At 37.5% G+C, this 144179-nt stretch overlaps 1 protein-coding gene across 1 annotated transcript; it reads left to right on the forward strand.

The window, feature by feature from the left end:
* The first annotated feature begins 23980 nt into the window (after positions 1-23980).
* On the forward strand, positions 23981-113523 carry CCDC91 (coiled-coil domain containing 91). Its single transcript, XM_062490905.1, has 12 exons — positions 23981-24010; positions 24117-24195; positions 28911-29068; positions 32035-32202; positions 34218-34322; positions 53200-53277; positions 62952-63059; positions 75174-75266; positions 75443-75511; positions 77216-77392; positions 89271-89384; positions 113404-113523. Exons 1-12 carry the CDS (start codon positions 23981-23983, stop codon positions 113521-113523), a joined length of 1299 nt encoding a protein of 432 aa, XP_062346889.1.
* Positions 113524-144179: the final 30656 nt, after the last annotated feature.

Raw genomic sequence — 144179 nt, forward strand, 5'->3', positions numbered from 1 at the left:
CCAAAAGACACAGCTGTGCTTTAAAGACACAGTGAAATTGTAATTATCTAATTTGGCTTGCTAAGAGTTACTTTTTCTTGGCATTTTGCCCAGAATACATCTATTCCTTCTGCAAAAAACAGTATAACAAATTCTAAAACAGAAAAGAAACATGCTCCAGAGATGCAATACAAGAAGGTATGGATGATAAATGTAACATACTTGAGGATTACTGCCTTCAGTAATCCAAATTTACATTAATCTCTACAAAGAAAATAATATCTTGATAGTAAAAACAAGTGAAATCTTCAGTTTATTGACAAAACAGGAGCAAGCACTCCAGGCCTCACAGCAGGTTTGAACATCATCCTGGAAAGAACCTCCTGAAGTTCTGAGAATCTGACTGTTCACTTTTAGCATTACAGAAACCAACCAAATAATTACTGACTAAAACTTTATGAAACCTATTGAATGTACCAACATTAATATAGAATACTGAGAAGGTTTTTCCAGGGAGATTTTTTTCCCCTTTACATCCAAGAAGAAATTCTACCATCTAACTGACTTATATAAAGGTCTTTAGCTGGGATAATACTGCAGTAGAAGATAAATTAATGCAGAAAACTAGCCCTTAATTGCTGTTTTTGTCTGCTGAGTATGAATGTTTCAGTAACTTCCATCAAACTGTCAAATTTTACTCAGGCACACAGGCCAAGCTTTTTTTCTTCTTTTTATTTTTTTTTCATCATATATCTTAGAGGACTGATAAAGGTGTATGCTATTTACCCACACAAAAAATCACATTCTATAGATGCCTTTGGGAACACTGCAGTCAGGTATAATGGGACACAAAACCTACACCATAATATCTTCATTTTTTAATAATGCTTTGGTGAGGCCCTGGCACAGGTTGCCCAGAGAAGCTGTGGCTGCCCCATCCCTGCCCCAGGCAGGACAGGGTTTGGAGCAGTCTGGGGTAGTGGAAAGGGGAGGAATGGAACTGAATGAGCTTTAAGATCCTTTGCAAGTCAAACCAGTCCGTAATTCTGTGATCTTCTGTTTCTTCATGTATGGAACAGGAAAACAGCTGCAAGGTACTGTTCCAGTGGCATAGTGTTACCTCTTTTTTATTCTATGACTTTTAATGCACTGTTCAGTAAGTATCTGTCTACTAGATACTGACACTGTTCTGTTCACAAATGATGGTCGGTAGTGAAATTAACCCATTGGTCTCCCAGTTCATCACAATGTGTCTTGCCCTTACTTTGGTTTCTTTATGTCATGTCCATTCAGAGAATGGCACAAAGGGGCACTTATCTCCTCATGCCCAGCCCAGGGTTGGTATGATGCCCACTGTCCTGCCAGTTCCTGATTCATATCCATACTTTCAGTACAAGAAAGACAAGGAGTTACTGAAGGACCATAAAGGTGATGAGTGTGGAACAAGTCTCTGATGAGGAGAGACTGCAGGAGCTGGGGCTGTTCATTCTGGAGGAAAGATGACTGAGAGGGGACCTCATTAATGAGGATAAACATCTCAAAGGAGCGCCAAGAGGAGAGACCAGTCTCTTTTCAGTGGTACCCACTGACAGCATGAAGAGCAATGGCCATAAACTAAAACACGAGAAGTTTTATTTCAATATGAAGAACTTCTTCCCATTGATGATGGCAGAGCACTGGAACAGCTGCCTAGAGTGTGGATTCTCCCTCTCTGGAGACACTCCAAGCCCACCTCTGCGCCACCTGCTCCGCATGACCCTGAGGTTGTACTGGATGATCTCCAGAGGTCCCTTGCAGCCCTCAGGATCCTGTGATTCCGGGATGACACCGAAGGGACGCCGCTGGTCTCTGCCACGCACCGAGCCTACGGTCGGGCTGGGAGAGCGAACACGGACCGGGAACCACAGGGCAAGGGACAGAGGCTCCATGGCGGGCCGGGGCCGCTCCGACACCGGCGCCGGGGGTGATCCAGCCCCGATTCCAGCCGTAACTGCAGCAGGGACAGAGGGCGCGGGGGGCGGCCCCGAGCCCGGCCGGGATGAGCAGCAGCTCCCGGGGGCCGTTCCCGACTTTAGGAGCTCCCTCAACACTGACAGAGCGTTTTAGAGAGTCTACAGAATAAATACTGTTTATTGTCGAATGGTCGCACGGCAGCGCTTCCCACAAACCACGCTCAGGTGGTAACAACTTGCATCTTTTATAGAGCAAAACTCACATGGACCCGCCTATCTAAACCATGCTCTCCGCCTACCTAATGCATATTTATCCCGTGATGTAATCTTACGCAATGCTCCAAACCAAGGTTGTTTCCTTCATTAAGCAACTCATATTGTAGAAGTTATCTGACGCCATCAGTTGCGTTTACACAAGGTGAGACAACCCAGCCTGGGGACAGACAATTCAGCTCGGAGGCATCAAGGTGACCTCGGCCGCGGGGCGGGGGAGGCGGCCGGATCAACATCCGGGTGAGGCCGCGCCGGCGGGAGGGGAGCGGGGACGGGCCGGGTCCTGCCAGCCCCGGGATCACGGTCCTGCTAGCCTCGGGATCACGGTCCTGTTAGCCTCGGGATCGCGGCCAGGAGCTGCTCTGACCGAGTCGGCGGCAGAGCCCGACCGGAGCTCGGCTGCAGGGAGGGGCCTTTTGAGGTCCAGCTCCACCTGCCACCATTCTCCTGCCTCCACCTGCTTGCAGCTTCACCTGCTTCCACCTGCCTTCACTTGCCCTCACCTGTCTCCTCCTGCCCTCTCTTGCCTTTTCCTGCTTGCACCCACTTGCATCTGCCTTCTTCCTTCATCTTTCCCCTCACCTGCCTGACCTGTCCGGGCCCTCCTTGCACTGCAGCACTGGCAGTGGTCTATGGTGCTGGTGATGCCCTTAACGATGGGGCATAAGGGTAACCACAAAAATGGATTTTAGAATTAGTTCAGAGGAGCAGCAGGGGCCTGCCTTCCTTCCCTGCACCTTCCTTCTCCACACCAAGTTGGTGTCCCCTGCCAATGGGAGAACCCTTGGCGTAGTTCTATAACCCAGATGTTGGGAAATTCTGGCTATGAGTTCTTTGCTTTTCTGCTTCTAAAGCCAAACTGTACATGGCCAAATTTTCAAACATTGTCCAGAATCTTTTAGTTGTGGCATTTCCTGTGTTATTTTTCAGAGGTGTGTGGGTGTCTAGTATCTGTTAACTATAAACAGAGTTAGGTGTTGAAGTATTCCAGAAAATCTCTCAGAATCTTCAGGCATCTAAATCACTTTCTATAAATCTGGTCTTTAAACATGTTAGGGGTTCTGATCTTTGTAATAGGGTTGATTGTGTCCTCTTGATACCTGAGTGCCTGAGCTCACCATTCTGTTCTGAGATATTGTCATGATCAACTCTGCTTGCAGCTTTGGTTCTTATCAGGAGACTCTAGTTTCATAAGCAATTTTTCTTTTCTATGTTCGCAATTCTTCTTCCTATCAATTGTATACCGTGAATGCATCTTTTGCTACCTTGCTGCAGCATTTTAGTGGAACTTTGGGTAGTTTTTGTCTCAGTGCTTGAACAGCTGTTTCACTACACCTGCTTAATAGTTTTTGTTCTCAGAACTTCCTGGCTGTTTACCTTTCTGTTCTTCAGATTTTTGCTTTTTCACATATATTATTTGAATATATATGACCATGGTCTGAGTGCCCCCAACATCCATGGCTTGACTGTCTAAAGTAAATGTTGATGCAAGTGTTGTAATTACTTCCTTGTTTTTCCTTCAGGGGCTCTCAGTTTCTCATTCCCTAATACTGGAAGCAGACTGCTGACCATCCTCGAATATAGACTACAGGCCAGACAGTGTTTGTTGAGTGCAGTTTTAATCCTCATGCTGGTAGGATCTGAAAGAAGAAGATCATAGTTGTGTTCAAACAGCTGATGCTTGGATGCTCAATGAAGGGTAGCCTCTTAAAAAGGTTCTTAAGAGTATTTTGAAAGGAAGTTAGTTAAATACAGGAGATGAATTCATGTGCCCTGTGCTTCAGTGTGTCTGTGTGAATAGTTCCACCAGTAACCAGTTTGTGCTGTTAGTCTGGGACAGTGAAGCTGAGATGGTGTTTTACTGTAGCTCAGCTGAGGTGGGTCATGTGAGCACCAGATTGAGGCAATTTGCATTAAAATAGGTCTATCACCTTTGTTTTTATCCAAATCTTTCTCTGACCATTACTATAATAAAGTTTAAGGTTTCCTACCAGTTTGACTCTACCAGGAATGGCTGAAAATTGAGCATACCAGGTGACACATTTGCTTCTGTCCACATTCACACAGAAACCTCCATGAGGATTTGGAGACAGTGATCAGACCATGCCTCATTAGAATTCCCAGTGCAGTTTCAGTCCTTTTGCAATTAATTAGGAGCTCCTTGACTGTTTTTCTGCATGTCTTTGAACACCATGGTCTTCTGGGCCAGCTCCTTCACATTTCTTTCCAAGTGATACAGCTACTGCCAGAGGTTGGTGAAAAGTACCTGCTGTCTAGGTGCTATTACCTGCTTCTGTGGTGTCAGGCTGATGACAGCCACACAGATTTAGAGGTGTCAAGGCACAATTATGCTATGAAGCATATTTCTGGTCCAGAGGAGCAATTGGATTGCGATCTTAAGGACAATAACTCCCCAAACCTTTACAGAACTGCTGAGATAGACGTCTAAGTGTGGTGTCTCTCTGAGTGCTTGGCTGGGTTCATACTGAAAACCAAGCTTCCTGGGAAGCTTGTAACACCAAATGGAAAAAAAAAAAGTGGTATGATGGAAACACACTTTCTGTCCTTAAATGTAAAGTTCACAGCACCTTCCTGCCCATGTTCAGGTACATGACGTGTGGTTTGTGTGTGCAGGGCCTGATATCCTCATGTATGGTGTAATCTGCTGCTGTCCATCTGTGCAGTGCTTCATGCTCAAGTGTCCTTACAGGGAAGTCCTTTCTGCTCATGGTAAACTAATTTGGTCATAATAATGAAGGAAGAATATTCTTGTTAAACCAGTCTTGATACTCAGAACTTTTTCAGCTTTGTTTCTTCTTTGTTTGTTTTTGTGTAGGGCTTTCCCCCCAGTACACACCAAGTCTCAGGCTCTCAGGCTACAGACTAAATTTTAAGTCGTGGGCTAAATCTACCTTTTAAGTGCAGTGTGAGTGGCAGATTATCTAAAAATGTTTCAAGGTGGCTTTCAGACACTGTATTTTAACAGTATATCTGTTATGCTTCATTCCTTCCTTTGATATTTGTAAATGTAGGAAAGCATCAGAAATCCAAAGTTCAGGACTTGTTTCTTCCTGTTTCTACCTCATACTTCTAAACTTAGGTGGAAATAACCCCTGCTGGTGTTAGTAAAGAAAAAAAAAAAAAAAAGCTTAAATTTGAGTGTTGGTTTTATTTATTCTGATAAGGCCTCTTACAACCCTAACCTTTCCTTATCACTTTGCATCCTTTAAGCAAAGGTATCTGCTCTCTAGACCTGAGTCTCCAGAAATAGTAGTATTTTTACAGATAAAAAATAAGGGATTTGTCATTTTCTTAATGTAGAATTATATTATCTAAGCTTTCTTAGCATACAGTAGGATTTGTATTACTTTAACATGAAAAGTTTGGTATTGACCAATGTGAAGAATTTTGCTTGACATAGCAGGCTTTTTTTCCTTTTCATTGTTCAGTTGGCAGATTTATTTTAGGTGTGACTGAAATGAATTTTGGGGGTTCTGTACACTCTTTCAATTAAACCATTAAAAATGTAAATTCCATTCTAGGGAGTGGCTGGAGAAGAATAATTATGTACCCATAAATTTCTTTCTAAGTAACCACAGAGGACTTTCTGAATTAAGAAAAAATGTGAATTAAATTTTTATTTACATGTGCAAGTGGCAATAGATGTTCCTCAGGAGGTTTTTAGGGATGTAGTTAATTTATGGAGTTCTGCAGTTTTCCAGCAGCTTTATGTGACATCTGTGTCTGCCTTAAGTTTGGTGGCATACATCTGGCTAAAATTTCCTGTGATCACCTTATTGCAGACACTGCCTAGTAAACTTTCCTGTCCTTGAATCATAGCTACAGGAATGGGCATAATATTTATAAAGTCATTTTGGATCCTCAGAAAGAAAAAATATTTATCATACCTATATAATGCCCATAAGAAAAAAGCAGGTTTTTCTATTTATTCATTGGAATGATAAAAATTCAGGTTTTGAATGTCTTTTGGAGAAGAATTTGGAAATGGATTTAGCTTAAAATACGTCTTGTGTTATATTTGCAAAAGTTCCCAAGGTTTAGTTTAAAGAAAATCAAGCATGTCTAAACTGTAGTGCTAATTTAGTAAAAAAAAAAAAAAAAAAAGCCTAAAATCTCAGGCAGTTTGTGGAACTCTGAGATCTTTAAAAACCTTCACTTAGTGAAAATGATATAGGGCTAAATCCTGATCTTTAGGGTTCCCACAAACAACTGTGGTAAGCTTTAGAATGTAGAGTTTTCACCTATTCAGCATTTTCCTTGATTAAAGAACCAAATTTGAACCTCCTTACCTGATAACGTATGGCATCATAATACTCAAATAATCAGGCAAGTTTTCACTTGCAGTGAAACATAAGCCACGTTCATACCCATTCTTCCATAGACCCATTCAGGCCCATTCTTCCACAGACTCCAGGAATATTCCTCTCATTTTAGGGCAGCCATGGAAAAGAAGGCAAATTTTTGTGCACATATATAAATTGATTTTAGGTGACTGTGCAACAGTAATGGTTGGGGCTGTTAGTTTGCTTTTGGAGAAAGTAATTAGGATAATTAATGCTGGTAGCAGAGGTGATTCCAAATTGAGAATTCATCTTTCCTCTGGATTATAAGGCTGAGGCAGATTTGTGCAGGGAAAAGCAATCTCTGCTGGAGGGTAGGTTGCTTGTAGGAATACAGTTGGAATCTGGCACTAAGGGGTGACAGTATTTAAAACTTGATATCTTTGGAAATGAAGAATTTAGGGTGTGCAAGTACATCTTGAGGTGCAAATCATTCAAACTCAAGTTGTTCCAGTGTGAAAACTGGCAATTTCAAGGCTGTAGCCTTGGATCTGTTGCTAGAGCTGTTACTTTTCCTTCAACAAAGGAATAAAAAGGGATTTAACGTGCTGTGTTATTTATAGAAAAGCAGTTCGCAGGAACATTGCTATCAGTGTTTGAGCATGCTGGCTGATTGTGTCTCAGGTTTTGTACATACTGGAGAATTCACTCTGGCTATGAACCATTGCAGTCATGAGAGCTCTCGTGAGGCAGCACAGCCACACCAAGGCACTGCATCTTTGAATCTCAGTAGAAGATGAAAAATTCACAGATGGCGATCATCTCTTTCAAGTGACAACGAGTGTACAAGAAAATGGAGTGGAAATTCCATACTTCACTATGGATGTCCTGTGAGGAGCAGCTGAGGACTTTGGGTTTGTCCAGTTTGGAGAGAGGAAGGCTGAGGGGTGCCCTCCATGAGGGTGGCCAGGCAGGGCAGAGGCTTCCAGCCCGGTGGTCAGTGCCCCAGGCTCTTGGACAATGCCCTTCCTAATGCGCTCCAACTTTTGGTGAGGGCGCAGGCTGTTGGACCAGATGATTGTTGTAGGTCTGATGTAGCTGGAAGTATTCTGTTCTGTGAACACTCCAGGGAGGGGATGCAGCTGTGGGAGAGGATATTGAATAAGTATGAGCTGAAAGGGATGACAGATGCTTGCTCTAAGCTGTGGACTTTCCAAGGAAATCACTGCTGTAGACGTCCTTGCTATTGCACATGTGCTTTTGGGCACATCAGCTGGAGGCAGAAGAAATCTGGAAGGTGAACAGGTTTAGGGGTGCTTCATCAGTTAATAAGTATGCTCACAAAAAGAGAATATAATCTCCTGCAGCAAAACAGGTTGCTTAACCTAGCCCTGAAAGTAGTTTAACATTTAAAAACCCAGCTGAACAAGCCCCCATCATCTGGGAAGCAGAAATTAACAACCCATTGCATCAATTCATAAGTGATTTGATCTCAATATACAAGATTATGAAAGGATTCTTTGTAACAACTTTACAAGCCTTAAAATTAGAAGCTCATAAGTAATTTTTTGTCACCTTCCCAGGTGTTTATATTCAAGTGAAATGATTCCACGTAAAATTTGAAGATTTGAAATACAGAACTTCCAAAGGTTTAGAAATTATTTTGTCTTCTGAACTTCCATTAGATTGCAAATAAATAAATGTACTAAATAATGTACTAAATATTAAAAGTTCATTCTGTGCTTCCTTAATGTTTATTCTGTGTCTCCTTAAGTTTTCTGAATAAAGTGAATGCAGGTAAAAGCTATCCAATATTTTGTGTATTGTTGCCAAAACTTGGTCTTTATTCTCATCAAATACTTTGCCAGAACCCACTGCTAGAATTCTTTTTATCTTGAGGTGGGTTTACAGAAAGATGGAATTGCTTTACTTTGAATTTGTTTTGGTATCCATTTATATTAAATACCTCTGTTTTCCTTTAAGTATCTTCTGTTTATTCCAGAACACAGTGGCATTTGGGATTTTTTAAAATTTCTTAGCAAGAGAGACCTACAGTCAAGTTCTTTGTGCTGGGCTTGCTTTTTCCAAAACTTTAACAACACTTTACTATGTTACTGTTCTTGAGCTTAGTGTGTGTGTATAGAGAGAAATAAAGTGGAAATCCTGTCTCTGAGGATTGGAATTTAGTGTAGATTTAGATGGAAACCAAAATATTTTAGCATACATTTGCCAGTTAAGCTTTAAAAGGACTTTCCATGGGGTGCAGTTTGTGAAACAGTGTAATAGTAAGTTTCTGAAGAGGTTTCCATATGATGCACATGCCACAGTCAGCTTGCTTTTGCTTCATAAGTTGCCACAGTGAAAAATCAGTATCTTGGCCTGATCAACTGTAGACTGAAGAAAAGTTGTACTTAGTTTGAAATCTTGGAATTGCTAAGGTTGGAAAAGACCTTCAAAATCATCGGGTCCAACCATTAACCTCACACTGCCAAGTTCACCACTAGCCTGTGTCCCTAGATGCCACATCCATATGTCTTTTAAATGTCTCCAGGGCTGCTGGCTCCACCACTGCCCTGGGCAGCCTTTTCCAGTGCTTGACCACCCTTTTGGGGAAAGTTATTTTTTCCTCAATGTTCCATCTAAGCCTCTCCTGACGCAGCTTGAGGCTGTTTCCCCTTTGCCTGTCTCTTGTTCTCTGGGAGGAGAGCCTGACCCCCACCTGGTTGCCCCTCCCGTCAGGGAGTTGTGGAGAGCCAGAAGGTTCCCCCCAAGCTGCCTTTTATCCAGACCAAACATGCCCAGCCACATCAGCCACTCCATTCTCAACTCTCTGGGCCTGTTCACCCAGTCATTTCTTTTACCCAGCAGAGAGTGCACACGTCCAAGCCAGGAGCAGCCATTTCTCCAGGTGAAGACATTGGAAAAAGATAAATTTTACTAAAGTCCAGGTAAAAAACAGCCAAAGCCTTTCCCTCATCCAAAATCCAAAACAAAAGTCACCTTGTCACAGGAGATAAGATCAGATCCTTCCCTCTCTCATTTGTAGGTGGGAGGAATACTTGCTAATGTCCAGCCAACTGGGGCTTCCCTAAGTTGCCAGGATTGCTGGTAAATAGTTGGAAGTGGCTCTGTGGGCTCTCAGCAGCTTGCTTGGCACCCTCAGGTGGATCCCAGCCAGCCCTGTAACCTGTGTGTGTCTGGGAGGCACAGCAACAGCATCTTCTGGAATGTGGGGGCTCATTCTGTTCCCTCTCCCTCTCTTCCAGCTCAAGGCTGGGTATCCTGGGGACACCTGGTCTTGCTACTGACGACTGAGGCAAAGACAGTACCAATACCTCAGCCTTTTCCTCATTCTTTCTCACTGTTATTTTCTGCTGCATCCAATTAGGATGGAGATTTAGCCCTCCTTTTCTTGCTGTTGTATTTATAAAATAATTGTTGATTTGTCTTATATGGTGGTAGGGAGGTTGAATTTTATTTGGGCTTGGGCCCTCCTAAATTCCTCCATGCAGAACCTAATGCCATCCTTGCAGTCATGTTTTCCCTCTGCTGTGCTGTATTTCCAGCAGATACCCAGAAAAAGGGAGAGCAATCATGAGACTTCTCCCAGTCCTTAAGAGAATACTTCATGTCTCTTCATCCTGGCTGGGTGGGCTGTAACACACTCCCACCAGGATATCTGCCTTGTTCACCTTTCCTCTTATTTTACCCAAAACACTTTCTGCCCCAGCAACCCATTTTTTCTTAGTTTTATTATTAGGAGCTAAAAAATAGGTTCTGCATTAGGACTTCTATAAATACTATTTCTATTTAAAGACTGCTTAAAAAGTGTGTGATACAGCTGCTTAACTTACATCAATATTGAATATACCTGGGATTTAGTTAAATTATCCTTACAAATGCACTTATGAACTGCCTTTAATGTTTATAAAGAGGCCTGACTTGCCCTCTCCTTGGGGTTAAAAGAACAATATTGGTTTAAGAATCTTTAAGAGACAAGAACTAATGTGCTTGAAAATTTCAAAAACTGAGGCAGATTATACTTATGTTTGGAAACTATTTCATTTAAATTGACTGTGTGCCCTGAAGACTTTGCTATACATAGATCCTTTTCGTTTTCCTATCTGAAAATAAGCGTGTTCTCTCTCTCTCTCTCTCTCTCTCTCTCTGTATATATATATATATGTGTGTGTGTGTGTGTGTATATTTATTTGTATCTATGTACACACACCTGTGTTGCCCAGTGGTACAGTTGAGCTAAGTTAGTAGTTGTTATAGTTGGTTTTTTGGGGTTTTCTTCTGTGTTTTTTTTATTATTATTATAGCAAGCAGAAATAATGTAGTATAAATCCCTAGTACTTTCAGAGCATACCTTTAGAAGTTAACCACCTTTGTCGTTCATTTATAAGGGGTGAAGGTAATACTGTTAGAAAATGAATTTATCAGTAAAAGGTTTCAAAATGTTTTCACAAGATACTGGCTTGCTAAATTGCCTTAATGTATTCCAGAGTGTATTTAGGTTAATTTTTGGAGTTATTGTGATGTAAACTGTATTAAAGACATGTTTTTAGTAAAATGAATGAATGCTGAGTAGCAAGAGAGCTCAAAAATAGTTACAAAAGTGTAAATCACTTTTTACAAGTTATGCTCTAGATGTAGTATATATGAAATACTCTCAGAAATGAAGCAATTCTCCTTCTAACATACTTAAATACTTTTTCTTAAAAGAAAAGATTTAGCAAAGTAGTTGCAAAAGCAGAATACGTTTTGATTTTAAATGGTTGTCTTCCAGTAGCTTCTATGCTAAAATCTTTCTAATTTCCTCATGGTGTAAAATATACCATGATCTGATTACAGTCTCTAGTTAGTAAATAAGAGTTTTTGGTTTTTTTTTTGTGGGGGGGGGTTAAAAGATTTTTTAATGTAAAATTTTGTGTCAACATTGAATCACAAGGAAAAATTAATTGTATTTTTAAAAGTATGTGTATTTAACCTGGTTTAACTCTACATGACTGCAGAATATGTGGAGCTGGTAAAGCTAACAAAGGATGGAACACTGACAATTTCTTTGGTACAGCAGGGGCTAATGATTAGTTTTTCCTTATTAATCCAGTCCTGGTTCCTCCATAAGGTTTGAATTATAAACCCACACACCAAATAAAAAAGTGGAGGAAGGATGAAAGGAGACCAGCGTTCTCAGAGTTGTCTTTAATTCTAGTCTTAGGCCGACTAGAACAGGCAGGCTCCTGGTGAGAATTCTGGTGCCAGCCAGCCAGGCTCCCTCCTCAGCAGCTGCTCTCATGAAATGCAGAAATGGGTTTGAATTTCTTAAAATTATTTTGGCATTTTGGATTAAAATAAAAGGGATTTTTTTGCTTTATTCCTATTTAGTGGAATGCTTTGTGATATTACTTTTCTGTGTAAGTTGTGCTGTGAGCAATATTTATCCTGGGGAAAGTAGTCATTTGATTATAGGAATAACCTAAAATACTATTCGTTACGAGTGAAGGAAGATAGTTGTGAGTTTTTCTGTTAATTTTTTTTTACCATCATATATTTTAGAAGATGACTGGATTAGCTTGAAGTTGGCCATTCAAATGCATGTTTTTGTCAAAGCCTCTACAGAAAAGTATAGTTATCACCTGAAACTTTTAATTGCTAAATGCATTTTTTAAATTACTATTGAGTGTAAGTGTAAGGCATTAATGGTTATTGTTCAAATATTCAAGTTTTTTCTTGCTGACTTTAGTCAAGCAGAACTTGTTTTCATTGGGAATTTTGCTGACTGAAGACTATGTAATTGCCCAGTAATTAACATAGTTAGAAGATATCACTCTACATGTAGTTTGCATTTTGGAACCTGAATGTTCTGCCGGTTTTCGCAGCATTGCCAGAGGGGATACTTTTGCATAGTGATTTCTGAATAAATTTCAGTAGTTTTCTTTAAACAGTGCTGGTTTCAAAAGCCATTAAGCTCTGTGAATATGTAAGGCCCCTGTTACCTTAAATAATTCCATTAATTCTCAGGTATGTGTTCCTAATTTCATGGTGTGCTTGCGTAACTAAGTGTTCACTACAGCTTGTTACTGTTTTGTTTTTGTACATGTATTCTACGTGTATGGAAGTTTTAAACTTTAGGATGAATACCTGTTAGGCATGCATTTATTTCCAGTTTAACTAAAGTCTTAGAGGACTTATAAAATGGTGTCTTAAAATAAATTGCATGGGGGAAGGAGCAATTGGTTTCCTTTAAACCATGAAGATGTGGAGCATTTTGGTTTTGTTTGTTTGGGGTTGGGGGGGAGTTTAGCTCTTCTTGAATGAGAAGTAATTTTTGCAGCATTGTTAACTGAAATGATATTCTTGGTATCAGAGCCCCCCTCACATACGTGGTCCTTAAATGTCCTGGTAACTTGTTCAGTATGGAACTTCATAGGAAACGTCTCCCTCTTTCTGAGAAGGACCTGGTAGTTCTGACAAATCTTTGTCAAGAAAAGAAGAACTGTATTTTAGAAATGCAAAGTAGGCATGAAGAATCAAGCTGAAGTGATAAATTATTTTAAAATATTGCAATCTGATTACAAGAAAAGCATTTAGGTGTTGAGCTCAAATCCTGTCTTCACTCTGGCCTGATCTGAAATCTCTGTTTGCAGCTCCCTCAGTGTATTGCAAAGGTATTGATGGCAATCAATCAGCCTTTTCTGTGGGAAACATTTTTTTTTTAAATTGCAACAGAGAACATACAATTATGATAATATCCGTTTGGTCAAAGGTCATGTGATGAAAAGTGTTGTGTTGCATGCTTAGGAGCAGACCAAAAACAAAGATGAAAAAAGAAAGATAATGTGCACAGACATTCTGGCAGCAGTGTTTTCTGTTGGAAAGCACATTAGCATTTTCATTTTACTTGTTTATGATTTGGGAGTTGGACAATGTGAAGCCTCTCCAGTTTGCTTCGTGAGAGTCATACAAAAAACTAATTTTAAGTCACACTGTGAGTTGCTTCTTCATGGACTGGACCATCTCTTTAGGAGAGCATGGAAATTCAAATTAATCTGCTTAATATGTGAACAAAAAGTCATCAAGTCTTCTTTATAAGTATCAGTAAAGAGAGGAAAAGATTCAATAATGCATTCTTTGCATTCTTTTTTTTGTGAGAGGGAGAGTAATATCTGGCCTTTTCTGCTTCTAACTATATCTGGCGTTTGCAAAACAAAGAATTAAAAGGGTTTTTTTGGTGCCAGTTCTGACGTATTTCCGTTCTTGCAATAAACTTCTATAAAATTGGAATTTCTAATAAGTGTTTGGGAGGAAATTAGTATTATTAGTGTTATTTAAGGTTTTCTTTTTCAAGACCAGCAACTGAATCATATAAAATCAGAAGGACTTGAACATCTGAGACATAATTGTTGCTCTTTTTGATAATGTCATGTCATGTCAGAGAAATAGCCTAATATCTTTTTCCTTATCTGAAACAAATACCTTTCCCTCTGGGAAGTGCTGTACTTCCTGGGTTTGGAGGAAGCTGAGGGGAGTTGTTTTATTAATTGGAAAAGTGAATCTTCCAGTCCATTAAGAGACACAGAGGAATGATAAAAGAATGCAGTTTATTTTTATTTTTATTTAGTACAGTCCCATCTAGCATATTGTATTTATTTAATATAATTCTGTTTTACCATGTGCTGCTGATTTTTTGGGGGTTTTGGTTGTTAGGTTTGTTTTTTTTTTTTAAGTATCCATGGTCGCATGTCAGCTTTTCTAACATAAGATAAGAATGATAACCGGTAAACACTGTCTTTTCACAGTTTTTGTGAATTGTCTGTGTAAGTTAAAGAGTATATTTTTCATTTTATTTAGCTAACAGGTTTACTGATTATCCTTTATACTTAGACCTTTACTATCTTATTTTACTTATAGTTAAGAGAAAAAACCTCATTTCAAGTCCATAACAAGATGATCTACAGAATTTTTAAAGATTTTGTTTTCCTTTTTTTTACTTTAACAATTCTTCGTCTGCTGGAGTGTTGGTTTTTAGAATAAGTGATTCAGTCAGCACCAGATTCTCCTAGGCAGTACATCGTGCCAAAACCTGGTATTACTCTGGGTTTGGTTTTGTTTAGTTGGCTTTTTTTGCTTTTTATTTTCCTGTAAAGCATATATTCCTTCTTAATGTGAAAGATCTTGAGCACTCTTTTCATAACATTAATGACATTTATTAGTGCAAGTTACCACACATCCATATAAGCATGCATTCAAAGACTTAGATTTTTGTTTGTCATGTTTTTATATTAAATTGTGTTGCTATGATTGCTCTTACTGTAACTAAGATTGTGTCAAATCTTCTATTTTCACATACCTGTTCCGTGACAAAGTTCGCTTGAGGCAGAACTTGGTGCCTTTTACTCTTGGAAAGCTTCTTTCTGCAGACACCTCTTTTTAAGTTATGTTAAAGCACATTACTGGGGTCTGCAGGTAAAAATAATTGATTGCATTTGCTAATGCTGCTTAGTAACATGGAGCAGCAGGAGAATTTCAGTTGTCAGTCTGAGTTCTTGAAACTCAATAATATTTCATGTGGGAATGCATTTGAAATATGTGTGACCCTTGTATTTTGCTTTTAAACCTTCAATTTCTTAAGTTTATCAGACCTGAACTGTAGAAGAAAGACCATGGTTTGTTCTAGCATTCCCAAACCCCTAACAGGTTTTTCTGTACCCTTTATTTCCTTCTAAGTAAAAAAGTCATGTTCCTAAAGCAGCGCTGTATAAATATCAAGCATGTAGTTGGAGTGCCTGATTGCATGAACTTCTTGGAACTGATATCAGGTCTTCTTTTGAGAGGGAATCCCTGAATTACAAAGCACTGTGTCTGTTAAGGCTGAGAGGAAGATAAAGTCTGAGACTACTGAACCTGTCTCAGAGCCATTGATTCATTAAGAAGCGTTAGACTTTTCTTTTTGAGAAAAAGAGTTGTTATTTGTAAATGTCTTACCATGTTCATTATCAAATAGTACCATCTAATGATTCCTAGGAAAGGTTTTTAATTAGTTAATGAATTAACAAAGTGATTTATTACTTCCAAAGAAGAAGCATCCCCATGCAGTTTTACTTTCTTGTCGGGTTTTTATTTCTTAATGACAGAAGTTCACTTCAGCCTTTCTCAAGAAACATTTCTGTTGAGTACAAAGATTTGTGTAAGACATTTTTTTTCTTTGAATTCATGATGCAAATATTTCATAGAAGCATAGAATCATAAAATGGTTTGGGTTGGAAGGTCAAAGCTCATTCATTTCCAAACCCCTGCTATGGGCAGGGACACCTTCCACTATCCCAGGTTGCTCAGAGCCCCATCCAGCCCGGAACACTTCCAGGGATGGGGCAGCCACAGCTGCTCTGGGCAACCTGTGCCAGGGCCTCACCACCCTCACAGGGAACAATTTCTTCCCAATATCCAATCTAACCCTGCTCTCTGTCAGTGTGAAGCCATTGCCCCTTGTCCTGTCACTCCAGGCCCTTGTCAAGAGTCTCTCTCCGTCTTTCCTGTGGGCTCCCTTCTGGTATATTTCATTAGGCTTTCACTCCTTTTATTCCTTCTACAGCAATGAAGATTCTACAGCTGCTCTTCTCCTTTCATGGTCCTCTCTTGAAGTTGGTTCTGTCATCATCAAACCCAGTCATAAATGATCTTGGGCAGATGTTGGTAGTTATGAATACGGTTCAGCTGAGGAACAATGTCAAAGGTGGATTCACTTTTTCTTTTAGTGATACTGTTGTGGATCAAATGGAATACATTGAAACATAGACCATCCGTGGAAGGGTCATTTGGAAGTTTTCTAATCCAAACCACTGTCTAAAGAAGATCTGGTTAGAACATATGGGTCAGGACCCTGTCCAGTTAAATTCTTTGTGCTTATCCTCAGGAATTACGAGGATATGCCCAATGTCTGTGGGCAGCCTGTTCCAAGATCTGGCTACAATTTTCACTATTCCAACTTCTGTCCTAAGGGTTTTGTCCTAATCCCAGTACAGCTCTGAGAACAGCTTGACTCTGTCTTTTAGAGGCCTGTGACCAATTTATGGGTTTCAGTAGAATAAGAATACTTTAAGTATGAGAGTTTTTAATCTACCATGGACACTTTTTCTCAGGCATTTGTGTACTCATGGTGTCTGTTCTTTAACAATCTTTCTTTTCTCACTTTTTTTTTTTTTTTTTTTTTAGACTACAAAATAAGTTCCAGACCTTCTGATTGTCATTAATCTGAATCAGGTTTCAGAGATTGTTTTGCTGGACTTGGTGTTGATTAATTGTAGGTATTGCCTGGCTGTACTTAACACGAATGTTTAATTTCAGTTTAATGCAAGCTGCTTTCTGAGATTTTTTGGAGGTGGATGGGGAGAAGGCTTGGTGAAAGGAAAGGGATTTCCTCCAAAGCACAATATGTTTGAATTGTATCCACTTTGCAAGACTTCTCACAGAAGTTTATGTGCATCTTGTAAAAATGTGTGGCTTTTGAAGTAAAAGGATATTTGTGATAGAGAAAGCTTAGAGAGAGCTGTTCGAGAAACATAAAAAATAGTTAACTGTATGATCCTTATTTTTATAAAGCAAAAACTAGCTTTTCCATGTACTGGTCACAAGAAACCAATTATGGTGAAGACTGAAGATCTAAGAAGGTGAAGACTGAAGCTCTAACTCTTGAGTTCCTGAAATTGTTAGAGTTAAGTCTTGGGAAATATAGGTTCTGCAGATATTGAAATATGCTGAATAAGACCATATTCTAATACTTCTTCTGGAGTAGGTAATGTATTATTTGAAATAATCTTTGAATATCTAGAGAGAAGTCGATATTTTTTAAGTAGGTGTTTGTCAAAGTTGGGGGAAGTTTCATAGGACATGGGTTTCCCAGTTTTGTCTGTTACTTTCTTCTAGGATATGGCTGAGGAACTGACAGTTCTTGAATATGTTTTCCACACAAGGCTGTGATGCTGTGTGGTTTTTTTTTCCCCCCCTCCTGTGTCATAAGTGAATTTGACTTGCCTTCTCTGTAGGGGCTCTGAGCTCATTTTGCTCTTGTGAGTAAAAGTGGAACTCTTGCTTTCTTTTTTGTGTAGTTGTGTTTGAGCTATGGAAGTGAAAAGGACCTCTAATTGGTGCTTTTTTGCTTTTTCCTGCTTTGCTCACTGTTTAAAAAAGCCAAAAGATATATGCGGAAGAAGAATGCCCTCAAATTCTAAACCACAAATTTTTGTGGAATTGATTTTGTAGATTATCTTAATACCAGTTTTTGTGAAGTTTCTGAGGTTTTTCTCATACTACTTCAGTACCTGAGAGGCTTGGCAAACTAAACTGTGATTCCTTTAATGTTGTGCTGCTTTATTTTGGCTGTGGAAGAAAATCTGCTACAATGGGCCAGGCTTTCATTTTTCTTAAAAGTACCATTGACTTGAGTGGAATCAATTGTCGTATAAGCAACTGCTACTGTAAAATAGGGTTTGCAACTGCTAATCTTTTCTTTTTTCTCCATTAGAAAAGCTTTAATATTATTATAATGTACTAAATGTTTACTGTTTATTGATTTCACTGTCAGTGAAATAATAGAATAATTTACATTAGAAAAGACCCTAAGGATCATGGAGTACAGCTATTAACCTCCCACTGCCAAGTCCACCCTGAACTACGTCCCCAGGTGCCACAATTACATGTCTTAATGTGATTTAATCACATCACTGGGCAGCCTGTTCCAATGCCTGACAACACTTTTGGTGAAGAAATTTTCCCTAATATCCAATCTGAATCACCCCGGCACAAATTGAGGCCATCTCCTCTTCTCCTATCACTTGTACATTGGAGAGGAGCCTGACCCTCCCCTGGCTGCACCCTCCTGTCAAGGGGTGGTAAAGACTGATGATGTCCCCCTGTGCCTCTTTTTCTCCAGGCTAAATGAACCAGCCTCAGTTCCCAGGGAAAAATTGCTGTGACATCTTCTATGTTGTCCTCTCATTCCCAATAACCTTGAACTATCTTAATTCACTGTGTGTATGGGCAGGCTCCTATCCCCTGCTAAAATAAAGGTTCTAACAGCCCTGTCACTCTAGGAGCTGACCAGCACTCGCTTCCTGCCAGGGGAGATTTACCACATGTCCCTTTTTATGATGAAATCCACACTGGAATGTGATGGAGAGTACTGGTATTTTGGTGTCACCCAGTTTTCACTGTCTTACAGTAGAGTAGGACACACAGCATGCAAAATTGTTAAGGTGGATTTTCATCTTTAGAAAATTTTACAAATTATTTAAATATATTTTCATTTCCATTATGCTGTACATTCATATTCTGCTCTTTCTTGAGCTATGTGTATTCTGTAATTATTTTTTTCCGATTAATGGCTTAGTAGCTATTAAAAGTTTTTAAGATGCCAAATGCTCATCCTGCAGCTGTAATTAATATAGATCAGGAGAAAAGCCTGTATCAGCTAGGTAAAAAGAAGAAAGTTTGTTCCTGTTTTAAAATTTGTAAAAGGTACTTGGAGCTTTGGTGACAAAGCCATGGGTAAAAGTGCATGTGGGTTGGTTAGATTGTGGTGATACAGAAATTTATCACATGCCCTGCTCATTATCACAGAGGTATTGCCAATGTAGATGCTTCCTAAATTGCTGCTTTTTAGTTTTATTGTTTTTTTTTTTTTTTTTTTTTTGGTTGGTTTTGGTTTTGTTTTTGTTTTAAATCTCATACTTATCCTGGATAGACTTTCTGGAATTTGCTTTCGGCCAAAGATTTATTCTTCAAATGTTGGGGTCTGTGTTATGTCCGGTAGTGGAACAGCTAATATGCCTCTCCTGGACTGAAGACACTGGATGAGGAATTTAGGAAACATAAGAATGAAGGTAAAACTGGTAAGTTGTCATAGATGGGAGTTACCCACCCCTGAGGTTTTCCAGAAATACAAATGCAGCAGTCCCACCCTCAGGCAGGTCCACACACACCTTTGTTCTGACAAAATAAGCAGCTGTAGAATCTGTCTGTCGTTCTGTTAAAATGTACAAAATTCAGCCTCAGACTCAAACTTACAGGCCAGGTTATACAGAAGTGACTTGACTGTAGCTGGCAGAATCAGTTCTCTATTACCTAGACAAATTTAGATTATCAAGTAATGGATCAGGACTTGATTGATTTGAATTCTCACTAACCAGAAGTGGATGTGAATGAGGAATTCTTTCTAATTCACCATTTGGTCTTTCCACCACTTTTTGCCTTTTGGATGTGAAGAATACCAGGATTTCTGGTGGGATTACAACATTCTTTCTCCCCCTAACTGTTGGAATGGGGAAGAGGGGCTTTTTTTCCCCCAGCTTACATTTTTCTGCCGTATTTCCTGGGAATGGCACTTGATCTTCCTGTGTATAAAAACATGCTTTTGGTGTGTCTGTTAGGTAAGCATATTTAACAAAGGTCTCATGGTCTGTTTTAAGCTACTGGCCAGGCTTTAGTGACTGTATTTGGCACAAGAAAGCCTGTGGGCTTCACAGGTATACGCATCATTCTGAATAAATTCATCATTCAGTCTTACCAGCCATGCCAGAGAAAGTCTTGAGCAACCTCATCTGAAATGCAGCGTTGACCCTGCTTTGAGCAGGAGCTTGGGTTGGATGACCTGCTGGTCTGAATTTTGGCAGAAGTTACTGTTCCATTTGGTGGATACAAATTTGTTGATAAAACCTACTCAAAATTCAGTGGCATGTGTATTCATTTATCCATGGAAAGTTTCCTTCTTTTCACATGGTGTGACTGGAGAGGTTCTCAAGCCTTTTAGGACATGACTGTCTGAGAACTGTAATGTTTTGGAAATGACCTGGGCTGGATGACCTACTGTGTCTTTTCCAACCATAATTTCTATGACTGTAATTTTGAGGTTGGCTTCTTGTTGCCCAATTTTACAGTTACTTAATTCCAGTATCGGGCATATTTCAAGAGACCACATTTAGTCATGGTAAGACTGTGTGGGTTGTTTTGTCTTTTTCTGTTATTTTTCAAATCCTGAAAATTATCAGCACTTAATGTATTCTTTCCTATTCTGGTGCCACAAATACTGTTCCTACCATGTGAGGAAAGAAAAGTCTGATTTCCAGTTTTGGAATAGATGATTGGAATAGGTTGATTAAAAGAACTTGCTCCCAAATTTGTTGCAGATCTAAGGAGAGGTGTTAGACTACTTGTGTTATTTATTTGTACCAGAAATGCATTTCCATCATGAAAATAAGGGATAGAATTGTGAAATTATGTGTTTGGTCATATTTTCAGCATTGTTATCAGTTAAATATATAATGAATTATTAATACATTTGTAGAGCTAAATGCATATGTACTTTCAGGTGAACAGAACCTCAGTGTTTGAGTTTTTGAAGTGCCTTATGTCAGCATCTCTCAGGATTTATTCCATGCTTTCTATCCTAGTCTGCTGCCTGCATATTTGTGACACATGCTGAGTTTGCCAGTTTCTGGTATTTTTAGATTTATTTTTTTTTGCCACAGCACACACAGCATAAAACAAATTAGGATTTCATTTTGAAACAGAGGTGCATGTACGTGTGTGAATATATGTTGCACACACCCAAAGAGCAAACAGACCTAGAATTCTCTCACCTGGGGGAGAATTACTTAGCCTGGAATTCCTGTGGGGTCTCAGAAGAACTGGAAATTGGAGGATTAACAGCTAGGTGTGAAAACACCATTGGTGCTATAGAGACTTGCTTGAAGTTTGTTTATCTTCTATTCTATTGGAGTGATATGTGGAATAATTCATAAATTAATCATGCTGTAAGCCACAAAATGTCTGTGTTTAAAATTTGTGGGGTAAAGGTAATCTTAGGTCAGAATAATTCTGGGATTGTTACCATACTTAAACTATATGTGAAATGCAATTAAAAAGATGATGGATTCAATAACAGGTTGCTCTCCAGTTTTTCTTCTGCCCTACATTCTTTTTCTCTATCAAAACTTCTGTTTTATTTATGCATAGTTCTTATAAATGTTCTTGAAGGAGAAATGGAAATCCTCAAATGTTTTCCTTACAGGGCCTTCTGTCTTTTCTGCCTCAGGTCAGTGTTGTATTTGAAGAGAAATCAAAGTAGTTAATCACTTCTTAGAACATGATTTTACATATTTTCTATTTTTGTTTGCCTTTTTTTTTAGAGCCTCTCCATTTTAGCATGCCTTTCCAAAATTACTTTAATTCCTGTTGAACTCCTCTGAACTTGTTCCAGTTTGTGTTTTTAAAATACAGTGCTGAATGTACTTTCCCTGGTCGAGACATAACCAGTTCTGAGATAATGGGAATAATGTCTCATGCACTTTGTGGGGAAAATCTGCTTTGAAGGAACTTTGTTTAGAGCCTCTAAGACCTGTTGATGTGATATAGTGTGTTTAGATTAAATACCTGTTTGGCTTTCTAAAGGCTCACCTTCTCCAACTGGCTGCTCTGCCTGCTACCTGAGCACTGTGTTCTGCAGTGGTTGTGTCAGTCCCCAGTCTGGTTTGGGTGGCTTTTCCTGGAATGTGGCATGAATGCATTGGCATTCTCAGCCTGTGCTGTCTCCATCTCCAGTCCTGTGCTGTCCACACAATCTCCAGCCATCATTTGTACACACACATGCTGTATTTTAGAGCTATGTGTTAAAAGCTGTGAATGTTGGTAGAGTGCATGAATGTTTGACCAATTAACCTTAACACTGATGGAGGAAATACCCAACTACCTTCTTTCTCTCTTGGAAAATGAGCCTGCTCTAAACCTAACCCACACAAAGCCAACAAACCACCCTGTAGTCCCTAAAGAGATGCTTAGTTCTTATACCACATGAGTCTATTGAACAATACTTCAATTTAAGCAAATTTTTCTACTTACACTGTGATAGTGATGATTCACTTAAAGATCACCCAGTCCCATGGGCAGGGACACCTTCCACTGTCCCAGGTTGCTCAGAGCCCCATCCAACCTGGTCTTGAACACTTCCAGGGATGGGGCAGCCACAGCTGCTCTGGGCAACCTGTGCCAGGGCCTCTCAACCCTCATAGGGGACAATTTCTTCCTAACACCCAACCTAAACCTACTCTCTTTTAAACAGTCCCTTTCCATCTTTTCTGCAGTAATAAAAGTTTATCTAGCATATGGACTATGGACTATGTTTTAAAGTTTATCTAGCCTATGGACTATGTTTTAACTGAAGTCAATTAGCTTTATAAATATTTTAACATCCTATAAAGACCATAAGGGTTTTTTTGATCATCCTTCATTTACATATCAGAGTTATAGATATATATATTTTGTTAACACATAATACCTTTATTTCAAGAGCTTTGTATATCTTGAGTTACTTTCATTAGCTGAGTAACTTAGCCTGCTTTTTTTTTAAGAGGAACTGAAATTTAACTATAAATATATCCAAATGCCACAGAATTCAGGGCTACAAGTCAAAAATGCTGATCAGTTTGTAAAATCTTAATCAGCCCCTCCATGAAACCTAGGGACGGACCTCTGTGGTAGCAGAAAAATTTCCAGAAATTCACCACAGTCTTTTTCCAAGCTGCAGTTTGTTCTGATGTTGCCAGACAGCTAAGAAGAGATGGGAAAAGCAGGAAATCTTTTTGGATTTAATCACAGTGCTGATTTGGAAAAGCAACTTAACAATGGAAAATATTTTTTATGCTTTAAATCATAAGCACAAAACTATACAAGGTCCGTGGTAGATCCTGACTGCGTTAAGAGAGATTGTTTTCCTTATGAGTGAAGACAACCCTTCATTTTGGAATCTGGTGGTCAGAAATCCTATTTCCTGGACATATTTATATTGTGTGTGTGTGTGTGTGTGTATGTGTATACATACATATATATATACACATATACATATACATATACATATACATATACATATACATATACATATACATATACATATACATATACATATATATATATATATATATCTGTCCAGACATAGATTTTCTGATGGTTGTAATAACATTGGTTGAAGTACTGGTGACCCGTTTGCTATACCTGAAATCTTTAGATATAACTTTTAGGTAACGTCTTCCTATTTTCCTCTATGAGAAAGCTTTTCCTACATTTCTGCTTTCAAAAGATGTTGGACTATGTTGATGGGCAGTGCTTATGTTTTCCCCCAAAGTTATTCAAATTATGTTTTAGAATACCCTTTTTTTTTTTTTTTGTATTTCACTCGATCAATGCAAAAGTGCTTCTTAAGTGAGATCTTGCAGTTCTTGGCCTTGCATACTCTGTGTGGAAAAGTTCTTATTTAGGCCTCTTGATCTGTTTTAGGACTTACAAATGATGGAGACTTCAGGTAGGCTGTGGAGATGAGACTGGAGGGAAGGACTGACTGCTCGTTTCTGAGCAAGCAGGGGACGAGGTTATAAAAATATTTTAAAATCAAGATTTCTTTTGTGTTGTAGTGCCTGTTGAAAGATGGATGATGATGACTTTGGAGGATTTGAGGTATGCTGTTTTGTATAACTCTGCTTTGAAATTTAACTATTTTCAACTATTTTATGGACATTTATAGCATTTTGTAAAATCTGTAACAATTTTTTCTTGTTTCCAGGCAGCAGAGAGTTATGAGTTTGGAAATGGTGAAAAGCAGACCACATCTCCTGCTATTGCTTGGGCAGCATTTCCTACAGGTATTGACAGAATCACTGTAAAAATCTTAATATTCTCTCCCTGTCCTTATGTGTTCACTGTAAATATTAGTGCTTAGAAGGGTGTATACAATAAAATAATACACAATAAAAGAATAGCCAGCTGTCAAAACTTTAGCATAAGAGTGTTCCTGAGCAATTCTTTTGGGAAACTATAAAACTCAAACTTTATTGAGATATGAAAGAGAAATTCAGTTTATACAGTAGAAAAGGAATGGAACTTCTTCATTCATGGGATATTCTTTACTTTTGAGTGTGGAAGCTCTGTTGCAAATCATAGGAAAACAGAAAAAGTAAAGTTAAAAATAGGATTGTGATGAAATTTTTTACTTGGGAGGGATGAGAATGATCTTTTTTCTTAAGCTATTTATATAGTTGAAAAATATATTGCTTATTCTGTAACTGTATTGTTTTGCAGAATAAATTATGCAAAATAAGACTGGGATTTTTCTTGACATGAACTCTATAAATAATGTTCTTAAAATGTTTTTAGTAATATATTTCTGGCTTTCATCTATTACAGAATAATTAGTCTTATTTGTCATTGAAACAGAGGAAAACAAATACTAAAGAAATTATATTTTTCCAAATAACTTTATTATTCTTCTCACAATTTTGACAAATATTTAAAATTACTGCTAAAATTCAGTGTCATGTCTTATTGTGTTTAATAAATCAAATAAAGCTGTGCAGTGTCTGTCAGTGAAGTCCAGTTAAAAACCTGTAACGTGTAGAATTGAAATTATTTGTACATAACACAGAATTTTTTGTATGATTTTAAGTGACACAGAAGTCCTAGGATAAGTTATACCAAGATATTTGAAGCATATCAAAATTAAAAGATAATTCCTATATTCTGGATATTTTGTTACTGTAAAATCTTAACATGACTTTTTCATGCAAATATTGCTGTGAATAAATCAATTTATTGCAATAGGTGAGGTTTTAATAGTATTGGTCAAGGGCTTCTTGGGCATTGACTTGTAGATCAATGTTTTTAGTAACAGAAATAACTGAATTGTCTGCCCCATGATATCTGTGCATAAAGATATTCTTGTCTTAACCTTAGAAATTTCTCAGTAAGGCTTGCTGAAAAATTCAAATGTATTATGCTGCTATTGAGGTGATCTTGATAAATTTGGAGGGTAATACCATTGTGTAAACCCAAGATTTTATGAACTTTCCAGAGGAGCAGTTACTCATCTTGTGAATTTCCTACATATCTGATATTTGGAAATCATAAAACAAAACATTGAAGCCTGTAGCCACATTTTTCAGTGTGCAGGCAGAATTCAGAATTTATTTCTATAGCCACAATGGTGATTTCAGTGTAATTTTGGTCTTGAAATTTGGCTTTTTACTATTTTTTGGTAGTATGGACCACATGGATGTAGATTTAAAATGCTAGGAAAGTAGATGTAATAACTTTTCTTCTAGAATATTTTGACTTTGGAAGAATAAAATGTGGGGAAGAGCTTTGTACTATGAGTTATCAGAAATCATCTTGAGGGTGTGTCAGGTTGGTTTGTCCTACTGTGAACACAAAACCAGTTTTAAACTCAAACTTTCTACCTCAATGTTACTTTTAACTGAAAATGTTCAGGGGTAGAGTTTTCAGTGTATACAGAATGATTGGAAGTGTCCTTGAATTGTAATATCAAGACAAGAGGAGTTCAGGAAGGAAATCTAATTTTGTTTCTTGGGTTTATTATTTTTGACAGCTGAGACCTATGGGAACTATGCTACAAATAGTTTACAACATTCTACAAAAATATGTCAAATAATTATTCTATGGTCTTTTGCTCAGAGCCCTACTGTCATATCACTTATTAATTGCTGGATGCAAGGAACATCTAATTAGTAAACATTACCCATGTAATTTGCTATTTAATGTCTTCATTCTGAAACTCATTATGAAGGATAAGACTTAACAAAATGTTGATTTAACAGTTCATGGTTATGCAGTTGGTTTTGTTTTCAGAATTCCTGATCTCACAGGGAATTTTAATAATTGTTTAAGCTACATTACCAGCATAAAGACACAGAAATTTCCTTGCATTAGCAAGATTCCAGGCTGTCCCTGATCTCTCTTTTTCTATTAACAAACTGCATGGTTCTGGCAGTTCTTACATACAAACCTATGACAGAATATTCTTAATATTGGGAAGCCAGGGCTTCAGAAATTATTAGATGCTTTTTAAGTACAGTTCTGGCCATACCTTATGTCTGTATCTTATTTCAGCCTTTTTGGGTATATGACTTTTGATGTACCTGTAATTGAGTGCATGCTTCTTTTCTCTATAGTGCTGCAGCTCTGATCAATGAGCAATAAATTTATTCGGAAATTCATCAGGGCTATCAGACTTGGCCTGCTGGAGTCAGGTCAGGTAGCTCCAACAGAGGAGCGTTTTGGTTTCAGGGGTTGTGAAACTTTTCCATTATGGTAACTAAGGCATGGTATGCAGGAATGATTTAGGGGATGTCTTTATAAGCGAATTTTGAGCTGAACTAAAATGCAATTTCACCAATATATACACAAGAGGAATGAATTAAGAGCTTGAATTACAGACATAGCACATGTAATTCTAGGAATGTCTAGTTTATGAATCTTTAGGATTGTTGAAAACTAAAAAGAAGTTTTTGTAAAAAAGATGTTTGAATGATACCTTGGAGAGTTGCCACCTTTTCTTGTCTTCTGCACCGTCATGTGTTTAGTTGAAAATTTTAAACCACAATGTTCAGAAGTGCTCACCAGTTGTTGCTCCTCATTTCCTAGGTTCCATTTTGACAACTTAAGGAGTGGGGATTTTGTTTCCAGTTTGAGATATTTTTCCCCCTTCAAGATGCTAAGCATTCATTACTGTAATGAAAACTACTGAAAACTCCACCTGATTGTAGAAGATTCCACATAAAACTACATTAAACCATGGAAAATGGAGTTTTATCTCTAGGATTGGACACCCCAAAATATATGAATACCTAAAGCTCTAATCTCAGCAAGTCTACTTTCCTCATATGTGCCCAATATCTGTGGCTATTTTCACTTTTGTGATAAATTATTTATATGTGAGCTGTGCCTGTGCTGTGGTAATGCTCACCAAAGGTTGAACACTCCAGTCAGAAGGATCATGCTCAGTTTTTCCATGTGAGTTGACAGTTTTAGTAAGAGAACCATTTGCCTGCTCCTTCAGAAATTGCCTGGCACATTATTTTAGCTCTTTTTCCATCAGATGGAAATTGATTTAAAACTGAGACTCAGGGCAATAAGTGATAGCATAAAGCTGAGACTTAAATGTTTGTTTAGATATGAAACGATCATCTATGTCACTTCACTGCCACTTGAACTAAGAGAGTAGGTAATTGTTACAGGAAGCTGTCTTTGATAGGAGACATTTGGAATGGGAAGGGAGTTTATCTTAAGGTGCATAAAAGAAAGAAAAAAAAAAATCCTGTTTCCAGTTCTGGAGAAGAGTTGACTATTAAAATGCAGTTGACTAAACTGGTTCCTGTTCTGTTTGCTGAAGTGCTCTCTAGGCTTTTCAGCCAAGCTTCCCTCTTCTGCTGTGATTTTTTTGCCTATTTTTTTGGCCACATCCAAACCTACTATCATTGCAGTTACCCTACTTATACTTTGCTATACCTTATGGTCTCTTTTCTGTCCTCTTTTCATTCACGAGGTTTGCATGTTCCTGTGTGTTATACCTGAATCCTAGAACTGGGAGCTAAAGAAGATGGGACAGAGTGTGCCTGGATTCAGGGATTAGTGTGTCCTTTTGAATGGCTCGAGGCCAGTTGTACACACTGGTTTATGCTGAGTACTCAGGCAGTACTCAACAGTGATATCCAGAGGCTGAGCCTTGCTCCAGGCTAGTAGTATCTTTTACGTGTTGCCAGAGTTATAATAGTAATGGGAGTTGCTTTTTCTGAAACAGTGGGATGTGCTTCTTTTTGCCTATTGCAAAGACATACCTGGAACTGACCATGTCAAAGTTTGTAGGACTTTGCTGTTGAATTAGAAATGTAGACAAAACTTTCTCTTTTTCTTTCTTTTTATGTAGTTTTTTAAGTTTGTCTTTTTAAAAAACAAGATTTTTCATTGTGCTAGGTTGGTAATGCTGATGCACTGTTCAGGGCATTTATGGTGTAACTGGAATTTGGTATGGAAGAGCTCTCAGTCCAGTGTTAATTCCATTTAAGTTTTATTTGCTAGACACTTACTTATTTTGTTCTCTTTTTATCTCTTAAAAAATAAAAAGCTGCTTTATCATGTGTCTTGGCAAGCTGTTTGTATGTGGCTTCTAGGACAGTTGTGGATGTTTTTTAACTTTAAAATGTATAAAACTTGGGAAATTATAAGTATAGTTTTCTTGTTGACTGAAACTGATTAAAGGTCATGCTGAAGCTGAAAGGCTGTTTGAATCAAAAGAGACAGAGTTAAAACCGATCCTTTTGAGAGCTGTTGTCTTGTAAATTAGAAGAGTAAATTTATTGTGACTACAATTTTGAATGTCCTTAAGTAGGTACTACTGAAAAACACAGGCACTTTGTGTGGAATTACTTTTTAGTGCAACTGGATTATAAGAGGTACATAAGCTTACATTGGTATGACTTAACTTGAGGTGGGTTTTACTAGGCATGGACTCTAGAAACAGAACTAATTTTTGAGTGGCTCTTCTGTGTGTGTTTTCTGTTTCCAGTACCTGAAGTCCATAGATCTCCTGATGTTCTCCTGAAGCACTCTGTGCCTTCTTCCTGCCTGCTTCCTTCTGACTCTTTCATTTTACCAAGTGATAATGTATCAACAGTTATTCCAACAGGGAAGAGTGTGATAAATCCAGCGGTTCCCAAAGAACAGGTAAACCCACAATTTTTGAGCTTCAGTGTGGGAACTCAATGTAACTCAATGTAGTAAGAATCAGTGTTGCATCTTTTCTGTGCATACTTAGGTTGAAATGCTTTTTAAGGGCAAAAGGTCCTTGGATTTCTGTGATGCAGACTTTGAAGCAAAATGCTTTTTAAATTGTTTACGAGGCCTATAACTGATAGAAACCGTACTACTTTGATCTGAACTGCAAGAGGGATTAGAGTTATTAAAAGGTAAAGACAGGCTGATAGATCTGGGCATGCATGAAGGGAACATCAGCAGGAAGGTTCTCTCAAAACAACTGACTACTGTTAAAGCTTATCATACTTGCATGTTTTCTCAAGTGGTTTTAGGAGTAGGTTTTTAGGATTTTCAAGGGTGGGACTCGGAGCAACCTGATCTGATGAAAGGCATTCCCATCCCTGCTCATGCCAGGGCATTGGAAAAAGATGATTTTCAAGGTCCCTTCCAACCCAAACCATTCTATGATTAGAGAATTAACGTTTAATCTTTACTTAATTATAATCAAATTAATTTAGGGGGGTTAAAATTTACTTTGCTTTACTTTATTTTTTTCCCCATTACTTTTAAAGGTTGTTTTTTTTTTTTCTTTTGGTCTAGTTGTGGATTCTTAATCTCTCCTGTGGCTGCAGTAATGCTGAGAACTGATTTTTGTTTCTTTCTGGGGTGTGAAAATGTTTAGTTTTTAACTAAACAACTAGGTGAGGAAGGAAGGGAAAAGGCTTTCTGCCTGGAGATTATCACAAGAATTATATCAGTATCACAAGAGCTGCAGCAGTTGACTCTTAAATAGATTTACCTTTCTGAGGTTTTTTTATTGCCATAATTGCAGTGACCCCCATTTGAACATGTTAATTCATTGTGCACTTCCTTGTTTCAGGATGTGGGGTAATGTATACTTGAATTAGAAAAGGCTCCTGCCTCACTCTGAAGCAATCAGTGTTTTGGAGTAGTTGTCAACCTGCCTGTTTTTAGCACTTCCGGGGTTTTTTCTTCTTCAGGTAGACTCATCAAGTCTCAAGGCTGCTCCTGGTAAAAGCTGAATTTCATGATTAAGTCAGATTTTCATTTTGTGATCATTTAAAAGCATTTCTTTAGAGCTATTAAAACAACATTCACAAAATACAGGTCTGAGTCTTATCTTTTTCCTTTGAGGAGCATCTGTTCACACTTCCAGAAAGACTGTGGCACCAGCTTTTAATTAATTAATTAATTAGTTACCATTTCGTGTTTGTTCCCAGGCTAATGTTCTGGGGAAGGCCTATAAAAAGTGAGGAAGAGATGTGCCCAGATGCAAATGATATCAAAGAAATTTATAAATCCAAAAGTTATGTTGTTTTTTTTTTTTTTTCTTTAGAGGGAGGAGTGTTTGTTTTCTTTTTTTGACTGATGCCAGCCAGGGTAATTTTCTGTGTTGAAGGCTCTTCATCTGGCTCTCTGACAAAGTTTTGATAAGTAAATTTTTTTTACTGGCAGGATGATCAAAAAATTATTTTCTTCAGCCACCACAGATCCTGCCTTTTTAAATTTTGGCTAACAGTGAATAACCTTCAACCTTTCTTGTTTGAGCTAGGCCAGCAATTTTAGCTTTTGTATTCTCTGGAAGGAGCACTTGGGTTATTCCAGAACACTGAGGCTTAGGGATATTTTTTAAAACTATAAAGTCATTTAGTTAGGCAATCTCACAGAAAAATAAAGAACATACTTTGTTACTTCAGACTAAGTGTGTGTGCAAATTCTAGTTGTAGTCCATGTTTCAATTTTTCTCGTCTTGTTCTGTTCAGCTACTGACAGACTTATCATTCCATAAATTCTCTGTAATGCAGGAAATAGTAAAAATTTAAAAACTTTATTATCAAGTCCTGCTGAAGGGAGTTGAGAGCAGGTCCTTCAACATTATTTTGAAATGGAGATGACTTTGCACTAAGGAGTAAACGAAAGGAAAGCGATGGACATAAAACCAAAATAAAATATTCCTACACTTATTAGAGGGTGGTGTTACTAGCACAATATTCTTTTGCAATTCTGCCTCTAGAGCCTCTTGAGATTTCAGGTAAAATCCTTCCCTATAGAGGTTCCATCCTCACAGTTTTTGGTGGTGCCAGACTCTAATCTTGAGTAGTACTCAGTAGTGGAATTGGCACATACAGCTTCTCTTCGCTTCTTGCAGGAGAATTCAGAGCACAAACTGCAGTTTTCTCTCTGTTTTGTCTGCTGTATCTTATATATTCATGTATAGTCAAGATCTCAGCTGATTTTGTTTGTTACTTTGAGTCCTTTGAGAGATACTTACTTATTGGAAAGTCATGCATTATCTGACTGTATGTTTGGAACAAAAGGTGCTAGGGGGATGGATTAGGTCAGATCAGTCAAACCTCTCTTTAATAAAGACACTGAGATCTTCCTTTCACCACCCAAATCTCAAGTGTGCTTGGCTTTCAGATTGTTGGAAAAGTGGCAGCTGAATTAATTTACCAGCTTTTCCCATGGAGCTCTTCTGCGCAGAAAGAGCAAATTTTTGCCCCCTCTTTTTATTTTTCTTTTTTTTTTCTTTTTTCTTCTTTTTTTAGAGGGGAGAAATAAAGCTTTGCCTTTTGTTATTTATACCACAAAATGTTTTAAACATCAACTAATTTATTCGCGTTCTTTTCTGAAATTATGGGCTTACCATCAGTGTTTCACCTGTTTTCTGTATTTCCAGAGTATACTGAAATAGCAGTCACCAAATGTTTAGACATGTCTGAATTACTTTTATTCTCTTAGTCTAGCTTAAGGATGAAACATTTATTTTAGCACAAAACCATTGTATTCCCCTTCTGTGACCACTGTTTGCAGTGTGCTCTGTGTGAAAACATGGAATGACTAATCCAAGGAGAGTTTGTTTCCCTGATGCATTGAGAGAGATGATTCAGTTCCACTTTTCTCCTATGAATTAGACTCAAGCAGATATTCCAGTTGCTTCTTCAAATGCAATTGAAGACAGGACTTTAGCTGATGTTGAGACAAAGAGAACAAATGAACCCAAGAGCTGCCTTCAACAAGCTGTTGCAAACCTCGAAATCAAGCTTTGCAGTGCTGAAGAAGAAAAGCTAAAAATCAAAAAGGTATGAATAGTCATTTTGAAGGAAAACATTTGGCATTTATATAGAAATTAAATATAGCTGGAGCTAGCAGAGGTTTAAAATGTGTTTGAAAATCATTTTTGCGTAGAAATTAGCCAAATTCCAGAGAAACTGGCCAAATTTAGAATCATTAAGGTTGGAAAAGACTTCAAAGACCATCGAGTTCAACCGGTGCCAGATCCCCCCCTTGTCACCAGCCCAGAGCACTGAGTGCCACATCCAGGCATTCCTTGGTCACTTCCAGGGATGGGGACTCCACTGCCTCCCTGGGCAGCCCCTTCCAATGCCTGAGCACCCTTTCAGTGAAGAAATTCCTCCTGATGTCCAACCTGAACCTCCCCTGGCACAGCTCGAGCCATTTCCTCTTGTCCTGTCCCTTGTTTCCTGGAAGCAGAGTCTGACCCCCACCTGGCTACAAGAGATAAGGTCCCCTTGAACCTCTGTTTTTTCCAGGCTGAGCTTCCACTGCATCGTCAGCCTCTTCTCATCAGATTTGTGCTGCAAACCCTTCCTCATCTCTATTGTCTTTTTCTGGATGCTCTCCAGAGACTTGCCAGAACTGGGCACACCACATGATTTATCTGGGATGCTTTTTTTTTAATGTCTAGTGTCTATTTAGGCTGAATTTTTCTGAAGTTTCAGGAACAACATTACTTTTTTAGCCTAACTGGTAAAAAAAGAAAAATTTTAAAAACATTACAAGCTTTCACAGCATGAGCTTTATTTTGGCTTTTTTTGGGGTGGGAGCTCTAGTAGCTAAATTCTTCATACTCCTTCTGACCTGGATACAATAAGAGCACCAAGCAGGGCTATGCCTGCAGTGCACATCAGAGTTAGCAAAAGGTCACTGAGGCCTGGGAGAGTGAGTTTAACTTCTGTTATTCTTAATACTGTTTCTTGGGAGTGCTCAAGTCATGCTGGGGAAGGAGCAAACAGCCTGTTTAAATGAAAATGAGGGTGAATAACTGGAGCCAAGGATGAGGAAGTCTGCAATGGGCTGGTTTTGCTAAGTGTGTGAAGGAAAGGTTGGAAGGGGAGACAGGTTGAGAGAGAGGTTTTACATTGGTGTTGCACAGTCTGTTTCTTTCTCACCAGGGGAATCTCTCAAACTGTTTTGACTACTTTGTCCAAAAGCAGGGTTGAACTAAGCAGACCTGCTCTTTCTGTCCTCCTCGTGACCCTCTCAGTCTGCCTTTGTTTGAATAGCTGTGCAGTGACCTGGCAGGTCATTTGTTTCTATACTGGCTTCCTGCATGGCTTGGAGAAATAGTTGCTCTTGAGCTACTGAAAGGGTGCCAGCAGCTTATGTACATCAGCAATGGCTGCTTTAAGGAAAAATAAAAATCTTTAGCTATTTGTGCAGCAAATAATTTTAAAGTTTATTGTCAGTGGTGTTATTCTCCTTCTTTTCTATTGGTTCATGTTAGGCAGGCTTTCAGAGTGGCTCTCTGTGAGATCCCAGAATATTTTAAGATTTTATTCATTTTGGAGATGTAGATAGAGATCATTGTATATATGCATATATGTCATAGGATTCCTGCCTTGTCAGTGAAAACATTTGCTGACAGTACATTTAATATGCTACTTTTCAATTGCAGAAAGGCAGAGCAAGATACTAAAAATATGAAAATAATTGGAACAGAATAGAATAGTTCCAGTTGGAAGGGACCTGTAACAACGGGTCCAGCTGCCCGAACTCTTCAGGGTTCAGAAGAAGTTAGAGGATGTTATTAAGGGCACCTTGGCTGCTTCACATAGGTCATTTCTTATACATGGGACATGCCTTGGGTTTTAAATAACTCACACTTGAAAATACTGTCTCAATTTAATGACAGCAGTCAGATTTTTCTTGCACAACCCTTTATTCCTGTGATAATTAAGAGAGCAAATATCACAGTTATCAGAAAATAAATTAAGTTGAATGGTCGAATTAATCTGTATTTTCACAATTCTCAAATGTTTGTGATTTCATGTGTTTTATTTTACGAACTTTATAGGAATTGGAACATCTGCTGGAAAAACATAGTGTGCTAGAAATTGATTTATTGAAAGAAAAAAAAGAAAAAGTGCTTCCACATCAAGATCATTACAAGGCACTCCAGGTAATTTATTTCTTATAGTATCTTTATTTCTCAGGAGGTTTTGTATACAGTATATTTATGTCCAAAAATATTCTTTTAGGCATCTGTGGGTCTGCTCCAAAGCCTTTTGAATTTAAAGAATATCTAAGGTTTTTGGATCACAGCCTGAATTTTGACATTAGCAGGAATGTAAGTTTAATATCCCACTTGCCTAACTACATTTTTGTAACTCAGGTCACTCATCCTTGTTAGGATCTATTTCATAAAACAGGTGAAAAGAAAACCACTTTGCTCAGTAGTTGTGTTTAACAGCATGACTTAGCATGTTCTAGAGTGCTATGGCCAATTGTTTGTGCTGTCTTACCTAACTTCAGTATGGAATAATTCATTCTGCATAATGAAAATCTATGAAGTATCATTAGATGCTAGACAATGGAATTAGAATTGTTTCCATTGTAAAAGTTAACATCTTCCATTAAATGCGTATGTAAAGTTTCACATCCAGACAAAATTTTCATTGAAGTTTTCAGTCATCTTCCAGTGTTAGAGCAAAGCAAACTATGTTTCAGCATTTCAGAAGTTTGTGTCTGTAACTCAGCTTCACTTAATTTTTTTGCTGCTGTGGATGGTCTTTAATAGCTGTTGCATTGTTTCCCGTTTGTGCTTAAAGCGTTGCTGTAATAATTTGTTTTCCTGACAGCTGTACATTCTGGAATTTGCAGTAATTATCTAATACTGTTTTTTTTTTCCTTTTTTGTGTGTAACACTTTACTTAGTCAAAGAAATGTTTGCTCAACCATGATATAAAAGGAAGTATAACTTAAAACCCTCATGATTTATGGAGTACCATAGTGGCTAGAGTTATTGGTTATCCTAAACAATAGAATGGGTGGATTTTTTTGTTAATACTTACTTCTATTTGAAGAGCACTGTGAACTTGAATAGTGGAAAGGCTACTGGGGTTTGCAATTATCAGACTGTATCATAACTCTTTGAGTCAGGTACTACAATCTTCAAAAATGGCAATTAAAAGGTCATAACCTTTACCTTACTTTGTAGAAATGCTCATGTGCTTCCTCTTGTCTTCTGGGTACAGCCAGAATCAAATGAGAGAAGGAAAGTGAGTCAAGCTTCCAAGAGCTGCCTGTTAAAGTTACTTTCATGAGACTTGAATTACGGATGCCTTCTGTTACTACAGCTTTTAGTTTCTTTTGTCTTTCTCCTCTGGCTCCTGCAGCACCACCTGTGGCCACACACTGAGCAGAGCTGGCGGGTCCCAGGACAGATGTCTGTCCCACTGGCTCTGCCTTTTCCAGTAGAAGCAGCTGGTTGTTAGTGCTGCTGACCTGAAAAGCTTTAAAGCAGACTGCAGTGGTGCCTCTGGCACAGCTTTGGGAACTCTCAGGATGAGGTTTCCAATGGAACTGATGCCAGCATCCAAAGTTGTAGGTGTGCATTGACTTAATTCCTTTTAAATGAAATTGCTGTGTTAATGTTTGAGTAAAAAGTATAAAACCTATGCCTCAGGAGACTTTTCTAACTGCCTTTTACATGAACATGCACTGTTTCATTCACCTTTATATTTACTAACTAATTGGCTTCTGGCACTTGTGACAGGGAATTCTTAAAAGCTGCTCTAGAGATAGCAAAGCCAGTCAGTTAATCAGGTTTTTAACAAGGTGATGTTTAGATATGACACTTTTCTTTTTTGAAGAAGTCACTGTGCTTAGTTCTGAGAGAACATATCATCGATCTTTGTCAACTAAGTCAGTAATCTATTTTTTACATCTTTTCCTGTTGGTTTCTGCTCAGTTAAAGGGTGACAGTTACGTTAATCACAGTTTTGTTCTCACAAAATTGGATCAATAAAATATGCTTTAGGTTTTTTGATATAGACAAAAGCAACTTTGAAAGGCAAGGTAGGAAAATAAAAATATTTTCTCTGAACTGACTTACCATTCTAATGAAGTAAGTTTTGTTCTGGACTAGTCACAAACTTTTTTCATGATAGGTGTAAAAAAACCCTTAAACTGAATTTTGTAGTTCTAAAAATTGAAGAATTGAAGGGTACTGATAATCACTATTCCTAAACATGGGAGGAAGAATTCCAAATCTTTAGTATAGTGTTAAAATTTAACCAATGGACTACAATAGAGTGTTGCCACCTTTATCATTGTGTAAAACTGAAAGGTAAGAAGTTCTGTGTTTCATCTAAATAAAATTAGCTTTGAAATAATCAAGACTGAACAGACCATGTAGTTTTTTCACATTCTTATTATTTCCATACGTGTCTGCAACAACCAGAGACAGTAAAGGGCCAGCAGTGAGTTCATAAACAGAATAAACAAATTGCTATTAACTGGTATTACAGAGTTGTTTGAATATTTAATGCAATGGTCTCTTTGAGATCTTGAATTCTTACAAGCTAATAAAATTAGACTTATAATTCCCACATTCCTGGTTCTATGTTTGTACTATTTAAGAGGCAGAATAGCACAGTCTATTTCTAATTTCTTTGCTTGCAAATTGAAACTGAGTTCCAATTGGGAGTGTAATTTTAGGGGTTTTGACTTATGTGCAGTGTTGCAATCATAAAGTTGCAATCTTAGCCTTATAATTCCTTGCTTATTTTAAACAGGAGAAAAACAGGTGCAAATGTATGTCTGATTTTCATATTTTCTCGATTGGTATGTCAATTTTATATTTGTCCCTTTTTTTGGATCAGAGTATATATATTCATCTCCTTAGGTATGAGATGCAACATATTTTTAATTAATGAGTTGCTTACATTTGGGGCTAGTAAGTCATACAAGGTTTTGAAGATAATACAGATTTAGTGGTCACTGAATCCTAGAAATCTAAAATTTTGTTGTAGCCACATTACAGTATGTTGTAGAAATAAGCAAAGGCTGCATTTTAAAGCTACCAAACTCCAATTCGTAATACAGTGAAAACCATCAATAGCAAAATTAACATTCCTGTTCAGTAGGTGATGTTCTCATGTTTGCAAATCAGTGAGGGATCACTAAATTTGAAAAGGGAAAGCAGTGCCTGGTTTCAACTGCTCTGAGCAGGAACTTAATTTTTCGGTCAGATTGTTCAACTGATAAGGCCCCTGATGTTTGGTCTATCTACAGACAACTGGTTTTGATGATTCACTAGGAACTGGATCACAATTTTCTCTTCTATTTGTTTGATTTACCACACAGTCACATTTGAAGAAGTGCTGCATTGCCACTGGAAAATTCTAGTTGCGGTTATACACATTTTTTCCCATCATCATCCCTTTCTGGAAGTTAAGCAGGCTGTTTTTCTGAAGAACAGTATAGTTGCTGTGGTGTGACCCTTCTTTTTGAAATAAACTTCTTTTTTATCTTTTGACAACAGATTTCTGTTCTTCTAACTTAACAAATCTGTAGTTGTTATGAAAACACCAACATGTTTTTTTCTTTCGGAAACCATTGTTTCTGTTCCACCTTTCGTTAGAGAACATCTTAAAAAATTTATTTAAAAAGGGACTTTTATATGCTTATTTTATGTGGCAGTATTACTGTTATTACAAAGAATCATGATTGGAAATGAGTTGGTCAGTAGCGTGACTTCATTTTCCATAACATTTTTGTGTGTAAGAAAGCAGGTCAGATAGGATCCTTGTTTAAGTGGTGTTTCAAGAAGGCAGGAGAGGAAGGTTATCCTGAGGAAAACATTGACAGAATAATCCAAAGGAAGTTCACTAGGTCATGCAGTAACACCTAGATGGGATAAAAGGTAGCAATAACCTGAGTTCAATCATTGCTGGTGTTAGATGTTGTTTCTTTTATGTATTTCCATAGCTCTTGATGTTTTGGGGAATTTTTAATTTGAGTACCCGTACAAATGTCACATTTAGAATATCCAACTTTAAATTATGAGGAAAAGTCTTTAAATACAGGTGTATAAAGATAGGAAATGGTAAACCTGAGATTTTGTGACAGTTTGTTCCCCCTTAACTCTGAAGGATGACTTTATTTTTGGTTTGATTAATATTGCCCATTGTTTCAGAGGTTTTTATATATTAGACCCATATATCATACAAATTCATATAAACCAGAATGCATATTTGCTTGTGTCTGTCTCCTTGTTTTTGAAGTTAGTGCTTCCACTTCCCTTTTATGTCAGAGTTTAGTGATGTTCATCCATGCAGGCCTCCTGCTGCCTGTGCTTGACTTCTCACTTGTCCCTGTGGACCATTCTTGAGTTTGGAGGAGATAATCCCTGAGCAAGAACTAGCTCTTTTGGAGCTTTCTCTCTAGGGTTGTGTCCCATGTCCCAGGCAGATCCCAAAGAGGACAAAGCCTTCTTCCTTCAAGTCCAATGTTGTGACCCTTGGTTTTGCCCTTCTCCTGAACTCACCATCTCATAGTCACTGCAGTCAGGGCAGATCTTCACATTCCCTCAGGTCCAGCAGAGTGCCTCGTGGATTGTTCCTCAGCTGCCTGTGTTCCAGGTGATGCAGAACTCTCTAACCAGTTAAAGTTAGAAAGCAGTATGTTTATTACAACGCCAGGCACACCCGGGAGAAATCTCCCACAGGGATGTGTGAAATACACAGAGCTTTTACCTTCTTTTATCCACAAAAGCCTTACATATTCATATAATTACCCAATACACCTATACACATGCATTGCCTAACCCTGCCTATCCTGCTTCATATTAAAATGAGCTCAAAGTCTTTTTATGTACATTTCCTTCCTTCAAATGGGTCGGTGGGTGTTTGAAATGGGTCAGTGGTCTCCAAATGATGAAGTCAGGGAGTCTTCCTTGCTTTCAGCTTTTCACCTTTATTTTCTTGCTAGGTTCTCAGGTCCTTTGGCCATAGTTCAAGCTCCCATCCTGGTTCTGGCTGGTTGCAGGGTCCAGGTGCAGTTACAATTCCTTCACTTTGACAATATCCCAACCGCCCATCTTGGCACAACAAAGCCAAGCAAGTGATTTATTGTCTTAGTCACTTTCTGCATTGCTTCTGCCATGATTTTTATGTGTACAGCTTCTAACCCTCAGCTAAGCTCCTAACCCTTTGATTTTTACTTCACGGGGGCTGTTATCCGTGTGCCCCAGGAATCTCCTGGATCGCTGCATTGTTCCACCGGCAACTTCTGGGCTTTGGAAGATAAATGGTGACGAATCACGTGAGGCTCCCTCCTGTTGTCTGGAGAAGGTCTCACCTGCCTCATCCCTCTGGAGACTGTCTGGTACAGCAATTCCCACTTTGCTGGCCTGCCTGCTAATCCTGATCCCCAAATCCTTCACCGATCCCCCACCCCAAAACAGAGCTCCGCACATTCCAGCTCCTTCCCTCACACATGAGGCGATGCCCTGTCATCACCTCCCTGGTCTTTCCTTCCAGGACAGTGCATTTATGATCCTGGAAAAGGTGTTCTGCAGGAGGTTGGAAACAGGTCTTGGAGGTAGGTGGTTTTTATGGCTGGAGTACTAGAAAATGTATGTTTTCTTACAAAACTAATATATGACTTACATCCTGTTAAACACCATCTTCTAAGAAAATATTTAGGTTGGTTTTAGGTGCAGACATAGAGGAGACAGAATGTTAATAACAAAAAAAATAGGTGCGAAAAAAAGGTTTATGTACTGTACCTGCAAACAAATTTATAAATGAGATTCCAGGAAATTTCACGGGTCACAGCAGGGTTTAAAAATATGGAATATGGAAAAATGGGGAATTTCAGAAAAGACATTTTAACAGATAGCAGTGCATCTTTTTGCTGAACTGCTAAAGGTATTTATGGATATGGCAACAATCCCTTGCCCACCTCTTTTTCAAGTGAGTGCCAGATACCTCACATTTATTTATTCACCTTTAATTTTTTTTAATGTTACTCTCTGTACTCTTCTTTCAGACACTAATTTTTATTCGAAGTCTTTATTTATTAATAATATCAGAGCTGTTTACATTTTGGCCTGTTTCCCCCCTGCTCTCGCCCCCCTCCCCCTAGTTTTGATGTCTTCTTTTCTCTGAATTATTTTTCAATCCATGAGGAAAAATAACTTTATTTCTATTACAGAAAGATTCTGCTCTTTTGCCTTATGTTTTGCTTTTAAACTTCAATTCTTGTATTGTTTAGTTGTCTTGTTTCAGAATTATTAATTACCACAATTAATGAAAGCATTCAAATTTTGTTTTAAAAATATACCTCTCTTATGCTGTTGTCCTGTTATTTAACAGCTTTGAGATGCTTGACTTCCCTTATAATCTGATTTTCAGTAACAGTCATAGGACATGCCAAGCATTTTTTTTTTTTACACTTATGTGCCTCTTTCGCCTTTCTTATTTTAAAAGTATTGAAAAAATTGTGCTTAAAAAACTTTCATTTTCTTAGTGTGCAAGTGTGTACTAGCAAATCAGTTTTGTTTAAACCAAGTTTTGTGTCCTGGCTGCTTTGTACATGTCCTGATCTGTTTTGTGCCAGTGCATCCTGGATTTATTTGTGCATTTACTGATTGATGTTCAGTGTGTTACAAGTCTGTGACAGCTATTGCACATCTTCATTTGCACATTCACAGTGAGTACAATCAAAGAGGGATTAAACTTTTAGTTTTTCTCCTACTTAATATGGAAATTCTACTTAAGAAGGTCGTGAAATGCCCAGATATATTTAGCACTGATTGGTTAGAGTTCTTTACCCCCAGTCTTGTCTCATCAGATTTTCACATCAAGGTTTTTTTAGCTTTTGTAGGAGTAGTATCTTATTGGATTTTTGAGAGGATAATGCATATGTGCGAAAATTATTTTAAAAGAAACCTGTGTAGAAAGGAACTTAGGTACCCTGTATTGCTAAGACAATACTTAAGGCCAGTTATCTGTTACATAAATAAAATCTGATAGAGATTGAAATAGTAAGTTTAAAGGTACAGCAGGTTAATGAGCAATAACATTTTCATCAATCTGCAGCCATTCACAGTTTATTAATGAACTGTGGACCAGACAAGATGATTTAACAGTTAAAGGGAAATGTTGCAATGCTTGCAGAGCAGTTATCTGGCATGCATCTCCTTAAAACATGTGGGGAATGGTGCCAGAGTATCTCCATGTCCTGTTTGTGTCCAGTGTAAGGCATTGGAGACAGGGTAATTATTGTGAGTACCTAAGCATTCCTCACCACCAAAACAGTATATCTTAGCCAGTATTAGCCAAAATTAGACAATACTTTTAAAATAATTTGTGCTTTCTGCTTACACACGTGGAGGCATGGGATGCACAGCAAATGCGAGAATTATGTCTTGGGGAGAAATTTGAAGGATTGTCCCTTCATTGGCCTTTACCTGTTAAATTGTCTTATTTGGTTTGTAATTCATTAATAAACGATGAATGACTGCAGAATGAAGCTTAATACATTACTGAAACTTTTATTACTTAATTAGCTGGCTACACCTTCACATTTGCTTTTCCAATCTGTATTAAATTTTATTTATATATAGTATACACCTGGTGTTGAAACACCAAGCTTACTTGTGTTTCTAAACCCAGCTGAAATGTATAATTTGCCACGTATTTAGCAAATTTATTTGTATAATTGTACTCTAATCTAATTCACACACTAGAAGTTATTACATAGCCAAGAAACTCTTGTGACTTAAATATCAAAGTTGAATTTATTCATCCCTTCTCAGTTACCTTGGAAACTTCCTTATTAAATATGCCTTGACTTTTTTTTTGAGTGAACTGCCAAAATGTTAATATATAGGAAAGTGTCAACAAATAGCTAGTATTTTAAACTACTGCAGAGGTGTGTAACAGGTCACTTCTATATAACTCCTGATATTGAGAAATCAGTTCCAGAGATAAAGTATTGGTTACTTTATTGTTGCTGCTCTTTAATAAATAAATAATGTTTTGCTGCTGAAACTTGTATAAGTTTTTTTTTCCTAATTAAAGGCTTAAAAGGTCCAGAAGAGCATTTGATATTTAAAATAATCACATACTTAAACTACTGAGAACTTTTTTACTATTCTTGGCAAAAGTTTTATCACTGAAAGAAAGCTGATACTAATGAAAACTAGAACATCTGTTCTTAAACCTGGAGGATATTGAGATAAAACAGATTTTCCCAATTCTGTGTAATTTCTTAAAAATAAACCTATTACTTGAATGTATTAATAAACACATGCAGTGTTTTGGTTTTGAATATGCATTACAAATTAAAGCATTCTCAGGCAAATAATTGGTTAGGATGATCAATGTTAATTTCCAGAAGTGAGTACCATAATGACAAAATAAAATTATGAAAATCAAGGTCTGAATAATGCTTTAAAAATTATGTAAGGCATTGTGATAAAGGTCTGAGAGAAATTCTGAATTTCTTCATTTATTACAATTTTTTTTTATATCTTAGTAATTTTAGCCAGTAAGTTTCTGCTTAATGTACTTCTGTTTATATAGGGAGAATGTAAAGTTTCTGTGCTAGGTTTTCAAAGAGGTGAATTTGTCTGACTTTTGAGATAAGTAAGAAGTTAGTGTGTCATTGAAAAGCACATTTCCATTGACCTGCTAGGCAGAGAATTTGCAGTAAGTCTTGATAACTTCAGGGAAGCTCAGAAGGAAAATAAGTTTGAGCTCATAAGCAGCAAAGAATGGAAAATGTTCTGAAGCTCCCTTACATTCAAACTTTATAACTGGAAATGTACTTTTTATTCTTGAAGAGCCTTCTTGCTAATGATAAGCAGAAAAGGAGAGCCATTTCCATCTTTTGGAGCTAAAAGCTAATTCCAGACAGTGTGTGGTGTCTGCTTTTGTGAAAACACTTTGTGAAATACTTTTGCGAAACACTTTGTTTAAAAGACTGAATAAAACAAAGAAAATAAAACCTGAGAAAGGTCAGTAGAGGGAACAATTCAGGGATTTCATATGGAGTGTGATTACATCTCTGCCCCTTGGGAGTTCCACTACCTACATAGAATCCCCAGTGGGAAAACAGCTGTGTTCAGCTGGGCTGGTGGGGGGGTTCCCTGAGTCCCTGGGACTTGGACTCACTGCTTATAAAGACACATTTCAACTCTGTGCCACTTTAGCACATTCAGTGGTGTTGTTTTAAGACAGATTAGTCTTAGATATCTGCTGTTATTTTCTATCAATGTGGTGACCGTTATAAGCTGAGGAAAATTATTCAGGGCTTTATGGAATTCAGCCAAAAAATGCAGTGGACATCTCCCATGCAGGAAGAAAGGGGATATTGTAGATAATACAGACTACAGAAATAGTCTAAAGGTATCTCATATTTCACATAATATTTTCATTAGAAAGTTCTCTCATGAATGGGGGTCTAGTGGCACCCTCCTGCTTACATCAAATTTGTCTGTCTTTTCTTTCACTTTTATTTGATAAATGATTATTTGTTAAATAAAAAAATAGCGGCTCTTTGAGTTGGGTTGCAAATCCTGTGACAATACTTTATCAACTTCCAACACAGTCCCATTTCTGTCACCACCAATTAAATTATCTTATACCAATCACTGACATAACTGATGAATCTGCCATTGCACTACAGAAACAAAGTAGTATTTTTTTAAGGAAGAATAAAATTTTTATTCATTTTTATAATATTTTGTGTTTTTAACTGGTGCTGCACTGCTTTACATTTTAAAATATGGCCTCCAGGCCTTTAAATACCTTTACATATGCTTAATAAATCTGCATACATCTAGTCGAGAAGGCTATATTCCAGCAGGATTTGCTTTCCCTTTTTGCAAATACTTTTAGCCAAGAGCCTTACTGTAAGCAATATTTGTGCCCCTCTGAAGAGGGGAGCTGCTCAGAACAAGAACGTGTCTTAATCATGATTTTTCTCATCTGGGTAAGCCAATTTGTGGGAGGTCTGACGTAGTGTAAAATACCAAGAAGTTTCAGACCAAGCTAAAACACAGCTCAAGCTTTCTGTCAAATTCAGTCTTAATTCTATAGCCTTTTAAAAATGTATTTACATTTTAATTTCTCACATACAACAAAGGAAGAGTGAGCTTGTTTTTGCCTCCTTGCCAGCTGGCTTGGAGAAAGGATTGGAGGGTCTTTGAAAGGGTCGGTGTTTGTATGGTCTGGGTTTGTAGAGTTAGAGGAAACAATATTTGTGTCCTAATTAGACTCCCTCTGCTTCTCCCTCTCACTCTTTCAGCAACAACAGGGTTCTTGCTAGGGAGGGAAAGTTTTGGCTACTGTGGGATATTTGGTGGGGTTTTTTGGTTTTGGGGATTGTTTAGGGGGGGAAAGGGGGAGATGGGCTTTTTGTTTTTAACTGGAGCATATTGAATAGATTAAAGAGGGAACTGTAGAATTACTGTTGTTCAAAATAAAAAATTCAAATATGAGAATCGTGGTTTTAACATCGTTGGAGGGAAAGACAGAGTTGAGGGGTGGAAGAAAGTGAGGGGTGTTCTAGAAACAATGAAAAGGCAACAAGGAAAAGATTTGGAGGGTGAATGAATGTCAGATACAGTAATGGGAAAGTCAGTTCCTGCCTCATATTTATGCATTTATCAGAGATTTATTTCAGTTTTGTCTAAGAGTTAATGTCATCAAGATGAAGTAGTAAATGGAGCATATAAAAGTGTCAAGAATCTTGAGTTGTATTACTCTTAGAGTGTATTTTGAAAAGCACAGGTATATGACTATTTTTGTTATTTTTACTGTAACTCTAGAATTCTGCATATTTATCTGTATTAATCCATTTGCTTTTTGTGGTCAACAGTAGTAGTAAATTTAAAAAATTGATTAATTGACATAGCTTAATGATCTGTAATTTTTAAAATTTAATAGGTCTGTGTTTTTCAAATCACAGTTTAATTTAAAAAAACAAAACAAAACAAAAACCAAAAAAACAACAGCAACAACAACAAAAAAACCAACACCAAAACCCAATTAAAATTCAACATGGCTTTTAGTTACCTCTAAGTAACTTAAGGTGGCATCAATCATTGCTGACTCTTTCTGAATGTTACATCTGATGTTTTCAGGCTGAATTTTGATAAAAAAATTGATTTTGACTTTGTTCTCGTGATTTTAGTGAGACTGTGAAACTGCTTTGCTTTGAGGAAGAAATTAGATTAAATTTATCTCTTTTTTTAAAGAGATTATTTAGATTTTCTACCTCTCCTACATCCTCAAACATAACTTTTCTCCTCTGCAGTAACTAGTTTTGCTGTTAGTTCGGTACCATCAGTGTTTGACGTATATTAAAATACAGAAATTAATAAATGTATGTTATGGTTTTCACCTGGGATTTGCTCTTTAGGTACCCAGGTTTATATCTTTGTTCCAAAGTGTAAGGGAGTTTTGTGGGAGATGTCAGGGTGTTGCTTGTTTGTTACAACTGCTGTAGAATTGGAACTTCATTGATGTCAGGCAATTTGATGATGTCAGGATGTTGTCATCATCTTTGCTAATCAAGCCCACGTTCTTTAACAAATTCTTGAGAATTAAATACTGTCATCTTAATTTGTCCATCTTTTGTGTGTTGCTTGTATGAGAGTAAAGCAAGACTTTATTTCTCTTCCCATGTGTGAGTTTGACATCTGTTTGTAAGAAGTGGGGGTTTAGTCACCTCAGGGATGGGAGGTGATGAAAGAAATAACCCAAAGCAGGCTCTCATGCATCAACCAGCACAACAATTGACTGGATTCTGGGGACCCATGCCAAGTGTGCACATATAAATGCACGGTGTCTGGGAAGGAAGCTTAGCCAGAGCTTCACCAGCTCAGCAAAAAGGAATGGGAGAGGTGTCATGTGTAAAAATGAGCAGCTTCAGACCACAGAGCTCAGGAGTGATGAGAGAATTGGCTGTCACTATGAGAGAGTTCTTCATCAACTCAGAGACTGGGGGAAGCTGCTGATTATTGGAAAGAGACAAGAAGGATGATGGATGGATGGATCCAGGCATGCCAGCCTCTTGGTCTTTGCAAATATCGTGGTGTGGGTGCTCTTGGCAGCTGTTTCTGGGCACGTGAACAATGTGATTGGAAACGGCCAACATGGATTTACCAAAAGAAAAATTATGCCTGACCAACCTGATTGCCTTCTGTGATGAAACTCAGGTTTTGGATGAGAGGGTTGCTGTGTACACTGACTCAGTCCGGAGAACAGAAGGCTCTGAGGAAACCTAATAGCAGATGGTCAATACTTACAAAGTATTATTACAAATACTTACAAAGTTGTCAGAAAAATGGAGTCAGGCAGGTTCTGTGGAGGTGTGTAGCAGGAAATGGTGATAGATTGAAACACGGGAAGTTGCAACTTGTTACAAAGAAAAGAGGTTATTTATGATGAAGATAAGCATTGGGATGTCTTAGCGAGTGAGGTTGTGAAATCCCCATCTTCAGAGTTTTTCAAGATCTCACTGGACAAGGATCTGAACAATCTGGTTTAAATTCAGTGTTGATCTTGCTTTCAGCAGGAGGTTAAGCTAGATGACCTCCAGAGGTTCCTTCCAACCTGAATGATTGTGTGATTTTGTGATTTAATACTTTGGTCATAAACTGAGAAAAATAAATAGCCTACTCCCAGTCACTAAAGTTATAGCTGCAGTCCAGGGGATATTCCCCAGGCTGAATTATTTGGAATATTTTACTCCAATCTGGCCTACCTCATTGCCAGTTAAGGGCAGGGTCAGGAATGCCTGAACCAAAAATCTGATTAATGCAGTATTTGAAATGGTAAACTAGTCAAAATATCAGTTACTGTAAACTTAAATAATTGTTGTATGGAATATAACATTTTTGGTGGTTTTCAGTATATCTGCCATGTTAGAATAGGAGCTTGTACTATGAAACCTATCCATGTTCAATGTGAGGTTTTACAGGAAGCAAAATAGAGTCATTCAGAATGTGGTGCTGCCTTACTAGTTCCCTAAGATACACTGGAAGTGAGAAGGATTGAAGGTTTCATATAAAATCTGTGTATCTGTGATTTGGATACTTTTTTCTGGTCTGTGGCAGATGCTTCCTTCCAGCTGGAGTTTTTCTGAGGTTAGACAAAAATCCCTTTCTTGCAGAATCCATAGCAGTATCTTAAAATAAGTGAGCAGTAGTTAGTTCTCCTGTTTTCTTTATATACTTCTTTGTTTTCTCTGGCAAAGGTGTAACTCCTATCTCTTTGGATTCCCCCCCCCCCCCCCCCCCCCCCCCCCACTTCATGCTTAGACTGTTTATGACTTTTTCAGGAAGTAAAACAAATAACCAACAAGTTAATCTTGAGGTTTACAGCTTGATAGCAGTTCTCTGATGGAGGAAAATGTTGGGAGTTCAGTTGCAGATGATGTTTGCATTTGTATTGTCTGGTTTGGACAATATGGTCTAACTGACCAATGTCTGATTTTATTTCACATCCCTCTTTTCTCTGAAACAACAAGGTCAAGAGAAGCTTTTCATGCAGATCTTCAGCTAAGAAAGAATTTTAAAGGCTATATTGTCATCTTCTTCAGTGCCTGTTTTTCTTGGTATTTACTTTATCCCAACCTCTTTGATTTGATGCTCAGTTTCCCAAGCTGAAGGTTATTTTGTTTTCTGATCTTAATTCTTGTCAGTTTTCCTATGGAACAAATAGAGCAACTTGATCAAATACTTGTGCCTCTGGTTGTCCAGTGAATTCTCTGAGTTTTGTTCAACAACTTGTTCAACGCTTATCTTCAGGAAACCAACAAACAAAAATGCATTTGTAGCCCAGAATGAGGGTGGCAACAATTTGTGTTGAAGATGCTTTGCTTGTACTTTGATAGGAAAATAGCTGTTGATCAGCTGTATTTCATATAGTACATCTGCTTTGGAATGCTTTTAGTGTTCCAAAAGAGATTTACAAATCAGAAAAAGAGTTAAGATTAAAAGAAAAATAAGTACAAGAGATAAGTACATCACCACTGTTTGCTCCTGGAGTTTTAATTAAAGAGGTGGCCAAAGAAAATAGTTCACATACTGAAAATGAAAAGGAGACTCAAATGTAAAAACGTAACTTTTCTTTCTGTTGATTTTGTGCTAAGTATGATTGTTTATGTTATAATGAATCTTATTTTCTATGCTTCAAAAACAAGGGAAAAGCAATTTGTGTTTTTATTAAATTTGAAAAAATTTCAAAGATATATTACTGCTTAATAATAGAATTATTAGAGTATTTGCATATTATGATGCTATGAGTTCTTTTTTTATATCTTCTGGAAGTAAATCTTGGAAAGCTTTTATTCATGCTTAAGTGAAATTTATTCCTGCATGCTTTTGAAGTTACTTGAGTGAGTGTCAGGTTTCTTTGTAGTTGTCTTAGGTTTTTAAACATCCATGAAAAGATTGAAGGTATCCGCTAGGAATGTGCTGGGAACATTATCATGTGTTACAAATAGTACAACTCTATGAAAATTCAATATACATTCTTTCAATTGGTTGTATTTCTAAAGCATATGTTTATTACTTCTCAAAGGTTAACAGAGCTGCACCACCTTGTTGACTAAACTGAGTGCCATATCCAGTCTTTCTTCAAATGCCTCCAGGGACAATGACTCCACCACCTCCCTGGGCAGCCCATTGCAAAACCTGACTCTGTTCTTTTTATATCATCCCTTCAGGTATTTATGCACATTGATAAGATCCCCCTGAGCCTTCTCTTCTCCATATTTGTGAGTCCTAGCTCTCTCAGTCTATCTTTATGTGAAGGATGATCTAGACCCATCATCATCTTTGTGTCCCTTTGTTGGTCACTCTCCAGTATGTCCTTATGGTTTTTTATACTGAGGAGCCCAGAACTGGACACAGTACTCCAGGAATGTCCCTAACAGTGCTGAGTGGAGGGGTAGGATCACCTCTCGTGACCTGGGGGCAATATTTAGCCTAATGCAGTCCAGGATTGTTGGCCACATGTTCTGCTTCTTGTCCACTGAGACACACTGCCACCTTTTGGGTGTGGCAGTTCAGCCAATTTTCAGTCCACCTCACTTTCAGCTTCTCGTGACCACACTTAGGCAGCTTCTCCATGAGGATTTTAGGGAAGTGCCAAAAGCCAGCAGTAACTAAAATACCCATGAGTTACCAGTACATTACCAGCACAAATCCAAAATATGGCCCCCTACTGTGAAAACCTTCACTCTGTCCCAGGAAAAACTGGGACAATTACCTTCCCAGGTACTGAATACTGCATAGCCTGTAGCTCCTTGTGATTCCTTGTCATTTCTTAAAGACAGGGATGACATTTACTACCTCCAGTTCTCAGACACTTCTCCAGGTCATTGTGATCAGCCCACAGGTGTTGAGCAGAGTCTCACAATTACATCTGCCAGCTCCCTCAGCACTTGTGGGCTCATCCTGTCAGGTATCACAGACTTAATTATGTCCAGCTTGCTTAAGCACTTCCTAACATGATCCTCTTTCCCTCAGCCATCCTTTTTTCAGACCCTTGCAATGTGCAGGTAAGTCTCCTATCTATAGAAAGAAGGAAAACTCTCCTAGTGTAATTTTTTCATACATATCTATATGTATCAAAAAATGTACTACAGTGCAGAACTACATAAATACTGATTTATTTTTAAATGCATGAGCTATGTAAAGTTGTGTTGAGTGTTATAGCCGCCTTCAATATTAGTAGCCATTGATTACAGCTGGCAACCCTTTCCAAATTAATATTTTGTTCTTTATGGACAATGATGGAATTTAATTTGATCAGAAGATGGATGCTTTTGAGATAATAGACATGACAATATCCTAATGAAGCTCAGAATATATTTCATGCTTTCTGTGTTGCTTAATGGAAATGTTCTCTTGTCAGCTTCCCTGGCATTGTTCTCCTGTTCACTCCTTCTTCCTTGCTTCCTCTTGCTATGCTGTCCCACCATTTAGGTTGTGTGGGGAGGTAGCGAAGTATCTAGGACATAAGTTGCCCTGGCACATTTGCAGCTTCATCCCAAAGAAGTAGCTATCTGTGTAGTATTTTAAAAACTTCAAGGCAGCCAGAGAAAGTTTTAGCTTCTTTTCATTGTTTAGTGTGCTCTTCAGTGGAGGGTCTTTGTATGCGCATGTATGCAGGTGTAGAGGGAAGAAAAAGAACAGATACAAACTAGAGTTGTTCTTCACGAAATATTAATGTCTTAAATGTGACAGGGTAGAGATCCTTGTTATATATTGCAAATACTCAGAGAGTGGTGGGGGAGCTGTAATTATGTTTCAGTTTGGGGCATGTACAGGCCTTTCCATACTATTTCCTTTGCATAGTTTTTCACATTTAATCAGTCATAATATTCCCAGCAGGCTTCTCTGTTCACACTCACTCAGCTCTGGCTCAACTCATTTCTAACTCAGCAGGAAATGTCCTCACCACCATGATGTTAGGCAGTTTCTTGTGAAAGTTTGTTTGCTACCTCACTTCATTATTCACCTCGAAGTCTTCCATTGTTATGCTCCAAGTACAAATGATATTTACTTGTATGAAATAAATCACAGTGTCTCCTTGCTTCCTGTGGTGAGCTTAAGATTGTGCATAATGTGGGGGTTTTGGTTGATTATCTTGGGATATCTGAAATCCTTCTCTCCTACCTATATTTTTCTTATCTTTAGTTTCTTAGCTGTATCTTTCACTAGGATGTTGATGAACAGGCCAAAGTGAAAATACTTGCTTTGCTAGAGTCCTGGAGATGTTCCTGTGTCTTAGTTGAGTAGTGCTCACATTTGTATTTCAGATGAACAGAAATAGTGACTTATCTCTATTTTACACACAATAGCACACTCTAGTGTGTATATTAATTAGCCACTATGGACTGATTCTCATCATGTTTACCTCAGTTTCTCATTGATTTCATTCTGTTGCATTCAGTATTACTATTTTTTCTCTGTACTTGGGAGAATTGAAGAGAATATTTATACCTTCAAATAATAAATCTATGTCTTCAGTTTCTTAACAGAATCATTATGATGCTAGATGTTACTTGTAATTTTTTAATGATGCTCTTTAAGAAGAGTTGATTTTATGGAGACAAAAATCTCAGTGGAACAGAGTCCCCTATGAAGAGTATTAATGATGTAATTGTGTAAAACAAAGCTGCATAAGATGGATTTGAAATTTGTCTTCTACTTCAGTTACCTGCAGGGAGCTATAGTTCTTGCATAAGTACAGAAATAAAGAGGAAAGAGAGTGCATAATTCAGAGATCCTGGCTCAGAGTGGCAACTACCTCTGAAGGTACCACAGCCTTGCAGAAGACAGGCAGTCAGCAGCAACTCAGATAACTGCCTCAAACATTTCCTACAGGAACAGAAGTCTTACAGGTGTTACAGGAATGCCTTGGTGTCGATCTTCAGCTTGTGTTACCAGTTCACATTTAGTATATGACCTTGAACAAGTCACTGGTTCCAAAAAACTTGAGGAATTTATTGTAAGATGGCAAATGGCATTCTTTTCTCTGTGTTTTGCTTTCCCGGTAATGCAAGTGAGAGGCACTGTGCTTTCTACCAGAATGAGATATCTTACTTCCTCAGTCAAAACAATTGGGTTTTTTCCAATCTGTGTAATATCACTGTTTGAATTATTTGTGTTGTCAATGATAAATTATTGCATCACGGTGGGATTAAAATTATGTACCCACATGTTGTGTGGTTTTGTCTGATGTAGTATTTAATGTACACGGCAAAATATTTCCATCTTCCATTCTTCTTTTGCTTAGGAGTTGTTCTTGCTGGGCTTCACAAAAGCCCACAGTTTTATTAAATAAAATCCAAATACCTCATTATATTTGGGACAGAGGTAAGAAGATTTTATAGCAGTAATTCCCTACTTTTTGCTAAGATTACTCTTTCAGGAGACAGGTATGGAGTTACAGAGCAGGAATCTCTAGTTAAATATAGTTACAGACTGGTTAATTAATTTTTAAAGATCTTACATGCTTTGTTAGACACTACGTTTTGCTTATTCCAAACACACAGGTCTTAGGAAGCATGGAATTGTATTAATTGATTTCAACTTTATTATGACCCAAAAAGCAAAAAAAAATATGTAGTGTAAGTTGTGTATGGTTTTGTCCTATGATCACTGCAAAGGAACATTTGTGATTAACATGTTTCTGCACCGAGAAAATCCAATAATCTAAATCCAAGATGATTTGAAGCAACTACATCCTTCCATATGAGCTGATACAAGAAGAGACCCTGAAGCAAAGAATGAGGGAGGGAATGTCTTTCATCTTCTTACTAATTGGTGATTGGAAAAAGTGGTGCTGCTCATTGATAAGTGGGAAATGCTGGTGAGAATCCAATGAGTTGTTCACATTGCAGGCTTAGCAAACTATTAGGTAAAGAAAAAACATGCTAGAATGTTACTTTCCACATTCCTTTTACGTAACTGAGCAGTAAATAAAAAAGTGATTAGTGCAGCTTTGTTTGAAAAATTTATTTAGGATTTATTTTGCAAGAAGACTTTCCCAGGAATCTTAAGAATAAAAGAAAATATAAAGGAGGAGCCACATAAGGAGTACGAGAAAGGTGTTCATTTCTTAGGAAACTCAGTTTGATACTACTTCATCTCACCATTTTTATTGGTAGAGGCAATAAGTAACATTTAGTAAGAAGGTGATTTGGAAGTCCTCCCATCCACAGGTATACCAAGAAAAAAAGAAAGTTCTAAAAAAGATTTGGGATCCATTTAGAATCATCTGGGGTTCTATAAAGAAAAATTAAGAAATAAAATAAGTTTAATACTGGGACCTATTTGAATTTAGCATGTATGTATGCATACATATATATATATATATATACACATATATATACACACATTATATATATAGTATCTCAAGGATCAAGCTGTGTGGATTTCTTCATGAAAGATACCAAAACTGAGGAAAATTGTTATGTCAGGTGCCTATTTTGTATATAATGTTTTCTGTGGTTTTGTACAGGAAAAGCATAAGCAGGAATTAGAAGACATGAGAAAAGCTGGACACGAAGCCTTAACTATTATTGTTGAAGAATTCAAGGTAAACGAATTACCAAACTAACACAATTTCTAAATGATGTTATTGTAATAGTGAACAGGATGACTGCCTGCAGTGAACAATTACTAGTACTGCTAGTGCTGATTGCTCGACCTCTCTCACTGTCTTTTCTGTTGCTTTCAATTTAGATTGTTTGGTCTGAAATTTTGCATGACATGTTTTCCCAGTCTGCACTTTGGAAAACTTCAGATAAAGTTGGTTAGCCATTTTCAGTAAGGAAACTTAAAACCAGAAAAAACTCAAAGTTCTCAGTCAGTTGTGGTAAACTTTGGGTTGGATTGTTTATCACAAATCCACATTTTGGACCTCTTCAGTCTCCAGAGCTGCACTTGCAGGAAAGCAGCATTACAGAGTAGTTCAGCAGGTTTTTATCTACACAGTGCTAAGGGAGGGAGCTATGAGTGAAATAAAGCTGAATCTGTAATTCTTCTCTTGTGATGTTTTAGTTCCTGTCAGTTTGTAAGTTGAAAGAACTGGATGTTACAATGGACCATAGATCTGTGTCTTTTGTTCTGTTATGGAAACTATTGAGTAAGAAATGCACAGAGGACAAAAACTGAATCAAGTGAGGAGGAGAAGGTAAAGCTAAGAATTCTAATTAGACTTAAAGTGGATCTGGCAGGAGGAAAACTGATAATGGCAAATGGAAATGAAGGCTGGTTTTGAAAATGAAAAGGGAAACTTAAGACCTGGTAGGCAGCTGTGAGCTGAGAACACAAATCTGACAATGTAGTTAGTAAAAGAGAATTTCAGATTTTAACTGTTTGGTAGCAGTAATTTGTAACCAAAGAATGATCTGGCATAGAGACCAGGAAGATTTAGTGGTGGGCTTGGCTGTGTTAGGGATTGGACGCGATGATTTTAGAGATCATTTCCAATATTAATGATTTTATGAATATTAGAAAGCCTTTTAATAATTTTGCTAATAAATCTTAATAGTGTTCTAGCTAATACTGAAATTGGGTCTCTGTAGAAATATGTCTGTCTCCATCAATATGACCTATACTAGTTTCATTTTGAACCTATCCAGAAAAAAGTTTCAAAAGTTTCCATTCCTTAGAAAACTTAAACATGGCCATTGGTGGTGTCCCACTTCTCCATGCCTCCCTCATTTCACTTTGGGGTGAGAATTATTGTGCTTCTCTTCCCTTACTTCTTTAAGGACCCCTTTGCCTTAGAAGTTCTCAAAAGGGAATTCTGTTTGGAGTGTGTACCTTTGGATGTGCCACTGAATATCTTCAGTGGCAAGAAGATGTTTCTGTTTTGTTCTAGGTGTGTGAAATACCAGGCTGATCATGTATGAACTTACATTTTGAAAAATGTAAGTTTGTGAGCTTTTAATAATTGCTGCACTTATGTTTCCTTCTTTTTAGTTCTGAAAATATAAGGAAATTGTGAAATCCAACCATTTTATATTATTGAAAGAAAGTTTTTAATGTTTTCAAGGGGTAATTTTTCACCATTTTAATTTATTTGTATGAACTAAAGGGGAGCTCTGCATGGGTTTTGTTGACCCTTTAGAGGGCTAATTTCTTCCTATGTAGTTGGATAAAGGGATGTATTTATGTGCCATAATCATATTTGAAAGCTGTTTTACCAGTCAGCAGCAGCTGGGTAGATCTGATATATCTTCTGGAGAATAAGATTTATGTTTGTCAGTTTCAGTGATTTGGCACAAAAGATTAGGGAGTTAATTGAACCTTGTGTTTCATTGTTTATATTTAGTGTATTCTTTCTCATAGAATGTTTATATTCAAATTTCATTAAGTCACTCTTTAATACCAGGGAACCATGACATGAATATACCTCATACAAGCTTTGCTGTTGCCTCATGTGGTTAGTTGAACACTCTGATGAGAAATAATATCGGATATGCTAAGCTGTGAGTAAATTGCTGCAATCAACCCTGTCTGCAAACATGAGGTGACTTACTCATCAGGGTAGCAAAAAAAAAAAATCCAGAAGGATTGCTGGGTTTAAAAAAACCCGAGCATTTTTGGCTGGTTGTTTATACTTTAATACTTTTTTTTGTAACTGTTTGACATGTACTTGAAATAAAAAAGTAACAATCCTCAGGGAATTCAATGGAGGCAAAAACTGTTCTGCAGCTTTGTTTGAGAAAACTATTTCATGGATTCTTTTAAAATGTTGATTCATTGATAATATTTCAATATGGAACAGGGCTACCATTTTTTTTTCTTAAGTAAATGAGTCAAATGTGGTTCTGTAATTAAAAAAGTAGTGTCTTTCATTTTTGGGGCTTTTTAACTGCTTAGATTGTTAGGAATTTATTATTTTTCAGATATGGTGGCAATTAGTTAGGTAACCAAATAAGGGTTCCTACATGTAACATTTGTTTAAGAATCTAAAGTAAATCTAATTAGTCCTTTTAGTGAAAGACAGAATCTTGAGATTCATTAACTTTTTTAATTTACTCATGATTAGCCAGACTTAATTTTGTGCTGAAATATGTCTTCTTTAGGATTTAGACTGTGTTACTCTAATACATATTATTTATATGCATAAGTAATTTCCATTTTCAGAAGGTTTTTTGTGAGTACTATCTAATCAATTCCCAAATTACCTTGAGTATGGAAATTCACCTAAACAAGTCTATGAGTTGTTTAAAGGGCATGGGAAGGACAATCTTGTTCGCAATGAGAACAAGCTTATTTTGCATTTCTGGGGATTTAATAAAGTGAATTGATGGAGGTTATTCCAATCAGGGGACTCTTCAGGCCCTAATTAGGTTGTGTGTCAGTCAGGAGTGTTGGAATTCTGACTAATTCTCTGAAATTGTAGTTTTGTGGTGCTGCTTCAAGCAGAGCCGTAGCACAACTTATAATGCCCAACATCGCTTGTTTAAAGATAGCTTGTAAAAATATGAGCAGTTCATCCTTAGCCCCAGGAAATAATCCCCAGAATGCCTCAAACCCCAAATCCTCTAACTTAGGTATTGAAGCCTTGAGTGGAGCAACAGTGGAAGAAAGTTGACTTACTTGTCTTTTCTGTATTCCTGGCCTAGAGAAGTGTTACTGTTGGTGGATTTGTGAACGTGCCTTCCTTTTGGTTTACAGAGGAAAAGAGAGTTGCCATTTTGTGGCTTCTGTGTACAAAGCTGCCAAGTTGGTAACCAGAAAATCACAGTTTTCTTTCATCCAGAGCTAATTCCACTCCCTGCAGATGTACTGGAGCAGACCTCTGTTGTTGTTGATGTATCTTCTATACTTCCAAATGGCTTACACTTCCTTCTAGTCCCTTTCCTGTATTTTGGGGACTTATTTGTTCTAAAAGGGACAGTATTTCTCCACATGGATCTTTCACTAGTGTGGTATCCCTGGGCAGACCAGGTACTCAAGTTTGAGGACAAACGCCCTCAACTCCTACTCCTGACTGGTCCTTCTTAATATGGCAGCAGCACTGAAAATGAAGCTTACACAAGAAGTCTAATATCAAAAGACTTATTTTCAAGGACCTGGATGTACCAAAGTCCTTAGAATTGAATTCAGTTAACTTTGGAATGTTCACCTGTTGAATGCGTTGGGAAGTCCATTAATAGAGACCATTAGATGCTTTGTAGCACAAACCCTCAAAAACCTTGGCCATTGTTAAGCATCTCACATTCTAATCTTCCTTACAACAAATAAACCATCCACAATACAGTCATGAAATATGTATTAAAAACCACAGGAAAGCAAATTAAAAATTAACTCAGTGTTCTGTGTAGGCCAAGTTTCCCTTTCTCATGTTTACCTAATTTTGTTTAATTTCTGTCTTTCATGTCATTGTTGTTTTAAACTTTTATCCCTGGTAATTATCCACGGTAAAGAAAAGTAAATGTAGATCTTGGAAGTTATGCTTGTGGGATCACATCACATCTTAAGACATTTACCACAAGCAACATAAGAATTTCTTCTATGTTGTTTATTCAAGCTTTTGTTCTGAAATTGTCACAGTTCCGTAAATAGATAAGTTAATAGTTTTAATCTGTTTTGTTTCTCATCTTATAAAATATCCTCTGATGTAGGCTTTAAAGAATATGAGGTTACAGGCAGGTGTATTTATTTGATGGTTTTTATTTCTTTAGATTATTTTATGCAGTTATTTAGTGTTCTAAAAGACAGCCTGTATGAATCAGATGTGTGTTCCCTTCATAGAAATGAACTTCAAGGTGCTAAGTTCTTCCCAGCCCTTGCTGTGGTAAGAGTTTTGTCCATCAGTTTTCAGTGAAAGGTGGTGATATTTTTTCAGATTTTCGGAATGTAAGAACAGATTTTCAAAGCATGGAATAGGTGGAGACCATCAGATTTTCTTTCAAAAATATTTGTGTCAGTAATACACCTCTGAACTGAAAGGTTGCCCTCTAATAAACAAGGGAAATTTTAAAGGATTTCATTACAAAAGAAGTTAATCTAGAATTAGGATATCTTTTTTTAGACATAGTTTATCCCTAGTGAGGGAGAACTCTGAAATGCGGCCAGTTCTCAGATCTTTAAAACATCAGCTTAGCTTATTAAGTTTCCAAGTTGACATCCTGGCTCAGAAAGGCCTGACACATGAATAAAAGGGCAAATCCAAAATTGTTGCAAGGGCTTGTATTTCACTTCCAGCTACTCTGCTTGTTCGTGTGCAAGTCACACTAGAATTCAAGTGGTCCTTGAGTATAAAACAACACTGTTTTTTCTCATGGAGAGCTGATGTCTGGAAAAGAAGAGATTCCTTGGGATTTCACATTGTAAGAGTAGTTCTGTGCAACAGTGATGCTACCATGGAAGTCTCTCTACAGAAGTCCAATAAAAGCAAGGTGCAATCAAGTCTCATACTTTCAAAGATCTGGCTATCAAAAATATTTTATCATTGAGTAAATGGCCTTTACATTTTGAAAGCAATTATAGAAATTTCAAGGAATCTCCTTCCCCTTCTAGTAAGGATGAACTGTGTATGTGCTTCTGACCATAGAATAATACAATGTTAAATATTATGAAAATAGGAAGGCTAATAGAAGATTAAGAGTTAGTTTGCAGTTTGCTTCTGGCAAGACTCTGTGAGAACAGTGTTTTGTGAAAAATAAATCCTTTATACTCACTTACCAGTAAAACTGAGCTACCTAGAAAAACCCAGAATAGTATTCAAACTGTAAGATCCATACTTACTGGTATGGATCAACACAATTTCAACTACAAGCAGTTTAATATGAATCGGAATTTTTTATATCACTGCAAAAATACATTACCCCTTCGTTGTATTTAACCCCTCATACTCCATAGCACCTAAATGGATATGTTTCATTTTCACTAAAAAGGCAGACTCACCTGGAAATCACCCAGTCATGAAAATGTGCAGTATTTTGAGTTGAAGTGAGTAAGTTGAACTCTTTTGAAAAAGACATTTTCAGAAATCTTTTAAATAGTTTTATTTGTATCATCTCTGTCTTAGATAATAGGTGAATTAAAACACAGCTAGTCAAATAACACATTTCATTGAGTTAATGTATCTTTTCCACGGGTCAGGAGAGAATTTTCATTGTGTCCTCTGCTCTGTTTTGTCATTCAGCAATTGTTTAATTGCATTTCACCCTTAAATTAAGTAGTAGAAAGTAATTAAATGGTGGAGACGGGATGCTGAATTAGATGAATCATTGTCTAATGCTATAAAGCTTAAAAATGTGGAATTACTGTTGCTGTATTTAATACAGTTCACATGTTTGAAGCAGTGTGGTAACTTCTCATTAGTAACTTTTATTTTTAAAGATGACTTGTTTTGGTCATCCTGACTCAGCAATTTTGAAGTAAAGAGAAGAGGTTTGATATACTGTCTTCCATTTAGCTACTTGAACAGGATATTCTTTTGCATTGACTAAGGCTTTTGATATGGTGCTTTTAAGAAACATTCTAAAACATAACCCAACAACTTGGACACCACAATTTGTATTTCATGCTGATGTTACATATGAGTACGTTTAACATTTTCAAACAATTCTATGAATCTCGGAAGCCTGTGTTTTGCAGGGGTCAGAATTTATTTTAATATTTTTCTTTTTTTTTTTTTTCAGAAGAGCTAGGAGAATATAATGACCTCTGCTTAGTTTTTCCTAGTGCCTTTATTCTGACTAGCTTTTTTCCTATAATAAAAAGAGGGAGTTGAAAGAAAAGGGTGAAAGGAGTTTGGCAATTTATTACTGTCAGTGAACTTGGGAAGAATTGGGGGTAACAGTCTGTATTTTGGCTATTTCAAGAGGGTTTCTCCTAGATTTTAGCTTCTGGCTATACAATAAATTCTGTTTGGGCAAGTGGCTGTGGTTTCTGTTGCCAGGAGAATGAACCCATTAGGTTTGTACTAAAAATAGGCTGGGATGTCTGTGTTACACTTTTGGCAAAACTATAGTTATTGCACTTTTGCCTTTTTGAGTATGAGGAGAAATGTTAGAGATAATCTGGTACTCAATACATAACACACTGTAGAGATAGAGGATGAAGTGTTGTGATCATTTGTGGTTTTAAGCTTTTCTTCTCATGTTGGACCCAGTGCATGTTTTCAGGCCCTGTTGTGTATGCAGGACTGCCATTCTCCAGGATTCCCACCACACAGGTAGTGGGCTGGCAGTTCCAGGACTAGATACTCTGACCAGTGCTAAAACATGTAATAGATGTACATTCCCTTAAGAACTCCCCAGGGTGATCATGGATCTTATTATGAAATTTGAATTTAGTTTTGGCTTAAGGTCTTCTAAAATTATTCCAATGTGTGAAACTTAAAGCTAAGGTTAGTTCTTATCTAAGCTCAAACAGGGGTTCAGACTAATTTACTTAGTTTACCTAGTTTAACTTAAAAGTATTTTATACAGTTGTTTAGATGTGTGATGATATTTATAATGGTTTGAGGAAATAATGTGTTTTCTGTGGTTTTGATGATGCATCATATATCAAACTAAAATGACTCTATAGAGAACTGAAGGGGTTTCAGTCTCTTTGTTCTGTCAGAAGCCATCATGACACTTTAGTATTGAAGGAAAAGCAGGATCAATTCTCTGACAGTTTTTTTGAGTTAGTAGAGAGATCAGAAAGTGGGGAAGAAGTGAGGTTGGATGGAACTCTGGGCCACCTTGTCTAGTGGAATGTGTCCCTGCCTATAGCAGGGACTTGGAACTACATGATCTTTAAAGTCCCTTCCAACCCTTAAAATCCTATGATCCTGTGATTCTATGATGACCCTTCCCAACCAGTGTCAAGGAAGTTCATTGCATAATATATAGAAGGAAAAAATAATTAAAATGTGCACTCATACTGAAATCCTACCCTTGATTTCATGCAACAGATGCCACAGGCTCTGTTCTGCTGTAACCTTATTTGAAATGATTCAGTTAAAAGGAGACTGTTTCAAGAATGCCAGCTTGGTATTAGATCACTGGCCATAGATTTATGGAATGTCAGCCCAGCAGCATAATTAATAACTCCTTCTTAACTAATTAAGGAAGAAAGTGGTGTTTCAGCACTGATAAGAGTATTTGCCCAGAATAGCAATTAATCAAAAATTTTTAGTGTCATTGTAGTTGTAACTAAAATATTAGAGATCATCAAGGAGCCAAATGTGTATTTCAGTTTAGCAAATGAGCTAATTGGTAAATGAATTTTTTGTAAATTATTTAGTTTGAGTAGTTAATTATCTTGAAATTTACTAGAGCTTTGGATGGGTATCACACATCTGTGCCATATTTCTGTAGTACTGTGCTACATAGGGAGATTTTTCTCTCTTTCCTCTTACTTGGCCAACTAGTGGAACAGTCAAATACGGCATCAGCCCTGTGGTACTGTTTAAACTGGGTTAATAGTGTATGACAGAAAAGGAAGGCTTTTGTTTCTAAATGTGGAATTTTATGTATTTTCTAAAGAAAAATAATAATAATAAATTAATTATAAAAATTTAATGGCCTCTACATGCCATCCAATGAATAATAATTATTTTCTTGAAAACTGAAAGTCCTTTATACCATTTAATAGGATTTTAAGAGTTGCCAGTGAAATGTGCACAGCAAAGTGCACAAGGTGACTCAACCCTTGGCGTGAGCAAGAAATTGTCTGAGAAATGCCATGGAAGCCTAATGACCATTCTGTTACTGTGTTCCCTAAGAACAGAATTATTTTTTTTTGTACCAGTTATATAAATCATTTATTGCTACAGTAGTTTAGGCAAAGAAAAGGAATCCAAACCCCAGGGTCCAGGCTTCATTTTTGCCAGTGATATGTGGCTATTCTAATTTATGCAGAGTATAATGATTAATGTACACAGATTATGCTTCTTTGAGAGTTCAGTTTTTCTGAGTGCTTAAACTTCTTAAAATAATTTAATTTAGTTAGAAATAAATTGGCTTTTTTGAAAGTAAACTTATAGTTTGCTAAATCCCCTGCAAACACTAGTAAATGTATTCTTACACTTCGATTCAGCACAAGTTTTAACCTTTTTAATTACTAAAATTGTGCTGAGAACTGCTACCATGCTACAGCATTACTGAAGAAAAGTGATTTTGGCATAAGAGGATAGTTAGTGGAAAATTTGGAAAAATAATTCAAAAACTGTCAGAAGATTTTATCTTTTTTTTTACATTCTTGGGTTTTTTTAAAAGTATTCAAAATTTTATTTGATGTGTGTGTTATGTTCCATGAAGTAAACATATCTCTAAAATAAAGACTGATTGAAAGATGGGTTTTTTTCTTTGTCTGCATTTGGGCCGAAGGTCTGTTTTCTGTAAAAGTCATGTCTGCTTTAACTTACCCAGTCATTCTGACTACTTCAGTATATTGATTGCTATTTAAGAATAGTTTGGTACATTGTGTATAAATAGTCCGATGAATATTTGGAAAGTGGCATAAAGACTTTATCAGGGAAAAAAGCTTAAATCACATGAGCCAAATGTGTAGCTCCCATCATTGTTTAAGGAAACCTGAGTGTAGTTTTCCAAATGATAATTTGGTTTCTTCACATATCTTCAAGTTTTTTATTTCTCTTTCTGCATTCAGACACTGGAGGTTCTGCAGGGCTTAGCCAAGCTTGTGTGAGTTCAGGCATGTGCACAAACAGGCTCACAACTCCTACTCCCATCAGCTGTTTGCTACTGCCTTGGTACTTTGACTTTCCACACTTTGACTTCCACTGCTTCACATTCAAGTGTGAACATCCTGGAGGGGGGCATTCTTTTATGTTTTATGTTACTCAGAATTTCCATCTGCTTTTACTTGACTTGTGGTTGTGAAGATCATGCTTGGCCCATGGGATCTTACACAGTGCCGAGGGGATGTGGAGTTTTGTCAGCCAGGGAAATATGTCTGGCAGTTTTTTGGTTTTTTTTTTTCTCCAGCAGCTTTCATATTCTCCTCTTCTTGTGTGGTCTCACTAAACTGAGTATGTTTAAGAGAAATTCTCTCTCTCTTATGTATGCTGCTGTCTTTTAGGCAGACTGTATAAGAAATCTGAGATCCAAAAAATGTTAGCCATGACTGAAAACAAGGTAGTGTTACATGGAAAGGTACTTTAATCGTTTCACATTCCAAATTTATAACAGCATTCCACATTCTGGTTGTAGATGAGTCTTAGTGGACCTGTAGTTACCAATAAACATCCCAGTTATATCTTTGTTGAGTATTTTATGCCTTTTTTTGCAGGCGCTGCTACAATCTACAGTTCAGCAGCAAGAAGCAGCTATTGAAAAGCAGTATATATTAACCATTGAAAAGCATTCTCACAAATGTGAAGAGCTCCTTGATGCTCAGGTATGGATGTGCACATTCAAGAATTTCCATTATTTTCTTTTTAGTTTCACCTCTTTACTGTTTGAAAAAAATATTAACATATATGATCCCCAAAGAAAATGATCCATGTCTCACCTTATTTCCTCAGCATACCACTAAACACAAGAATTTAGAAATGCTAAATAAATAAGGACTCTTCATCTGTTGGGATTGAAAATGTTCTGTAACACTGGAGCCTGCTTAGAACAGATTCAAGGAGAGTATAGAACTGAGAAAAAGTCTCAGAGCAACTTAATACTTACTTCTTAACAGCTGCCATTTTCTGTGGTCTCAGAGAAACCCTTCAATTATTTTAATTTATGTAGTTAAATACAGGATTTGACTGTGTGGGATTTGCATGAATTTTTGGTGCAAATTTGAGATGGTTCTTAGATGGTAGACAAAAACATGTGTTGTCCACACCTATTTTGATTCCATAGAAATCTTACCTAAAAATAAAAAGCTGTGAGGAGTTATGAAATATCCATATATATGCATATATATTTATGTATACACACATCAATCACCTAAATTGCATCATTTAGCATGACTCCAGTGAAAGTCACACACTGCACAGGAAGTATTTGAGATCAGCATAATTAGTGATGGGCATCTGAAAAGTGTCAAGCTGGTTTGTCATCAATAAGATCTTGGTTTGACTGAAGTACAGCTCTTGAATCAAAATAATACTGACCATGAGCATGGAAGCTTAAAAACCAAGAAGTTCATTTGTTAATAGCCCACTGGAGTTGTTTATCTTGCAACTAAGTTACCTTTTAAGTACTGTTAGCAACAATTCTGCAAGAAGTACAGAAGATAATATTTATTTTCCTTTTTTGTAGAGTATCTTAGACCTAAATACATCAAAGGTCCCCTTGAAACACTCCACCATTTTCAGAAGTGTTTTTTGACCATTTGACTGTTCTAACCATATCAATTAACACCTATTGCAAAAGTGTGTTAAACATATAAGCATCTGTGTAAACAGTATGAAGGAAAGATGTAATAATGTTGAGAAATTGATTGGATCATGAGTGAGATTATTGCATAGAATTGCATTTATTTAATATTTGCTATAAAACTCTAAGAGCAGGTAAAAATGAATTTTAAAAAAATGTTTTGTGTTTTTGAAATGAACATAACATTTTCTAACTTGAAATCACTTTCTGAATGTTAAAAAGGAATAAACCTCATGAAATACAGAAATGTCATAGCAAGATTTTTTGAGATTATTCTTACAGACTGAGCAATAACTTGCACCTGTGATCAGTCAGATTTGCATCAGAGCCCCAAAAATGGAACAGAAGTGTGGAAACATGTTGAAGAGGTTCAGATTTACCTGGAGAGAACCTGACAATTTAAAGAACTCTTCTTGGTCATAGGACAGGACAGTGGTTACAACCAAACACAGCACCCAGTTCATGTCATGTCTGCATTTAACATCCCCTTTGCATGCCAGAAAAAGTGTAAATTTTGTTCACTAACTTCCAAGTCATTTCTCATACAATACAACTGAGGTTTTTCACCTCTAATTGTAATGTACAGCTGGGATTTTGAAGCCTAATCAAATAGAAAAGTGTGGGCGCTTGAGGTTGAGCTATCAGGTTTAATTAAATATGATTTATACTGGCAGATTTTACTTACAAAATTTTGTTGAAAGATCTGAGAAATGGGTGGTATGCTTTTTGTTCTTTTTGAACACGTATATTCTTAAATATATAGTTTTGTGTTTATTTTCACACTTCTTTTCCTTCAAGTGGTTTTGTTATGTGCTACCAGTTGAGTTTGATGAAAGTGCTGGAGCCAGCCCAGAGCAGGGACACCAAGGGCATCAGAGGGATGGAGCAGCTCTGCTGGGAGGAATGGCTGAGGGAATTGGGATTGTTCAGTCTGGACAGGAGAAGGCTTTGGGGTGACCTCACTGTGGCCTTCCAGTGCCTGAAGGGAGCCCACAGGAAAGATGGAGAGACACTCTTGACAAGGGCCTGGAGTGACAGGACAAGGGGGAATGGCTTCACACTGACAGAGAGCAGGGTTAGATTGGATATTGGGAAGAAATTGTTCTCTGTGAGGGTGCTGAGGCCCTGGCACAGGTTTCCCAGAGAAGCTGTGGCTGCCCCATCCCTGAAGTGTCCAAGGCCAGGCTGGATGGGGCTTGGAGCAACCTGGGACAGTGGAAGGTGTCCCTGCCCATGGCAGGAGGGTGGATCAAGATGACTTCCAAAGTCCCTTCCAACCCAAGCCATTCTGTGATTTCATGATGTCAACATTTCAAAAAGCAAATCAGGCATTCCTGTGGCACGTTCAGGGGCACCAGTGTCATGCAGTCCTCCATCAATGAACAGGACAAAGAGAACTGGCTTTTTTCTGTGCCAGAAATCAGTCATGTAATCTACTGAATATTTTATTTTGTTTTTCTAGAATTGTATGATATCAGAAAATGCCAGTAGAAAACATACCAGTTCTTTATAAGTTGGAAAATCACAAATTTCGTCTTTTTCTTTTTCTGAGACGCAAATCTTTGATGTTGCCTTCTGAAAATGAACAGCAGCTGTGATCTTGTGGTTTTACTCATGTGCTGTGTGAAAATAAATGCTGAAAAACAATCAACAAACTTTTGAAGAGATTTTTTGTAGTACTCAGAATTACTGAATTTTAAAACTACTCAGTAATTTTACTATTCAGTAGTAAAGCAATTCTATTACTTGAATTACTATTACTGTTCAATCAAAGCAGATGGTATTAAAATGTGCCCAGAGAAAGGTACATTTTTTTATTCTTCTTGAAACAGTCATCGATCTTACATTAAGGTAAAATAAAATCTTAAAACCCTACAGCAGTTATTTTTCATTATGATTTTATGTGTGTGAAGCATTTCTGTCTCGTATTTTTACATGTACATACAAAATGTCTCACATTTGTAGATGGAACAGCATTTAAGACAACTAGAGTTCCCCCCATGTCTTTAATGCTGTTTCCACTCTATCATGATGTTGGCTGTCATTTGTATGATAAATAGTAGTTCTGTGGCATGAAATCTTCTGTCTCTTTGAGACTCAGTCAGAGAACTACTGGTTTATCTTCAATATGGAAACAACTGCTGAAAGGTCAGTCAGAATAAAAGTTCCCTTGGCTGGAGCCCATCTTTAAAGGTTGGTGATGCTTTCAGGAAGTCTGTGGACAAGCAGAAAACCGGTGTGACAGTAGTCACAAACTGATGGGATGTCTTTACTTCTCTAGTAGCTGGATTATTCATTTTTACGTGTTTTACTTAACCTTTAGTGAAAAGTACCAGTATGTCTCCTGACAACTGCTAGAAAGTCCTTTTCTTTTACAGTGATTGTTTGTATACCAGGAAAAATGTTTACCTCAATCAGAAACTTAATTTCACAGGAGATATAATTTTCTTTGATTTCCAATAATTGCTTTTATAGGTACTCAAAATGTGCCTCTAATAATGCTTATTTTATGAACTTTGATTATGGTTTTATCCTCTCATTAAGGAAAGAGGCTGTGTTTTTCCCATCTGGTGGTAGTAATTGTGAAATTTTTTAATGCCTGATCTTGAAGGGACCATATGCAAAGTAGATTCTAAGAGTCTTGTGAATATTTGCATTTTTAGGAGACACTGGCCAAATTTTTGCAGTGAGAGTAGTAATCCTGAAGACTTGCAGGCTGAAAATATGAGCACTGCGATGGGCATAACCTTTAGGGTTCAATAACTCCAACTATGATAGGTTTGGAAATTATTTTGTGTACTAACCATGTTCCCTTCTTCAGGCATTTTCTCTCAATTCCCAGAAATCTTGCCATTTGCTGCTGTAGAAATATTTGTTTATTCAGTCCCTTCAAAACCAAGTACTTCCAGTCAGTTCTTCCTGTTTCATTTTCATGTAATTCACCTTCACATAATTCATCTAGTTATGTCTTTTCAGGTCTGCTGCTCTTTTGCCAAGAGCAAAGTTACACTTCCTCAGAACTTACAAAAAAGCCCGGATTGATTAAAATTGTGTGGCAAATGTGAGAAATTTATTCCTGAATTTCTAATACCTCCTTCATTTCCATGTATCTAGAGAGAATCAAAATGAAAAGGGCAAGAATCTGCTTTTCCTGTGCTGGGATGGCTTTTTGTTTGTTTGCTTGCTTGTTTTTCCTGAATTCTGAATTTTTTTTCAGGATTTATTCTGCTTGAGGAGGGAAGTGGGACCAGATGTTGTCCACTTGTGGGACCACTGTGGTCCCTTCCATCTTGACCCATTCTGTGATTCTGCCATTCCATGAAAAATCATACCAGAAATAACTGTTTGGTGGTGTTTTTTTTTAATATAAACCCTTACCAGAGTTCTCTAACCTGATTTCAATATGCCTACTTTCATAGGCCAGTTTGAGGTTGACTTTGCAGTCCTTTTGAGCTGTTAATTCAGCCAGGATACTTTTAGCATCTCCACCAAAAATCCTATTCAGAATTTACATTTGGTTCCTTGGATTTGTCAAGTGGCATTTGAAAGTACCTCTTTAGAGTGATTTTTTTTTCCCTTTCTCTCATTTGCTTATATAACTTGTAACCTTCAAACCTTCACTACTTGTTAGGAATTTATGCCCTCAACTCTTGTTGATACTCTGAACAACTAAGTAATATAGAATGATTTTTCTCCTCGGTTATTTTTTTGTCAGCTGTAGTTGAAAAAAATGGGTTTGTTCTGTTTTGCTGTCTTCCATTATTGAATATTTTGCTGTTTACATTGGTCTTATTTTAGGAGTTAATTTCCTTTATTTCTTCCTGATAAATGGAGCAATTTGTGGAGAACTCATATGGGTTGGGAAATGCATTAGATCACAAAATAAAAGAAGTAATTGATACTTTTTTATTATTGTCATATTTTTATAAAGTTGCTTTATCTCTGTATCCCTAGCAGTTGAAGTATGTTGAATTTTTAATGGTGTTTATTACTATGTATGCTTCCCAAGAAAAGTATTTTCATTATTAGATGCCTTTATAGATCTTCCTACTTTATTTATAAAAAACAATGAAGTACTTATGCAGCAAAATGTTTTAAACCTAATTTCATCCTCTGATGTACCTCAAATGATACAGCTTGTGCACTCACTGTATGCTGCCGAGTGGAACCCTGAGTACAAGCCTATCCTTAGTTATTTTGTTACCACTATTACAATTTTTCTTTATATTTACATTGTTTTAGCTTTTCTCATGTAATAATGTTTTGCTGATTCCTGAGCTGTCTCTTGGAAAAGCTTTGCTGCTTTGTTAGACACTTGGACCACAAACTGGCAAAAAGATACTGTTCAACCATGCAGTAATAAGTTATAATTTGAGGAAGTGGAAATATGTACCAGATGTTGGAATTCTGCGGACAGATTTTCCACCTTGCACTGCCAAACACTTAAGATGCCACAGATAGTGAGGACAGTGTTAGAAACCAGTTGCAGTTACCAGTTCTTGTCATTTGACATAGGCAGACCTTAGCAGTGCTGAAGAGGTGCAGTATAAGAGAAAATGCTGTTAAATGTAGGCAGCCTTGTTTAGAGGAGCAGAAAACCATTATTAGTATTTTAATAAGGTAACCTTTGTCCCCAGGATAATATTTTGAATAGGATGTAGAAATGGGAATATTTTGATAACATTACAAAATCATGATGTATTTTTTGTTATGTCACCTTCCTCTCACATAGATAATAATGTTTCCCATGACCTGTGTTATTTCTTCCTACTGTTAGATCCCTTCATGAGAGACAGAAATAAAAGTAGAACTTTATGAGTTAAGAAAGTTTATTTTAAAATAGGTGAACACATTTGAAGTGTTGAATTCTTAAAAAGCCTCCCAGTGTTTTATTTTTCATGCTGATGAATGAAGTTCTGAAACATTTGCTAATGTTCCTGATAATAATTTTCCCCAAGTCTTGAGGGAGAAGGATGATTCTATGTCCATATATTATGAAGGTACAAAAGACCCCCAGTATTGCAGATGACATTATTGTGTTTTTCTCTATTAAACAAATAACTACAATGCAGTTTCATTAGATTAAAAAATTCAGTAGATACTGAAGACCAGGAGAACTGGTCTTTCACTGAGGGTGAATTAGACATATGAGTGTCTCAATATACTGGTTTTGATAATGATGGCATTAAAAGAAGGTTCCAAGTATGATTTCTTTGGTGTGTGACAATTGTTTCTTCAGATGAAAGATCTATGGAACAGGGAAACACCAGTAACTTGTTGCAGTCATACAACGATTAATGCAAGGCCTCTTTTTCCTTTTTAGTGTTAGGATAGTCATTTTAACTTTGGTTGTTCTCTGATGTTCTTTGCTGTTTTATTTTTGAATTATTATCTGACTACTTTTACATAAGCTATGCATAGCGGCTAACAGAATGAATTAATCCCTGCCAAATTTGGTGATCCATGCATGATGATTTACTCAATATTGAGAAGGAACCAATCTGCAGAAACATAAATTGGATGTCCATTACTATAGCAAAATAAATGTATTTTTGTTTATGGACAAAGTCCTATACACATTTTCTTTTAAATGAAACAGTACAGGACTCAGAAAGAAATTTTTAAAAATTTCTAATATTAAAAAAGCATTTCAGTTCATGCGAGGCACCCTTTTTTTGTTTGTTTGTTTGACTTTAAATTTGGAGTTTAGGATTAATAGGAATATGCAAGGAATTATAACTGCACTAAGTTAGAATTAGTTATTGATAGATTTAATGCATCATTTTAGCTGTAAAATGTATTTCATTCATTATTTCATTCACCCCATAAGTCAGTGTAATATCTTCTATGTAATCCTTCAAATGATGCTTACCTGAAAGAAAAATTTCATGATTCTTCAGAAATAAATGTAATATATAAAAATAATAAAGAAGTCCGACTAGTTGCTATTGTGATTGAATCTGTTTACAATGTCTTCTCTGACTCACATTCCAGGAAAAAAAGAAAGATTTTTTTGATTTCTTTTTTACAGGAATCAAGAAAACCACAGGACCTCTGTATTTATATTTGAATCTACATCAAACGATTTTCATTTGGAACCATTGCCTAGAGAAGGGAGGAAAACATTATAACCTATTTTTGAATGCATTTTGTTTTAAGCTGATTTTCACAAGAGTCTTCTTGACCCTCTCATGCTACTTTCCAGAGGGTAGGGTAGAAATACTAGTGTTTCTCTCCACTGTGGAATATAACTTTTTATAAAAGTTTGGGGGTTTTCTTCTGTTTTTTTTGGAAACCTCTTTCCTATGTTATACTGGGCCATCATGTCATGAGACAGTTTGCAATTCAGAATTTTACAACTCAGAATTTTGCACTCTTCACCCTACACTCCCTGTCTAAGGAATAAAAGGAGGTAAATTACAGCTTTGTTGGAAAGAAGTCTAAGTGAGAGTGCTAGGCTATGGAAATCGGGTAAAGTGACGTATTAAAGAGCTGTAGTATTTATTGTACATAAGCTAAAGGTTTTTTAGATCTGAATATCTCTACATAGTGTTCAACTCTTTGCTGTGCCTGATAGATACACACACAGTGTGAATGTGCAGCCTAATTTACACGGGGTGAAAATTTCCCTGGTGCTCCAAAGTGAAGCTTTCACTGACATTTATTTTGTCCCTCACTGGTTCACACACCGTGTTTTCATTTCTGCAGCTGACACTTTTTATCAGTTGCCATCTTTGCTCTTCATTCCAGGAACTCAAGTAAGGTATATTTGTTTATTAACAGTTGAATAATTGGATTCAAAGTTCCAACATATTTAGACTGGTTTTTTACCTGTTTTCTGCTTCTTAGATTGTTTATTAAAAGAGACCATCACCTCAACTTCTGTTTAAAACCTTCCTGGGTCCTTGCAGGGGTTAATTGCTTTTTTTCCAAATTTAAGGCCTCCTCTGTCTGTAACTCACCATCCTAACTTTCACAGGAAACCTGGAAGATACCTGGTTACTTTTCACAGGACCATTAGGTCTGATGAACTCATTATTCTACTTACAGGAGACAGATCACTCTGCCTTGAAAGCATTTTTTAGGTTTACTTTTCGAAGCACAGGCAGTGTGCTCTTGACAGGTACAGTTGCCAGGAGAAAGTGGCCTCTCCATTGCTTGGGAATTAGAGTTCAGTGTATATATAACTCAGAGTGCTACCTGAAATCTCAATGCTCTTCCATTATTCCTTTAATACTGTCTGGGAGACATGAACATGTTGATAATTTCTACCTGTGGAAACTGCAAATGCCGAATGAGTTTCATATAATTCCCACCCTTTGTCTGGCTTTAATTCCTGGTGAAAAGGGGTTTGTGAGATAAAGCTGCTTAGCTGTAGCCATTTAAGTCAAGAGATATGGTCTTTAATTCTGCAGATGCCTATTGTTCAGAGGCCTTTACTATAGCTCAACAAAAATATACAAGCCAAGATAAATTTAAAATTTCCTGTTATCTCCTGTTAGCTAAAAATACAAGGACACTTGAAAGCTCTCAAACATGCTGAAATGAAACTGTCTCCTTGTTTGTTTTTTAACCATCAATTCCCTTCAATAAATTTGTCTGAAAGATCAACTGAGGAAGCACTGGTTGTATGTAAAGTTCACTGTGAGCATTTAGTACCAGACTCTAAAGTCATTCTGTATGTCTAGAAATTCCATGTACCAAATGCTTCTCTATAATTTCTACTTAAAAAGGTACATGGATTATTTTAAAATCTTTTAGTCCCAGACTAAAGAATAGTTCCAGAAGGGTTAGAACAGCTTGTGATGCATAGCCATTTAAACTAACAGCTTGGAATTCTGTTGATACAATCATTAATAACTTTATTTGAATTACAGCTTTTTTTTTTCAAAGTCTGTCTGAATGCTGTCATTATGCAGAAATAACTAAAGTTTCTTTGTTGACAGAAGCCTTTTCTATCCATAACTTCCCAGATTTCCTGCTCAAGTGATATGCATTACCAAGATCCCTGAATATGCCTTTGAAAGATCTGTGCTTCTGAAATAAGGAATTGGGATGCATTCAAATGCATTTTTTTTCTAGAAAATTGATTAATAATAGTACCAAGATCACTCTTCATCATTTTAATTAGTTCAGCTTTCCAGGACATTCCGTGCCTCTATATGAGGACTAACACTGCTGTGGGGCATAGTACTGTGAAAAAAAAAAGAAAAAAAACAAGACATTCTTGTTTAGTAATTAAATTGCATATTAATTACATACAGAATGGAAGCTTTGATGTTGTACCCATACTAATTATGTCATAAGGGTTTTCTGGACTCAAGACCTATTTGAGGGAGAAGCTGTTCACATAATATTTTATTCTGTTTTCTTCATTTCCATTTACACATTTTTTAATGTAATTTATGTAATGTAATAGCTTAAGGTATATTTCTCTCTGAAAAACAAGACTGGCCAAATATAGATTCTGAAGCCAAATAAACAGTTCTCCAAGGTATTTATCTGGAACTAATACAAGAGAATTTGCTTTACTGGGTTGTATGGACAGCTGTTACAATATTTGTGATGATAAATGATCTTTTGGAAGTTCAGATATGAAGGTAATCATCTATGGAAGGATTATTCCATGTGAATAAGCATTTATATTACAACAGGAAAGGACATACCAAACTATTCACAATGGACTTACAGTATTGAAATTATAAATTCTGTATTTCCATGAGAAGCAATGATACTATTTATTGTGCATTGAATTATGACAGAAATTATTAGCTTCTATTTTGAAACCTAATAGGGTTTGTATTTGTGTTTAAGATTTTTATTTGTAAGAACATAGGAAAGCTTTCTAAATGTCCTTATAAATCCTTACCTCTGGTACTTGAAAAATATGAACTAACATGTTTTTATAAACAGATGCAATTCTTCATTAAGTTCTTGCTGAATTTCTGTGAATTCCATAGAATTCCAAATGCAATACCATATAGATTTTCTTGTCTACCAGGGAGATTGGAGAGCCTAACTCAATCAAAGTAATCACATGGCAGTCACAGCAGCCTTCAGGTTTCTTTTTAATTGTTCACTTACTCAGCAATTTTTTTGTAGTTAGAGTAATTTTTGTAGTTAAAGCTTTGGTTGTGATGTCTGTATTTTTCAGGATTGCAGGTCCCTGACAGGTTCATGAGAAGTTAATTCTGCATGGACATTTAGATTGTGTGAAGTGCTGTGGTCATCAAACTGTTTCATCATCGGGAGGACTGACATTGATTTTCTCCACTGGCCATGTGTACATGTTCTATAGTGTATTAATTCAAATATCTGCATTCCTGGACTTCCACGATAGGCTTGAATGCCTTGCTATATGTACATGGAAAATAAAATTTTAAAACTCTTCTGGAGTTTAGAAGCTGAAAAGTTTGGTTCCATTGAGAATGTACCAAAATACATTTGGTAGCTGGATTTGTTGTGGCAACTTGAAATGTGGATACAGGTAACCCAGAAATCCGACGGACAGTCTTCATATAAAACCTGAAAATCTTACGGTCAGAGTCAAGGTGGAATTCACTGCCTGCCAGGCTTAAACTAGAAAGTCTCACTTTACTGAACAAACTGACCTCCATTTTATTGCAGGTGCTTTCAAGATGAGGAACTCTCCTTAGAATCTCCTGTAATTTTGATTGACAGGATTACTAAACTTGGATTTGTGGCATATGTCTGCAAAAATATTTGCATGTGTTTGTTTTTATATTGTGTCATTGTGAAATAACATATTTGTAACCTGTGCAGTTAGGTGAGTGAAGAGTCATGGAGAGAATTTAACTAATAAAATCCATTTATTGTTTCACCTTTGAGTTACTGGGAAAATGTAATTTCTGTAAGTACCCTGATAGTTAAAGCTAATGTCTGACAACACAAGGAAAGCGAGTTATACGTCATTAAGTATAAACATGATGTGAATTTTGCTACTCCTTCCACAGGTGTTTTCCATTAGAATATGTCTGCCACATTCAGACCTATTTTAAGTGAATTCACAAGGAAATGCCTCTTTACATGTTTATCCTGGAAGGGCAGATAGGTGTTTTACTTTATAAAGCAGTCTAAAAGTTTTCTATTCTTCAAAAGAAAAAATATTTTTCAGAACATAGTATTGCAGTTTGGTAATGTATTTCTAGCTGCCATTAGAGACACTTGAAATTAAAACATAACAAAATCTGTGAAATAGAAATGACTGTTTCTTAGATATGCTGGTCAAAGGGGGATTTTCCTACTTAACTGTGTACAAGTTTTACATTTGTTTTATACACTTATATTATTATAAAACAGTACTGTAACACTTTCCTCTTGGTGATCTTGTAAAACATTACTGTATTGATAGTGCACTTTCAGGTTATAATAGATCATCTCTTAAATAACTTGTAAAAAAATGTACTGACTTGCTAGCAATTATATCATGACAAATACATAGCATGAATTATTTCCAGGCATAAATTTTGCCTTGGGAAACGGCTTAGAGACAAACCCACATCCTGCAAATTCTTTACTTGATACAGAGAAAAATAAATGGATTGTGATTATGAACAGTCCTATATCTGCATATAGAATATGTGGTCACTTCAGATTTCATTCTCTCCCTGAAAAAATGTTTAGGATTACAAGGAATTGACACGAAAGCACCATTCTCATTTGTTCACATTTCCTGGCTCTCGAGGGTCATGATATCACAAATGGTTGAAAGAAATACATTTCTCATCTACTCTGTGTGTACAACTGAGGCAGTGCAAGACTGATTTAAATTCTGCAACTGTTTAAATGAAATAAAATGTGGCGTTGCTTAGACCACCTTTATCACTTGTGTAAGTGTTGCTTTTACATAGTGATTCATTTTTCAACTTTTTTCCTAATAATTTGTAGACTGAAAGGAAAAATTAATTATTCAGGAAAGTAAATATTTCTTAATATTGTAATTTTTTCCATTACATGAAATTGCTTAAAGGAGTGCTGTGAATATAATTGAACTGAATCAACATTTTAAGTAATTTTGTGAGCAACTGACAAGTCTAAGTGTCTTGGATGAATTCTTCTTGTCTGTTTTACTCACTGGCTGTGGTTACCAAAATACGATTTTTTTTTCTCCCAATAGCATCAGCGACTTCTTGATATTTTGGAAGCAGAAAAGGAAGTGTTATCAGAAAAGATAGAAGAAGCTATGATGCAGCAGTCACAAAAGCACAAGGTATTGCTTTTGTTTACCAAAAAAGTAGAGATCAGCATAATGGATTTTATTGGGAATTATTCTGTCACAATTACTGTCAGGAAGAGGAAGCTTTCTTCAGCACTTTGACTGTTTGAAATTATTTTTAGCCACTCCTTTATTATCTATTGCAGTTTAATTTTTCATGACATTTACAGGAAGTGCTGGACAAATGTTTGGATGAAGAAAGACAGAGAACCAAGGAGGCTCTGGCAGCTGCTGCAAAGGTATCTCTCATTAATAAGTGGATGTGCAATGTGGATTCCATGTGTATCATTAGAAACACCAAGTTCAGACACTCACTTTTGTTTCATAACTATATTTATCAAGCTCTGTGTTCTCATCTGTGTTAAGAAGAAGCTGGTTCTACTGAAAATGAACATATCTGCTCTATCCCATGCCTTGATACAGAGATGTAGCTTCCTTCTCTTGGACAATAGCCTCTGAATTGTTTATAACAAGAAGTCACAATATTGCAGTTTCAGTTGTTGCTGTTACCTAAATATCTGTTTTTGTGGTGTTTTGACATCAGTGCATCTTGATTTGAAGAGCTGGGTAGCAGGGTCAACTGATGATCTTAACAGATAATTATCATTTCTTATTTAACTTTCATTAAATATGGTCGTCTTCAATGAGGAGAGAACTATTCTCAAAATCATATACAAACAGAGATAGTTTAACAAGTTTTAAATTATTTTATATAAGCTGATGTTTGGCTAAAAATGACTAGTCAGTTTTTAAATATGATTTCTCCTGTCTATTTCACTGGTAAGTGCATTGGTGTTAGAGCAATAATTTTGTAAATATTAAGGCAGAATTAATTTTTAATACTGATGTAGAATCCAGTACAAAAGTTCAGTTGCATGTACATGATCTGAGGAAGCTAGTGGTGTGTATTACCTAGCACAGTATCAGGCTATGTATTCTGTATGTCTTTTTTGTGTAGTATATGAATACTGGCTGAGCACCTCACTGACTAACATTCAGTAGTACCACAAACATTTCTTACATGGTTGATAGATACAGGAAAATGTGTGTATAATAAAAGAACCCAATTTAATTATCATATTTTTAATATCTAAGTGGAAAATGAAGTTCCAATGAATTGAAAGAAACGGCTTTAGTTGGAAGTGGAGGTATCTGATGATTACAGTATTTTTTGCTTTTGATGACTTGATTTGACTTGTTCCATACCACCTCCAAGGGGCATAGGAATGACCTATAAGCTTTTAAAAAGCTTATTAAAACTGAGGGACTTGTGATTAAGTTTCGTAAGTCCATGTTTGCTTCCTTTGAACTTCAGTTTACCATGATTTATTTGTAGATATGATGCAGTGGTTGTCTTGCTGATATATGTATTTGTGTGGCTAAGCATATGTGGAGCTGTTGGCTTCAAATTCTCAGTGATTTCAGATAATGGTTGAATATAATGATTAGGGGAGGAACTAAAACAGTAGTTCTTGTAGCATGTCTAAGGAGCTTTGGGACTGAAGACACATTTGTTTTAACTGTATATTGGCTAATTTTTGTGCAGAAGATGGTGGGACAGATTTTGTACTTCAGATATTTGTAGTTAAGAGCAGGAATCTCTCTCACATGGGAGTATCAAGGGAGGGCCATGATGTGCCTACTATTGTATGGGTTTTACTGGGTTTTTGGGGAGTTTGTGTGTGTGTGTGTGTGTGTAGTGTGTAGTGTGTATGTGTGTGTGTCTCTGTGTGTGTGTGTTAAGCAAACTAGTCATTGCCCAGAGGTAGTACTGCTTGGTAGCACCACAAGATAAATTGAACTTCATAGTTCAGAAGTTAAAATATTCACATCCCATATCTTGTCAGCTCATAGACCTCATTAGAAGAAAGTGATATAGTATATGAGTTAGTCATTCAGGTTGGGTGTGTTGCTCATCTAATTGTGCCTGATCTGTTTCACAGGCTGAAAAAGAAGTAGTGCAAGAAGCTGTTCTGAAAGCAGTAGAGGATGAGAGGAGAAATATGGAGAAGATTCACGCAGAAGAAAGAAAACTCTGGGAAGCAGAACGTGCTAGTCACCGAGAGAAGATTGCCCAGGCTGTTTCAGAAGCCATGCAAGAGCAAAGAAAGCAGAACCAGGTTAGTATGTTTTCCCCTTCCATGTACCTGGTTTATATATTTTTGTTTTTACTTTTGAATGTCTTCTGTTGTTGTGGTACATTTTCCTGTGACATCTGTCACTCAGTTGATATTTGCAATGCACAGTAAGCAGCTTATCTTCACCTAGACTGTGTATGGAGAGAGGCTGGCACATACAGAACAAAATTCCTGTGACTTTTACAGGTACATATATTGAAATTATATAAATCATACCTGGTTTTGTCCTCTGACTTCAACAGGAACCCAGGATGGGCAGCTCAAAGAGTGCCATTTATGCGGCAAACAGTTTAGATGACTTCCCTACCTGTGGGAGACTGAAGATGTTACATTTGTTCCTTCTAGAACAGGTGCAAAATAAAGAGGGAGGGTTATAAAAACTAGAAACTTAAACCAGTAATGAACCAGAAATGTTTCTAGAGTTAAACATTGGAGAGGTTTCTGTAACAATAATTGTATGTCACTTAACACAAATTGAGAGGAAAATTCCTAACAGTGCTTTTAGTGTTTTTACACTAAAAAGTTGAGTTTTTTGGTCTGTGATGCTGGAAATATTTGGAGAAGCAGCCTGTGAATTCACTGATTTCTTGGTGACATATTTGAATGTTGCAGTCTTCAGAAATTTAAGGAGTGTATATTGGTACGTTGGAATTTGATATTGCTGTGGGTTTTTTTAATGTGCTGCATAAGAATAAAACCCCAAAACTTAAGAATTAAAAGTAAAATAAATGTGCTCTTTGGAAACAGACACCATTTCCCATTCCAGTCTTAAACAAAATTAATAACCTCATGTAATACCTAATCAGCTACCAAAATAAAATTTGGTGCTGTGCCATTACCATACTCTGTGTTGCCTAAATTCCTAATGTAAAGAGAATTACTTATTTTTTTATATCTTCTTTGCTTCTTTTAAATGTAAAGTATCAAATAGTGAAATGTCGATTCTCTAGACTTTCAGTGAGCCTTCAGGCAGTCAAACTCTTCTTCAGAGCAGAGGGATAAACAACTGAGTTCAAAGCTGAATTCAAGCTGAGAACAACTGCTTGGGCTTTAGTTAGATACAAATCATTCAGACAGTCCAGAGTGAGAACTAGTACCAGTGATGTAGAGAATCTGTTCCTGGAAGAGAGAGCTATAAAGTGCTTATTTATTGGAGTAAAGGCAGCAATTTTATAGCTTGTGGAACTTGACAAGATTAGTAGGAGAAGGATGATGGTAACAAACTTTGAGAAGGGTTTTGAAGGATCCTGAAGACTTTTGGTGAAAGAGTCCCATGGCTGGGTGCTGGAGTTCAGCCAGGGTTCTGTATTTATGGGTTTGGGGGGCACTGGCTGTCCCAGGTATGGAGAGATGTGCACTAAGCTGGGGGAGCAACTTGGGGCGGGTTTGCCTTCACTCTGCAGGGTACCACCGACTCTCTCATGGTTGATGTTCCCTTTGAAGTTGTCACAAGACAGGATGATGTTAGAAGTAGTTTAATATTGATGGATATATTCTTTGAAAAAGTCCTAAATACTCTGTCATGTCAGCATTTCCCTGAGGAAGCAATTCAGGCCTCTCCAAGGGACAGGTTTTTCCACTCAAGTAGTCCCCATTGTGGAAGTACCTAGTGATGTACTTGTGGTGGTGAGAAGAACTGAGGTGTTGGATGCTCTTGTGATTAATTCTGCTGTAAATATCTTGCACTTCATGCAGTCCTTTAGTAGTTTCATTAGTTAATTCCATTTTTTTTTAATACCAAACAGCTCTGACAACTTTTATTGTAACAGGAATAATTTCTCTTATTCAGTTATAACATGATTATTTCACCTTCATGTCAGGTTCATTTTTCAAATACCTGATCTATTTTTAATTAAGGAAATGTGCAGACTTTTCTTGAGATTTCCAAAATTCTATCACATATATCTGTGGTATATATGAAGTTACACTCTTTATTCTCTAATTAATGAGTACAAATTCCCTGGGGAGGATGGACTTTCATGGAGAAATTGGTTTCTTGGAGAAATTTTCCTTTCTTCCTATGCCAAGAACCTGCATAGCTCCTTTAGGCCATTGCAATTATAAGCATACACCAGTACTAAAATTTTCTGTCAACAAAAGTCCTGCAGAGCTGATGTGCCAAATGATAACTTGTATGTGGTGTCAGATAAAGCTTTGGTTTAACAATGAGAAATACTTGGGCCTACAAGGCACTTCGTGTGTGGGCATTAATTTTTTTCCTCTGTAGAGACTCCCACACAGAATTGTTTCTTATTTATGTTTTGTTTTCTGTAAGATTTATCTTGCAAAAGCTGTAACTGCACTCTTGACTCTCTTGCAGTTATTGCTTAGGCAATATATTTAGTCAGCTCTGTAATGGCCAAAATGTAAACACAGTCTAACATTTTAGACAATGAAATGTAAAACATCCTAGAATAAAATTTTATTTTGCTGTAAATTTTTTTAAAGGCATTTGCTTTATTGATTAGAACTCAAAAAAAAAAAAAAAAAAAAAAAAAAGCATAGTATTAAAGAGGAGTTTTCCTTCACTGGTGCAGTAAGTCTGTGAAATGGGAAAATCACAAATGGGTCAGTCTAGTCTTCTGCAAATGGGAGAGGCAGAATGGTCTGCAAATGGGAGAGGCAGAATGGCTTACACTCAAAATGCCCACAAACAACTCTAGGAATAATTAATGGAAACTTCAAAAACATTGAAAATTTTATTATTTTCTTCGAGATGAAAGCCCACAGAGAAAAAAGCATTTTCACCTGCATGGTGTGAGAGTTGATAAAATACATATTTTAAAAACTGTAGTTTTTACACCACTATGTATCTGTAAAACATTTAAATTATGAAAATGAGGAAAAATAAATTTCCATGTCAAAGTGGAATGAATTTGTTAGCTTTTCCTTTATGTTCTGGACCAGAGAAACATGACTAAGGCCTTTGATTCATTGGTTTAAAAGATTAATTTTTCATCCATTAATTTTCTTTATTAAAATAAAATCTTTTGGGTTTTTTCCACCTGTTTTTAAACACATGCACTAGAACTTATATGGCTATATATGAGAAAGAAAATGTAAAAAAACCATTTAAGTATGGGTTATTTATATTTCATTGGTTAGGCAGTTTTAGCAGAACAATAAGGGTTTGAAGATCAAACTTGTGCTGAATTAGGCAGTGTAATTTCCCTTCATCATCTAAGTAATTTGTTCAAAAGAAGAAAAGATGAGTGTTTCCTTTGCAGGGATGCTACAGGTATTGTTTTAGACTTTTTTGATGGTGTTGTTGCAGAATGGCCAGGAAGGAGACCCATAGGGGATGCAAATCTGTGAGGTTTATACAGATGCCTTCTACTTGTGAGATATTCATGCTTGAAAAAATTTTGTCCTAAGAAAAAAGTTTGTCCTCAGTCAAATTGTCAAGTCTGCAGATAAGGAAATGCTACTTCCATTTAAGATTTATTCTACTAATTTGACATTGCCAGAGAAAAATCAGAAGACTTGGAGACAGTTTAATAAATAAATCATATTTAGTATTTTATTTTGTTACCAAATATGAAACAGCAGATTAAAGGTAAACTTACAGTGAAAGTAGGAACTAAGACATACTGAGTTAATATTTCAACTTGATGGAACAACCTTGACATACCCCCTTCAGTGTTTTTTCTTTAAGAAATTAAAGGATTATGGTAACATGAATATTGTTTTGTTGTTTTGTTGGGTTTTTTAAATGAAAGCTTTTCATGAAATCTTTGACTGTTCCAGTGGCTGGGGGTCTTAGAGGCATGGTATTTGTACTTAAATTAAAGGTATTGTTTTTTGAAGCCTTATAACTCTGAAGGGATAAATGAGATATTTTTGCATCACTGGGGAAATGGAAAAAAAAATTTTTAGAGCGCTCTCTCGAGGCTGTGAAGTAGTAAAAGTCCAGATGACTTCCATTTTAGTTGAGACAGGCAGCATCTTCAGATATTATAACTGTTGTTCAGGTGTTTCATGGTTTTATAAGAGTTTTTTGTGGGTTATTTTGTTTTATTTAATTTAGAAGAGCATTCTCATTTTGGGAGAAGAGCAGGCTTGCACATTAAATCAGGAAAAACAAGCCCTCCTTGAAAAAAACAAGTAGTCTTTTGATTAAAGATGATGTTCATTTGCACAGGAACCTTGTGATCCTTTTACAACACATTGAAAAGTCATCATAGATTAGGAACACATCTATTCTGCAGCCTAGATGTAGCTTGGCATGTCTCCAGTATTTTCTTTTCTGTTTTTCATACATTGTCGTTTTTTACAGTGGTATCTTCCCTGCAAGGAGAGTTTAATATCTGGTAGTTGTCAGTGTTGAGAGGAATACCTGGTGAAATTCCTCCACTAGAATATTTACTTTCTAGAACACCTGTTTAAATAAAAAGTGGATATCCTCTAGATAAGGAGAAAGTATAATGGATAGTGTGGCTGAGGCAGAAGTTTTTTCCCCAGAATTCAAAATTGCAGTGAAGTTCCTGGGGTACCACTCTAAAGTGAAAAAACAATGGACAATTCTCTCTATCCTTCTTTACGTTTATTTTTAATCTTAGAAAAACTGAAGTTCAGAAATTCCTTGGGGATATAGGATGATGATATCCATGCAATTCTGAATAAAATTCAGAATTATATTAAATTCATAATTTGTGGGGAATGCAGGTTAGCTCCCATAGCTATAATGCACAGAGCTCTCTGCATGGCAGTTGTTATCACTGAGCTGAATAGTCAGCTGCATAAAGGAGTTGAAATCTGTGGTGGTATGGCAGAGAATTAGCAAAAGAAACTGAAGAGAATTTATGCACCACTATTTTTGTTTTAAAATTAATTCATTAAAAGTAAAATGAAAGCTAGCAGCAGCAGGGTGAGCCCTGAAAATTTAAGTCCATCTCGTAGCTTGAAATAAATAATTCTGCTAAGGCATTTGAAGCAAAGAATCACATTTGTCATTTCCTGGAGGCTTAAATTTAACATACTGTATATAATCTAGTGTTTACCCTCATTCTCCAGGGAAAAAGAGCCTGAGTTCATCTCTGTGATATTCCACACAGCAGATCCATTAGAGACTCAAGTGCTCTGAAGACTGCAAATATTTAGGAAAAAAAAAAAAAAAAAAAAAAAAAAAACGAAAAAATCACCAACCTTTAATTTATTAACAGAACTAACATAAATTCTGCTTTTCTGCTTCCTCTTGGACATGAGGAAAAGCACTAAGGCAGAATTATCTTACCAATGGGAAAGTATTTCAGGAAAACTGAGGTGGTGGTATCCTTTTTAGCCAAGCCACAACTGAGATACACTGAGATTTACAAAGAAAAAATACTTTTGCAAGAGAAGTTAACTAAAACACTTATGGAAAAAATAAAAAGAAAAAAAAAAAAGGAACTTTCCAGTAGTCTTTGCTGGTAAATCTTTAAGAATTAAAGAAAATTGAGTATGTTCACATTTCTTTGCAGAACAATAAATTTGTAATGTGTGGTCTTAGAAAGCATTGATACAATTTTAATGGCAAACATCTAGATAGTTGAAAAAGAATTTATTATTTAAACTGTGTTTAAGGAATTTCCATGGGTTTATGAATACCAGTATATGCCATTGCTTAGCAGGTAAAAGAAAAATATCTAGGACACCTGGTGCTAAGTCCTAAAGATTGAATGGCTCCGTACCTGCTACATCAAAACTTTTATCAAAACTTTTTTTGGTTCTCATCTACTTGAGGGAGTGCTTCTGTTGGTAGTTTGGCAAGCCTGAATGAAATTGGTATTGAAATTTTCAAGGATTTCCACACCCAGTTATGTGCAAGGGAATAAAATACATGTAAATGAAAACATGAAGCTGTTGCCTTTATTCCAAAGGAACTGGCTTTTGTTTTTTTTCTACAAGTGCTAAAATGAGTTGTTAATTTTTTGTTGAAATTTCCTGTTTGTCTAAATATTTTTCTCCACTGCCCTGCATTTGAGAAGGTTTTAAGGACTAGGGGAAAAAAAAAGTTTTTTAAAACGTTATTTCCCACTCTAGCTTTCAGTCAGATTTATTAGCTATTAAACGGCCCTTTCTTAGCCCTATACTCTGTTAAAACCACTTCACTTTTTTCTCATGTGTCAAATGAGTAGGTGTTGATGGAACTTTTTGGTGGACAGTTTAAGGGGAAGAGAGGAAATATATGGGGATTATACATTTGTCTTGTCTTTTCATTGTCCAGTAAATTTGCTCTGTGCAAGATGGCCTCTTGGTTCATATCAAATTTGGAAGTATGACTCACTTTTTCCTCCATGGCCCCTTTGTGAGCTATTTCTGTATACAATGAAAACCCTGATAGATCTCTGTGATATTTCTTTTTTTAAATGCACCACTATCAGTCAAAGGTTTCTTAGTCTTTTTTCCTTTCTCACTTCCCAAATACTTTCTGCACCCTCAAGACCAACCCTGTTGCTTGTTACTCTAGACTGTATCGTGCTTCTGCTTCAGATCTAATTATAATTTTTTGTTTACAGCATGTATTTGACATCATATCTGTAGGAGATAAAATACCATATCTAAAAACAAAGGTACAATTTCATATATGCTCCCACTTTTCCTTTATTTTTAGTAATGTTTTCTTTTCCTCTCCTTTGAAAATTCTGCCATAATTACTGTTGCAACTTTCCCCTTTACTCCATCACTCTTTCCCTGTTAAATAGGCGAGAAACTGCATTTTGCCTCTGTTTCAGGGTTTGCTGTTGTCTCTTTTTCATCATTAATAATGCTATTTATAGTATTTGTTACCAGAAGATCAACTTTTACATATATTGGCGTTACTTGCCCTTTTTCTTTATTTTTTTTTTTACTAGGGAGGATTTTAGTGTGGCACAATATAATTTAATTTCTTAAAATTTAATTTCTTTATCCTCAAAGCTCTTTGTGTCTATGATACACAGAGCTTTGAGGGCATTGTCAGTTAAGGGAATACAAACTGTCATGTTTATCAGTCTCTCTTTGTCCACTTGTTATTTTTTTCATCTTATACAAGGATTGTGTCGTCCTGTGGAGGATTCAGAATTTAAAACTTTATTCCCTTTATATGCTCTTTATTCTGTTTCTGAAGTACTTACCAAAGTGGCATATTTGACTTAGCAGAGTTGCTCAGAAATAACTTTTTACGTCTGTAGGATTTTGATTGGGAGGGTGAGTGCTAATCTTTGGAAGAAAAAATTATTTTTTAGTACCATGTTTGGACTGTTGTAACAAGGCTCTTTATGTTCATTTGTGGACTCATACAATAAGTCGTTGGGGTTTATTTCTGTATATACCAATTCCTACCTAAATAGTCAATTGATAACATGGTATCACTATTGCCTTTGTCGTTCATCTTTCAGTGCGTGTGTGTGCTTACATTTCTCTCAAGAAGGTAGCAAACCATTATTTTCAGTTTCACCTTCTTTTTGTTTTTCCATTGTGTTGCAGAAATATTAGTGTGGCCAGTGTTTGTAGAGACACATTAAAAGAAAATGTTGTGTAATCTTGAATGTATGAGGAAGGACACAACTCAGTAGCGCCGAGTGGAAAGAGATCCCTGCCATTAGATGAGTTTATTTTTAATATGCTCACAAAGTCTGGAAAAGGAATAGTTCACTGCATACAGACCTTAACCATGTCTGACTTCAGAAATAGATTGTAGTAGCTTATAACCACAGACATTATAATTTGAGGGTTACTATTTTCTGAAAAAACACTAACATTGCAGTCTGTGGTTGCATTTCCTAGATAAAGTTTAGTGCTGCCACCTGATCCTTGTGTGGAAACAAAAGATTTTTCCTATAAAATTGCAAAGCAACATATGGCTTGCTTTATTTCTTAAATACTGTCTGGAGTTCTCTGGTGTATCAAGTACACTGCATTTTCTTTCTGTCTTCCTAGAGATTTATATGTTGTGAATGTGTGGTTGTCATTTCTAATATATGGTTGACTGTGATTTGTCAATTGAGTATTTGAATAACTGTATTTTATTTTTGATTAGGTATTCTTAATCTTCTAACTGGTGTCGTGTGAAGCCCATGTCTAGAGACTCATGTAAAGAAGCCAACTTTGTGACTATAATTTGGTACTCCAGCCACTGATCAAATGTTAAAAAAAAAATAAAGGGAGAAGGGAGAAAAATTGCACCTCAAGTGCCATTTTGTTGAGTGTTCTTCCTTAGCTTTTTACAGGAAACTGGGATTTTCCATTTTCTTGAGTCTATTAAAACAGTACTAAGAAGCTCAAATAACACTCTACCCTTTGTAGTTAAAGATGAAATAATCGCCGAGTTTTACCTTTGCAACGCAAATCTAAGTTAGGTAGATATGGCATAAGAGGAAAGAGCAAAGAGATGAAGGAAAAATAAACACATATTGGGAGAATGTACCTGCAGCTAAGGCTTGGTTCAACAGTAATAGGTAATATCTGCATTTTAATACCTTTATATTAGTTGATAATTTACGCTAATATCAGAAATAGAGCAAAGACAGTGACTGAGCACTTAGTGGAAGGTCGTATAAAAGAAGTGAGGATTCTTGTCACAGAGGGAAAAACTAGTATCATTGATTAAGATCAGAAGTATATGACTGAGTTGACTAAGGAACTATTGAAGACTTCTGAGTGAGAGGGATTAAAGAGTTTTCTTTCCATTTAGTGATATCACAGCAAAGCTGTCTTTTGCTAGTCTTGAGTGTCATTGTTTGACAGACTCTGTTTGCCCATTTTGAACTGCAGGTATGGGACAGTGCAAACCAAGTCAGCCAGTTCAGGAGCATTGTCAGAGGTTGTAGTGCCCAGTTCTTAACACATAACCTGTGAAGAAAGCTGTGTGTTTTATGGAACTGTTTCATTTCTCCTGAATCCAGTGAGCAGGGTAACATTTCAACTCAGATGAGAAACAGCTATTCAGATCTCAGACAAACAGCTCCATATGATTCATCCTAGGGTATGGGGGGGTGAACAACCACAGAATAACCCCAACAAATCAAAAGTGTTGTGGGCAGCTGCCAACAGTCTGCTGTAACCAAATGTTGGGATGAAGCCCACTAAAGCCGGAGTCCTTTTGTGCAGTCACATCAGATTGTCCAGTCTGGTGGCTGCAGGATCCGTCTGGTGACAGTAACTGTTGAGATGATTTTTAGGTGATAACAGGAGGTGATAAGTGTCTGAAACAGAGAACTCTTTATAAATTGGGAAGATACATCAGCACTTAATTTGGTTAACTAGAGCGTCGTGGATGAATCATAGAATCGCCACTTAGGTTGGAAAAGACCCTTAAGATCACTGAGTCCCTCCATTAAGTTAACACTGCCAAGGCCACCACTAATCCATGTCCCCAAGTGCCACACCTACACATTTTAAATACATCACAGGATGATGATTTAACCATAACCCTGGGCACTTGTGCCAATACCAGTGGAAATGAAAATGAATTCTTCCCAATTTTACTTTTTCTGTTTTAATGTCAGTGTAGTAAACTAGTGTTCTGTAGGGGAATTGCTAGTTTTCTGTTTGCTTGCATTTTATTAATAGACATATTAATCTAATAGAATCTAATCTAATAGAATCTAATAATGTTTTTATATGGACTCTATAGTCCAAATACTTATTTGGACTATGTAGTGTTTCAAGTATTGTATCAAGGATACTTAACATGCTTTAATTGATCGCAAGTATTTTATGGGTGTAAGATTTTCTACATATTAATTATAGCATCTTATCCATTCTGTAATTTGCTTTGAAGAGTTTAATGGAACAGATTGTGGGATCTTTTCTGTTCTAACACAAGAAAGTATTTTGGGACCTTTTGACAAATTAGACTGACATGAGAATATAATTATAAGAACAGCAGATTTGTGTAATATGTAATTTTCTGCTACTTTTTCTGTTAGTCTTGCCAGAATTCTGTAGTGAAAGAGACCTTTTTCTCAGGATTTTTCCTTGGTAAACTGAATTAAAATAGAAAAAAATCATAAACACTTTTCACAACTATGATTTTCATGTGTACTGTGTTCCAGAAGAGTGGGGACTACATAGCTGCACATTTTAAATTTGGGATTTTAGACTTTTTCTGCTGTAAAAATAGCAAAAGTGTAGTTTTGCAGAAACTATTCCATTTTGGCTGAAATAACACAAACAACTAAAGGTAAGAAATAGAGCTTTCGTTTTTCACTTGAATAACTTCCACCAAAGGGACTTTTTAAAAAAAAAAAAAAAGAAAAAAAGAGTTTGATCCAACTTGGTGGATTATTCATTTTTTACACTAATAGCATATTTTAAAATGCCCCTCTTAAATATACAGATGAATTATGCAACTTCATAAATGTCTTCTACTTCCAAAACCTTGGAATTCCACCTGTCCTCCAGCCAACCTTCCCTTCTCCCAAATCCAAGTTGTAAATATGTAGCATAAAATGTCTGTACTGCTCTGCAGTCAAGCAAACCTGTAAACAAATCTGTGAGTAATGCAGTGTTATGTCTAACCAGTGAAGAGTAATAGGAATCCATTTATATTTACCTTTGATTTTCTAAAAGTTTTGATTTAAAAAAAAACCACAAAACATAAATAGTGTATGTGAATAAATACACTAGAAGTCATGTTGTGTTCCTGTTTGAACCACTGAGGGCTTTTTCCATTATTTCCTGCTGAATTCTTCAGGTGTACCATTAGTGTTTGTTTCTTCCAATTTGGAATGTCTAGAACAAAGGCATTGGAATTGCCAAATTCTGCCTGATTTCTGAGACACTCTCCATCTTCCTCTTGATTTCCCTGACAAATCACTTAAGATAATGTGATTACTTTTACTTTTTTGGTTTTGTTTTTGTTGGTTTGTTGGGGTTCTTTTTTTCTTTCTGCAAATGTTACATTTTCAGGATTTATAGGAATCTGAGGCTTGTCATTTTGTTCTCCTGAATCTTGGAACAGACCACTTGGATCAATAATGTCATTACTTATTCCATGAGTGATTTTGAGAAGCTGGGACTTCAGTTTTGGGGCAGTGACTTTAGCCCAGCAATTTGTTTCCTTAACCAAAAACTGCAGGTGATAGAGATGTTTTAAGAAATGGTTCCTGGCTTTCTCTACTGTAATGCATTTGATATTAGAGTAATGCTAATTTAGGGGGTTGAGTGAGTGAGTATCTTTACTGCTTTTTACTGCTGTGCACAGAATGTCCCTGGGAATTTCCAAAGTTTGGAAGCAAATTAATGATTTTAACAAGTTTTTATATAAGTTTACAAAAAAGCTATGATAATTTGTATAACAATTTAGAAGCTGACTTTTGTGGTGTGGGAATGGCTCAAAACTGCTTCGGGGAGGTTCAGCCTGGACATTTGGAAGCTCTTCTTTAAAAGAGGGTGGTTAGACACTGGGAGAGGCTTCCAGAAAGGTGGTCAGTGCCCTAAGACTGTCAATGTTTCAGAGGCTTTTGGGGAATCCCTTAATAATGTGCCTTAATTATTGGGCAGTCCTGAAGGGCTAAGGCAGCTGGAGCAGATGATCTTGTAGGTCTCTTCCAGCTGAAGTGCTTTAGCCTGATAACAGCAATTGGTAAATCCCTGCCATCCCTGCTCCTGGTGGAAAGTAAAACCTGGATTGCTTTATTATTTTCTGCTCTCAGGGAACATTGTATTTTTATTAACACAGCTTTAGAGTGATTATTTCTCTCTTTTTTTTCCTCTCTTATTTACCATTTAGTACTCAATGTATTGATTTTTATAAAGATACTGCTTATATTTAGGATAGCTATTACTGAGAAAAAAGCATAGAGGTGATAAATATTTAGCAGGAGAAGAAGGGATGACCTTTTATTACATTTGTGACTTTTTTTCATATACACTTACATGCTTTTCTTTTGGAAAGGAAATTGTCAAGGAAGCATTAATGGAGGAGCAGAAACGAAGTGAAAAAGCAATCGAAGAAGCAGTAAAGAGGACAAGAGAGGAACTGATGGAATATATTAAAGAGCAGAAAAGGGTGAGTTACCAGTGGAAAATGGCTTTCATCATAAAGTAAGAAGTTGCTAAAGTTCGCTACACCTCAAACCTCTCTTAAAATGCACAGGAAAACAGAATCAGGAGTTAGGTATTCAGATCTTTCACTCACTTTTCCAAACAATTTGCTATTGTGATGTATTTCTTCGCGTATATTTGTAGACTTTTAAGTCTATCACAAGCTGAAAAGCAGACATTAATAGTTCAGTTAAAATTTATAGCATGTCTTGTTACATAAAGTAACATAAAGGAGGGCATAAATGCAATCTATCTAGATTTAAATTGTGATCTGAGCTCAGATAATAGAAAACTTTTCAATATAAATAGCAGGTGCTATTTTATGTTCACAAATGAACTTTATTGTGCAGTTTGTATGCACACAAACGCCATTAATTTTTTCCTCTCAACCCATATTATTTGAGAACCTGAAAATAAACTGGTGCTCTCTTAAGCATGATTTATAGTCAGTGCATTGGTCTTGTTATGAAATGTTGCAATGTTCTGAAAGTTGTTTTCAGTTGTTCTATTAATGCTATATCCTGGCAGTTTAATGCTTGTGTATAAACAGTAAAATGTAGCTCAAGGGACTTTGATTTGCTTTCAGTAGGAGGAGAAAAAATAACACACTTCTTCCCTTTGAAGCTCTTTATAAAAACAAAAGCAAAAAATAATTTTTAAAAACCTCTTTCATACGGCAGTAGCAGCCTGAGATCAAATTTTTCGTGTTCTCAATAAACAAAATCACTCAGCTTGAATCTAATGGGAAATGTTGTCCTGAGAAGGAAGTAGAAATAATGAGCTTGGCCTCTGCTTTTATATTCCTTGCTTTTATGGGTCAAATAATAGTATGGGAAATAGGATTTACTTTCAGAAGTTTCACCCTGCTACTAGTTAAGATTGCAGTTGGGTGAACTCCATCCATTATGCTACATATGGAGACATTTCCTTTTAGCAGGATTTGTTTGATTTGGAAAGACAATTTAAATAGAATCCAGTGCAAAATATGATCCATAAGGATGTTTGAGCAGATCTGAAGTCAGTGATTTATGAAGGATAAACTGTGGGGAAGGTGAAAGTAGATCTATTATTAAAGTAACTTATCATAACTTCTCGTAAGCACCATAAATGAACAGGTCAATAAGGCCTCCAGTGCAGAAAATAACACCTTCAAAGAAACAAAATCTCTTTGGTTTATCTGGTAGGAACACAAATTCCTTTCATTTCATAGGGCATATTCAAATATTTCAGCTGACCTTTTTCTCTTTTTGATCAGTTGACACATATCCATTAAATTAAAAAAAAAAAACCATGCATAAGAAGAACTAGATTTTTCTGGGATAAGATTTATAAAGACTGCCTGTATTCAAGTTGGAAGTGAAAGACTTGTTTAACTCCAAATCATGTAGCATAATAGCTTTTACATGATTGCATAAGAGGCAGAGGAAATGGTCAAAGCTAATACACCTGTAAGAGTAATAAATATACTTTATGAACTGTGCTAAAAAGAAGCAGTTTATGTAAGGAATTCCTAGAAAGAACTCAGCGAAAATGCCTTGTCTAGGATTCAGAGAGATTTTTGGGATTTCTTTTGAATGACAGGGGCACCCAAGGTACAAACTTGCAAAGGTAGTGGACACTCTGTATCATCGTTAGAGCCCTTCAGACCATGTGCACAGCAGTAATTTGCACTTGGTTAGCAGGGGATTGTTTGAATTAGTAGAAAGTTTCTCAACAAAAAGCAACAGTATAATCATGCTAAAATGCTAAGAAGACTAAATGTAACTTCTATATTGAAGCCAAAAAAAGTCACCAAAGCTAGGAGAGAAGTTGTTGGCATTTTTCTCTACCTTCAAAAAAAGAGCACTAAAGCTATAAGAAAACCCCAAAAAACCTGTGATGGAAACAGGTGTTTTCATAAAATAAATGAAGATTGGCATGCATTGGAATTATATCATATGAACCCAGATTTTTACAGATATATAGCACTATATTGGCAGCAATTCTAATTGTATACTGCAGTCTTAGTTTTATTTTCTCTGTTCTATATTAAATGAAAAATTTTATACTAGAAAAATGGGATTTTTAATGTTGCCACACCTAACACTTTAAGAATATGGATATCTAAGATGTGAAGGAAATTTTAATCAGGAATTTAACTCCTTGTTATGTCATGCTTATTTCATAGCCACCACCATTCCAAAGCAGGCATCAAAGCTGAACTAGAGTCAGGCTGTCCTGTCTGTTCAAAGATATCTTCCACAGCTACCAAACTCACAGGGATTTATTTAAACCTTTGTAACACCTTGAAGATTCAAATTCTAATTCCCATGCTTCAACTATTAGCTAGAATTGTTTTCCCCAGCAAAGGTCCATTCACATTATGTCCAGAAAGTTATGTTTATTAATTGCCTGAGGGTGTATTTGACTATATAGTCTTGCTTTGCCTGCATTTGCAATAAATATGAGGAAGGCAAAACAGTATTTCACCTTGTTGCTGGTGGGGTAGCAAATGGGGGTAGGAAATGAGGGGACAGACAGAGGTGAAGGGTAGCACACAGATACAAACACAATGAAGTAGTCACTGCTTTCACTTCTGTCTTACAAATAATGTTATTTTTGGTTTGGATTCAATGCATATCATGTGCCATAGAGCTCTGTAAGTCATAGATGTAGAGGGAAGCAAAATCTTTCAGTTTGGTTAGAATTCAGTAAAGAGTGAGGAAGCACTTGTCCTTGAATATCCAGTCCATCTGTTCTGATGTAAACTCAAGATTCACAGGCCTATTTGTCATTATTGTCTTTTGTTGCCTGATATTCACCATCCTGTAGCTTCTGGCCCTGCACTGTAGTTTCTGATCACCTGAGTGCACTGGAGCACCCAGCTCAGTGAGGAACCCCAGCACATTAATTGCCCCAAGATGCACAAATTGACACATTCCAGCCCCTGAGGCTGTGCCCATCTTAATGAGTGTTGGGAAGTGTTTGCAGATTTTTGTATGAATTGTTAAAAAATTCTAGTGTTTGTTTTTATACTGAATGTTTCTGAAGGTATTCCCTATTATGAGGTAGAACAGTTCTCGTTTTTTATTAAGGGTTAATAGTTTTATTTTGCTCAAACATCTTGCTGATGTGGTAGAATGTATGTACCTGTCTGTACACAGGCTCTCACATGTCGTTGTATGCATCCATGTTTGTGCGTGTTACCTGGGGATCAGAGCAAGAAGTAGAGCCTAATGTCCTGTAAACCCTGGCTTAGGATTAGAGCTCCCAAAGTCTGGGCTACGAAAGAGAGGCATCACAGTGCCGTTCACTGACCTGCCCAGCTGCATTGCTTCTGTAATATTTTTGGTTAAAATCTGATTAATGTGTACATGCTTCTCTGTTAGGAGTATAGAGACTGGCTGGGTCTGCTCCACTTTTTATGGACTTCAGGTGGGCCTTTGACCCATTTACCAAACAGTTTGCTTCAGTTGGCTGATGCTGAATTAAGTGGATATAAGCAAAGCTTTTTCCCAAAGTGTGGTTTGTGCGAGTTCCAAGGAACTTTCGCATTTGTTGTTCGCTCCTGAGCGTGATGCTGTTCCAAGGTTGATTGAAATTTTGGAGGTGTGTCGCAAGTGTTCCAGATATGTGAGCGCAGGAGAAGTGTGATCATTCCCTGTTGTACCCTGGATAGCTGTTGAGATGGCAGCAGGTAAAGAAGCAGGAAGGGCCTTTGTAAGGGTTCCACAGAGATGTTTATTTCAGTCATGCGTGTGGATAGTCCAGGGTCAGAGGGAAAGGCAAAGGCAGATCTCCTGGTGAGGTCTAGGTTAAAGTACGTGGGTGTTCTGGGCAGGGAGAGCATCAGAGACCAGTGACCAGGGGACATGGGGGTGGCATAAAGGTGGGGTTAGGGCATGGGAGTTGACAGGGACACAGGATGGGAGTGACCAAAAGACTGAGGGATAGGGAGAGGGCACGGGGCAGAGCGAGGTAACAGAACAGGGGTACACTGGTATTTGCTGTGAGAGAAGCCTCTTGTGTCTCCCTAACTCGGGAATGCCTTTCAGGGTCTCCACAGTTCCCTGCATAAAGTGGGGTCCAGGTCACAGCTTTTCCCTCGTCCTTTGCTTGCGCTTTGTCTCCTCTCACTGGTCCAAGATGTGAAGAAAAGGAGGTGCTGCCTGCACCTCATTGTCCATGAAGCTGAAGAGGGAAGGATAGGAATTGCTTTAAGGTAGTGAGGTGAATTTTCAGAATCCACTGGTCTGAGAGAAGCCAAGCCAGCTGACTTAAGGGAGTAATGCTTCATCTCTGAACTGAAAATAAGCTTGAAAATAAATAGTAAAATAGCAGATAAGCAATATCTGAATAAAGTAATATCAGTATGGCAGTATATTAATCTCCTTGCTGCTTAATCTTGTTTTGAAGCTGTGTGTTGGCCTTTTCTTTGCATTCATAATGTGGACCTTTAGATGTGCAGTTTAGTGCAGATCCTGCTGTTCTATGACTACAATTCCTGAAATATACTTACATTTTATATGACTGGCTGAGATTATTTTTTTTATTAATTTGCAGATAGGTAGTAAAAGAGCCAACCTAACTTAATAAAAATAGTTTTTTTAATAACCAAATGAAAATATTGAAAGCTATGTACTGCTGGCTTAAGCTAGTATGTCTTTTTGTTACGGGACATCTATACAGACCAGAGTGCCACCCAGAGAATTCTGGTGGACTTTTGTATTTCCAGGTGTCTCATAAAAATTCTGATGACCAAGGCAATTTATTGATCCCTGCTGTACTTCAAACTAGGACATATATCCAATTATTTGTCGTTAGAAAGGTCAGCAAATTATTTGCCCTGCTCCTTTTGTTTCATGATTGGACAGTGTTCTGGCTTCTTGAACATAATCTGCAAATATAAAAACTTTCAACAAAACTTTTTGTTAGAAACTAAGCCTTGTTAATTCTAAAATCAGACAAATGTAAGGAAGTTTTGTAGAATAGGGGTTTACAAAAGTATTCTGTTGTAATAATTTAGATATTTTGCCTGTGCTATAACTTGCAACATGTTGCAAGTTGTTTATAAATGTCATAGTTCAGTAATTTACTGCCTATTCATTCCAACTGAATGCTTAAAATATTAATTCAATATGTTTTATTTATTTATTATGTATTTATAGCAGACAAAAGCCAGTGATCTAATATTAATGTGCCTGTTATTTATGTACCTTTTAATTTTTGTGACCATTGGTTGTACAGAGATAAAAATTTTTTCTTGAAGTTGGTGTACAAACCTGAGTCACAAGAGAAGTTTTCTACGCAATAATCTTGTAGTGAATAGATTATTTAAACAACTTTTCTAAATTACAAAGATTCACTTCATGAGGTGAATAGCTAGCCAACAAGCAGATTTTAATTTTTCCTATTAACATTGACATTCATCTCCCCTCAGGAAAATCTACTGCTTGTTTTCTGACAGCAAAGCTGAGGATATTAATCAGTCACCTTTTGTCTCTTAATTGTACACAGTTCTTGTTGGCTTTAAAGGGCATATTATGGCTTGTCAGGGAAAAACTAAGTGTTAGGGCTTGAGCAATCACAGGAATGACAAATTTATTTATAATGCAGCATGTGTCTCCCTGAAGGTCAGACACTTGTCATAAATGCACTCCCATCCTTATTTAATGGTCAGATGCTGAGAGCAGAGATAACACCATTATAACAAAACTCACTGTATTACTGTGTGTTCCCATATGATTTGTGCAGCTGTGCCTCATAACCTTTAGAAGAAAACAGAACTAAACATTTCTCTGACTAATGCTTACCAAAATACTGCAGAATTGAGAATAGCCGAAGAGATACTTTTGGGGTTTTGTACTTATTAGATATTTTTTTCTGATATAACAGAAACTAAGGGCCTATTTCCACCACAGTGTTTATATTCAAGAATCAATGGCAAGCTGGAATAAGTCATGTTTGTCTCACAGGGAAGTGAAAAAAGAAAAGACAAGTTTCTCTTCTGATTTTGCATAGAGGAATTACCCCTTTAGTCTGGTAATAATATAGGTGCTATTGGAAAACAGAATTCCAGGCCCATCCCAGGGATGTATGGGATGTGCCAGGACATGCAGCTTGGTTCTTTGCCATGTAACCAGAAGAACCAGAGTTATTTTTGCTCTTTTCTGAAAAAGACTTGGAATATTTGGAAAATTATGTTTTACCCTGATAAAACACCTTTATAGAAGGTCATCTCATTCCAGGCAAGAGCAAGTCATAGTTTTTCCACTTTCAGTGGGATTATTCTGCAACAAATATTTACCACTTGAAGGGGGAATTGTGCATTTCATTCTGTGCATGGGTGAAGTGTAGTCACAATGTTTTTGAAGGGAAGAAAAACAGTGATCAAGTTATATCCAAGACAGCAGGATATATCTGACATAATATGACAGTAAATCAGATTAAAGCTGCTAATTTCCTCCATGGTTATCCTTGTTTTTCAAGATTATTTCTAATAATATACTGTATTTATAGAGTGTGTTTTCTATGTTTATTTTGCCTGAAGGAAACAAGCAGACCTTTGTTTCCACCTTTTGAGTAGGTTTCTAACTGGTGCACTGACTTTTGGGGTTTGTGATGGTACAAAATCCCATTTCAGGGTTTTTTAAGTGGTATGTGCTATGTTTCATGATTAAATATATTCATACAGATGTGATTTATCATCAGTGCTCTTTCAGAACTTCTTGAGGGTTTTATGTTGGATTTTGTAGTTTAACAGCGAAGCCTGTATAAATCTATCTTGATAGCACCTTTACCAATACAGATTGTGGAAGGTGATCTTTTATAAAATTGTTATAATCCCTGTTATCTATGTAGATTTTTTTCATAAAATGTAAAGTATTTTCTGTGCAAGTTCCTCATTCTTTGATATTTTCAGAGAAGATTTTTATGATGAAAACTAATATCTTACATTTACTTATTTAAGGTAAAGACAAAAAAGAATGCATGAAGCTCCAGTTTAATTAGATTTATCCACCTTGTTCAGGAGACGGTGCTGCAAATTCCTTTGGGTTTTCAAATTGTCTTAGAAATTGTCTGTAATTCACTCCTGAAATCTGACCTTATGAGAAGATATGTACCCCTCCACATAGTTACTCTGTTATTCATCCATCAGAACCATCACAGAAATTGGTCAACTTTCTTAAGTTTTTCCTAAACAAATCTGACTTTAGTTCTCCTTTTACATATCAAGGGCTGCAGCTGAAATAAAATTTTAGTTCTTTACTAAAGAACTAAGTATTGGCATAAATGCCTTAGTTATCATATAGGTCACATAGTCTTTATAAAGACCTTGCAATTTATAACCCCTTTTGTAGTAAGAATTAGATCAAACTAATGATGAAGGTCAGTACAGAAGAAGAGAAATAAGATGTCTGTCTGGTGGCTGAAACTGGCTATGACTGTAAAAAATATTTTTAAAACAATATTGCTACCAGAAAACACCTTCAAATATCCATTTAATTGGAAATAACTTTGGCTTATTGGCCTCTCTTATCAGACAGAATAAAAGCCATGTTTTTTCTTGCCATTGGTTTCTAGTTTTCTACTTTCAAAGGTGATGTTATCGCTGTAGAAAAATCTCTATATGTAATTGGTGTTTCTGCCACTGAGGAAGTGTCACAAGGCTGGACCCATTTTCATTTTATCCATACACCAATCTTAAGGCTTGTTGTCCTAACTGAAATCAGAGCAAATTTTTAAAATTAAAAAGTGGTTTAAAAAGCAGTTTGGCTTTCTGTCCAACTAAGAATTTACATAGATTTCTACTACTGGTTGTCTATATTTTGTCCTTCCTGAAATTATTGAATTGGATGCTTTCTAGGCTTTCATTATGTAGGTAACATCTCTAATTAGCTGACAAGTCCTTGAGCTTCTGTTGATGGCAGCACCTTTGCTTTCCTCTCTGTGCTTCCATAAATGCATGATGGCAAATCCTTTTGTGATACATCTACTGGCAGTAACCATTGCAACTACACAAGATCTTCTCTTGAAACATGAATCCTAATCTAGCTTTAAACCCAAGAGCTCAGATTTTTCAGGTGCTAATCACATTTAGACTAGAAATTGCTGCTTTTATTTTACTTACATTGCCTAATTTTTTAAGCTGTGCACATGCAGTATTTATTTTCTTTTAAGTAAATGTTCTCAATTATTTTATTACTAATAAAGTAGATAGTTACACAACTGACATGGTGATGAATGGAAATAAGAAAAGTCTATACCTGTTTTTCAGAAATGTACTCCATATGAATGTAAAATTATATGCTTAGAAAGGCTTCTAAATTACCTACTAATGTCTTGAGCAGAAAAGAACTACATTACCTTCAGTAACTAGACTGGTATTATAGTTACTGCAGGTTATTGCATCTAATATTCAGTTTTTTAAAATTTATAGTTGACTTTATGGTTCCAGCAGGAGTGCTGATGTGATTCATGTTGAGGACTGATGTGCTTGCATGGTTGAAAAGTGTTTGCTGCAACCATTTTTGGCTCCAGCTTAGAACAATAATAAGGATTCAGCACTCTGCCCTCTTTCTAGTTCCTTACTCCAGGGGAGGCATGGCAAACACACAAATCTGCTGCTTTCAGACCTGAATCATAGAATCCAAATGGCTTGGTTTGAAAGGGACCTGGAAGATCATGTTGGGTTCCAACCCTCCCACCATGGGCAGGGACACCTCCCACCTGTCCCACCAGGGGACCATCCAACCCTGCCTTGAACACTTCCAGGCATGGAGCATCCACAGCTTCTCTGGACAATCTGCTCCAGTGTTTCACCACCCTCTGGTTAAAGAAATCCCTCATCCATTAAATGAAGTCTGCAAATAACAGTGCAGGGTTTCTACACAGTGCTATTGGTTAGGCCATGGATTGGTCATGAATTAGCCATGAATAGGTCATTAATAGGTTAGGCCACCTACTTGGTCTTGCTTTGATATTCACATTGAGGGGCTGATTTTAAAGATAAGGCTTGGAATTCACCCCTTTTATTGGGTAGTGGGCTAAGGTATGTTGTATCTTATATTCCTCAAGTTAACATCTTGTGGTAGTGATGGAACAAATCCTGTACGAATTCCTGGTACACCCTTTCCTCTGTCTCCTTGGTAAATTGGCAGCTTCTTCAAATTCCCTACACATGGCAGGTAAATTATTGTTAATCCCTGGTTTAAGTCATGAGTACAGTCTACTCTCTGAGTCAGATCAGTTTTCAACCCTGTTTCACATCAGGGGTTGAGTGTCTCAGAGCAATGTTTATATAAGAAAATCTATACATCCCGTGTTAGGTCCAGACTACAATTTTTCCCATATCAGGGATAGTTCCTATGCATCATGAGACATCACAGAAACTGGGATTAGTATAGGCAGGGCTGACTATTCCCTTCTTGGGCAAGAGATCCCAATTCCTTACCTGGAACAGGGGCTGTATCTTGCACTGCATCCCTTACTCTAGATCCATCTACATGGAGAGGTTACAGAAGGCTGGAGATTTGGGAGAGAGAGAGGGAGAAACTTATAGCTGGAGCAACGCACTCTCACCTTGTGTTTAGGAAAAGAGTGTGGGAATACAAGAGATAACTTAGAGAGATGCTGGTAGGAGGAGTTCCAGTAACAGAGTTCTGATGTGAGTATATCATATCTCTGTGAATAGGAAGGATCCCACCTGAGAAACTTGCATTACAAATAAGTGACTTCCATTTATTGATCCATTCGTGTTAAGTAATTTGTAAAATCGTGTATGAAAACCAGGGAATTTAGTTTTGAGCTCTTGTAGGTAAAGCTTATGCCCTTAGGCAGTTCTCAGAACCTTGATGTGTGTTACTGTTCTGCAAGTGTGCTTCATTTCAAGAGTCAAGCACAGCTTTCTTCTGAAGGTTTATTATTTGAAGACAAGTGCAAGTGGGAGAGGTTACAAAAATCAGTTTCTTTTAAGTTATTAATCTCAAATGAGGGATTTTTTTGGTCTTTCTTTTTTATAATACTCGCTATATTTTAACGTGCCTTAGAACAAAATAGGGTGTCATTACCATTCTTGTTCCTGAATGTTTGGCTTGGCATTTGATGCAAGGCCTCAATTGCAGGCTGACGTGCCAGCAGCTGAAGCTGAAAACAAGACTGCGGTGGGCAAACTCAAGATTTAATTTCAGAAAGAGTGTTTATATTTTCCCTGGGGCCCCATTAATGGGAGTCCAAACCCTAAATGTTACCACCAACACATTTTAACAGACCAGTTTCCCAGTTTTTAAAGTGTGGTGTCACCTTGAGTATTTATCTTTCAACTTTTCCCCCTTCTTCTGACTTTTAAAGAAAAGCAATAAAGTTATATCATTTCTGGCTGAATTCGGTATCATGTTTGGGGAGCATAAAAGTTCTGTGTAATGCAACGAAGTGGCATTCAGAAATATTTAATCCTATCTTCTATTTCTGTATCAGTTATTTTAATAACTCAGCTGCTGCAAGTTACCAGTGCAAAATGTCATGTCACTGCAGAACACACCACCATCCAGTGTGTCTTAGGGGTCCCCACAATGATGTCCTGAATCCACCTGATGTCAGGACATCTGTGCCATGCCCAGGGTGAACTTGTGACCAGCAGGTCAGTGCCAAGAGAGAAAGTAGTGATGGGGTCACTGAGAATTTCTTAGCTCAATTTCCAGCTCCTTCAGCTGGGCCTGTTTTGTGGCTTCAATAGGATTAAAGAAACATTTACATTGAGGCTTTAGGAGCATTTTCACACTGCTCCTTTACCCAGCTCAAAGAGCAGTATAAATCCAAAGGATTAAGCCTGGGATTTATGGGAAGTTGTAGTGTAAGATGAGTTTGGTGCACCTGGCTGTCCTTTTCTCCTCTGTGGATAAGGACCCTGAAGCATTGTGATGCATTTGCATGGGATACAGAAGTGAGCCTGGCATTTCATCCTGAACTTTTAGGTCTCTATAAGCTTTGAAATTATTGTTTATAAATATTAAAAGGAAATTGTAGTCTCCTGTGGAGGAATATAGTGTTTCTATCGATTGATTCTATCAAGCATTTTTCTTCAGAGGACATTTTGGCATTTTTCTGCCACTTTTCAATTGCGAAACATCACGCATTCAAGAGAATTTTAATTTCCTGGAAATTATAGTTCTCTGTCTTTAACAAATGGAGAGGGGAAAAAAAAATACAATCCTCTGTCAGTTTCGTTGAAATACAAAGAAAATTGTTAAATAACCAACATTATAATTTTCAAACTTTTTGAGTGATCATTTATGCTGATGAAAGCGATTCAGTTGAAACTACATACACAGCCTATTGTAAGGTTTTCTGCAATTACTTCAGCATAAAATTGCCAGAGTTTGAAATTCTTTACTTAAGTTAAAACTGTTTCATATATCCTTTTGTGGCACAGTGTATAAATCTACAAAGACTGAGATTATGCCTGTACTCTTTAGTCAGGCGAGATTCCAGCTGAAACTGAAATCAAATGGTATTATTACTGAGAAAATATTGTGCTATCAAAGCCAAAAAGGGAAAAAAATAACAGGATGAATTATAATGTTCAGCAATAAGACGACTGGATACTACACTATTTCAAAGCTACTCTTGTGATTGAGATGTATTGTTTTTTTAATCCAATGTGTATCATCTTAATTACTGTAAGAGTAACTTTGAATTTGCTCTGCAAACACATAATTATTGAGCTGGCTCTGTGGATATAGAGTGTTCAGAGGAATAAAGACTTGCAGTGTGCACTGTACTGTTGTCACCCAAATCTATATATCAGTGGAGAGTGGTGTGGTTTTCTCATCATCAGGTGATTAGGCAACACCTGAGGTCCAGAGAAAGACAAGATCTGTCATCCAGGGTCCCTCTATTCTGCAAGTATTTAATAAGAAGGCAAAGGAGGCTCCCAAATGTCTCTGTTGTCCATTAGGAAAGCTGTGTGTGACAGGAAGGAGAGGCATCCTTACACACCTCTGGCCCTCTGTAAGTGAGGCTCTCCTGTGTTGCTCCTGATTTATCCCAGTGTTAGAATTTCATGCTGTGCTTCTGGAAATGTGAAAATTGTAAGCAGATAATCTGTTTTAAGATTGGTTGGTTTGTGTTCTGTAAGACATTCTCAAAATATGTTTTGATACTAAGCAGAGAAAAAAAATTCAAAGTTCTTGATTAGATGTGTGGAATTAAGCACTTTTAGTGCAACTTCTGACTCTTGTCCATGGGCATTTTCAAGAGACTTTTTGATTAACCAAGAGTAGGTAATTTAAGAAACAAAAACTAAGAACAAGAACAACAAAGCCTAGAAAAATCTATGCATTCATGTGTGCAAATGAACACGAATACCCTTATCTTGCCATCCTAGTGACAAAGTTAGTCAGCTGAATTTTGAAGGTGAAAGTTTTAATATTCTATTAGATTGAATAGGTGAATGTTTTGAGGAGGAGGAGGAGGACTTTGGGGATTTTTTTTTTGTCCTTCCTATTAAAATAAAACCTTACTTATTTGCTGTCTTTGTCTTTCAGATTAATCTATAAATTTGTAAGTAGATTTGTATTTCACTGTCATTTCTTAATTCAGAATTTATAAGTATGTACAACTAGGTATTTTTGTAACATAACAGCAGTTATAAATTTGATCTTTAAGTTAGTGTCATGCACATTGCTTTGCACTAGATGGAAAGTTTAATCAGTTCAATATGATCACTTGGATTAATTAAAGCTAAGAATATCGTCTGCAGTTTTATTTTCTTAGTCATAGGTCAACTTCTTGGCTTTTTCCAGGTCCCTACTGTATCTCTCAGCACCAAGGGGATCCTAAAGAGTCTTAGAAAGTTAATGATGGCCGTGCTCAGCGAAGGCATTTTGGCATGCACCAGCAAGTCTGTCAGATTGCAAGAGAGGAGAGCAATTGTTCCACTCTGATTGATTTTATTATGAGTTCCCAGTGCAAAGATCAGAAGTTGGGTCACTGTCTCTTCCATCCCTAGATTTTTGTGATACCATTTTAATTACACTGGATATGGGGCCCAAAGAGAAAGGGGCAGAATACAGAAGGCCCTTTTCTCCATCATTTCCATGATATTATGCAAGGGCAGTTTTGTGGTCTCTGTGTTTGTGTTGCAAAGATCCATAAATCACAGTTGTTTTAATGAGGTGCTCTGTAGAATTTCCCTGTCCATGTACCAGGATAAGATAAGCCCAGAGTAATTGCAGAGCTACCACGAAGTCACATTACTTGGCAGATTGTCTTGGCTGTAGAGTTTTGAGGGCAATTTTTTTTCTCTTGTTCACTGCACACATAAAATGAGTAGATAAGTTTATGTATTAAGGACGGTTTATTCTGTTCTGAGCTGTGTTTTCCTACAGCTGAGGAATATTCACAGTTGAGGGTTTGTTCGGGGCTTTTGTGCTGCTTCTCGTTTATACCCAAGTCCTTTTATGTGGATATACATCAACCTCAGTAGTTTTATCTGCTTACTCTTTTAGCTGGGGAATTATTTGAGACTTTTCATAGTTTGTTATATGCAGGAAAATTCAAGGTATTTTTATCCCAAACCTTGCAGCTCCTTTGCTCTTTTTCTCAGGTATGTCTTTCCCTGTTTTTATCTTACTGCTGAACTCTGATTTGAAAAAAGTAAATGGGAAAGTTGGCCCTGCCATATGTGTTTTGATGAATCTTTCCTATGATTATTTCCTGCAATTGGATTCCTGCAGCAAAGCCGGTGGGATCAAAATTTGAGACTTAATTGAGTTGTCTATGAAGCTAGAGAAACTTGTAAAGAAGTAAATTTTCTTATCTACAGCAATAGTAAGATTAGATGAAGCAAATGAGTGTGGTTTCCTGTTTACTTTTTGCATTCAAATCTTCACCCATGTGTTAGAAATCCATCAAGATGCTTCAGTGACTTGTAGTTAATAAATATATATGTTATCTTTCTGCTTTGGCTGCAGGCTACTGACTCATAATTTGGTCAAGTCTATTTTCCTCTCCCTTGCCTTTTCCCCTCACCCAACCCTGCTAAGCAACAGTTTCTTCTATTTTTCTGGTTTTGGTTTGGTTTGGTTTTTTTCAGTAAGGTAAAGCAAAGTATTGCCGATGTGAAAAACTGCTGCTCCCTTTGTGGTTGTACATCCTGGGTGTAATTCCTCAGCAAAGCCTTGACACAAATTTGCATCTGGAAAAGCAGCAGAATAGCCAGGCAGGTAGCCAAAGGAATTTTTGGGGAATACACTCTATCCCTGCTGTTGAGGAGTCTCTGCTGGCTGGCAGTTTCAGGAAGGATTTGGGGTTGTGTGGAGCAGAAAGGCTGCAGATTGTTGTGTCCTGCTGGTGATTTCTCCCTCCTCCTTTGGAATCTTCCTGCCTGTGGTGTTGGGAGTGCTGACCTGCTGAGAGCCGTGGGCATTCAATCTCTGTGTGTTTTAAAACAAGAAGGTCTTGTCTTTGATGGCAGTGTCACAGCTGCAGCTTTATGAATTTGCTTTGCCAGCAGCTGCCCTGAATTTTGCTGCAGTAGCTTGGCTTCAAACTCCAAACTGAGTTTTCCAGTGAAATGTAACTGTCAGTAAAAAACATTATCTTCAATCTTCTCAATACTCAAGAAGTCCAGTAGTAAATGTGGGCTCAAAAAATTCTTTCTGAATAGTAGGACATTGATTTTGTCTTCCTTGAACCCTAATGTATAATTAGTTATCCCAGTGCATGTATATTGCCACAGATTTAATGCTGAATTTATCACAGATTTGCTGCAGGCTGTTTCTCCTCATTTAATATCTTCATGTGAATCCATCAGCTGTAACCTACAGTGGTAATTTTAGAAAGATACCTGTCTTTCATGTGATATCATCTTTGCCCATGACTTCTAGAATGTACTGTTTCATCCTGTCACATCCTAAAATGAAAACCTGGCTGTTAAATCAAGTGTTCCTCAAAACCAAGAGGTGAGATTTTTCTCCTGCTGCTTCTATTTACCAAAGTCCAGTGTGTTGTTAGGGGATACTTTGCTTTAGAGATTTTGGCAGATAGTGTCAAAGCTTCACAGGAACCTTCAGATAATTATGATGCTACTCCAGTCTCCTTGATATCTAGATAATCACAGTCTGACTCATTATGTTATTTGTAGCTTCAGCTTTCCATATAACACATTTTTTTCACCTCCCAGCCTAAAGCAGTGATTCTCTGTCATGTTTGTTATCAACCACTTGTTACCCTTCTTAGAGGCAAGGAAGTTGTGCTCCTGCTGAGCCTTCTGTTCCTGAAGGATGACATTAAGTATAGATGTTTAGAAAGCACCCCTGGCAATGGAATAGCAGTCACACAACTGTGGTTTCACAGTCATGCACATTATTAAGGTATTTTTTTGTTTGTATACACTGCAAACACTTATGATGCAATGATTATTTCTATTTTGCGTACTTGATCACAGATAATGCAAAATACATTTTTTATTGACAGTAACAAAAAAGATTGTTCTCATTAATGTCTGTGTTTGCTGTTTGCTTTTCAGTTAGGCTTAATTAATCCAGATCTGTAGATATCATCTGGGTACTGTAAGGCAGTTCTGTGAGCATGACTCAACATGAGCCCATCAGATACCATTGTTTTTATTTGGTTTGATGACAGTAGCAATTTTTATGCGTAGGAAGATTGTCGCTGCTTTTAACCAAGCGTGGTTACTCTGGATTAATTTGGAATGCATTTGCATACTGACAAATGAAGCAGATCTTTGATACCAGATCTGTCACCCAGCCCTGCACTCAGGGCTTTTCAGGAAGCATAGTCTGATAGTCTTCAGGCATTTTCCTGGAGAGTTGGCAATTTGGGTTTATGAAGCTCCACAGGAGTCCTGTGTAATCTCTGCCAAGTCATTTGTAGCTGTATTAAATCAGGATGTGATAGTGCCCAAGACTGACTTGTTTACTTAAAACAGTTGGAGATTAGGAGAAATCTATTAAGGACTTATACGCTCTATGAACACTCAGGGTCTGACAAGCCTGGATAGCAAACAGTCTTGAGTCACTTATAAATCCTTTATTTAGGTATTGTTGCAAATTCCTAGTTCTCTGTTTTCTTATCAGAGGATCTGATGGATTTGGCCACATTGTGGTTAGTCTTCTGCCTATGCCTGCCTTGTGGAGACTGTAATCCATTGTGTTTCAGAAACTGTGCAGACATTTGCCAGGGCCAAATATTAACCATTTGTCAGTCAGAGATTTTGAAGACAGTGTTTGCATGTGTTTCTGTATGTTTGTTTTAAGAATCTTGAGTCTGTGACTTAAAACCACAACCACCAGATTTCTGGACAGGTCAGCAATTATAGCAGCAGTTGTGGTAACTCATTTTTTTAGTGTATGGGGATAGTCTAGAAATAATTTGGTCAAGAAACCCCTTGTTTGTAACCTGCTAAGTAGGTAGGTCACTGCAGAGATTTCTCATATACTAATGCACAAAAATATTCATTATTATTTTTGTGGGCTTAGAAAATGCCTGTTTTTCTACCTTCTACAGTAGTCTGAGCAGGTGCTGCAACCATTTTTAGTTCTTTTTGCACTCAATCTAATTTCCTTGATTGAAAGAAAATTTCTTTCTTGTATTTATATGAAGAAAAGCTACTATTTTCTTACATTCCTGGGTCCAGCTGGGAAACAGTGCAGATTCTGAGAGGTTTGACAGGGTGTTTTACCACCACCTTCAGCAAACTGGGCAAATCTATTTTAAAGATGTGTTCAGCATATGGTATTATTTAATGATCAAATTCAGAGCATAAAAATCCTTAAGGTTTGGAAGTTGCAGCATTACTTATTTAAAGGAGAAAAAAAAACATTTTCACATGGCAATATAATTTATTAAACATCAGTCTTTCCTAGAGTCTTGAGCACTGATGACTTTCTAATGTGCAGCAGATACTGTATAAATTACAGCCATGAAGAACCTTGTTTTTATATACTTTGTGAGTGTTATCAATAGTAGAAATTCACAGGTGGACAGACAAAAATGTCATGTCCTGGGATTAACTCTAAAATAAGCTCTGCTGTGCATATGTACCATATGGATCTGTTTTCCTTCTCGTGCATTACAGAAATGAGAGGAAGTAGCTCATTGTTTCCTCATCCAGCTCTTAGATTTGCAGGTTCCTCGAGGTAATAATTTTTCTATATGGTCTATTTAATGTGCTAGGGTATTTTTTTAAAGCCTTCTGTTGAATCTCTGGGGAAAAGTTCATGTTAGTGAGCTGAGAAAGAGTTCTGGACCCATAGTTTTACTAGAAAATATTAGCATGTAGTGAACTTCTGCAGCTACAGAACCTTTCAGGATCGTGTCAAGCTCATTCACTGGAGTGGGTTAGTTGTGGGGGAGAAACTCAAACAAAGCCTTTCTATATATCATAAAAATTGTAGAAAGAAAAGCCCTTGTCTTTGAATTTTCCTCAAAGAGGAACATTGACTAATCAAGCAGTGAGAAGACACTGATGAGTGTTTAATAACACTGCAAGGGTCTGTTGGACTGGGTTTGTTGGCCAATATCAGGACAGTGGAATCCAAACACTAAATTACAACAGTGCTTTGCACCATCAATTGGGCAGGAGGAGCCTGCAAAAGTTAAGGTTCTGATCATAAATTAAAAGCCATTCTTTTTCCAAAATACTTTGTCTCTAAAAGTATTTATAAAATATCACAGATGTAAAATGCAATCATTTAATCACTTAGAATTGAAGTTCAGACCATTGTTCAGGAAGACCATAACCATAATTTATAGCTCAGACTGATGCCAAAATGATTTTAAAATAATTACCTATTGTTAGGTAATTATTATTACGTAAAGATGTAATTAGGATAAACAGAAATACCTAAAGGCAAATTCAGTTGCAACATCAGTGGTTGACTCTAAGCAAGAAGTTGTGTTGTGTTATATCTGAATTCCCTGCTCCAGGAGCAGCTCAGTATATTTTTAACATGTTGTCATTGTCAAGCAAGTCCCTGCACAGAGGAGGGAATGCCACTGCCAGATTTTTTAAATAAAATATTTATGTACATGAACAAATCAAGCATCCCTGTAATTTCTTCCTTACACTTAAGTAATATATGTTCCTGATTCCACTGATTTCAGAGGGACTTAAATTTGTTCCTCTAGACCTTAATAATTAAGTACAAAAGTATTTAGAAAAGCAATTTGTCATCAGCAGTACTTCTGACTATTTTGCTCTCCATGGACACATCCATCTAAGTATTGATCAAACAGTGCTAAGTTAGAACTATAGAATAAAATGAAAAATTATTCCAGAGTCTTTTCGAGTAAAAATAGGAACTGTTAGTTTAATCTTATATTAATTTTCTTCAGAACAGATGTTTAATTCACTTATCAAAAATATAGTCTGAAGTATGCCTGTCATCATTATTCACTTTGTATTTACTTTATTTGATATAAAAGGTTTTTAGTTAGTAAATTTATGTAATAGAAAATTCTACAGAAAAACAGCAAATTCAAATCAGTTTACAAACAGGAAATTGACAAAGCTTAAGTAAATTTATCAGTAATAAAAATACATAGAAAAATTAAGGCTAAATAAACTACTTACCAACTATTATAACAAAGCTTCAATTGTTTTTACCTCCCCTGTCAAAATGTCCCCTTTCTATTGAACATTCCTCAGAGAGGGGACAGGAAATATATAAAAATGCTGCAAGTCCTTTGGAAAATATTAAATTATGCCAGGCTGATGTCTATGAATAATTTCCTGTGGTTAGTCTTTATTCAACTTCAAAAGAATGCCTTGGTGATGAATCCTATTTAACAGCCAACCAGCAGCTACTTGTAAACACTAAATAAATGGAAAGCCTTATTATCAGCTGATTAAATCCACCTTCAGAACCCATTCTCTTCTCACACACATCTCTGCGTTTTCAATTCCCCAAAACATTCATTTTGCATTTGAAATTTTCCTATCCTTGCGTGAACATGATTTTCTCTAATTAACAAGGACACTTTTAAGGATTTTAAGTCTTCCCCCACTGGCCCTTCATCCTGTATGGATGAATATAAGCATAAATATCACTGCTGGAATATTTTCTTTATGAACTTCATAGCATTTTAATAATAATGGGACTAAATAATGGGACTAAAAAACTTATTTCTGATTTTATCATCTTAGGGAAACTGCTCTGCTTCATTACAATATAATGGCATTACTTTTTATTTATTTAATGTATGCCTGATCAGCTACAAAACACCAGTAATAAAAGTACAATTAAAAGCTTTCTTCCTCAACATCTTTGCTCTTTTTTAATTTCTGGTCATTGTATTTGTTGAATTTCATGATAAAAAGAAGATTGCAGTTTTTACTCCTGTTAGTGTCACAGAGCCAGAGTAGTGAGCTGAACTACTATATAACATTAATCCTCTAATTATCACTTGACGTACAGGTAAATTTTTCAATATGTATTTGAATAAAGGTAGCCACTATTTCTACAGCTGCATATACATTTGGTATTGGGAAGTTGTATTATCTGAGAAATAATTTTGAAAAATACACTTTTAAGCAGTTTTATATTTATACAGACAGTAAAACTGAAGTGCCATATTTAACATTAATTTCGTTTTCTTCACTTTTCTGGGTGAACTTCAGGCCATGGTGAGATTAATAACAAAATATACCTTTACTTCAGGATTTTATCTCCTGTCCTTCGGTGCTTAACCTAAAATTATATTTTCCATGTCCTATTTTATTAGTTACTAGAAAGGGAGAGTATAATTCTGACATACAGCAGTTATTTATAGAGTTCTGACTGTATTTCTCTCTAGTAATTTGAAGTATTTTAAAAAGTTGGTGAATATTTTATAGAGGAAGATAAGCATGAATGCCATGACAACAAGCCTATTTGTAGGTAGATATTGCAAGGGGAAGATATGGAGGATGTGCACACTCAGTTGTTTGTGTAAGAAACTGATTTCTGCTTTAGGCATCTCTCATGTAGACTTTCTTTCCATTTCACAGAAAATTTGAAAGGTAGGGTAATAAATCTAGGAAAATGTGGAGCTAGAGAATAGTGGTTGACTAAGTTTGGTTTGAGCTTTGGGTGGCTGAAGTGATGCAGTGATGCAAGGGAAGAAGGATTGATTAAAGTGAAATTCAGCAACCTGGGGTGGAAGCATTCTCCTGGTGGTAATACAGTACCGTTTTTTGGGTTTTTTTTTCCCCCCCAAGTCCAGTTCTTGCATCCACTCAGGAGTTCTGCTGGGGCTTGTGCCTTCAGGTCAGGCCTTGCATGGCTCAATGGCACATCACCCTGGGTGGATGTCCTGTGGATATGAGTGAGGTGAGACCCCACGGGGTCTTATCCAGGCATCTTTGGCCAGAATCAGTGTGAAAATGCACTTAGATCTGAGAAGTGGGCTGAAGCTTTAAAGAGAGGGGAACAAATAGCACTGAATGTGTTGGACAGTCCTGCAAGACTCTTCTCATTTTGGGTAAATGAAATGTCTGAAGGATAGTGGGAATTTAAGGAGTGGAATTCAAGAAGTGGTTTTTCCAAATCTCATGTATCCTGTTTCTCAGCAGGATCCATACAAGTGCCTAGGGAGGCAACGTCTGGTTCTTAAAGAAAAAGAATAAATCTGTACAGAGTTAGAAGATACTGTTGAGTAACTTAAAATAATGAAGTTCTGGAATATTAATGCTTTGAGCAAATTAAAGCTCCACCAACTGGACACAGTCTAAAGAATTTGGGAACTTTGAACTAATAGATTTCATAGAGTGAAAGAGAAATATTGACTAGTAATGACAACAGTGTAGGAAAATGGTGTAGGAAAATACCCTTTCCTGTTGTGTAGGAAAATGCCCTTTCTTGGCAGATCTGAACCAACATGATGCATTTTTCAGCATCTATAGAATCAAACAGTTGGGTTGGTTTGGTTGTGAGAATGCTCCAGCCCAAATATGTTATTCATACTGATTACATTTGCATATGAGTCACATTCATTTTGGAATTCACCAGATGTCCATTTATGTTTGTTTAAATAATGAGATCATTCCATGAAGTGAACAGGACCTAAAAATATAGAGAGAGGACTGTTTGGAAAAGTGAGATTTAAAATATCTTATACATGTTCCCATTTTGTGGTATATTATGCAAGCAGGAGCACGGCAATGTGGAGACACTCTTCTAAAAAGCTGTGTCCATTGCTAACAGTTCATTAGACAATATATTATATAACAAAGCTTAATTCGTTTTATTTCCCAGCCAAGACAATTTTCCCATTAACAAGCATGTTCTCCTTCTGAATACATTCAAAAGTACCATTTTCAAAGCAGCATCATTTGTTGCTCCTCTTTTTGTGTTATGTGAAGATCCTGAGTCTTTATGGATTGTTTTGTCATTTGCTGTAGCGTGGAAGATTTTTAGAATGTCCTGCTCAAGCCAATGCATATTCATAAAGTGAGCAAACAAGGGGGAACTGAATTCTCAAGTTTTATGTTATTGCATTTACATAAACTTTTAACAAGCAATAAGCTTTTTTAATGCACAAATGGAGACTACCAACTAACCACTTCAGTTCAACAAAGGCTTCTCAAATGTGTACTTAATTCATTTGAGACTTTTAAAATCTTGCTCAAGCCTGAAGAAATTCTGTTTTTTTCATACTGCAGCCAATCACTACGCACATTAAACATTTACTTTAGTACTTGGTGAAATAAATTTAATCCTGTACAATTTGAGATTGCAGACTAGGTAAAGAAAGTTAACAGCAACATATCAGAACACGCATCTAGTGAGCTACTCTGGTCTCTTTAAAGCAGAATTTGCAAGGAAAGGCTGCAAGAAAAGAAAATTGAGAGTTTCGCCAAAGCTTGTGGTCAAAGCTCAACTGTCTAGGAGTATAATGATATAATATGCAATAAAAGGAAACCACTAAAATTCAGATTCATGCTGAGTTTCTCCAATTGATATACTGACCAGAAGCAAGAGAATCTGATGACATAATGTGAGAATTATGTTAATTAGAGGAAGAGGTATCTCATGTTCTTTCTTAACATGCAATGGATGATATTATGTGAACTGTGCTGTATCTGTCCATTCATTCCCCAAAGAAATATGGATCACAAGAACAAGAAAGCTCTGCAAGCTTCCCCAAGTAAAATGCTTTGGTCCAGAAGATATGAAGGAGGCAAGATTCTGTTCAAATCAGAGAAAATGCACCAGCACAACTGAGCAAGTTTTTGTTTGTTTGTTTGTTTGTTCCAGACTCTTCTTTACATCTTCTTTAGAGATTAATTTGCTGTTTCTTCCATTTTCTTGTCAGCAGTAGCTGTTACTTGAATATGTCAAGAACAGACTTTTCTGATATTTATTTGAACTGATCTGCTTTAAAATCTGTTGCAAATCAGTGGGCTAGGTTCTCATCAGGCTGTGTATGGAGCCCTAATGCCTGCTTTTGCAGAGGGATGCAAAATTTTGAACAGCTGGAAATTTGCAGAAGTAGAAACACAGGCAGACTGGGTGGGATGGGCCTCTGAGCAACCTGGTCCAGTGGAAGGTGTCTCTGCCAAAGGCAGGGGGTTGGAACTGGGTGATCTTTAAAGTGCCTTCCAGCCCAAGCCATCCTGTGATTCTGTGCTTCTATTACTGAAGGAGAGTTTTATGATTGTGTGGTGTTTGGAAAATGTGTGTGTTCTGCTGGTGACTAGATTTGATACATTCATCTCTGTTGAAATAAATTGCCAAAATATTCCAACTACGTGGTTTTGCATAAATTAGAGGATCTCATGGAGCAGAAAAGCACAGGGTCATAAAAATGTCTCCCTTTTTATATGAAATCACAGTGCTGCAATTTTATCCTGAGTGCAGTTTCAAAGTGAGGTGGAAAGCTGTCACTATCCTTGCCTTGCATTCTGTGTCGATATTTTTAAAAATAGTCTCTCTGTCATAAAACAAAATGTGCATTCAAGTTACTGTTAGATCAATTAGCTGGACTGCTGATTGATAAACAGATTTTTGTTGAAAGCTGTAATTAAAGGTGTGAGTCCGAGATATATGAGTCAGGATTTATTTTTTGAAAAACCTTCCATTTTCCATTGCATATGAGCTTGTGCACAATAATCTGACAGAAGTGCTGACTTCTTCAAAATTTTCATTACTTCCTTTACGTTGAGTGGCATAATTTTTATTCCATATTAGCCTTGTGCCACTACCTTTCATTCTCACCTTGTGTCGTCGTTATATGGGTATTTAGTTGAATTTGGGCTGATTAAAGGATAGTCAGATTGAAAACATCTCTCAGTTGTGATAGTATTTGTTTGACATCTGAACTTCAACGTTCAAATGGAAGGAATTTTGCAGTGCATTTTATGTATTAATGTTTAAAAATTCAAATGCTTTTCAGTACACTGTATTTTTGTCATTTATGTGATATAACTTGCCAAATGTTGCTATGGTGTTCTTATCTTTTTTGGTGGAGAATATTGGCTGTTCTGCAAGTATATATTTATGTGTGTATAGTTTGGCATTAGGGAATAAAATGTAGGAACAAGCTAAGTAAATAGCAAATATGTTGACTTCTTCCTCTAGGAACTACTTAAACATGTTGCCATTTAAATTACTAGTAGGCTTTGAATTTTTTGAATATGCTGTCATGTGTAGAATCACTTTAAACCTGAAGCAGTGTTTTTTAAGAAAAGCAACAGTTGTAATTTCTGTAGGGATTGACCTAGCATGGCAGTTAGGCTCTTTAGCATTCTCAGATTGATTGTGTAGAATTTGACAGCTTTAAAGTTATTTTTAGCCTTGTGTACATTTTATTTTGTTTTGGAGAAGGTCAGTTACTCCATTGAAAAGATGTTATTAAATTATGCACATTGAAATTACTTAGGTTCTTTAGTTACTGAATTTTCGTTGTTGAATATGGTTGGATTTTTGCTGACAAACCCTGTCATTTGTTTTCAGGTTTTATTAAAGTTGATTGATCTTTTATTTCTTTTATTTCAACAGCTTGATGGAGTTGTCCGTCAGAGAAATCTGCATAGTTTGGAACTTTTCCTTTCATGTGCACAGAAACAGTTAAATGTTTTATTGAAGGAAGAGCCAACCCCAGAGGAAAACACAGACTGACATACTCAGTGCTGATGATACAGAGTGATTTGTGAAGCTGCAAATCTCCACTAACAAATTATGAATATACTCCAGTCTTTTTGGATTGTATCATTCAGTCAAGATTGATCTGAAATGCTTGATAGAAATGTTTGTGGATTATGTTCTTTATTTATTTTACTACTCCTATCAGATAGCAAATATGAATTGGGAAAAAGATCCTTGGGGAAAAAAAAATTGTTTTATTTAGGATTTTGCTTTCATTATATTTTTTAGTAGCCCATGGTTGAAGTTCTAGATAACTGCAGTAATGATGAAAACATTTCCCTGTTATGTCTGTTTTAAATTTGGTGCCATGGATTAATGTGATTCACCATCATTTTTGGTATTTTATAAAAATGGACACAAACAAAACAATGGAGACAAATGCATCTCTGTTTCCAAAGTATCTGCCCAACTACATTGCCTAAGGTGAGCCTGAGTAGCTTGGTATTTCCTACTGCTTTTGACTGTATAACAGAAGAATCAGTACTGAAACATAAGAGTGTTGTCAGGCATTTCTTAAGTCATTTAGAAACAAATCCAGCTCTAGGAACAGAAAAATTTAAAAACTAAACAGTACATCTGTTTAGAGTAGCAGAAAACACTACCATGACCAATGTATATCATGTATTTTATTTCTGTTCTACGGGGCTAGTTCAATTCCAAAAGTCATTTGCTCATGAAATTACAATTAATGTGACTGACCTCAGTTTCAGGAAGAAGATGTATGTAATTATGTGGAGACTGATACTGCACTGCCTCAGTGGAATTTCTGACAGAATAAGGAGTGCAGCTTGCTGACCTCACATGCCCTTTCTAAGTGCATGGAAGGAAGTAGGAAAACTCCCCACTGACATTATTGGACTTTGAATCACTCATAGGTCTTTCCAGTCTTGCTAACAGGAGATGGAATGGAATTTCTGTGCCTACACTCTATTGATTGTAGAACTGGAGCCTTAGTTGTAGAAGAGCTCTGAATGAAATAAGGGAAAATAAGTGTTCATGCTTAGGTATGTAAATAAACTAAGAATGATCTCTCTTATGGTGAGCTTACGGGCATTTTTTAAGTGTGGTTCTTGTTATTCAAAAGTGTTTTGGGGTTTTTTGTTTAGCTGATTTTTTCATCAGCGCTTTTCATAAATTTCCTTTCTTACAGTAAAAAAGAACACCAAATGGTTGCATATGTATTTGGCAGTATGAAATATGTATTGCAGAAAGTTAAGGTTTTTATTTAAATCTTTTTCCATGCTTCATTTTTTTTAATCAAGCCCAAAGGTTTTGTCTTTTGTATACACAAAGGTTCGCTGAAGAAGTAAACAGTGCTGGTTTTACTAGATGATTACCTTATCTTGCAAATGGATTAAAATCCAGTCTTCTATTTGATACTTTATTGACTGATCAGTTTCCATTTCTTCTGGCAGACAAGAAAATCCTTTCATGTTAACGAGTTGCCTACTCATTTTCTGTTCCTAAACCAGTGAAATTTTTGTTTCTGTAACTGCACCAAAGATGACACAGATGTCCCCATGTTGTTTTTTTGAATGTTGAGGTACTGTAAAAGGAAATTGATTGCCTAGTGTTTTCTCACAATGTTTGTTCAATTGTGGAAATGTGGTATGAGCAGACTCCTAAATGAACTTCTTAGTTTTGATCTAGGCCTGTACATGAAATAATATTCCTTTTTTACTAAAGACATCCAAGTGTTCCCCTTCAAAGCCAAAGCCTTAGGTACCTATCAGACTTCTCCTAATGAAGAGATTTGTATTCTGACTTGCAACACTATGTAAAAGCACTTGTAGAAGGTTATGATTGGAGTCAGTAAGATGAAGATGCCAGTTTCACTGGCAACTGTGATGTAATTTTCCCATTAGATCATGTGTTATTTAATTTCAGTTCTTGAAAATTGTGATGGTCACAGAAAACTGTACAATTTTTTTTTTCACCTCTGACAGTTTTAGTCCTTTGATCTTCCTCTCTACCCTGCAAACAAAACTACAGACTAGACCACAGATGTGCAAGACCAGACTGGGAGCTGGGGTTACATTCAAAACTCCAAGTCTCAGAGCAAACCCAGACCTATTCAGTAGGTGAGCTTTGTAACATAGAGTAACTTCCACCATCTCCATACTGCATCCAAAGCTTTAAAGCTTAGGGATATTTTTCATTATTTCTATCTAGCCATTGGAGAATTCGGTCTGTGGAAATTTGGGAGAAGGGACTCATAGAATTATAGAATGGCCTGGATTGGAAGAGGCCTTAAAGATCATCCAGTTCCAGCCCCCTGCCGCAGGCAGGGACAACTGCCACTATCCCAGGTTGCTCCCAGCCCCATCCAACCTGGCCTGGAGCACTTCCAGGGTTCCAGGGGCAGCCACAGCTTCTCTGGGCAACCTGTGCCAGGGTCTCCCCACCCTCACAGAAAGGAATTCTTTCCTAATATCCAATCTGAGCCCATTCTCTTTCAGTTTACAGCCAGGGAGAAGTTTGCATAATCCAGTCTGTCTCTTAGAAGTTGACACTACATTTTATTATTATTTTTTTTTATTCCTACATACAAACTGGAGAATGACATAAAAGAGAAAATAGCATGTTGTATGTCTGCAGGGTAGAACTTTATCTGCCTCTGAGGCCTGGCTGGTAGCATTAAATTTTGGCAAGACTGTACTGGAAGGAACAAGAAACCCTGGAACTAATCCTCAGAATCAAAATGGAAGAACTAGAACATCAACAAAGCTCATATAATAAACATTTTATCTATATGGTCATATACTTCATCTTAGAAAGAAACCATAAACCTTGTTATATAAAGACATGAGTTGGACAGTCTGTTGAGTGTATTAGAAGTGACTTAAAAAGCAGGGCAACAGTAGATCCAGTGTTTAAAATGATGTCTTTTCTTGGTGTTAGTCAGACCCGCTCTATTTTAACACTTTTACTTCATGGTCTAGAACTGCTCAGTTCTGTTATATTTCTGTAGATTTCTGTTGGCTCCTTATCTGCTTCCTCTACAGGATTCTACATTGGCTCTGAGACCACATGTGTGCAAGTCATGTACAAAAGGGAATAATGGGCAACATATTTTTTTATACTGTCAATACTTAAGTTATGGGAATGTTTGAATTATTGCCTTGCTGTAAGAATCTCGTCGACAAATTACTCCTGAATTCCTTGAAGCATTGAATTCCTTTACTCCATCATTAGGTGGCAGAACAAAGAAAAAGCAGTAGTCATTCCAGAGGTTGAGATCACTTTAATATTTTGAATTTTTTGTGCATCTTTACATTGGCTTGTGACCAGAAGTGTGTCATGTTCTGCCAGTTCAGTAAATGGCAAGGCTGACTGTCTGAAATTATCTGTGCAGACATGACCTTAGAGAGACTAATTCCTTTTCACACCAAAACTCCCCTACAATACTCAAGACCCTGGTCTTGCTCTATTTCCCATACCCATACTTGAGTTTACAGATTTTTCCCTACCCCTTGGATGAAGGGAACATATGATAAGATTTTGTTTTGTTTCGTGTAAGGAATTAGCCACCAATATAAATTGTTTATCAGGGGGACTCATATAATTTAGGCTTACTTTCAGATCACGTACAGTATCATTGCTGTTTCAAATGGACTTTGTTTAGGTACCTTAAACTCCATTGCAGGAGTGATTTAATGTGTGGATGAGATTGTCTTAATTTTTTTTTTTTTTTTTACATGGACATCCTGAATGATGTATAGAAAGATTCTATAACATCTGTGGCACTCTTTTTCCATTGATGGTCTATAAATGTGTCAAAGAAATGCTGGACTGGAAAATGCTTTTTTACATGGGTACAATTCATGCCTTCAATTCACTGTTCTTGCAGGAATTGACAAAAATTGTTTTCTTTTCTGTGTTCTGTCCAAGAATATTGTTCTTCTGAAGCTCAAGAAAATTCATCTGCTACCATTGTTTTCATTGTTTATTAATTTTAAAGCCCATATAAAACAACTAATAGTCCTGCTGCTGAATTAGAGTCATATTTGAACAGTAGAACATCACAGAAAAACCACCCAAGTTGCACTATCAAGTTTTGTGTTTGCTGAGTTGCTCAGGTTTTGTATTTGTTTCACCTTTCAGTGATACATCATTCTTGTGATAATAATTATAATTATAGTTATTATCCTATGATAGTAGCAATAATAGTATTTTTCTGTGATAGATGTGATATTGATATTTTATCCATGTCTTAAATGCTGTGTAATTATAACCATTTTAATATGCATCTGAGATTCATATTTCCTTATATTGCCTATAATTCCTCACATTTCAAACATTGACAACCAGCATTTTTAGATGCTTTCCATTGTCTGCAATGAATAATACAATGCACAAACTATTACTGAATGAACGCTCAAAGTATTCTTTTTTTTTGGATGACAATTTTAAACAGTGTAGCCGTGAACACTAGTAAAACAAGGAGATGTTTATTAATACACGTATCCTAAAATATGATTCCCAACAAAATGCTACAAATTTATCTTTTTTTTCATATTTGATAATTGGTCTATATTAATAGGTACAGAACAGTATCAGAAGTCAAATAATTGGCATTTGTTCTCTTCCTTCAACTTAAAATATTTTGTCTTCTCTCAGAAGCCAAAGTGAATGGCATTCTTTTTTCAGCATTGATGGTCATCAAATAGCTCTCTGCATTTAAAAAGAAACTTGTTCTAACTCACCCCCTCTACACAATGCTGTAGGAGGCTCTTTAACCCAGGGAGAAACAGAACTGTTTTTGCTGAATGAACTTTGAAGGATGTTCCAGTTCTTATACTACTACCAAATTAGGGCACTGTTTAAGTGTTCATGTCAATCTTACTGCATAAATTTTCCAGAAGATTACTGGTCATGGTGATACATGGTCAGTCTCTATTTTTGTGGCAATAACTTAAAAAATTCCATTACTTGAACGTCCTAGTCTTTTATTATGATAATAGATCACATATTTAGAGCATGATTAGGAAGTGCTGGCTCCCAGGAAGTCAGCAGGAATTCTGCTGTTGGTTATTTGCAGCTCAAAATATCTTCCACATTTCTTGCATTTGTGACCATGATGAATATAACGCACACAGTTTTGTCTTTGCATGGTTCTAGAAGTATACCAAGAAATCAAGAGCAGATTTTGTGATCAGTTCATTGAAGAAAGTGTCAGTACATGTTCTGCTGGTGGTGTCCTGGAGAAGGGGGATTAGCTGTTGTCTGGAGATGTTGGTGAGGAAAAAAATTGTGTCTCATTATTACTCTAGTGCCGCTAAGAAGGTCTCATCTCAGCAAATAATATGACATGAGAATTTGTATTTCAAAATTACATCAAAAGCTCCAAAAGAAAATGAAAATTAATTTAAATTAAATTAAATTTTAAAATATAAATTTAAGCTTTTTAAAACTTGGAAGCATTGCAAGGTTGACATGTTGACATCCAAATACATTAGTCTGACAAATGTCAATGTTTCCTGAGCATTCTGAGCAGAATGTTTTAGGAGCTTCTCCAGAGCTTGTTGGGGATACAACTGAATCAGGATGATAAACATGTTCTTGCTTGATTACCACACTAGTATTAAAAACAAAGTTATATACACAATGGAGAAGTCTTTACGTGTCTGCCAAATAAAATGGAAGAGGATCCAGATGTTGTGTCCAAAGATAATGTATCATCTAATCATCTTCTTGGGAATCAGAAATATGTTTGCTTCTTGGATTAAATAATTTTTCACTTGCAGAGATTGGAAAAAAAATTCCTGTAACCTCCAGACAGTAAGTGCAGAAAGGACTTATAGGTGCACAGAAATGACAAGACTACTCAGAAGAACATAGATTATCACAAGCAGGGCAAGCATGAAGTTGCTCTCAATTTGGCTATATCAATATGTAATATAAATGCCGTAGTCACAGTGTGTGTGCACATTTTCAACACAATTTATCTTCAACAAATGTTTCAAAGAACAGGTGAGTTGAAGGCAGGGATGAGACAGACATTCTCCACAATATTTAAGATTCAAATGGATGATTGATTGATTGATTGATTGACTGATTGTATGTTGGAACCAAATGTTAATATTTATTTTGAAGCATAAGCATTCAGAGGTTTGTGCTGGTTTTCGCTGAGGAATCATACAGTTTTCTTTAGCAATTGCATGTTTTGTTCAAATTTTTCCTCTTGGTTAAACTGTTAAGTGGATTAAAGTCTTTTATATCCCTCATATACTCTTGGTATTATGCACAGTTTAATCAAAACCATCTCCTGGACAAGCCAGTTAACAACTTTAAAAAAGGTTTTCTACATTATAGCAAGAGTTGATCCACTCTTTGTAGACTTTCTGTTGTGGAGATCCATTAAATTATTGCATTTTTCCTTTAAAGAAGGCAAAACTGGAGTGCCAGCTGGTTTGGTTTTATTAAACAAGGAAGCCTGTTGGTCAGTCATGTTTCTCACAGTACTCTGAAAAGAATACATACAGTTATGAAAGCGTCCAGAAATCAACCAGAACAGATGTGTTTGCTGATTTTGCAAGTCAGAGTTTGCTAGTGGATTTTACTTCTGCTGTGAAATAGCAAGGCTGGGACTTTGCTCATTGTTTCTAGCTAATGCCTTGCCTTCTTCATAATGGAGCTGTGGGGGAAAGTCAGCTATACCACCCTTAGAAAGGACTCTGATGAAGAAAAACACTGAAAAGTATTACAGACTGGAGTCTAGCTGGAAACATGGTGCTTCCATGTCCAAAGACACCATCCTGTCAACTTCTCTAGCCAAATCTGTCATTGTACTCCAAATTTGCAGGGGGACCTCCCCTACTTTACATCAATTATGGTGTTCTGAGTCTTGGAGGGAAATGTTTTAGCACACTTGCCCAGTGAGGATACTGGTACTCAGCAGTGGCTCCTGACATGCTATGCTACTGTCTTGGCCTTTTAATGTTGAATTTTCTGTAGCTGCTTCTTGTGCATTGTGTTAAACTCACTTCAGATACTATACTGAAAGAAAACTTGGAAAGATCTTGAATTTTCTCTTTTTTTTTATTTGTGAAATTCCTGATATACCTTTGCATAGAGAAGAAGGAGGTTATCAGTACTGCAAAACTTTTGGCATTCTTCTAGTGATAGGTAGGGTGTGGATATTACTGCACATCTTCAAACATGAGTCCTTTGTCCTTAATTCTTAAAATGGGCTGATGGGACAGAATACTTTCTCCCAACTTAGGAATTTGGGGTTTTTTACAGAAATGGTATCATACATCATTCAACTTTAGGTTCAGATTTGGTACCAATGTGTGGAGTTCTTTTGACAGGTTTGAGGAATTTCCCACTTTCTACCCTTGTGTTTTCCTCTCATTAAATGGCCTGTAAACTAGTGGCCCAATATATACATGCTTGACAATGCTAGAAAATCCTAGTCAAACATTATCATTAAATATGCCAAGATCTTCATGTATTTTTAAAAGTCACAGAGTGGCTTTAGACATTTTAATAATAAATAATCGTGCTTTTTTATTGTGCTTTGTAGTTTTGAATGCCTTAATATTCAAGCTTTCCACTGGAAATGCAAGTGCTGGAAAGTTTTTTTCTTTCCCCTTTTTGGGGAAAATACCATAGTGAGAGGTATGGTAATAAAGAAAACATCAAATATTATAAATTCCAGCCATGGCTACACCAGGGGAGTAACCATGGCTGGAATGTGGCTCTTCTGAGGGAAGATGTCACACTTCTGTCCTGCTTCTCTTGTCCTGCTGTTAACTTTAGTTATGTGGTCATAACTTCAATTGCCCCTCAGGGGGAAGGCTTGGGGCTGATTTGCACAGTGGCTTTCCACTAACAGGATCTTCATTTGGGATTCTAGAATTTTCTGGTACTAATGAGACAGCATAAGCATTGTGCCACTCTGTCAGGTTGTCCTATATCATATCACCTCAAAACTCTCAGTGAATATTTTTTAATTAAGATTATGCAGAAGAAAATGTTACAAATGTCACTGCTGTAGGATACACTAGAAAACTTTGTGCAAAAAATTGACCAACTGCCTACCTTGCATCACCCAGAGCAGTAACCTCTGTGTTTTGAGTGTGGAGTCCTCACTAGCTCCTGTTGACAGCCAGACACAAATGTGAATAAAATAATGCAATCCCTGAATTGACCACTCCCACATTATTTGGGTCATTCCATACAAAGCTGACAGGCTGCTAGGCAGCTTGGATGCAGGTAAGGCAAAGATGTGAGATCTGATGTGTGCTCCATGTGTCAAATTTCTGTCAATGGACTTGTTTACGGGAAGGTTTCTTCATATTAGAAATTCCAAGTCTTACCTCATTCAAGCACACTATACAACAAGATAAAATGTGCAGAGATGGAGTGGTCAAAACATATATTTACAGGATCTATGACTTAAATCTCAGCAAATGCATTTCAAATACGATTGCCAATGAATAGAAGGAAAGTTTGGTACTGCTGAGGAAAAGCAGTAATCCTTTTCCCTGTTGGTTACCTTATGGATAGCTAAAGTAGGGTTTAAAACAAAGAGCATAAATAAAATTGGGTAACCACAGGTCCTCAGGAGACACAGAGAAAAATTTTAAAAGCTTATTGTGTCATCCTAAAGTTCATTAAAGCAAAGACAATTCAATGGATTTTGACCCATTAGAGCACACAGAGTCCACAATTCACACCCTGAATTGACTGGGAAAGCAGTAGAAAATTACTGATTCTCATTGTACAAATAATACCAAAAGGTAGCTTGTGTCTTTCAATGGAAAAAAAGGGGAAACTGTAGAAGAATAATGATACATCAACAGTGTAGAGATGATTTAATTTAGTACTGTAAGTAAATAATTATTTACTAGTGGACTAAAACCGAGTTAATAATGTGAAATATGAATATTCTTTTTTTTCCAGTGCTGCAATATTTGACATGTAAGATAATGAAAAACATTAACAAATTGCCATGCTGGAGAGTAATTTTTATTGTCCTTTAAAGTAGGTCTGCTGCTATGCATTTCCCAAGGAAAACAGCACTGCATGGAGCAAAAGGAAGGTAGAGCAAATGGCTTATCATCATTAGCTTAGAGGAAAATTAAAAAACAACTAGGTAAACTTGCTCAGAATAATCAGGGTTTTAGTGTTTCCTGGGAAAGGTGTTTGCCACCACTTCCAGATGAAACTATGGATTTCTGTGATAATTCTGAGCCATGTGGATTCTACTCATGTATGAAGTCTGCTCATTTCAAAATGAATTCAGTATCTGAGAGTTACCTGTCAAGCAAGAAAAAAAAAAATAAAAGCAATTATTGAAAAAAGTGATTTTGAGTTATCAACATACAGGGGCTATCAACTTTCAGGGCTAGATAAAACTGTTTATTTCCCTGAAGAAAGTAGTATCAAACACTAAAGAGAAATTAACATCCAAGAAAAATTTGCCTAAACATAAAGACAGTTCAAAGCTAAAAAATTGAACAGGTAAAAACTGCACTGAGCATGAAATTGAAATAACAAGGCTACACATTTATAACTAAAATAAGAAACATGGTGCTAGTCTTTAAAAAAAGAAACAAATGTAAAAGCTCTTACTAATTTGTAGCTCTAAAAATTCTCTTCAATCTTTTCAGCAACATGCAGAGGAATAGATCAGTGAATCCAGCTGCAGAAGTTAGAGCTGATTCAGAGCAAAAAGGTGAACTTCTAGATACTGGAACCTGGAACTTTATAATAATAAAATAATAAAATGCATACTGTAGTCGGTGTTGGTGTCAATATTTTGGTGAAGGGGAACTGCAGAGGCTGCCTTGTGCCAGACAGAGCCTGTGTGTCCCCACAGGGGAATTTGAGCCCGGGGGGGGAAAACAGGCCAGGGAGAGAAATTTTTTTAAATGTCTCATTTGTTTCTCACCATTCAACTCAATTTTAATTGGCATCAAATTAAATCCATTTTCCCCAAGATGCGCCTGTTTTGTTGATGGTAAGATGAGCTCCTTGTACCTTGACCCACGAGATTTTTCTTCTTGTTTTTCTCCCTCTGTTTTGTTGAGGAAGGACAGTGAGCAAGCAGCTGGCTGGACATCCAGAGCCAGCCAAGGACAACCCACCAGATATGCCCTGACAAGGGAGCCTCAGTGACAGCTCCTTTAAGTGGATCCCCACTCCAGTGGTGTCAATGGGGCTGGAAAACCAATGCAAAGTGTCCCACAGCTCTTTCCTCATCTCACACTGTTGTTCTATTGCCGTCAGAAGATGGGAGAATAGGAACAGGGGAAGGAGGGAGAAAGGGCACAGCCTACAGGAAGAGGTTGGCATGCACTGCCAGTGCCAGGGGAGACACTGCTCCTTCTTCCCGAGTCCTTTCTTCTTCAGCACACATTTCCTGATGAGGGTCCCGGCAGCAGGAGAGAACAGCAAACAGAAAGTTGGGTGAACTCAGCCAACACTGATATATTCCATCCGCAAGGTCAGAAGGCTGGATGATAGAAGTCAAAATAAGGGAACGTCAAAGCAGGTCATAAGAAAGGAGCACACAGCACTGGGAGTTGACACCAGAGAAGTCAGCAGAGCAGGGAGTGAACCGAACACAAGAGTGCAAGGGTGCCATACTGATGATCACAGAAACCTTGGAGTGAGCAATACCAAAAAGAATGAAAGTGGTGGTTAGTGAGAGAAAGGTTTGACAAGGTTAATCAGAAAGGAAATACAAATAGTGACCATTGAGATGCAGAACTCGGGTTGGGGTGGGGAGAGGGAGGTAAGAGACCAGGATGAACTTGTGTGTAATGTTTGCTTCCACACACGCACTATTAAAGTTGGAGAGTGGTGCTGAAAGGGATTTAAATAGAGTTGATTTCCTGAGCTTGTAATGAGTCCATGCACTTTGGGTTTGGCTGAATTATTTTCCATTTTTGTTCCTTTTTTTTTCTTTTCCACAGGAAGAAGTAATAATATTTTCAAACCAACTATAGTTCTGGTCCAAATCAGTTTTAAGATTCTAGTTTGGGAATGACAGGATCAAATTCTCACAAGCCTTCTCAGGAGATTATGGCCCAGCAAAGTTAAGATATTTCTGCTGTCTTGATCTGGATCCAGAAATTCTTTCCACTTCTGAGTCTGCTTTCCACTGAGTGCTGCTAAGGTGTATTTGAATCAGAAAAGTCAACTCTGAGCAGTTGTTTTTCTCTCTCCTTTGTCCTCTTCTCCCCTCCTATGTCCTAACCCCCAACACTCACAAAAGTTTCACTCCCTCCTGTTTCTCCCTGGCTGCCAAAAAAAAGGAAAACAAAAACGTCACAGTTCACCCTTCTGGTTTTTTTTAACAAGATCAGATCTTGAGGCTTAGGTTTTGTCTAATGTCTATATGAGGTAAAAACCACTCAGCTTTTTTTTTTTTTTCCTTTTTTTTCTCCAGCCTTAAAACCTGATGTTGCTTTGGGTTTGTGGTAAAAAAAGGAGATTAATGTCCTCGTGTATTCTCAATGAAAAATGCTCTATTTTCTTTTGCATCCAGTTTTTTTTGCATTCATTCTGTATAATCACACGACATACTGCGCTGGATTGATAGCCAGTCTTAAGCCAGGATGATTTTTTCCTATGCTGTTAAGTGTCCCTGCTGACTGCTCTTTTCTGATGTGTTTTTGGCTTGCCATGGTATGATGCTGTCAAGACAAAACGTCTGTTTGATTCTATTTTTTTTTTCTTTTTCATATTGTCAAAATACTGCACAAGGTGGTCCTCAGTTTTCCAGGCAGGAAGAACCAATATCCACAGACAGGGAGATCCACACTTAGCTGTCACAGATGTTGTCACATTGAGCTAGTCATGCAGCCCTGTTTAAGAAGCTGTAGTTGAAGGCAGAGGAGGAGTTTTGCAAATCAAAGCTTGACTGCAGAGTTGCTTAAGCAGTGACTCACTGAGTAGTCACTGTAAATAAATTAGTTTGTACCTCAGTTTACTGCACTGTAAAAACTAAGTGTCATTAAGGTGTCTAGAAGCTGAAATGCTCTTCTGAGAACTTGCTGAGGTTCTTTCTAATTCAGGTGCCCATTGGTAAGTGACATCCTGACTGTATCTCCCCTGAGAAATAAACAAATTTGTACTTGAAAAGCTGGCATTCCCAGCAGCCATGCACTTAGAACATTCCTCCTTCTCCACCTTCTCATTTGTTTATAAGGGAGTCTTCAGTTGTTTTCTTTACACTGGAAAATGTGAAACACAATATAAGCATGGAGAAAAAATAATTTCTAATGAGTTCTAAGGAAGTTAAAGCTGTTGGGATTTTTTTTTAGGAATTATTTCCTCCATAAAAAATCTGTGCCTTCTTTTCATGGGAGGAGGTAAAAAGCAAGGAGTTGGGAGCGAGAGTGGGGGGAAGGTTGCACGTGGCTCTAGTGATTAAATATTAGTTTTGCCCCTATTTTTTTGGCCTGCTAGGAACCATGGTGATACATAAACAAGAAGTGACCAATTATTCATGTGAAAAAGAGGCTTCATGAATCATAGGGAAACAGTAAATTATGTGGAAAAGCACATTTCACACTCTTTTCAGGATCGAACTGTGACAACATGGAATCGGTATAATAACTATGCACATTCCTCTTGGGTGAGACATGGGGCTGGGTAGGAAAAGGGTTCTGATAGTGCTGGAATGATTTGCAGCGAACCCTTTCTTCTCTTTTGGAGGAGAAGAAAAAAGCCTATTTTAGCTCTCTGTGCCAGTGTGGCTCATTGAAGTATATGCCAGGCACATAAACGAAGCCCTGGCAGAACTGGCCAGCCTGGAGAAGGTCAAGGCCTGAGGAGTGTGTTGTTTGTTAGCACAACACAAAGGGGAAGGTGTGTGCAGTGCCACCAGCTAGCTGGGGATGAAATAACTATTTTAGCAATGCAGCATCTCTGTCCACTGGCACGCAGTTTTTGCTTCTTTGGTGGCACGCTGAAAGGGAGGGTTTTTTCCAAACACTCTCCTGTAGTCAACTTGCACTGTGTGGGTTGCTCCTTGCTCGAGGGACTGGCGTTCCACACCAAGAGTCCATTGGCACAAAAACCCTCCCACGCTTGCAGCCTGATCTTGCAATCAGCTCTACCTGAGGGCAGAGTTGTGCAAAGTCCCCTTGACTTCAGTCTCTGGGATGGTGCTTTTATCCACTGGCCCCAGACAAGGCTGTGCAGCAGGGGAGCTAAAACTGGAAAACAGCTTTTAGGTAGCAAGTAATCATTCTTCCCTCTCCTTCCAATGAAATCATGTTGCTCAAAGTCCATCCTTGCCTTCACTGCCTGAGGCTGCTTGGCTTCATGGCCAGCTCCAGAATCCCATCCCCTGTTTCATTCCATGTGTCCATCTGGCTGGTTGCAGCAGGCAACCTCACCAAACAGCGCCGCATCTCCAGCCGTGCCAGAGCTCTTTGGTTCTCAGGTGCTCTGCTGGTGTAGGGCTGTGTTAGCAGACACAGAGATTGCCATGCCTGCACAAACGTCACAGAATGCAGTGTCTGAGGAGCATCCGCCACTGAAAAACAGGCAGAAATCTAATGTGATGGTTTGTGGTTCTGAAAGGTCACTCCACTGACTTGTTGAGAAAAAACAGATACTCCTTAGCAAGGGCCTTAATATTACCTTTCAATTAACACCTAGAATCCAAAGAATGAGGTCAGAATGGATATGGAGTATGTAGTACTTGAACCCCATAACTTGACTTAAAGTGGAAAAGAGTAAATACCTTATTTTAAACTTAAATCAGAATGCCAAGTGTTAGTAACGCACATTTTCTGGATGCGGCAGCCCCTCACATTGAAAAATTCATGAGCAGAGGTTAGGGCACAGAGAGCTACATGTAGACAGGATAATCAGAAAGGGGCCAAAGTACACAGGTCCTGCTTTCAGCCTGTCTTCAGAGACTGCACATCTCCCTCTTTCTCTGCTTCAAAAGTCCAGCCATGGTTTTGAACAGCAGGCGTAAAGTTCCTGCTATCAAAGGACATTAACTGAGAGTTCACACTGATTTTATTTTTAGTGGCTTTGCCTGGGATGAAATGATTGCATAGGCTGACAGTGACAGCACTAGGCAATCAGTCCCATGACATCCTTTGAACTTAGAAGGAATGACGGGAGGGGCTGGTTTGTGCTGCAGAGGAAGAGTCCTGCTGCTGAAACACTCCTCACATCAGAGGTGTGGGCCAGTGTGTCATGCCACAAATAGTGTAAAAAGAGCCAAGGTGCCCACAGTCCCTACTTTACTTTTTGTTCTTCATCACCATTCATCAGGTGGCATGTCACATTTAACATTTTCCATTTGCCTTTGGCCAATATGGTCTGGTAGTGCTCAACAGCAGAAACCTGTTGATTCTGGACTGCTAACTACTACTGGCTGGCACACCAAACTGTAGGGTGACTGAACTGTGGTGGAAGACAGACAGAATTGTTTCCAATGTACACCTAAGGAGGCCCTCAGTAAAGCAAACATTGATTTTGGAGAAAGGCTTTTTTCTTTTTTTTTTTCTTTTTTTTTTTTTTACCTATCTGCTGCCAGCAGGCTGTAAATAGGATCCCTATATTTTTGCCTGTTGATACTAACCCACATTGGAGCTCATCAGCAGCCTGCAAGCCAGTAGAAGTTGCTGAGCACTGCTAGAAGCCACACACACCTCGGAGCAGATGAGGTCTGTCCCAGCTGTCACGGACTGGTTACAAGCCCTGCAGCCCACGGGTGGCCTGGGACTGCTGGTTCATTGAGTTCATCTTGCCTTCATGGCCCAGCTCCTGCTATTATAAATCATATAGGTACGAGTTTGTTCCTGGAGCAACTTGTTTGCTTTATTTATTTGGAAAATTTCAGTAACTGCGCTCACCACAGCCTCTTTTTCTGCTGCTGAATTTGCCATAACTGGGGCTCGCTCAAGAATGCTCTGTCTTAACGGTGTGTGATTTCCCTTCATGATTTCTGAACCACATTCTGAATAGATGTGCTGCTAAAGTGTGGTAAATACATTTCCAGATAAAGTGATGGTATCTCAGAAAAGACCCACTTCTCCAGAGACAGAATGCCACAGATTTGAGGCACCCTCAGACTAAAAAAGAGTTGGACATCCTGCGCCGTTTCCCTCCTCCCCCAATTTTAAGATCAGTGAAACATTTAGAAAAGAAAACAATTTATTTTTAGTACAATCACACAGTCACTTCTGGTTTTATTTATATTTAAATTAAAACCAGGTTTTAGCCCTTCAGCTAACCCAGAATGCTAATGTTATTTAAGAAAGGGGAAAAAGAAAGAAAAGAAACAAAACAAGAAAAAGTATAAAACAGCAAAATAATTAGTTTTGACCTGACATCCCACACTGAGAGGAAAGCACCCTGTGATGGCTACAGGCTTTAGAAAGTTGGTGGAAAAACTAGTCAGATGTGCTGTGCATATGTAGAAGGGTGTGGGTTGCAGGATTCACGTGTATGCTGTGTGGCAAAGAAATAGTTAAAACACTGCTTAGGCTGAGTCAAATGCCCAGTGGTGCCTGTTTGGAACATTTTCCTTTGAGTCATTTTGTTTGAAATGTAATAAATGGCTGGTCAATCTGTTGTTAGAGCCTCTGTAGTTGTTGCCTGGAATATTATTCCAAAATGTTTACTCCACAGAGGTGTCTCATGAGTGGTACCTCTTACTCACATCTGTCACTTTTTTTAGGAGGAGTAACATGAACTTCTTTTTCTTTTTGCTCCCATCTCACAGATGTTCAAACCAGCACGGCTGTTTCCTTCAGTTACCCTGTCACTGCATATGTATTCCCAAGGGCAACTCAGGGAAAGATTTAAAAGTGATTGAATTAAGCAGAATGACAACTTCAAGTCAAGTATATTCATAATTTTAAAATATTTCCAGTACAACCAAAGTGCTTGGGAAAAAGTGAAAAGATCAATGACTGGTCATGGGGAGGTTTCAGTGAGAGATGCAGATCTATTGCCTGAGTTGTTGTGGAAGTCAGTGAGTGAAGAGCATTAACATAATAATCCCCAATACTCCTAAAATCCAGAATTCATGATGTGTGAGTATGTTTTAGTGGATTTTTTGAAAAGCCAGGTATGGATGTGAAACAAAGGCAGCTCTATGTAATTTATCTTTATGCAGCCATCCACTGTGGTCCATAAACAGCTGATGTACTCCTGCCACAAACTCCACACGGGCTGGACCCGAAGGGGGGCTGCAATGAATGTGGGAATGGTGTGTTTGACCTAAAAGTTCAGGGTCTGCACAATGCCAAATCCTTTTGGTGGGGAACTGTGAACTGGGGTTTGTGCTGGTGCACAGTGCAGGTTTGAACCGAGAAGAGCTTCAGCAGTGTGGCAGGCATCAAAACATGGGATGTGCTTTGGCAGACACAGAGGTGGGTATTGTAGTGAGTTCACAGAATCAGAACTGGAGATTATCCTGTGTTGGAAGGCACAGACAAGGATCATCCAGTCCAGCTCCTGGCCCTCCACAGACACCCCAACAATCCCTGGGAGCATTGTCCAAATGCTTCTGGAGCTCTGGCAGCCTTGGGACTGTGACCATTCCCTGGGGAGCCTGGGCAGTGCCCGACACTCTCTAGAGTAAGAACCTTTCCCTGCCATCCAGTCTGACCTTCCCGTGACACAGCTCCAGTCATTCCCTGGGTGCTGGCCCTGGTCACACAGAGCAGAGATCAGAGCCTGTTCCTCCTCCTCCCCTCATTAGGAAGCTGCAGAACTGCTGTGAGCTCTGGCCTCGGTCTCCTCTCCTCCAGCTGAACAAGCCAAGTGACCTCAGATACCCCTCATATGGCTTCTCCCCTACGCCCTTCAGCATCTTCTTAAGCCTCCTTTGGATGCTGGAACTAGCTGGCAGCCTCTGAGAGTCAGACTCTACCTGTGAGGACTAACATACACTCCTCACAGCTGCTGCAATCCCTCCAGATCTCTCTCCTTTCTGCCCTCTGCAAGGCTGGATTCAGGATGTCCTGTTCAATACATGAACTTGGGTCTGATATCTGTTTTGGGAAAAAGGTGAATTATCTGCAAAGGTGCGCACAGGACTCTGAAGGAAAGTACTGCATTGCTATCCCTCATGGCATAAATAGCACTTTATGCTTTTGATTTCTTGAAAGCTCCTCAGCTTCATTCTTGCAGAGACCATTATTGTAGAAGAAGTGAAGAACAATGCCATGTAAGCTCTCCTGCTCAAAGACACATGCTGAACAATGACACTGCAAAGGTTTTTTCAAGATTACTTACTCTCCAAAGAGACTGGGTAGAAAACCCTCTGTCTTCACTACAACATCCCACAAAATCTCATCTGGATGAGTTGATTTGGGTCAGGATTGGTCACCAAACTAGTTTGTACTATTTCTGTACACTTTCTGTCTTAAGCCATTTTCACTGGGAATTGATGTTGTGCATAGAATCAATCTGATAACTGTTTCAGGGAAACTCTGATTTGCACTTTACAAAAGAAGCTGTGTTTGATTAACTGTACTTTTCAAATGGTAAAGCACTGGGGGAAAACTTTCCCAGTGAACAGAACGTAATTTGCTGAGGAATTAGTTTTTCTTGCATTTTTCAAAAATGCTATTTTTTTCAGGCTGTCTACCGGGGTCTCATCTTGATGTCTCAGACAATTCGAAGCAGTGTGTCTGTGTGTGCAGATGTAGTGGATGCCAATATCACACTTCACCTGGTCTGTCAGAGTTCTAGAGCAGGTGTGACAGGAGATATCATCTGTTTCATCTGGCAAATGTTCCCACAGCCTTCACTCCGAGGCCTGTGAGAGTTATGGGCTGCCTGTACCACGGGGAATCAAAAGTTAGTGTTAGTTTACACAGGGACTCTGGGGAATAAACAGAAGGTCCTCACATGAGCAGACCATGGAAAGAATGAGTGGGAAAATGCTGGGATGTCTCCTGACACCCAGGAGTGATGGGGTGCTACAGCCTTGCCGGGACAGGGAGAAGTGAGTTCCCTGGAAGTATCCCAGGTTCACGTTGTCAGACTGTACTTGCAGCACAAGACTGCAAACTTGTTCTGGGCAAAACTTGGGCATTATAGAGAAGTCTGATTCTAGGCAAGGAACTTGTGTTAAGCATGAAGGCTGCGCTGTGGCAAGCAGTGATGAAGCACCCCGACATCCTGAAAAATCCACACCTGAAGTGAGGCAGCTGTCTGCTTGGAGCTTGGAGTGGCTGAAATCTTCCTGTGCTGTAGGATGATGCTTAGGGGGTGAACATTTCCCTACCTCTTGACCAGTGTCCCATGGCTTCATGTCTCCCCAAACACTTCCTTCTTTTTACGTAAAGCGATCAAGCAGACAACAGAAAGCACGTCTGCTGTCAGTTCTGAGTTTTAGGAAAATGTCTAGCAACCAACAGGAAGCAGTTTGTGACCTCATCTGGCAACAAATAAAAGTCAGTTCTAAAAACAGCAATTAAAACAGTGCCATTTAATTGCTATCTGCCAGAGAAGGACACACACAAACTTTGTGTAAGCATAACCTGATTGTCAGCATGAAGGAATTTGGAGATGTTTTGACATACTTGACATTATGTAATGAAAGCGTTGAATAGGAAGTGAGAAGACACCTTTTTTTGGACAAAAAAAACCCCCTATTTTTGTTTAAATACCCAGACACAATTTATTTACTGCAGTAATGCCCTACTCCTCCTTTCCTTTTCATAGTTTTGTTCCATACCTTTGTTGTTTACATTCCCAAAAATTTGAGTGAGCTTATGGTTGAAGTCATTACCTGATTGTTCTTCTGTGTAAGAAAAATATAATTGTCAGTTACAGATTTGTAAATGAAACACCTGGAACTTCTATGAGTCATTAGAAGGCAGGAAGGACGGATGTGTATCCTTAGGGGAAAATGTCAGAAAACATGGCCAGCATCATTTAAAGCATAAATGTGACATTCTGGAAGAATATCCAATGGGAACAACTGCTTGGGGTTGGCTGAGCTTTCCTCAGTGCTGAGCTTGGGTTGACAGAATGAGAAGAAGATGATTTTCCTTCATCGTTATGGCTTTAACTGGTGCTTACTTGGTGGTAGGAATGAGTTTGGGTGAAATTTTTGCAGCTTAAATAAGTGCTTTGTTAAATTACTGTGACCCAAATTCCCTTTTTAACTGTAGTCTTCTCTGAGGATAAGCAGAAGGTAAAGTATTTTAAACACTCTTGTCTTTCCAGTCTCATCTACAGTGTCTCTGCATGACTCCAGTTAGGCAACAGGTTCTGTATTTGGGAAGGTCTTGACTTTCCATAGAACTGCCTCTGTCCATCTTGTCCCACAGTGTAGGAAAGTGCAAAGGGACTCTTCATGTCACTTAAAGAATGGTTCAGGGTCTCATATGCTGAGTTCTAATGCTAAAGAGTAATAGTAAAGGCTTACTCAGTTTTCTTATTCAGCTGTATCTCACAATATCTCATAACTCATTGCGATACCACAAGAAGCTGCTTTGAGGGCCTGGTGAGAATCAGGGCATTCAGCATCCCTGTCCTTCCCACGGTCCACAAAGCCAAACTCTGTTGTGGAAAGCAATGAAGCTGGGCAGCCAACACATTCCCTTGGTAAATCCATTCCAACTCCCTCCAGTTACTTTCACATCCTTCATGTGTTATAAAGTAGCTTCTCGGAGCATTTACTCCCCAGTTTTGCTAAGGACTGAAATTATGGTGGCCAGCTACAATTACCCCAGATCCTTCTTACCCTTTTTTTGGGGTTGGTGTAACACCTGTCTTTTACCAGGCATTAGGAATTTTCCCTCATTGCCAGAACCTGCCAAAGGGGATAGAAAGAGCTCCTCAGTGACATCAGCCAGCTCCTTTAGCAGCCTCAGATGCTGCTAAATGCCCCTATTAAATGCATGTGCTGCTCAAATGCCCCTTATGTGTTGAGATGGACCTCTGTGCTTCAGCTGGGTGAGAGGATCCCCAGCTCTTTCTCCTGTGGGCACTGACAGACTGTAATAGGAGGCTCAGAAGCTCAGGAGGCCTGAGGACAAGTCTCACATGTGAAATCTGAGCTGTGAATTACCTCTTTTTCCTTGTGGCTTGTAACTAGGACCCTGGACCCACTGAGCAATGGATTCATGCTGTCTTTGCCTTTCTTCCACTCATGTACGCACAAAACCTTCTGATTCTTACCTTCCTTGATGGTTTCAACTCCATCGGAGCTTTGGCTTTGTCCTGACTGCATTCCTACTCATGCAGTTCACACATGAGCAATCTTACCATTTGGCCATTTACCTTTTACAGTTTTTGCTGTTTACACTGCCAGTGCTATCAAGCTGCACCAAGTTTAAATTAAAAAAAAAAAAAAAATCCTGTGTGACTCAGTTAATTCAGGGATGATTAAATGGATTAAATGGCAGCCCATATAAAACTGCAAATGAGTTTTATTTGGTTTAGTCTGGTCTCCTCCACCTCCAAGAAATGAATCTATTCAAGTTCAAACCACATAGAGGGATTTTCTCTGTATGACTGATGGTTAGGAATAACGTACAGATCCCAGCTAGAGCTAGTCCTGTGGGAGTGCTTTAATTTACATGAAAAGCTGTGAAAATCCACTGCTGTGGCTTTACTGTGCTGGCCCCTGAGCCACCCAGGTAAACCTGAAGTGAACATGGGTTTACAGAAACTGATTAACCAAATCCATCTCACAGGCTGCATAATCTAGTGTCCTTTGGAGTCTAGTTCAGAGGCAGTCAAACAAAGAGGTTTTCCCTGTTGTGAAGGCAATCCTACTTTGAAACAGCTCAGGAAGGTTTAAGGAAGAGAGAGGGACTGACGTGGTCTCTCTTGGAGAGAGCAAGCTGCTTGAGAGAACCAGGAACTGGCTTGGAACAGAAGATGAAAGGATATTATGATGTGTCAGTAAGGCAAAGGAGACCCCAGGCAGATCTGATTTAGGCTCAGCTGTTAATCAAAAATTCTGGGAAAAATCCAAGCCTCCGGAGCTTGAACAGAAATAGAAAGGGCTGTTTCCTATTATTCAAGCACATAAAGCTGTGCTAAAGGGGAAATCCAACCAGAAAAGGGCTTTTCTCCCTATCCAGCTTGTAGGTGGTTCTGGAGCACTGAGAGGCACAGAGTGCTGGGCCCTTTTCTGGAGCAGTGTACGTGTAAACCCATGGCATGAGTATAGGGACAGAAATACTCCATGGGTGTTCTGCTTGGAAATCCCTTTCCACACATTCTTTAAAGAGTTTCTATCATTCCTGCTCAGGCCAGCTGTCACTTAAGACTCCTCCACATGCATAGGTCTCATCCAAAATCTGTCAAGATAAAGATGCTTGTTGACTTTAATGTGCTTTGAATCAAGACTATAAAACAACCTGACATCTGCAGTAAATGCTCAGCCCTTAAAGACTCTTTTTCCCCAGGGTTCTGGAACATCATTCCAATCTCTGGGAACATTGCCTTTCCCGGTGTTTCCCATTTGGTAGAGGATTTTTAACAGATTAAAAAGCATAAACCTGCAGGCCAGTGGGTATCTCACTTTCTGGGTTAGTTCAAGTTCTGCTGCAAATCAGAATGTCAAATAATTCTTTCCAGATTTTGCCCTTGTGCTGAGAACCTGGGATGGTCTGAGCAAGCATTATTGGATATTCCAGAGAATACAGAAAGCAAGAAGGATAACACTGTCACCTGTCAAATTGTAATTGCAGCTTCTCTCTGAGAAAATAAGGAACAGTCTGTGGCTGACTCAATGGACATGACACCAACCAAAGGGTTGAGATACTTTGGATGGCATAAACACTGCCATTACCTTTTTGGCTTTCATCCTTTTTCTTCTGCACTCTAGCAAGTCTGGGAAGAGGAAACCATCACTTTTGTCCACAAAAGCCTGACCACACATACTCATAGCAGGAATTTAACCAGGTTTGTCTTTCACTGCCTCCTTTAGTAACAGCAGTGGTGAAAGGGAAAAGAAAGGAGTCTAAACCACTTGGACAAGCCTGGACAGAAACTCACAGACTGAAAGTGACCACTGAAACACAAGATGTCCACTGGGAGAAGAAGCTGGGAGGCTGAGGGCATTGCCAGTAGCAACAGGGCAGGGATATGAAAAGAGACTCTCCCCAGCCCAAACCCAGCAGTAGTTAAGGCTGAGGAGAATTGAAAGGTAATTACAAGAAAGGTTTAAAACTTGGGAAGTGTGGAATACCTATGCAGCCCTTTCCTTTATTAATACCATGGTCTGTGTGCTACAAGACTTCTGGTGAAGTGAGACTGGCTTGGTTTTTTGATTCAGTGGTGCTCACAAGATTTAAAAGGGAAATGGCTTACAGGTTGGAAAATGGGATCACTATCTTGAAATCATGACCAGCCCCAAAATATTTGGTCCTTAAGTTTCCATTCATGGTCTCTAAGACAGTACTTGGGCCACAGTTAAAAAAAAATATCTGCACTGTGGCTTACCACAAACACTCCTTGAAATCCCAGCTAGCAGTCTGGCACTTTCTCTAGCCCACTTCTCACGTCTCCAAGCCACTCATCTATCTGCTGATCATGTTAGACATGAACAGCAGCCAGCACTCTCTCCATCTGGATTCTTGCATATGATTTTTAGAAAGGCTCCAACACAGACTGTGTTTCTTTTCTTTTGTTTTTTTTCTGCTTTGTTATTTTTTCCATGTCCAGATTCAGAACTTGAGTGTTACTGTGGTTGCCTTTCTCACAATGACACTCTCCTAATTAATTGCTACACTTTAGAAGCATCAATGCCTGGTTAGGGATACATGAAGATCTCAGATTTAGAACATTTATATGCAAAACTGTGCCTGAAGTTTAAAGAGGCAGCAGAGTAGTAATCCCTGACCTAAACTTCTCTTTATGCAGGGGTTTGCACAGAGTGCCAAACCAGAATCAAATTAGTTTCTTTAAGACTTAGATTTTCCCATGTTTTCTGTTACTCAAAGGTCATGATGTTTTTTAAATGTCTCTGCTGTTCCTGGGTTAGATTCCTCTTCTGCAGCAACCTGTAGGGAAGTCATAATGTAGTGTTTATGATGACATCCCATTCGTGCTGTGGAAAGAATTTTAATGTCATGAATTCCACCTTATGACTGGAGAGATGGGCTTGAACTGGAATCTCACAATCACACAATCTGAAACTCAGTGGAATTTGAATCCCCAGCTGACCTTACATTTTAGGAGCCAAAATTCTGTTTTCATCCCTCATCTTCCAGCCTTTGAAACTGTTTAGATCTGGGATTCTCTGGCTCAAATGCCTAATGATGGCTTCAATGCCAGAAAAAATGGGAAAGAGAAATCAGGAAACATGGAGATAAATAGAATATTTAAGTAGAGAAAAACTGATTTAAATCTTTATAAAATAACACCAAACAATGAGAACCTAGTTTTCTATCTGTCTAGCTTGTCCAACCACCTCCCTCTACAAAGCTCACTAGTAAAGATTTTGGGGTTTTATGCAGACTGTCATTTCACCTACCTACTTGTGTCTTTCACTGTGGCACAGCTTTTAGGACCTCACCCCATCCCACCTTTTAGCCTCAAACAAATTTACTGTGAGTTAAGGAGGAGCAGTTATAGCTCACCTTTACAAATGGGAAAACCACAGTGCAAAGAATTTAAACAGCAGACCTAAGCTCAAACTGGAAGATTGTGGCAGAGGAGGGACTCACTTTACCACTCTCTGTCCAAATGTCTATATGATGGCACCATTTATTGCCAACTGTTTTCCATATGATGTGCCCAGTGGCCCAGAATCACTGGGTTGGTTGGTTGTTTAGGGTTTTTTTAAGAAAAATAAACTTAGAAAAACCCAGAAAATCACTGAATAATGTACCTACAGTCACACGCAGTCTTCTGGGTACTTCTCCACATCACTTCTGCTGCAGTCCACGTTCAAGTTCTTTATTCAATCATTACTCCGGAAAATTAAGTCAAGCAATTATTTAAATTAAATTTTAACACTGTTGAAAGAAAGACAACCTGTTCCTCACAGAGAAAGTAGATCTTGCTTCTCACCATAAGAAGCACCTAACAGTGACTCTGGCTTGGGCCAGTGGTCTCCTCTCAGTGGTTGCCACTCAGACCTCCAAACACAGGTAAGCCCTCAGGAGCAGTGTGTATAGTGAGAAGGCAGGATAGGCTGGGATGGCCAGCCGCAGAGTGCAGCTGGAAAAATACATGGGCAAGAAACAGTTTACATCAGCCCCTTTTGTCCCCTTTCTCCCTAATTTCCATGCTTCTTCCTTCCCAAACTACGTCAATTTCTCCCTTTCCCAGCTTTTGTTTCCTTCACAAAACACCCCATAAATCTCATACTGACCCACGATGTGCTCCCCCTGCATCCTGTAAAGTGTCCCATTCCCCCAGGCTGTGACCCCTCCATTTGTGAAGTGGCTGGCCTGGAGAGATGTTCTGGGTGATTTTATCTCACTTGGTGTTACTGGAGGGTGCTGGGGCTGGCAATCCCTTGGAGGGGCCAGCATGAGGCTTCACTTCTTTGAGGAGGTTTTTGGGGTTCCCCCACTTGGTTCCTTCCTGTGTGTGGAGAAGAACCACTGAGGGGTTGATGTCTCCTGGGACAGTATCCATGTCAGGCTTTCACCTGGGCTCCCCTTCTTGCCTTTTTCTGCTTGTGCACTTCAGTGTATGTGGAGATAAGCTTTGATCCCATATTAACATATCAATATTTTTTTAGTGTCACCACTCACTGTAATGGAGCTAATTGTCAAAGTGACCCACCCAGATTCTTGTTCTAACAGTACTGAGCATCTCTCTCACAAAGAAAGCATGTTTTAATGTACATTTTTCTTTTATTCCAGCTAATTCTTCTGCACCTCTGGAACAGGGCACTGAACACCCATTCGTCACTTCAAATCTCGCTCTCCCAGTGAGCCTGCTGCTGTAATGTAGTTTTCTAATTCCTGGATACTAAAGATTGTTAAAAGAGGGGTTAATTTTCCATCATGTTCACATTGCAATGACTTTCATATTGCTTTAACTTTAAAATTTTCCTTTCCCTGTTATGTTTTTCTAAAAGATGTAATTCATATAGGACTCAAGTGACCTTTTTTTAAATTAGCTTTTTTTTTTTTTTTCTGCAAAATATCACACACATTTCTGGTTTACTCAACTGTTTTTAGAAAAGTGATATATTCTGGTGTCGCTGGCATGTTACATAAGTTTCAGATCTAAGCACAAAGACTCCATTTTGCAAAAATAAATGCATTCTCTTTCAACTCACGTCCGTAGAGTATCCCAAATGTACAGCACCATGTTTACTGTGCACTGATATAATATGTAGCTGTGCAACCCATGGACATGTTAGTTAAATCCTTCACACACGTCCTTGATGCATCAATTAACTTCATTAGGCTTGGCCTCTCTAATGATTGTGAGTGCTTGCTTGTACAGAATGTTCCTTGCCTGCCTTCAGAGAGGGAGAGGGAGGCCAGCCAGAGGAACTGCCTGTTTATTTTTGAACCCATGTAAAAGTAGACCAGGAGCAGACACCTCCTGCTGCAGGCTAGACCTGACAAAGAGGTCATCTTTGTTGCACATGGCTAAGGAATCACATCCCCTGCTGAAGATCAGGGCTATTTTTAGAAATAGGATAGAGCTCCTCATTCTTGAAATTGTTTTAATTTCCATCCAAAGAGTCAGACTGCATGGCTAGGAAAAAGAAAAAAAATATAAAATATTCTAGTAGGCTGCAGGGCCACTGCGAGCCACAAACCTGTGTAAAAAGAAACCTGATGAAATTGCTTCTTGTGGTGCTGACAGAATTTTGTCCTGGCAGCTCCAATGTGCTAATCACTATAGGCTGACAGAGAGACATTGCCCAAAAGCAGCCTATAATGGTCATGTAAATTTTACTTAAGTACATACGATTACAAGAAATTGCCCAGAATTTTAACACACATTGTGCTGCCCTGTTTATAGAACAGTATAGATTTACTGGCTCCATTTTTCTACTGTAAATCAAAAGCCTTAGGGCTTGGCGGAGGGAAAGGGGGAGGAAAGGAAATGTTTTGGCTTCACAGTATATAACTGCCTACGGAATCATTTTAATGTATATTAAAACCTCATTCAGGTCTGCCACAGATGTAGTGAGTTTAAACAATCCAGTGGGGCACATTCCTGATAAAACTCTTCCCCTTCTCTGGTTCTGCAGAGCGCTCTTCAGTGGATTGGCCACATCTCTCCTGAAGACACAAGAATTCTGGTCCTGTTTTCCACAGCAAGTAAATGGAGTTTTTCAGAGTTTTCAAAAGCTGCACAGGAAAATTATAAATTATACTGACTATTACATAGTACAGGCTACAGCAGCTCTCCCAGTAATTTCTGTTTCAAGCCCAGAGCTCAGGCTGACTGAGGCCAAGTGTCCAGGCCTGGGCTGTATTTCAAGCTCTCAGCTGAAGAGACAAAGCACCATAATCCCAATGGCTGAGTTGTCACCCTGTTAAAAAGGCAAATTTCTAGTCTGGATTATGTCTAACTGCAGCTTCCAGTCATTGAGTCTTGTTTACATCCTGTCCTGCTGGATTAGAAAGCTATCTATTACATGAAATTGCTTTCAAGCTGTGGTATTTCTAAACCAGTATTTGTAATCTCAGGTCATTGTCACAGCTTTTTCTCAACACTTCCCAGTTTTTCTACGTTCTCTTGCCAGGATAGACATCCAGCTGGATAGATGACTCCCTAAAAGCTCTCCCTGGCGCCAGATGGAGGAGTGATATTCCATTTATTTTGCTACACAGTTGTCTGCTCCTTTTGTAACCAAAATTTATATCAGTAAAGACAGTCTCAACACATCACTAGAACTCACAAATAACCATTTGTTAGAATCCTCATGTTTTCCAGAGCTACTGATTTGCAACATTGACTTGCCTGTTTTAAAGTCATGATCACCTTTCTTTGTTCACAGAGTTTAGAATGCACTTGTTCTAGTAAGCTCAACCTACCCTATGATCTCTGTTAAATTGTACCCATGTTAATATGGCTTCTCTTGCCATTCCAACACCAGTTAATGCACATATTTTTTATTTGGCTAATAGCCTTTGAGATGTCTGATAAAAACACTGAGTAGCAGTCAACCAGGAAAAGGAACCCATGGAATACTAGTATTAGCAGCAGTGGATGAAGATCCTATGTTTTACAAAAACTACTGTAATCTGTTAACTTTTTCTGTGTTTGCATGAGCTACTTTGATGTTCACTTTTGCCAGCATTGTTTATTGATTTTTCAGATGTAAAAACAGGTCACACAGGATTGCATTCTTTGTGGAGTGCTAAAAGCATTATGTGCTCTACAACTACCACTAACAACTGTCTATAATCATCCACCCTATAGTCTTGAAAAGAAAGGAAATAATCAGAAAACAGTCACAAGCTTTTTATGGAGCATAATTTTCATCTTGATGTTACAATTTCTTCATTCCTTTCAGATAGTGTTGCATAGCAGCCTCTCTGTGATTTTGGTAAGGTCAGTGTCAGGCTCATCTTGCCCTGTCCCAGCTGAATTTTAAACTGTTAGCAGTTTCTTATCAAACCTCTAGAGTTTCTTGGTGTCCCAGTTTTTCTTTAAAAACAATGTTAATTAGGCTCCTGAGATCTCCTTGGACAATAATTTAAATATTCTTTTGTGCAAATTATCTATTCCTTCAACTAAAAGCTACAGTTTCCTTCAATCACCACAGTTTAATATCTATAGTCTGAAGAAAGAATACAAACTTTATTTTCATTGAAAAAGAACATAAGCCCGTTGCTTTCCTAAAGAAGAAAAACCAGGTGCACTGTAAGAGCTGTACACATCTGCTTTTTCTTCACTAGGCTTGATAATTTCCTGTTCAGGATTAGAATGCTTCAGTTTCATCTCCAAGCGACCCACAATGCTGCAGACAAAATAACTGAGAATTATTTATTCCAAAGGACCTGCAATGGGATAGGAAGTGTCTTCCTATAGTTGTGTCAGAGTGCTATGAGGAATTAGCAGGAGGGAGAAGAGGGAATTTGGGAGACAGAGACAGGAAAGGAAGAGCATGCAGAAGGGATGAGCTGGGTCTGAGGCATGCTGCAAAGGTAATAGCAGATATGGTCAAAGGTCTGGAGGGATATTAAGAGAACGAATGGATGGTCAGGCTTGGAAATAGTTCTGGACTGGGTTACTCTGAAACAGCCTGGAGGGAGATGGTCCTCACCAGCAAGCCCAGATCACTTTATGACTTTAAATGGACATCTCAGCCATCACTTCCACTGCCACAAGGTTGACCCAGTTAAAAACAAAATCCAGACAAGCTATATGGCATCATCTACTATTTTAAGCTGGGTTCCTGTTTTGTCTTTGCCCAACGATGTGAGCTCAGGTCTTGTACTGCCAGAAGGGAATCCTGAGGCCAGAGGATGTTTTGGAGTGAACAGCTTGACTGGTGAGATCAGCAGAGGCAGCGTGGATGGCTCCCAGTGCTGCTCAGGTGCAAGAACCTGCACCATCAGAACAGCTAAGAAAGGAAGCACAAAAATGCAAACAAAAAGCAAAAGGAAGGGGCAGAAATAGCTCCCTAGGAAAACAGGGTTATTAAAACAACTAGTAGCAAAGAACTATGTGATTATTCTGTAGCTGTACAGTCATTATGGCAAAATTCAATTTTTTTCCCATTGTGTCCCTAGAATTTAAAGTGAAAGAATCATCTTTGTCCTAAGTGCATTTCTGCAGAAGCTTCCTTAAAGCTTAATTTGATATTAAATCACTACAGAAAGCTACAGACTTTCAAAGCAGGAATGAGACTCCTAACATCATGGGACAGAAATTGTTTCTCGGTGTTGCAATGGGCTTTTGCATTGTGGGTACTGTTATCACTTAGTTTGAATTTTTAATTTGCTTTATGTTTTTATGTTATTAAAATAATAATTATTAGCATATTTATTAATATTAACATTTATATTTGTTAAATCAATACTAGTACACTATTTTATCTTTTTAATAATTAATAATATAAATGTAGCACTCAGAAATGTCAAAGTGCTGTTGTGCTAGACATTAGACAGTATAAACAGTAAGATATTTCTTCTCAAATCACATGGTTGAAGAAAGATTCTAAAGTGAAAAACGCGCTTAATTGATACCTTAGAAAAGATAATGGGTGAAAACCAGCCTGGAAAGTGAAAGGAAATTAGAGGAAGCTACTTCTTTTCATTTCCCTGAAAGAACTTATTTACCTTAAGCAGCAGAAGCAGCTGGTCACTGATGTCCTGGTAAAAGGATGCAACAATTTGTCTGTTTATGAGTTTTGATGTTCTTTCTCTGGACTGACAAGTGACAAACAGGATTTTCTGGAGAACTAAAAAATTCTACAACACAGTGTCTTTTCAGGGTAGATTCTGATTTTACTTCATGTTTATCACTTTCCTTCATTAACTGACTGAAGAAGAAATACAACTAAGTGATTGAACAGATTTTACTTTCATGAGGAATTTTAAGTGTACATGGAGTCAGGAAGTTATATTTATCTACAAGAAAATGTCTTCTGCATAGTTTAATGACTTTGGACTCTTTATAGATTTTTGGATTGTACATGTTTTGTTTAGTTGTTTTTTCCCTCTTAGGCAATGTCAACAGATGAACTTGTGACTGGAGCAAATCAGAGTGAAAAAATACAAAGATGCCTTAATCCCTTTACCTATAACTTAGGACAAGCTTTGCAACTGGCACCTACATGAGAGAAATTATGTTTGGCTTTTCTCTTGTGTCCAAGTCATGTGTCCACTGTAAGGTGCTCACAGTAAGTGAAGGGAGACAAGAGCTGCTATAAAATGATTCATCACACTTATTTTAGAAACCTATCTCAGTAGGACTGAATCAGCACCAGGAAGGGTTCAGTCCTCCCCTTTGATTAGAGTGATCACAAGAGACAAAATGACTCATCTACATACACCCAACAGATGATGTCTTGCCAAAAGTGAGTTATTTGTAGTGATTAAACCCACTTGTTTTGGTTTTTCTGTCCTTCCTTTTCATCAATTTTATATCAGCTTCTCTTTTTTTGCATTGGCCAAGACCATTACAGGCACACAAGACACTGACTGTTGCAGTTGGCTCTTTGTGTGTTGTTTTGGTAGGTGCAACAATTATATTCCTAAAATAAAAGAGACAAGATTTATAAGCCAGAGCACACAAGGGAAATCCACTTTCCTTGAAAGGCTTGGCTGCTGTCTAAGTTGCCTCTGACACAGTTACATAAAAGACCTACTTTATTTTTCCACTTTCTGAGTCAGAAGAGTTTTGGACAAAATTTACAGTGACCCTACTAAATGTATGGAGCCGAACTCCCAATGAGACTTGAGGTACACCCAGAAATTTAAATTCTAACATAAAATTTGTTTTTCAGGGGGAAAAAAAAGTGGCTAAGATAGCAGCCAAGGATTCAGGAGATGTGGATTCATTTCCTTGCTCTGCCACAGACTTCCTATATGACTTTGAGAGAGTCATTTAATCTCTGCATATCACTTTTCTGTGGTAAAACATTCTGGATGTCTCTGAAGATAAACATATTAAGACCGATGCTCTGAAACCAGAGCCCTTATGTCTGCTGAGGAAAAGTAGACAGTTTCTAATCAAATGCTATTTCCATATACAAATATTTGATTTATAGCAAATCAGTTGAAAAG

The sequence above is a fragment of the Cinclus cinclus genome, chromosome 4, assembly GCF_963662255.1.
Source record: "Cinclus cinclus chromosome 4, bCinCin1.1, whole genome shotgun sequence".
Classification (NCBI taxonomy): Eukaryota; Metazoa; Chordata; class Aves; order Passeriformes; family Cinclidae; genus Cinclus; species Cinclus cinclus.

Excerpts from the sequence above, each read along its gene's own strand:
- CCDC91 (XM_062490905.1), top strand. The coding sequence starts at position 23,981 with ATGGATGATGATGACTTTGGAGGATTTGAG. Across the intron at positions 77,393-89,270 it reads AGCAAAGAAAGCAGAACCAG|GAAATTGTCAAGGAAGCATT; the intron begins GTTAGTATGTTT and ends TCTTTTGGAAAG. Across the intron at positions 89,385-113,403 it reads ATATTAAAGAGCAGAAAAGG|CTTGATGGAGTTGTCCGTCA; the intron begins GTGAGTTACCAG and ends TTATTTCAACAG.